The sequence below is a fragment of the Zosterops lateralis genome (assembly GCF_965231275.1).
Source record: "Zosterops lateralis genome assembly, chromosome: 21".
Classification (NCBI taxonomy): domain Eukaryota; kingdom Metazoa; phylum Chordata; class Aves; order Passeriformes; family Zosteropidae; genus Zosterops; species Zosterops lateralis.
The window spans coordinates 9,812,557-9,934,452 of NC_139781.1; the positions used below are offsets into that span (position 1 = coordinate 9,812,557).

Sequence of the window (121,896 nt, forward strand, 5' to 3'; positions counted from 1 at the left end):
AGAAATCATCTGTCAGGGATACAAATTGTCTACGGACTGAAGATTGGAGGTAGCTCAGGTGAAAGGGAGTAAGGTGTTGAAAGGGCTTTTTGGGGGGCCCAGGCACAACCCAGAGACCCCCCAGCTCCCTGCACTGGTGGTGACAGCTCTGCTGCCCTGGGGCACTCCCAGCTCTCTCTCCCAGTTGCCCCAGCCACTGCCCACTCCTGAGCTGACTCTCATCTCAGCAGTGCCCATCTGCCTTGCAGCACAAGTGATGAGACCTGGTGGTTTTTCGAGGTAATAAAGTTGTTTTCTTCCTGTCGCTCACTTAAAATCGCCCAGGGAGCAGGTTTTATATCAGCACATATGCAGGAGACCTTCCAGGTTCTTTGAGAAGAGCAACTCCAAACATATCACAGCTCCCGGCAGTGCAGGGCAGTGCTCCCCTGCTGCACTCCATGTTTTAGCTCTAATTATCTCATCAGCGTTTGCTGCTGCTGGATAAAGACACTCAGAGCACAACCAGCATGTCTGGAAGAGCAGGACTGGTTTGCAGAGCCCCACGTCAGCCACACTCTGCAGCCAGACACACTTGTCCCTTTGCTCAGTGGCACACACTTGTCCCTGGCACTGGCCGTGGTGTGTCACACACAGGACACATCACTTGTCTATGTGGAGATGTGGGTGCAAATCCTTCCCGTGCTGGCTGGGGAATAAGACCCCAGACTGAGCCTCAAAGTGCCCAGTCACACCCAGGGCAGTGACAAGAGGGGGCTGCTCCCCACCTCCCTTCTGGGATGGGATTGGAGATGTACCCCAGGTCCCAAAGAGGGCTTGAGTGGTAGTTCCAGGCTTTCCCTGCAACCTCTCAGGGCTGGAGTGGCTCAGGGGAAGTCTGAGCGGGCTGCAGAGGGATGTCTGAGTGGCCAATCAACAGCATTTTGGCAATGACAAGCCCCCACCCTTCCTTCCCTCTGCGGTGTCCTGAAGCCAGCAGAACATAACTGGGGCAGTGCAGGGATTTCGGGCTGTGAGGAAGAGATCCCAACCTGGTTTGCTGCAGGAGAAACAGGAAGGGGGGGGCACAGCATGTCCCCCAGTCCTCTCTGCCAATCCTTCATGGAGCCCCAAGCCTCCTACAGAGCTGGGAGGAGTTTGGTCAGTCCACAGGCTTCAAGCAGTGATGGACACAGGCACAGCAGTGCTCAACGATGGGACACCAGCATCGTGGTGAACCCCACAGTCCTGAGGCATTGACATCCCTACTTGGTACCCTCTAGAAAACCCAGACAAGGCCCTTGGGGCCACATCTACAGTGGACAAGCCAATCTGGAGTTGTGTTCCACAACAGCCCAAGCTGTGAGCAGCTTCTTCTGGCACCCCAGAGTCTCACTCTGCCATAATGATCCTTCCTGCTGGCACTGCTGAGTCCATTCTGCATGACTGGGAGCGTGCTGCTGCCGTGGGCTGCTTGGCAGGGCTGCCACAAAGACATGAATGCAAATAAACCCACTCAGAGAGAGGAGGGTGAGGAGCAGGAGCTCCAGGGCTGGGATTTTTTTTCCTCCTTATTGTAGTAACATGAATATCTGGTTCCAGCTTGCAGAACCCACTGCTCCAAGCTGCTCCACGTTCTCTCTGGCCTTGTGCAGATGCTGCTAATACAAGTCAGAGGATCTTCCTGGGTGAACACCTATTGGCCACTGTTTGCTGGTGCCTTGTTCCTGTGCTCGTGCAGCCTTTGTCAATGTTGACTCACAGATCGCTGGATGTGAGGTAACACCCCAGGAACCTTCTGCAAATACCAATGAGGCACCACAAGCAAATGGCACAGGAATCACAGATGAGGCTGTTCCTGGGAGATGGAAGGACCAGGCACAGCCTTAGGACTGGGGGCTGGCAGGAGCTGGGGCCCACCACGGGACCCCACCCTGGGCAACTGTACCTGTGCAGTGCTGCAGCCACAGTGACATTGCCATTGTGATATTAACATCCTGATACTGTCCTCCAGCTCTCCCAAAGCTGGAAAGAAATTTGCAAGCAGTATCTGCAGGGATTTACTCTCATGCACAAGTTCCAAGGCTCTTTGCAAAGAGCAGGGGTGACCACCCCTGATGGGGACAGCACGAGTCCCAGTTTGCTAGGGCAGGAGGAGACAGGGCTCACAGCCACAGCAAACAAAGACCTGGCAAGGATGGGGACCTGGGGCACCTGCATACCCCTCCTGAAGCCTGTGTATACAGAGAACCTCCTTCCCACCTTGAGTTAGCCATGCCCAGAACTTGGGGATTCAGAGGGGATATGAGCATCAAGCCACCCTTGCCCAAAGTGGTCTCAGCAGGAACCAGTGCACTGCAGAGTGGGATGTCACATCAATTGATGCTACAAGCCCTGAAGCACAGATAAGTCCCTTTGTGGCCCTCCTTGTCCATCCTCACCAGCTGGTGTGAGGGGGAGCACACAACCCTCACTGACCAAACCTGCAGGACAGTGCTCTGGTCTCCCCCACCAGACCAGGCTGGCCTTGGCAAGATGCTCTCAGAGCCAAGTCAAACTCGGTTTGTGGAATGGTACTGCTGCTCTAGCAGATGTTTAGATACTTCCAGGGCTTGCTGTGGCTTAGAAATGAGTATTTATTATTAATTCTGTTCCTTCTCTGTTGCCAGGGTAAATCGCAGGATAAATCACTGCTACTTGGTGATAAAGGGTCCAGAAGCCAATCTTTAGCTTTGCCTGAGAGTTATGCCCATTTAAAAACAAAGATCCTGACAAAAGAGACAGATTTCCTGGCACGGAGTAACTCTGTTTAATTAGCGAGATGATTCATGTTTTCAATCACAGTTTATAGCAGGCCCTTTACAGTCAACAATAAAGCAGGAGACTGCAGGTCTGCCAGGCCCTCAAAAACAACCCATCTGTGTTCCCTGTGGGGCAGGCACCAGTGCACACAGCTCTGCAGGGATGGGGTCACCGTGCCAAGGGGCCCAGCTGGACCCCAGCACCTGCAGACCCTCACCAGAGCCACCCACTCAGACCCCTGTGGGTCCAAAGAATGGGAAAGACAGACACTCCCTCTCCACCCTCCTTTGCCCCCATGCCTCATTCAGCCCTGGGCTGGTCCTGGAGGGACCTCTGCTCTCCAGGACTTCTGCTCTCCACGTCCTCTGCTCTCCAGGATTTCTCCTCCAGCCTCCCCACAGCCAGCAGCAAGGGGCTCTGCCAGGTGCCACTGCTGTCCCTTGGTGGCTCTTTGGTTTACAGCCATAGGGAGCAGGTGGAGGCTGGCTGCCCCTCTAATGTTTTTCCTAGCAAGATCATAATCAAGGATGTCCTGCAACAGGAGGGCTGGGCAGAATTGTCTGAGCATCCCCCAAGCTGAGCAGATGCTGCTGGAGAAGCTCCACCAAGCTCCCATGGCCATGGGAGTCACTGCAGTGCTTCTGGGGGTCTTGTGGAGGCTGGCCATGAGAGGGCAAATATTCGGCCCTAAATCCACTCTGGAGTGGGGGAAAAGGTTCTTGCAAGGTTGACAAATTTAGGGCTGAGGCAATGTCATGCTGAGCCAGCCCCTGGAAACAGGGACTGTTGTGGAGCAGAGCCTGTCCCTGGGACGTGGTGCTTGGATGTGAGTCCAGCCCTGAGGGACCAGCTGGGACAGAGGCTCAACTCAGGGCTGTTTTCCTCCTGCTCAGCTGGGCTGGAGTGAGAGCCAGCCTGGTGAGGAGGTTAACTGAGGTACCAGTCCTGCCCAGCACCACCAGCCCCACACAGGACCACCAGGCTCTGCCTGGGCCACCAGCCACACTCCCAGCTAGGACTGTCTAGACAGCCCCAGGAGCCAGAGCCTGCCTTGATCTCTGCACCTCCACCAGCACAGCCCAGGCATTAACTCAGAAATGAAGCAGACACGGCCAGGGCTCATAAAATTAATTAGCTCTCACTTTAAATTAAGCATCTCAAATGAGTGTTTCATGGACATTTAATTAAAAGCTTGAAAGTTGCTCTGTAACGAATGGCTGGAGCAGAGCCGCAGGAAGGTGTGGGGGCACAGCGCTGGGAGCTGGTGCCATCTCCTGGCTCTGCTGAGGTGTCCAGCTGGCAGCAGGAGCTGGGATCTCCCTCCTGGCATCACCAACTGCTTCCTCCTGAGCCTGATCCCAGGACTGGACACAGCTGGGACATGCAGCTCTGCAGGAGGGACTCTGGTGTGGCACTCTGACACACAGGGCACTGCTCTGAGGCAGAAGTGATTGGGAGTCTGTCCCCAGGCTTCAGTGTGGCCCCTGACACCCTGCCCAGCACCAGGAGGTGCAGGAGAGCCAAGAGGAGTCCTAGATTGGGAAGGTGTGCCCAGAGCAGGCACCAGCATTACCAGAGGCAAGAGCGACCAGGCTGGCTCTGCTCAGTGTGTGATGTGTCAGGTCCATCATTATCATCTGAGGGCCCCTGAATTCTGCCCTTCTCCCTCACTCCTGGACCCCGAGAGAATTTAGAATGGGTTTATGTGAGCCCACAGGAGCACAGTGCAGAAAAATCACCTTCATTTCCCAATCAGGTGCCCTCCTCCCCAGGTACCCCCCTCCCCAGGAACTCCCCCAAGCACTCAAAGGTGTGCGAAAGATCAGGGTGTCAAGGGATTTCCTTCACTGGGAAATTGCAAGGGCTTGAAACCCAGAAGCTCTGAATATGGGAGTAGAGACCTGGGGACAAGGCCCTTCCTGTGGGTAACAGCAGTGCTGAGTCCAGACACAGCCCTGGGATAGTATCAGTGTTGGTCTGGGAACTCCATCCTCCCCTGGAGACAACCATCTACCCATGAGCCACTCCCATTCCGTGCTGTCCCTGATGCCACAGTCCCAAGCAGCCTGCCAAGGGCAGGACACTGCCAATAGACACAGAGCCCAGCCCAGCTGAGGTTTGTCCTTTATTTGGTGTCAGGTTGGGATCTGACGCCCCTCGTGTTTTAAATTGAGGCCTGGAAAGGTGTCTAGCACAAACCAGGCTGCAGCAGACAAGCAGGGTTGTTTTTACCCTGGGGAGCAAACAGGGAGCAGGCAGGATGTCCATCCAGGGAAAGGGACAGGGCTGTCCTTCCAGGGACCAGGGCAGTCTTTCCCTGCTCACGCTGACCACCACCAGCTCACACATCTCCCAGAGCAGTGCTCAAGGAAAGAAGCTCATTGGGGTAAGGAAGGTGCCCACCTCAGGTGGTGATACCTTGGCCAGGCACCCTTTGCTGCTCAGCACAAGCAGGGAGGGTGTTACACAGCATTCCAAATGGAAAGGGCTGAGCATGAGGTTTAGCACGTGCTGCTGACACCAAAACCACCCCTCCAAGGCCCCCCAGGCCCCCAGCTTCTATTCTAAGGGACTCCCCTCTGTCCCCCGAGGTTTGGCTCCTCAGATGAAACCCTGTACTAGTGATGAGCTGGGGTCTGGGGAGAGAGGCTCCTTTGAAGTCATTCTGGGGAATCCATCAAAGCAAAATGAACCCAAGGCTTTCCTGTGTTACAGAAACTGGATGCTTAAGATCCCACTTTTAACATTTCTCCCAGGAGACCACTGATGCTGAAGCCACGCTGTTTCTTGACATTCTGTTTTTTGAAGAGGAGCTTGAATTGGAACAATAAGGCTTTGACAGGAAAGCATCCTGCCTTGCCTTCTCTCTTTGTGCTGAGACTATTCCTGTCCCCGAGGAGACCCAGCCTGGCTGCTGGGGAGTGAGAAAGGCCACGCTCAGGAGCACAAGTCCAGTAATTTGGGGTGCAGGTGCTTCCCTCTTGGTGCACCCACCCACATCACAGAGGGATCCTGGCAGCTCTTACTCATAAAGGCCACACACATAAGACAGGCCTGAAGGGCATCGTTACGTCCATGTCTCACCATTATGTAATGACTAATTTACCTTAATTACATTAAACTCACAACAAACTTTTACCTCATTCCTAAGGTATTTGCGCTGTTTATTCTTTTGCTCTGCCCCAGCTCTCTGATGAGCAATTCCCAGCTGGTTGGATAGTGACCCATAACAGCATAGCCTGCTGCTACCTGGTTTATTTTGCCGTGGAATTTGTAATCCCCGTGCTGCCAACAATGTGCCAATCCCACCAGTGCCCCAGTTACCTCACCAGCACTTTGGGGGTGTTTGTGGATCCCCACACAGCTGCAGCCAGGTGGGACTCTGCCAGCTCTCCCACCCACCACCTTCCTGCAGCCACTCGTGTACCTGGTTCCCACGCCAGCTGTTAGAGGTGACATCTCCCTGATCCCCTCAGACTCACATTCCATCCGTGACCCCGTTAATTTCTGAGGCTTAGGGACATCACCCGAGAAAGGGAACTACAGCACCTCCCTGAGTCCAAGCAGGACCAGAAATCCAAGTGGGAACAAGAAGCCCTTTGCAAAGGCCCTGTGGCTCACAGAGCTCTTCCCTCACTGGTTTCCTCCCCGTCATCTCCCTGGCACTGGATCCCTAATTTCAAAAGCAAGAGAACAAGTGATCCTGCTGCCAGCAGGACCAGCCGTGCCGTGCTGGCCTGGATCCTTCTCATCCTTGCTGTCCTCAGCTCCACCTGTCCTAAGTGCTTTCCCAGCCCTTCTCAGTTGTGAGAGCACCTCATCACTCCAGAACCATCTCCAGGACACTCCAATGGATGCAAAGAGCCTTCATTATCCCATCCAAAGAGCCCTCTGCAGCTGAGCCATCAGCATCCTTCATTTGCTGGAAGCATTTCCATGTTCCTCTGGGTTCCTGCAGCCAACAGCCTGGGACCTGATTTTCTCTTGCTGAGCCCAGAAGTGCCAGAGAGGTGTGAAACACCTGGATCAGGCTGGGGTGTCGTGCTCACATCTGTGCAAAGGCTCCCCGCTGTGCAAGGGCAGGTCTGTAGAATCAGAACCCCTTTGCTGCAGAATCTGCTTGAAGACTTTAATTCCCCCCGGTGTTTGCACAAGCACCCACCACAGAGATGGCAGCCAGCACGCTTTCATCCACAATAATTAGGATCAAAGCCTCGAGAAGCTTTGTGGGCCAAGTAGCACCAGGACAGTGCTGGCCTAACGGTTGGATTCAGTGACCTCAGATGTTTTAGCCAAAAAAAATTATGATTCCTTTCCTTACACTGTGGTACCTTTTACCCCTGGCCTTTGAGCAGGTGGGTTCTGTTCCACTGCCCCTGGGGAAGTGTCCAGCACTGTGGGGAAGTGTCCAGCCCTGCAGGGAAGTGTCCAGCACTGCAGGGAAGTGTCCAGCACTGCAGGGAAGTGTCCGGCACTGCAGGGAAGTGTCCAGCACTGCAGGGGAAGTGTCCAGCACTGCAGGGGAAGTGTCCGGCACTGCAGGGGAAGTGTCCAGCACTGCAGGGAAGTGTCCAGCACTGCAGGAAGTGTCCAGCACTGCGGGGAAGTGTCCAGCCCTGCTGGGCTGTGCAGCAGGATCTGTCCCACGCCCCTCTGACCTGGCCTCAGGAACACAATCCCTACCCCTTGCCCCTTTCCTCTGCCCCACAGCTCCCTGGCTGTGCCAGTTTATCACTGCCCAAATCATCCTCCACCTTCAGATACCACCAGGCTCCATAAAGGACACCCGGGCACCAGGACACTTGGGTGACCCTGCCAGCCCCCGAAGAGCAGATCCCCCTCTCCAGTCCCCATTTACTCCCCAATTCCCCCTCCCCACGCCCTGAGCCCGGGACCCGCCCCAGCCCCGCTCCTGCCGGTGGCAGCGCCGGGGACTTGCTGCCCTCCAGCGGCTGCTGCTGGGGGATGGAAACTCTGCTCCGGCTGCCCCTGCACCTGCCAACCCTGCTGGCCCCAGCTCACCTCACCGCCTGCAGCTGGGGACAAGGGAGGTGCGGAGGAATGGACAGAACAGGATGTTCTCCCCCAAAGGATCAGGGTGTGGGACAGCGCAGGTGAACCATGTGGATGTTACTGGAGCACAGCTGGATCCACAACAGCTCTGCAGCTGGATACAGGGTTGGGAATCTCCAGAATCTCTCTCTCCAGAAGAGAGCTCAGTGTGTGTGTCATGTTCCACCTCCTGTTACCATCTTCCCATCTTCCCATCTTCCCAGGTGTGCATCATGGTGTCATAGCTGTTATAAATGTGTATTATAAAGTTTTTTGGGCTTTTTTTGTTTTGTTTTGTTTTTTTTTTTTTTTTTTTTTTGCAAGATGTGTGCTATGTGATTAATAATGCTGTGGTAAAGATAGAAGTTTTTTTATTTCTGCTGTTAGTAAAGAAAATGAGGCACAGTGGTAGTAGTTGATATAAGTGTGCTTAAACTGTCTGTTTGGTCAGAATAACACCCAGTGAACATGTAAAGACTCTGCTGCTGATACACCAACTATCAGCATCTGCCATCTAAAGAAAGTCTGGACCAAGGCCCAGCTGGAGGTGATAATGAAGACACAACCACAAAACATGCATGATCTAAAAAGGCGGACCCATGGAGGGGCCATGCAAAACAGTTCCTAGAATATGAAAACTACTTTATGGAAGAATATGAATATGCACAAACTGATGCAATAGAAAGGGTATTTAAAGAATGTCTCTGATACAGCAGGGCGTGGGCTTGGCTGAGTGCCAAGACACCTGGCCAGACATACTTTGCTTTTTTTATCTCCTGTTCCTGCAGTCACTCAGGTGAGTGTTTCAGGCAGGATTTTCTGTGTGGCATCTCCTGGTCCTGCCACAGCTGGGCAGCCCATCACCAGTGTTAATTAAAGGCAGAACTGGAAATTGTAACCATGGCTTTTCTGCTTTGTGATAAAATATAACCTCTCCTGTAAATTAACACTTATAATGTCTCCCATAAATTAACAAGTCTTGGGAAGAAACAATCCCTGAACTGCAGGGGTTTCCAGGGAAATGAATTGCTTTGCAGGGATGATTATTTTTTTAATATCCCAAATTAGGTGTTTTTGAAAGCCCGGCTGCTGTGTCACACCTCCTCCAGCAACAACTTTTGACACTGCAGCTCTTCCACCTTCACAGGAGAGACTGAGGGACTGGGGCACTCATCAGCTCCGGGAGGAGGGGTGGGGTGGATTCTTTTGGGCTAAACCTTGAGCAAACACCAACCCCTGGCTGGTGGCAGCATTCTGGAAGCACAGGGCAGATGGGGGCTGAGAGAGAAGCTCTGAATCTTCCAGGGTGGCCACAGGTGAGGGCTGAATCAACCACTGCCCCTTGAGACGCTGTGCAGGCCTGTGTCTAATTGCACCCATGGACTTTTTCCCCATGGCACAGCAATTCTTCCCCACCAGAGGGAAGTATACGGAAAGGAAAGGAAAGGAAAGGAAAGGAAAGGAAAGGAAAGGAAAGGAAAGGAAAGGAAAGGAAAGGAAAGGAAAGGAAAGGAAAGGAAAGGAAAGGAAAGGAAAGGAAAGGAAAGGAAAGGAAAGGAAAGGAAAGGAAAGGAGAGAATTTAAAAATCTAAAAATGCCCAAATGACTGGTGTGACTCCATCCCTACTGAACCTCTATCCCAAACCTCACCTGCCCTTTGCAGGTGGAGTGCCCCCAGTCTCAGACCGTGGGCAGAGATTGCTCAGCTCCAAACCCAGATCTCTCCCCAGTGAGCTGGAAACCCTTGCATTGGAATAGCCCACTACCCTCTGTCCCAGTAGGAAATGCCCCTTGACAATAGCACTGTGCCCAGGGCCACTCCCAGGGCTGTGTGAGTCCCCTGCTGAAAGAAGAGCAATGCAAGGAGCCCCATGTGCCACAGGTCAGCTTGGCCCAGGCTGTCAGGACATCTTATATGATTTACTGGAGTGTCACACAGAGAGGAAAAAACATCCCAGCCTTGTACTGCATGAGTCACCATCACTGCCTGGGAATAAGGCTCTGCACTGTTTGCCCGTGGTAGGAGCATGGTATCCCTGCAGAATCCTCTCTTCAGGGCTGGGACACAGATGCAAATGCAGCTCTGCATTCCTGGGGAATAGTCCAGGAGGAAACCCCCAATAACAAAGTGGCAATACCTGGAAGCATCCCCAGCCCACTCCTCTGCCAGCTGCAGATCTCTGACTCCACCACACACATGAGGCTCAGGGAGCTGCGCTGGGCCTTGTGGCCTCATGTACAGGGAAAGCTCAGCTCTGGTGCTCGGGGAAGCTGCCCCACACGCCAATCTGCACCACCTCTGGGGTGGCTGTTCTCCCTTAATGGAGATTCCAGGTGACTGAGGGTGTGGGCCCCCAGCCCTCTGCAGGCAGAGCTACTGTCACCAGTCCTGGGGGCTGCCCTGGTCTCCCAGGGGTGCTGCAGAGCTGGGGACAGGGTCAATGTTTGTGGAACACTAGGAGAACTAGGACAGAAGAAAGGCAGACAGCTTCCCATGTCCCCAGCAACACCTCCACGTCCCACCAGAGCATCCTGGCTGCTGCTCAGGTGGGTGGGACGAGCCAGGACCCCTCCTCAGAGCCACACGTGGTCCCCAAGGCTGCCCACCCGTCTGCCCCGTGGCTGGTGGCTTACGTCAGGCAGCAGATGGATGCTGTGCCCGGCAGGCTGGCGTGGGGGCGGCACTGCAAATACCACCGCTGCTGACGGCGCTGGTTATTCTTAGAGCCCGTGGGGGCGCGGGGCGGGGGGCGCCTGGCAGGGGGCCTGGCACTGGCAGCCTCCCCTGGAGCAGATGGCCCCGTGGCAGGAGCCAGCTCTCACCACCGCGCCAACGGGGTGGAACAGGGAAGGCAAGACAAGCAGAGTGCACCCAGAGCCCTGCCCGGCTCTGGCTCGGCTGCAGTGGGGTCTTTGAGGAGGGGAGGTGATGTGGGTACCACCCGAGAACAGGACAGGGTGCATCTTCTCTCCCAGACTCCACAGGTGGGGCCTGCCCAAAGGGAGCACTGGGAGAGGGGCTGGGGGGCCTGGACAGGCACGGGACAGACAGATGGCACATGGCTGGGGACACGGCTGGGGACACGGCTGGGGACACGGCTGGGGACACGGCTGGCAAAGGGCTGGCTGAACCCAACCCCGCACAGCCCCACACATTCCCTCTGTTGTCTCTTGTCCAGGGGGTGGCAGGAGAAGTCAGGGCAGGACTGGAGTACCCCAGAACACCCTGAACTTCATGGAGCCCCTTTGAGTGCAACAGGCTTTGGGGCCACAGCTGTCCCTGCACTCCTGGCCTGCCCCAGAGCCAGCTGAGCCTTTACTCCCTACAGCATCCCACCCAGCTGTGCCTCAGGGCTGCAGTGACATGTCTGGCTGTGCAGCACGCGGGTGTCCCTGAGGGAAGTGGGTGTGCAGAAACCAGCCCTGTCCCAGCCCCGTGAACAGCAGGACCCAGAAAGGCCAGAGCTAAACATAGGAAACCTACTTTCCAGCTGCCGCCGCCAGCTGATCACCTTGAACCAGGAGGTGGCTCCTGGATCTGGGGCTTTAGGGAGCTCACCTTGGCTCGCACACGGGAAGGGGGTAGCCCATGATGGATGCTGGTTACAGATGAGGAGCTGATGGATGGGGAGCAGCCCCAGGCCCTGTGCGGCACCTCTGGGTGCAGCTGGAGGGGCCGTAGACGAGGAGGCACAGCCAAAGGGCACAAGGAACCTGGAGGAATCAGCCACCTGCACCTGGAACCGCCTCCAGCGCCGTCGGGGCCGGGCAGGACACCCCGGGCCGGGGGCAGAGCCAGTGGGGGATCTGGGGCCGGGGGAGCGATGCCAGCCCTGTGTGCTGTGCCGTGCCCTGAGCGCGTCCTGCTCCCCGTGCCCACGCGATGGCAGCAGCCTCCCGCGGGCCCCGGCGCGGCCTGGGGCTGTTCTGGAACCCCAGGGATGGAAGTAAAGAAATCTCAGCGCCCTCCAGTTTCCGCGGGTCCCGGCAATGGTGAGGCCACAGGGACCCCCCTCACCAGCCCCTGCCATAAGGTAGGGTGAGGCTCAGTTTCCTTCCCTCCCCAGTCGCCCACAAGACGGGCTGGGGAAGGAAGGGCTGGGGAAGCACCTCAAAAACAGCCCCCAGGACCCACCAGTGCACGGAAGGAGGGGACGCTCCCGGGGCAGCTTGTGGGGGATCCGTCCTTCAGGTATTCCCCTGTTTTCAGCACCATCCCAGGGCTGGCAGCTCCCCCCGCCCACACTGGGACCCCGGGCTGGGGCACCGCCCCGGGACCCGCATCCTGCCGGTCTCAGCTCCGGTGGGGCTGGAATGGGGAGTCTACCCGGGGTCACCGTGCCCACCCTCCCGGCTGTGGAGGTGTGCTGGGTCTGGGAGCCTCATTTACTATTTACTAATAGGGGGCGGGCCGAGCGGGGCCGGGGCGGGCAGATCGGGGCCGGGGCGGGCTGTTTGGGGCCGGGGCGGGTTGGGGCGGGCAGATCGGGGCCGGGGCGGGTTGGGGCGGGCAGATCGGGCCGGGGCGGGCTGTTTGGGGCCGGGGCGGGCTGTTTGGGGCCGGGGCGGGCGGATCGGGGCCGGGGCGGGCTGATCGGGGCCGGGGCGGGCTGATCGGGGCCGGGGCGGGCAGATCGGGGCCGGGGCGGGCTGATCGGGGCCGGGGCGGGTTGGGGCGGGCAGATCGGGGCCGGGGCGGGCTGTTTGGGGCCGGGGCGGGCTGTTTGGGGCCGGGGCGGGCCGGGGCGGGCAGATCGGGCCGGGGCGGGCTGTTTGGGGCCGGGGCGGGTTGGGGCGGGCAGATCGGGGCCGCGGCGGCGCTCGGCACCGGGCGCGTCCTGCAGCCGCTCGCCCCCCGCGGCCCCGGAGCGGCCCCAGCGGCGCCCCCGGCCCGGCGCGGGGAGCCGCGGGATGTCCTCGTCGCCCGCGGAGGAGTGCCGCTCGCCCGTGGGGCTGGACTGCTGCAGCTGCTGCCTGGACCTGGCCAACCGCAGCGGGCTGGAGGAGGGGGCCGGGGGCGAGAACAACAACCCGGGCAGCCCCACCGTGAGCAGCTTCCGGCAGCTGCGGGAGCAGCTGGTCCGGCAGAACCTCAACACCGACAAGCTGAGCTCCATCATGCGCCAGGACTCGCTGGAGCCCGTGGTGCGGGACCCCTGCTACCTCCTCAACCAGGGCATCTGCAACAGGAACATCGACCAGACGCTGCTCTCCATCCTCCTCCTCTTCCACAGGTGGGTGTCCCCGCGGGGGCAGCGCTCCGGGAGGGGACAGCGGTGACAAGGGGCTGGCGGGGGAGGGGGACTGTGTGACCCCGGGGCTGGGGGAGTCAGCGGCGGGGGGGTCTGGGGGGAGAGGCCGCAGAGTCCAAACCAGCGGTGCCAGCCCAGCCCATCCCTGGGCGCGGGTCCGGGGGTCTGTGCCCGTCCTGTGGTGGCCCCTGTGTGCCGGGCAGGGACAGCAGCCCCAGCCGTGTGTCTTGGCCCCTGTGCTCATCTCTGTCCGCACACGGTACCCGCGGGGCACAGAGTGTCCCCCTACAGACACCGGCCCATCCTCCGCGGGTTCCTTGGAAAGCAGCCGGGCTGCCTCGAAAGCCTCGAAATCCTGAGCGTCACCGAGAGCCCGGGTGGGGAGCCCGGGAGTGCCAGTGCCAGCTCCTGCCCTCTGACAGCTCCTGCCCCTCTGACAGCTCCTGCCCCTCGACAGCTCCTGCCCTCTGACAGCTCCTGCCCCTCTGACAGCTCCTGCCCCTCGACAGCTCCTGCCCTCTGACAGCTCCTGCCCCTCGACAGCTCCTGCCCCTCTGACAGCTCCTGCCCCTCGACAGCTCCTGCCCTCTGACAGCTCCTGCCCCTCTGACAGCTCCCCTGCCCCTCGACAGCTCCCCCGGCCCTCCCTGATGGACACAGGTTTGGCCCCGGGTGGCTCTTCCCGCACCCGGAGCGCGGCTCTGCCCGGCCCGGACTGGGCTCTGGGCTCTCCCTGTGCCCCCCCAGCCCAACATCCATCCATCCATCCCCTGGCGGGCTGAGGGGACAGGTCTGCCCTGCTGCCCCTGGAGCGGTGGGCACAGAGGAGACTGAGCAGCAGCTCCCAGGGGCTGCCAACTCCCCAGCCCTGCGGAGGGGAACCCCGAGGCGAGGAGCGGCCAGAGCTGTCTCAGGTCCTGCACTGGCGCCCTGTGGGGCTGGCTCTGGTGACACAGCCGGTGTCCCCTGTGGGGCTGGCAGGTCTGGGTCTCCTCGGTCCGGGCTGGGCCGGCAGTGCCACCTGAGGCTGCCGGTGTCTCCAGCAGGTGGGACAGACCCGCCCGAGGGGTCTGTGGCCCGTCCATCCATCAGGCACAGATGTCTCCTGGCTGGCACGGCCGGCAGCAGCTCCGGGGGTGGGAAAGGCGCGGGGGGAGCAGCAGAGACCCCTCAGCATCCATCCCCTTCCCAGCCGGCGCGCACACGCTCCCGGGCGCGCTCCCGGGCGGGTGGGCTCACACGTGGCCGCCCCACGCGTGTTCAGCCGCACGCCCGCCCCCTCCTCGCCCGGCAGCGTCTGACGCCGGGAGGCTGCTGCCTTCAGCCGGCCTTGGCAGGGACCAGCTCTTCCTGCACTTACATAACGCCGGGCTGCCGCTCAGGTGGGGAGGGAGGAGCCGGGACACCCGCCAGGGCGCCGGTACCTGCCCCGAACGGGGAGCGGTGGATTTACCCGGTGAGAGGGAACTGGAGCGAGAGGTTCCCGTCCTCCCCGGGAGGCTGCAGCGAGTTGGTGCCCGTGGGTGAAGGGGAGAGTGAGACACTGTCCCCAGGAGGGGCTGGCAGAGCTGGGGGCAGGGCCAAGCACCTGGGCTGCTCGCTGGGGCAGTGACAGCGCCTTGGGGACACTGACATGGGCACAGCAGGCTGTGGGGACACTGACATGGGCACAGCAGGCTGCCCTTGGACTCATCCCTGCTGAGACAGGACCTGGGGTGCTCCTGGTTGATATATTCCCTCTCCTGCCCTCCTCCCGGGGGCTCAGCCAGCTCAGGTATTAGGAGGATTGGGAGAGAATTATATCAGGGACGAGGTGAGATATCTCAGAAAAGGCCCTTTCCCCAGGACATTTGTCCCAGGCGTTTATTCTTCGGGTTTCCAGGGGGGAAAGAGGGCGAGCAAAGGGAGGGGAGACAATTTACAGCCTCCTGGTCAGAGGAGAGACAGCTGGACCACAGCCAGGGGGGTCAAAAAAGGGAGTAAGGGTCACTCTAAGTGGTCAGGGAGTCCAGGGGGTCAGGAGGGAGAAACCATTTCCCCAGAGAATTACAACACCTGGTGAGGCAGGGAGTGAGCAGAGATGCCCAGGGGACAAGGATTTCTCCTGTCAGTGTCTCTCAGCATTCCTTGCTGCCTGCCCTCCCTGCCCTGTTGGGTGAGGTGTCCCAAGAGCCCCGTGTGTTGTGTTTGTGGCAGGCTGTGGTGTGCTGTGGTGGAAATCTGTGTCTCTCTGTCACACCCAGTCCAGGCACCCGGGTCTGGAGGCTGCCTGGGTGCTCCCCTGTCACCCCGAGGTGGCACAGCCTGCGGGCGCACGGCCCCAGGCCCTGCAGTCAGGTGTGCTGTGCCCACACCTGTGTTTGCAGTTGTTTTGCTCCAGCCTGAACTTTCTCCTTCTGGGGAATGAGCCAACACATCCCAAAGGAGATAGCACACGTAGCAGAGGATTGTGGGTGCCGGAGGAACACCCCGATAACATGCCTGATAAGGGCATCCTGCTCTTGTACCGGGGAACCCAAACCATTTGATGGTGCCGTTGTTTTGGCTGATGCTCCCACAGCAACACAGGAGGGGGAAAAGTTGTGTGGATCCTCGTGTGTGGCTGACATCCAGGACAGCACGGGATCCCCAAGATCCTAAACCCAGAGCTGAGTCTGGCTCTGGGGCTGGCTGGAGACAGCTCAGTCAGGGTCAGGTCAGTGCGGGGCTTCTCAGACAGCACACATTTCAACACACATTTCAGCATGTCCAACCCTCCTCTGGATGTCTTTGGCTGGGTGGTCCCTGCCAGGCTCTCCACACCCTTTGCTTACAGCAGGGATGTTGTTAGGGGTGCACAAGGAATGCTCTGGACCAATTGCTTCCAGAACTCATCCTTCTGCAGAAAGCCCTGCTGTTCCAGGAGTGCAGAGGATCCTGTGCAGAAAGGGCTTCTCCCCACCATGTCCTCACACAGGGCATCACAAACTGCTTTCCAGGGAAGTCTCAGCAGTGCCAAGGGACCAAGCTCAGATGGAAGCACCAGGGAGGACAGCTGCCACCACCCGGCTGGGCACACCTTCTCCCTGCGGGTTCAAATGAAATGGGCAAGAAAGGTCTTTGCCATCCCTCTGTGCTGCCAGCATTATCCCAGAGGCAGAAACAGGCCCAACTGAGTGTAGGCCAGGGAGAGCAGGCCCATGCCCATGTGGCACTTTTCCCTGGGCCAGGGAGGGCTGAGTGGAGCCCGGGGTGTGGGAGGAGGTCGGCACTGCAGGGGGAGCAGCACCCCAAGTGTGCACTGACTATCCAAGTGGGACCTGCCTGGCTCTGGCTGGGGAGAGGAGGTACATGCCAGCCTGTTTGCCCACCTCAGCCATGGCAGCACTCCTGCCCAGCCTCTCCTGGCCAGCCCATGCCCATCCTGCTCCAGGCTGTGAGGGGGACCCTCTGCACAGCCAGATCATCTGCAGGCACTGCCAGACCTGCTGCTCCATCCTTTCTTCTGAGCCATGAAAGGAGCTGAGGGCCACTTTCTCCCAGGCCTGGGCAAGCCACAGGAGTCACCAGGAGGCAGGGAAGCTCTGTGTGAGGGGCTGGGGGAAGCATGAATTTGGGCAAAGTAGGGCAGCAGTGCCTTTCTCATTGAAAGGTCAGACCAGCAAGCAAGAGCTGTCTGGGCAGCAGTACCAGGATGGCATTTGTGTCACAGCACCACTTGTTCCTGTCTGTTGGGTGTCACTTTGCAGCAGCAATGCAGGAGAAGAGGCATAAAGGGCATCCTGGGGCAGCAGGGCCAGGGCAAGCATTCCAGCTGGTCGAGTGGGCTGGAGCAACAAGGACACATTGATGGGGAGAGGGGCCATGGGTGAGCATGAGAGAGGTGTGGGTGTGGGACTGAGCTGTCCTACTCTCCTTCTTCTGGCCCTGAGACAGCTCTGCCATGGGGGAGGCCAGGAGACCCCCGTCCCCCCCCCTCCAGAATTATGCACCAGGGGGTTCTTTGCTTTGCTCCCACAAGACAGAGCTGCACATGGCCTGTCCTGTGGCCTGCAGTGTTGATTGCAAGCCCTGCACACCACCAGGGTGCTGGGGAGATTTTGTTTCAGTGGCAGGAGCAGCTTGTGCTGCTGGAGGTGCTCACTTTGGTGTATCCAAATCCTCCTACCCTTGGGAAGATGTCAGGCAGGCAGCTGGCTCAGCCTGCTGGGGTCTCCATCACAGGCATCCCAACACCTTGAGACCCCCACCCCATGACCCAGCAGACCTGGGGCCCATGTCCTGGCAGACCAGGCTCACAAGGGCTCTGCCACAGCACACTGGTTCAGCAGGGCTGGCAGCAGCACGTGCCACACCATGAACCGTGCCTGTCCCTGACTGCTCCTGAAACACCCAGCTCCCTCCAGAAGGATATTCTGAACATTCTCTGAAGCACAGAAGAGCCCTGCTCAGCCCCTTGGGAGGGGAACCATTTGCCCTGACCACAGGGCTATGGCCAAAGGGCTGGCACAGCTAAGCCAGTCTGGTGATGCCAACATCAGGTTCTCAGGAGCCTGTTACCTTGGTTCTCTGGGGATTCTCCAGCACTGCCCATCTCTAGGGCAGTTATTGGCTCTGCACAGGCAGGTGTCCCAGAGTCAGGCAGGGATGACAGCATGGCCCTATGGGGAAAAGGCTGGTCAGATTTTTTTTCAGATTTTTTTTCAGGCTTTGAACTGTAAAGATGTGGAAGAGGTTGGAGCTGAAGGAGTCTGCAGGGGTCTGCCCTGATTCCAGCATCATGCCCCCTTCCTCCAGCATCACGTTATCCCTTCCTGGTGAGACATGGCCTGATCCTGGGTGGTCTCTGCTGGGACCAGACAGCACCTCCTTGGCCACTGCCCAGCACAAAGAGGGTTAAAGCTGACTCTGCACTTTGAGGGAGCACTGTGACTTGCATGGGACCAAAGGGCTTGGAAAGGCTTGGGATAAATGTTGTCAGAGCCTGGAATCTGTGTGTGTGGCCAGGGGACGTGCCGTGCACGGGTCTGTACGCTTCATGTGGAGTGCCAAGGCCAGTGACGCTCCAGACGGATCCTGCCCTTGGGAAGGACTGAGATCCTGTTGGTAGAACAGGACCCATTAGGTTGGAAAAGACTTCTGAGATCATAATTTCCAACTTTAGCCCGGGGGGTATGTCAGGGGAAGAGGGCTGGAAAGGCAAGGGAGTGTCTACAACCCATTCCAACGCTTTGCAAACGCACGCCGAGTTATATTTATCCAGGTGTTGCAAAGGGCTGGCTTTGGGACAGGAGATCATCCTCTGACTGCTGAGTTACATATATATATATATATATATATCTGGGGAGGCTTTTGCTGCAGAACAACTCTGGAGGCAGAGAAGAAACTCTGGGCCCTCCAGACTCCAGGATCAGGGTAGGATCCAATCCTTGCCACCCCCTACCTGCAGTTCCTGGGGATGGCAGCCCTGTCTGGATTGGCAGAAGGTGGCAGATGCCATGGGGCAGGACAAAACATTTCCATGTCCTTAAGTGAGACCATCACAGTGATACGTCAGTGAAAAGGAGCAGGACTGCTGCGGGTGGTTTGGAGGCAGGGGATGGATGGTCTCAGGCTGTCCCCGAGGGTTGGCACAAACAAGGTGAGGGCTGGCTGCTGGGGTCTGGCACACACAGAGAGCCACAGCAGCGCCACAGGTACACATCCTGCCAGCGACTGATTGTCTTTCACGTTGTTATTGTTCTGAAATGTCAGCGACAGCAGGGTTTCAGCGCAGGTCCCTGATTTGAAATGCCCGGGATTCCTTGCAAAGGCCAGGCGGGATATTAATAACGTCTCTGCTGAAGCCGCGCTGCCCTACATGTCCTTGCCTGACTTCTGGCGGGTGCTGGCTCATGCTCCAGCCGAGCACAACTGCTCTGCCCCCAGCCCCTGCCGGGTCAAGCGTGTCCAGGTTTGACACCCCCAACAGGATCCAGCTGTCCCTGGATATTGTGGGGCTGCTGGGGCTCCCCACAAGCATCATGGCCAGGCTCCAGCACCTGTGGAAGGGGCCTTAGTGGTTCCATAAACAGGGCTGGAAGAGAAGATTTGGGTAGCGTGGAGTGCTCTGCGCAGCTCCCGAAGCTCCCCTGCCTCCGTCCTCATTACATAATGAGCTGCCTCCCAATTAGCGAGCGGGCACTCCCGCATGCCGCAGGCCAGCAGCTGCCAGCGCCCAGCAGGGCTCCGGGAGCCCGCTCCTGCCTGAAAGGGGGCCTGGGATTGTTCCTGGAGGATGCCAGAGGCCCTGCTTTGGGGTTCCTCTCTCGGGCTGGGGATCCCTGTAAGGCTGAGTGAGGGGTTGGGGAGGCAGAACCCAGGCTGGCAGCCCCCTGCCCACCTGCTGTGGGGGGCAAGGGTCCCTGTGCTGCAGGGGGTCCCTTCAGTGTTGCAAGCACCCAATGCTCTGTGCCCACTCCCCTGAAACTGAACCAGGAAAGGGCAGCCAGAATCTGGGGGAGATGCAGCTGGGGCTGTCCAGGATAACACAATAAGCAGAGACAGTTGTGGAGTTCAGAGCCACAGCTGGCAGGAGCGCCGGGGCGGGGCTCGGGTAACCAGGAGTGGATAACACCGAGTTCAATGACAGGACTCCAGCCCCGGCCCGTAGGTGTGAAACACTTTGCTCTACAGACAGATTTGTGGATTAAAGCTCTGCCAAGGGTTCAGCCTGCCCTCCTCGCTCAGGCTGGGCATCCCTGGTCCATGGGAGCAGGAGGCAGCATGGTGAGGGTGAGCTGTGCTGCCCCAACAGCCAGGCACGATGCTCAGAGAAAGCTGCAGGGTTTTCACTGGGCTGTGCCATACCTGGCTCCCTCACCTCAGCATTTGGCAGCTGTGGGACCCTTTGTGGGGAGCAGTGGGGTGCAAGAGTGCCCCAGAGCCACCAGGGTGCCTGCACTGGGTTGGTGGCAGCAGCATGGGGCTGGTGTTGACAAACACCATCAAGATGGGATGTTTGGCCCCATGATCCAGGGCTGGTAACAACCCAGTGAGCCTTTTTGTCTCTTCCTCTCCCACACCAACATGCCCGGGGAAGACTCTGGGGGTTTCCAACATGGTGGGAAGGGCTTGGCTGGAACTGGGTCCTCTCTGACCTCCCCTCCTCACACTGTTGCTGGGAGCAACTGCTGCTAGGGGCAGAGGAGGAAGAAGAGGGTCTGGTGACAAAGTTAAATTAAAATTGCAGCTCTCAGCAGGCTGGCTCCAGGGTGTGCACTCGCATGCTAGAAAAAAACAGAACTGGGAGTACAGCCAAGTACCTTTATCAGAGGAAGCAGTGAGCCCCACAGCTGGACACAGGAGCCTACCAGGGCTCCCTCCACAACCTCACACTGCCCACAGCCTGACAGCTTGGAGAGGTCTCCACACCACAATCCCTGCCCATGCCTGCTGCCCAGTGGGTATGTCACCTCTGTCCCCTGCCCTTGGCCACAGAGCTAATTCTGCCTCCACTGGGCATGAAGGGAAGGGGGGCATGTTCCCCATCAGCCTTTCCAAGGGTAGGTTCCCCTCCAGCCTTCCCTCCCTGACACCCTCCCTGGGCTTCCCCAGCACGGCAGGGACCACCACCTCTGTGTGAGGAGCAGCTCAGCCAGGGACTCTCCAGGAGGAGGAAACCAAGATCTGGATGACAGGTGTGCTCTGGCAGTGCCAGGCCCACGGCCCTTGGGACCAGCACAACAGCCCCACACAGTGCCATAGGACAGGCAGTTGCTGTTCAGGATCCTGGGATTGGTATGGCAGATGACTCAGCCACCTGTTTACCCCTGGGCAGCCCCTGGCATTACTTCTCCTTTCCCAGAACCGGGACAGAGCTGCTGGTCAGGACCTGGAGCTCCTCAGCACTGTCCCACAGCCCTCCCTGCCATAGGCTCCCACAGGCCCCAGCCATCACCAGTGTCCCCAGCCACCCTTCCCTCTGTTCCTGCAGGGCACGGCTGGGATGCCCTGGTGCAGGCATTCCCAGTCCCTTGGCTTTACCATCACAGCTGCAGGACTTTGGGCTATGACAGGCAGAGTTTTCTTACCTGTGCTTGCAACCAACAGCTTTTCCTCTCCCACTCTGCTCTGCCCCTTGGAGTGGGAGACCTGGCTCTGCAGAGCAGCCTGGGCAGCCTTGGCTCTGTGCCTTTCCCAGTTTGCTCTCCAGCGTCTCTGAGGCCAGGCTATAAACATTTCCCACGCCTCAGACCCTCTGAAGGGCCTTTCTCCCATTGAGCTGAGTCCTTGGGAGAGAGCAAGCCAGGAAAACTGCCACGGAGCCATGAGCACAGCCTGGAGCAGGGGGAGAGCCAAGTCTGGGGTGCCAGGGCTGCTCCTGAAGCCCCAGCCATTCCTCTGGCTCCATTGGCTGCTACTGGGACAGAAGCATCCCTTGGCATGTGGCATTGCAGTGCCTGGAGCACGTCCAACATGCAGGGCTCAGAACAAAAACACATCTTGTCCCTGGGGCTGTGGGGAAAGGGCATGTCCCATGACCCACAGCCCTGTGCAGGTGTGGGATGCCAGGCAGCAAGAGGTAATCCCCTCGTTCTGCTCCATATCACCCCTTGCTCCAGCCCAGCAGAGCCCTGTGAACTCCAGGACTGCAGAACTCCAGGACTCATTGCTGAGGAGGATGTTGTCACTTAATGACAGTCAGTAGCGGGGCTGGCATTTCTGTGCTGAGGCACAGGCTGTTACAAGGGCTGAGGGGCTGCTGGTAGCTTTGGGGTGTTCTGCCAGGCCCTGCTGGGGTGATATCATCACTGGCTGCAGTCACCACCTCTCCTCACTGCTCGATGACAACCGCGGGTGCTTTTTTTTCCCCAGAGAGCACAATTAGTGTCACAATTACCCTGTATTGCAGCTGCTGTTGCTGTTACCAAAATAACCGCAAGGCACTGGCCAGGCCCAGCCTGATGAACCTCCTGTCATTGCGTGTAAATTCAGGAGATGCCACGCTGCTGCCTCAGGGATGCAGGGCACTGGCCCGTCTTGCCCAGCCTGCTCCAAGTGCCCATCAGTGGTGCCACAGGGTAACTGTGAGTCCATGGCAACCTCTTTAGGAAGAGCAAGGTGGTGTGTTGCCCACCCTGCGCTGCTTGGAGAAGCAGGAGAGGAGGAGGCTGCAAGCAACCTGGCAAGGCCAGGGCTGTGGTGTGCTAGGAAAGCCCCCTCACACCGTTTAGGGTGCAGCTGAAGTCCAATGTAGGACTCTGCTGCTGTGGGGGCACTGGGGCAGCTCAGAGGGGCTCCTGGCACAAAGAATCCAGCAGAGCTGGGAGCTGCTGCTCCCACTGTGGAGGTGCCAGCAGGGCTGCAGGTGACACCCGAGCCCTGGGGGGTGCCCTCCTGCTATGCAGGAGCATGCAGAGCTGCCCTGGCCATGCTGCTGACACAGGTGTGCAGGCAGGGCTGCACATCAGCTGTTGGTCAGGGCAGCACGCACAGGGGCTGCCAGCATCGTTCGTGCATCTGCACACAGAGCAGCAGCATTTGTTTGGCACATGGGGAATCCGTATCACAGGAGGTGAGAAAACAGGCACAGCTGCCAGGGCTGGGGTCCACCCACCCCATCTCCCTGCTGCTGACATCTCTCTGCAGAAGACAGGAGGTGGCACAACCATGGGAGAAAATGCCCTCCCCATCCCTCCTGTGTTCTCCACAGTGAAACCAGCATGCTTCATGAGCTGCAGTGGCAAACTCAGTCAAGGGACCCCTGGTGTGAGTGGTCTGGACTTGTCCCAGCAAGGGGACAAAGCTGTGTCCCAGGGGCTGCCACCAGCCCACCACCACCAGCCACTCTGGGGACACACAGAGGCCCTTTATCTCCCCAGGGAGGGGGGCACCCCCGCAGCTCGGGATGGCACACTGGCCATTGGACTTGAAAGGGCCAATTGAGTGCAGCTGAGGTCATCTCTCAGCGTGTTTACCCTGTGGCTGGAGCCCCTGGGTGCAGCCAACACCCAGGCTGTCTCTGCCAGTGCAAACCGGGGGGACGCAGTCACAGGCAGAGCCGGCATCGCTGCTAGGAGCAGGGTGACATGGCCTTCCAGCCTCTCTACTCCCCGAGCCTCTTCAGAAGGAGGGACTGGTAAGCAGGGCCTGGTGTGGGTGAGGGGGGAGCACAGGGGGCATGGGGGACAGACACCTGCCTGCTCTCTGCAGTGCCAGCGCCCTGCTCAGCCCCTGTGCAGCAGCTTTGCATGGGCTGGAGTAGTGCTGACACAGGGGGATGTGCATAATCCACCCCAGAGATGGGCCCAGATGGGCCCACCAGGGAGAAAATGCTTTCTCACATCCCCACATCAAACCCACATATCCCAAGCCACCTGCGTGCGTCCGGCTGCGTGTCACAGACAGCACAGCATCCTCACCCTGCCCTGGGAGAGTTGTGATTTGTGGAGACTGCCTGGCTAGATCTTGCTCCCAGCAGCAGCTGTGCTGGACTGTGCCTCAGTTTCCCTTTCTGATGGGGAAATTCCACTCTGCTCCCCTCCCCACTCAAGGAAGGGGCATGGCAGCACACCCACAAGTCAGGGTTCCTTGGCCTCTCCCCACAGCCAAATTCCAGGCACGTTCAGTATCCCCTGGATCAGGATGCTGAGTGTCCTTTGCAGCATCCCTGGCGTGCACACGCTCTGCCAGCACTAACTCTTTCTTGGATACTGTGCCATTCAGCATCAGCCTCACCATGCCCTGCAGGGGATGAGCCCCGGGGTCAGGGGCAGCAGGCAACACTGAGCAAAGTTCCCTCAGCTCCAGATCTGGAGGGCAGAGATAAGTGGGCTGGGTGGGCAGAGATAAGTGGGCTGCCAAGGGCAATGTGGGCATCACTGCATGGGCAGCACCACCCCAGCCCCTGGGATGCTTGGGGGCGTTTTAGGGGCCCCACTTCACTCCTCGGAGGAGACTCACTTGCTTTATGTGCAAATCGCTCTGTGGACGCGGGGAGGACCCGTCGTGCCCGCGGGGCTTGCACACGCGTGTGCACACACAGGGATGCGGCTCCTCACCAACACCCCGGCCCCTGCAGTACCGCCCGTGGCCGCGGGGCGGCGCCCCCGCCCGGTGCGGGTTATGCAACATTGGGCGGGGCGCGGTGGGCCCGGGGCGTCCCGTGCTGGGGCTGTTTGGGCTGCCCGGGGTCACCGCCCGGGGTCACCGCCCGCCGCCCCCCGGCTCTTGTTGTCACCTGTGCCCCCGGACTGTTCTGCAGCCCAGGGGCGATGGCGTTTAGTGCTCTGCACCCCAGGTTTGCTCTGCTTCCCTTGGTTGTTCGGCACACAGGGCACGTTCTGCACCCCGAATTTGTTTTCTGCACCACAAGGTCATTGTTCTGCACTCCAGATTTCTCGTTCTGCACCCCGGGTCGGCTCTGCACTCTGGGGCTGTTTCGCTCTGTACCCCGAGTAGGTTTTGTACCTCCACTGTGTTCTGCATCCAGGGGCTGTTTTGCACTCCGGGGGTGTTGTTCTGTCCCCCGGGTTTGTCCTGCACTCCGCAGTTGTTGTTCTGCACCCTCGGGGCGTGTTCTTTACCCCGCGCTGGTTTTGCACCCCGGGTTCGCTCTGCAGGTTTTGGTTTCCCCCGCTGGAGTTGTTTTTTACGCCGAGGTTGTTTCTCCGCTCTCGCTGCTGTTGCCACTCCCGTTTCTGTTTGTTTTGCACCCTCGTTTCTGTTATGCACCCCGGTTTTGTTTTGCAGCCCAGGTTTTCAAACCTGTTGAAAACCAGGTTTCTGTTTTTTTCACTCCCGTTTCTATTTTTCAGCCCGGGTTCTGTTTTGAACGCCCACGGCTCCTCTTCCCCTCCTGCCTCCCCTCCCCAGCCCCGGGCCTGGCTGTGCGGGCCCTGCCGGCTGCACCCCAAACGCAGACCGAGCCCACCCCTTCTCCCACCCCCCGAGCAGGTGTGTGTGCCCCCCGCCCGACCCCCATCCTGGGCGCCCAGGAGAGCAGGACAGGGGTGCTGAGCCCTGTGGACTGTGGCAGGCTGCATTGGGGCTGCCGGGACTCTGCAGCAGTGGAGGGGCGTGGGGGAGGGGGTGCAGACTGGGGGGACACGGCGGTGAAGCGCGGGGCTCCTGCGCCGGGCTGTGCTTTAACGGGAAGGGGTGGGGGGGCTGCAGAGGGGTGCAGTGCGCGGGGGGAGAGGGCGGGGGGCAGCAGCAAGAGGCTGCACCGGCGGGGCAGTACCGGGGGGACAGTGTGCAGTACCGGGGGGGCAATACCGGGGGGGCAGTACCGGCGGGGCAGTACCGGGGGACAGTGTGCCGTACCGGGGGGGCAGCACCGGGGGCACAGTGTGCCACACTGGCGGGCAGCACCGGGGGGGCAGTACCGGCGGGTATCAACAAGAGGCAGTACCGGGGGGGCAGTACCAGCAGGCAGCAGCAAGAGGCAGTACCAGGAGGCAGTACCGGGGGGCAGTACCGGGGGCAGTACCGGCACAGCCCCCGGGCGGCCCCGGCCCCTCTCGCTCCGCCCCGCAGGGCGGGCACCGCCGATAAAAGCGGGGGCGCTGGGGCGGCTCGGGCAGTGCGTTCTGCGCCGTCCGTGCCCGCCCGTGCCCGCCCGCCCGCAGCCATGAGCACCGGCATGTACCAGTCCCCCATGGAGGTGGCTGTCTACCAGCTCCACAACTTCTCCATCTCCTTCTTCTCCTCCCTGCTCGGGGGGGATGTGGTCTCCGTGAAGCTCGACAACAGGTAGGGGCAGCCCCGGTGCGCGCCCCGCCATCCGCCGGAGATTTGGGGGATTTGGGGCATCCCAGTGCCCGGGGGATCCGCCGCAGAGATTTGGGGGATTGGGCATCCCAGTGCCCGGGGGATCCTCTGAGAACCCCATTGATGGAGTGTGGGGGGGCATCGCTGCTCCGGGGGCGAAGGACGCCTGAATTCAGGAATCCCTTGAGGAGGGGGACGCCCCGATGCCCTGCTGGGTGGGGAGGGGGTGTCGCGGTGCACGAAGCCCCGGTGGAAGGGAGATGTTCGGTGCTGACCCGCGGCCTCTCCGCTCTCTTGCAGCGCCTCCGGAGCCAGCGTGGTGGCCATCGACAACAAGATCGAGCAGGCGATGGTGAGCTGCGCCCTCTGCCCCGTGCCTTCCCTCCCCCGTCCCCCCGCGGGTGCTGTGCCCGGGGATGGAGTTCCCACTCCCGGGTGGGGGCTTTGCCCAGGGCGGGGGGTCTCTCTGCCCATGGGGGTCCCCACTCCCCGTCCCTCTGCAAAGGCAGAGCTGCTCTTTGTCTGCGGCCGCCGCGAAGCTCATTGGCTCCGGCTGCTCCGCAGTGCGCAGGGAGCAAGGGGGGACAGGAGGGGGATTTTGGGGTCTGGGGCTGCCCGAACTCCAGCCTCTCCAAATCCTGGGGCAGGAGAGGGGGATGGAGAGCGTTTCTGGGTGCAAAGAGACCAGAGAGATGGCGGCTGAGGGGGCTGTGCTGGATGAGCACCGAGCCCTGGCCAGGATTCCAAGGCTGGGCTGGGGAGGGATAGTCCTTGGGAAAAGCTTCTGCAGCATTTGGCGCTTGCCCCAGCGCTTGGAAACGGGAGGGAGCAGCCCCCAGGGAATTACTCTCCATTGATCGGTCTCTCCCATGGCCTTTTGCAGGATCTTGTGAAAAATCACCTGATGTACGCTGTGCGGGAGGAGGTGGAGGTCCTGAAAGAGCAAATCAAGGAACTGTTGGAGAAAAACTCCCAGCTGGAGCGTGAGAACAGCCTCCTGAAGACCCTGGCCAGCCCTGAGCAGCTGGAGAAGTTCCAGTCCCGGCTCCCAGCAGAGCTGCCGTGCCCTGAGGAGCAGAGCCCCGGGGTGGCTGCCCCGGCCCAGCACTCCGGGGCCTCTGCGGTGTAAGGTGGCTCTGTCCTCGGGGTGGACAGAGCCACAGAACTCTTTCTACTTAATCTCCTGCAAAATCGTTTCCGCCTTCATCTCACACGAAGGGCTGCCAGACCCTGGCACTGAGCCGAGCCCCCGGGGCAGCCCTGGCCAGCCCGCAGAGCCAGCGGCTGTCTCCTTCACGAGGATGCTCTTCTGCAGGGAAGACAGGGGCAGCTGAACCTCCCTCCCCATCCAACCGCCCCCCAGGTGCCAGGAGGAGATCTGGTACCTGTCCTGAGCTCCGTGAGGAGCAGAGCTGGGCAGTCTTTGGCACCGTGATGGGAACCCGCGGTTGGAAGGAGCGCACGCCAAGCCCCAGGCCGTGGTTGTGTTCTGCAGGGGGTGTTTCTTTCTGGCAAAGCCCGACATTGGAGGGAGATGGATGTTTAATGAGCGAAGCTGATATGTCCCACGAGCCACCCAGCCAGGAGCCTGCTGGAATCCGACCCAGACTGAGCAGCACCAGGGGTGGCAGCTGCAGTGCAGACCGTGGCTGAACACACAGCAGTGTGGGGATTACAAGGAAAAAAAAAAGCTTGTTTTGTTAGTTTGGGCATCTTCTGTAGCTGTTCTGTGTATAAACACGTGCACAAAAGGTGCCTCTGAAGATGTGGGGTGCCCACTCTGGGTCAGCAGTGCCCATCTGAACAGCTGGGGCACCTGAAGGCAGCCCTGAAGGTGAGCACCTGTCAGTGGGCAGCCAACTATTGCAAGTGGCACCAAGGAAGGGACAGGTTGACTCCTCTCTGGCATCCCACCTGACAGAACCACGTGGCAGCGCTGGGAGGATCTGGACTGACCACTGGGCAGAACCACAAGCCAGGTTGGGCTCCAACCCGTGGGGTGGAGGAGCCAGCCCATGCTCCTGGGCTCCTCTCTGTCCCTGGCCTGTTCTCTGGGATGTGACGGGACATTGCTTTTGATGTCAAGAGCGGTGACACTGTTGTGTAAATCTAGATAGAAATGGCAATAAACTCTACTTTTTATATATATGCCTGTGCCCTGAGCTGTGTCTGTGGCTGGGAAGAGGGGGGAGAGTGATGGCACTGGGGAAGAGGCTGGGAGTTGCTGGAATGGGACTGGTGAGAGGATACTGGGCTGGTGCTGTTCCCCAGCTGGGAAAACTTGGCAGCTCCCCACCTTTGCAGGGGCTTTAGTTCCTCCTGGATGGTCCTGGCTGAGCCAAGATGGGTTTTTGGAAATATGAGCAGACAGGGCCTTCCCAGGGGCTGGACATGTGGTAGGGAAAAGTGCTGTGAACCTGCAGGTCTCTGTCCCTTTGTCACACCTGTGCAGGGCAGACCTGGGGGCACAAGCAGAAAGGATGCTCCTCTCAGGCTGTGTGGAGCTGTGTGTACCCCCAGCTCTGCTCTTCCTCTGCTGTTTTTGTTCTCACAGCCATCATTGATACTTTTTGGTTGTTTGTTTGGGTTTTTTTAGTTGTTTTGGTTTTTTAGTTGTTTTGGGGGGGGGGGGGGGTTTGTTTTGGCTTTGTTTTGGTGGTTTTGTTGGTTTTTTTTTTTTTTTTTTTTTTGGGTTTTTTTTGGGTTTTTTTTTTTTTTTTTGTTTGTTTTTTTTTTTTTTTTTTTGTTTTTTTTTTTTTCATTTTGGGCTATTTCTAAACATGGTATGAGATTAGGAGGATTGGTCATCTGGACTGAACAGTGCTGGGGGATGCCCCAACCCTCTTCAAGGGCACAACCAGCTTTTGATTCAACCCCATGGGGTATATGAGGGAGGGCAGAAAAACTCCAAACCCTCCATCTCTGGGGCTGCTGATGGCTACTACAGGTTAAACCCCAGAGGTGTTTGTGCAGAGCCCCAGGCTGGCAGGATGTTTGAGGCAAGGTGCAGTATCCTCCCACAGGGTTTTCTGGAAACACAGCTCCTGGGCCATCCAGAGCCATCCTGGGGCCAGGGGAGCAGGCAGGGGGCCATTCCCTGTGCCACAGCAGCACAGCTCCACATGGTTTCATGTCTCTGCTGTGGTGAGGATGGTTCAGCCCCAGCCCTGTGTGAGTCATGGTGGAGCTGGGGGTGGTTGGCACCCTGGAAACGACGGGTAAACAGCAAAAAACACAGGCCAAGGGGCTTGAAATCGTTATTGGATGGCTTTCTCTTCCCTGTTCTCTGTCCCAACGTGGTGACTTTTCCTGTGTGTGTGTAAGCAGTTTCAGGCCCCTCTACCATGTACACGCACATCCCTTGCACACACAGGCACTGCAGCAGCCCGGGGGGGGACACGCAGAGCAGACCTCCAGTTCTGCCAGCCTCTCACAGCTGTCCCAGGAAGGGCTATGCCACAAGGCAGCTGGATCCAGCTGTGCTTGCACTGGCCAGGTCACTGTGGTGGGTGTTGGAAGTGCTGGGAAATGGTCCAGCCATCCTCCTGACCCATTTTGGCCAGAGAAGCTTTGGCCTGCAGCAATGACCTCTGTGCTCCATTTGTTCTAATTGCACCCTTCAATCCAGCTGTGTTCAAGGGGTGCAGTGATGGTGTTGGGAGTCCTGTTTGCCTCTGTCCCCACAGCCTCGGGGTTCTCACAGCACACGGGGACAGGCTGTGACAAAACCACTCATTGCAGCCACCCATTCCAAGCCACTCGCTTCAGAGCTCAGCCTCCCTCCCACGGGTAGGCAGAGCCTTTCCCCTCCCGCGGTGTGGTGTGACAAAGTGCCAGCCAATGGCACCGGGCAGCCCTTGCAGAGCTCCCACCTCCCCACTGCTCCACGGTGCCGCAGGGGTTAAGGCACACCCCAGCATCCTGCACCCCCCGACACCCCCCACCCGGCCTCCCCTGGCCCCCAGTGTCTCCCAGCCCAGCCCTGGATCCACCTTGACTGGCTCAGCTCAGGGACACAGAGATAGACAGAGAAAAGGGCTCGGGGGGTGCATGTTGTTGCAGAGGGTGGGAAGCCCCTGTATGGGATGCTTAGTGCACCAAGTGCAGGTGAGCAGCAGCCTGGGAGGAAGTTTGGAGCAGCACAGGGAGGGCAGCAGGATTTGAGGGTCTGCCCAAGGGTCAGGATATAGGGGAGACATCCCCAGCCCTGCGTGTTCTCACTCCTTCACTGGGTTCTTTAGGGAGATTCCACTCCAGCCAGGCAGAAGTGCATTATGCAACATCCTCCCTGCGCCTCAAACACTGTGTGCCTCCCCGCTCTTCAAACCGAACACCATGTCCCAGCCCAGCCCAGCCCTGAGGGAGCCCTGCAGACAGATGCATGCATGGGATTTTCCACGCAGCCCTTGGTGCCCAGCACCCCCGTGGATCCGTGTCAGCCCACCACAGCTGCCCAGGCCTGGGGACCCTCTCAGAAGGGGAAGCTGTGCTGTGCAGTGGAGGCTCCCACTGGAGAGTGGCACAAGCTCTGTGGTGCCAGCAAGTCACAGCTCAGTGCCACGGGGGTTGGTGCATGGTGAGAGCAAGAACCAGCTGGAGCCTACACAGGGAGCCAGGTCTGGGGCTCTGTGTGCAGCAGCCCCCCAGGACACCTGCACAAGCATTCCATGAGCCCTGGGAGCCCCTCATCTGGGACAGCTGGAGACAGAGAGGTGCAAGCGTGAGGATGCACCTGCAACAAGCCAAGCATGCAGAGCCCATTCCCCAAGAACCCGTGCAGCAGGGTGGGTGGGCTGTGCACAGGGGGTGCACCAGAGCTGAGGGTCCTTATCCAGCCCATCTCCTTCCCCACAGCCCACCCACCCTTCTGCCAAGCCTCAGTTTCCCCTCTGTTCATGTCTCCTGAGTAGGGAATTTTTCCAAGGTTGGCTCAGGCTGAGACCCCAGCATGAGTGCAAGCAGTCCCAGCTGGGTGAGAGGTCTCAGGCCTCCATGGCAGGCCCAGGCCCAGGCAGAGGGAAGGGAGCTGTTCCCAGCACACATGCCATGCCAGGAGCTGCTGGCAGGGCTGCCACCACAGGCACACTACAACCATGCCCTTTGCCACCACCTGTAGAGTAGAGGCAGCACATCCCAAAATTGTACAGGCAGTCCTTGCAGAGCAGCTGTTGTTGTCCTAGTGCCATGCCACTGTTATATAACTGGGGAACCAGCCCAGGCCTGTGCCCTCTGCTTAGGGCTGGGACAGGACCCAGCGGTGCCAAGCCGCCAGCTCCCTCAGGGCTTTTGGCCCCATCACAGGTCCCAGGGCTGTCCCCCCTCGCAGGAACACTGCCAGCCCTGTCCCCCCACAGCCCCAGTGGGATGGGGACCTGCCGGAGCAAGCCCAGCCGGCTGCAGAGGGCAGAGGCTGCCCGTGCCCAGGGCTCCGTGTCGGGGTGGGGGCGTGGGTAGGGCTGTCTGGATGGGTACACGGTGTTCCCTGCTGGTTTGTGTCCCCGGCACCCTGCCCTGACACCCAGCCACAAGCGTTTGTTGGTATCAGGAAGTGAAACAAACAGCAGGCGGTAACCTGGCAGCGAGACCGCAAAGCGCGCCGGGTGCGCTGCGCTCCTGCCGAGACCTCACCAACACCAGCTGCCCCTGGGACAGCACCTCCCCTGCCCTGGGTACTGCTGGGGATGCCTGAAGAGAACAACTGGCTCACCCTCTCAGTCCTCAGGTATCCTTCCTGCACCCTTCTGTGCTGTAGGATGAGTTTTCCCATTGGGAAAAATAAAAATAATGCCGTGGTTTGTGGCCTGTGGGCTGCAGCTGTGTCCCCAGCCTGGTCAAGTCTTGTAGGGGGAAAATCTTGTCAGCAGGGCCTGTTGCAATATGACAAGGGGGACAGAGTTAGATTGGATATAGGAAAGGAGCTTTTTACAGTGAGGATGGTGAGACCCAGGCACAGGTTGCCCAGAGAAGGTTTGGCTGCCCCTTCCCTGGAAGTGTTCAAGGCCAGGTTGGACGGGGCTTGGAGCAACCTGGCCTAGTGGAAGGTGTCCCTACCCAGGGCAGGAGGGTGGAATAGATGACCTTTAGAGGTCTCTTCCAATCCATTCTGGGATTCTATGACACTTTGGTCTGGCTGGGTCCAGCTGTCCCTGTAGATCCCTGCCTGTGGCACAGGAGTGTCATGCCTCTGGGAGCCAGACATGCTGGCTGCCTTCCATCCCCACCCAGCTGGAGAAAAGGTAGCCCAGTTAGGAGCCGTCTGCTCACATTCTGCCATGGGTCAGCACACAGGGAGCCACAGCTTTGTATCGTGGTGAGGTGGCTGTGTGTGTAATCCTCTGGACAGACACTCCCCAGGGCTGGGACCTGCTGTGACAAAAGGACTTCAGTTTCCCAGGTAGAAACAAGGTGAAACAACCCCAAAGAGACAAGCTTAGAGGAGGAGAGGGAAGGGGATGGAGTGGGTAGGATTTTGTTAGGGGAAAGCAGGAGATACTCTCAAAAGACAAAAGTTGCTGAGGCAGGTGGAAAACAGGTGGGTCATGCAGGAGGGTAACAAGAGTACAAAAGACACAAACAACCTGAGATGCCTCCTGCCAGAGCTGGTGCAACAGCTCTTAGGAGGTTAATGGCATTATTAGTGGTGATAAGGAGGCAGCAAAGCAGTAAAATGTTCCCGAGAAAGTGAACTTCCTCATTCCAGCCAAGAAAGGGAGATTGGTTGAGAACAAACAGCACCAGGATAAACAACTCAATTAGAAACAGCAGTTTCTCGAAGCCAGACAAACAGCCCAGACACGGAAGGTTTCATGTGGGAAGAGCCACGCTTGGAGCAAACACTTCCCCCTGGGACTGCCACTTAATGAATGAGCACTTGGAGTTACAGAAGGTGCCAGGGATTAACTGGGATTTAGAGGCCTGGGGGACCTGGCCAATTTGCTTTAATTGATCATTAGAAAAAGCACAATCCCCAGGAAAATCAGTGTGGGAAATCCGGGGCGCCAGGCTCCAGACTTTGCCGGGACTTCCAAGAGGACACAAGTCACGGAGGGGGTGCCTCCGTTAGAAAAGGATTTGCAAATGAGTGGCTTGTCTTGTTCCTGACCTTCTGGGGGCTGCCCATGGCCTCTCTCAGTCCCCCCTGCCTGCCTGGTGCTCTGCCTGCAGAAGCAGCTGCCCACACTGCCTGGCTCCCAGACCAGAGGAACAAGGCTTGACCTGCACCCTGGGCAAGGCTGACACCCCTGTGCAGTTCCTCCACATCCCACTGCCACTCGAGCCCAGGGCTGCCTGCAGGCCATGCTGCAGCAGGGACAGGCAGCTGGTGATCTTGGTGTGGGTGACACTGTGGGCAGCCCCGTGCCAGGTGTGCACCATTTCCAGACACTGACATGGACATTTTCCCCTGAGCTCAGCACTCAGGTCTCCCTGGTATTTGAGGTCTCTCCTGCCAGCCTTCCCAGCCCAGTCAACGATTACCCAGGATGGAGGTTACCCAAGAGCCACCAGGACAGTAACACAGCAGGAATGACATCCCCGAGCAAACACTGGCTGTGCTGGCCAGGGCAGGGTGCCAAGTCCCAACAACTTCTGCACAGCTTTTTGCTGACACAAAAGCCAAGGTGTGTGGGGCCACCCCACTGCCAGCTGGTGGTCTGCTGCAGTGGGACAGACCAGAATCCCAGAAGGCCCCAACCCCCTCTTTTGCCCCTGCAAAATCAAGATCTGATTGCCACTGTGGGTCAGCTGTGATGGCCCCACTGTCCCCTGCTGCCCGACAGGTCACACGGATCGTGGCACAGGAGGTCAGGACCCTGGCAAGAGATGGCTCTGGCTGGTTATGCAGTGGTCGAGCATATTTGTTGTGTCTGAGCCCTCCTCTACCCCGTGCCACCCTTCCTGGGCATGACCCGCTGCAGCTGGTGGCTGTAACCCCAGCAGGGTTAGGGCTTGGCTCTATGGCAGGAGATCTCCTACCTCTGGGATCACAAGCTGGAGTGATTTTTTGGTCTTTGCTTTTTGCTGTGGAGCAGCCCTGGCATTTCAGAGAAGGGGACCTCAGGTGAAGGGCTCACTGCAGCAGGCACCAGGGGTACCCAGGGCTTGGAAGAGATAGCAAGAGGTGGGCTGCAAAAAGCCACCACTCTCCTGGAGGATGGATGGGCTCTGTTTGTACATGCACAGTGCAAAGCAGCACAACACTTCCAGTCTTTCCCCTACACTCCTGAAGAAACTTCCCTCTCAACCTTCCTGAAATCTCCTCTCAGTCAATTCAGTAATTCTTTTGTGCCCACATCAGAAGATACACTGGCAAAGTTAAAGATAGCCCTTGGCCACCTCTGAGCCAAATATAGCTAAACTTCCTGTCCCAAAGGTCCCAGAGGCATGAAATGGGACTCCTGACCTGCTGGGAGCATTTTGGTGCTCTGGAACATGGAACATCAGCGTGGCCCCATTTTTAATGAGCAAACTCTGGTAGAAGCATCATCCCAGCAGAGCTGCTGCTGCTCCTGAACAGCTCCGTGCACTTGGCAGAAGCCCCCGAGGGGAGTTGAGCCAGGGTGATGCAGGCAGGTTTGTCTGTGGGTCTGGAGGCCCTTAGGGTCTCCTCTCCAGCCCCCCACAGCACGGGCTGACCATGAGTGACAAGGGGATGTGGTGGCAGGGGCGTTGCAGCTCGGTTGGTACCTGGGGAGATGGTCCCACGGTGGGAGAGCAGGCAGGGGGGGGGCCACTGCCAGGCACGGAGCTGGTGGCCACAGCCGTGCCAGCAGCCTGTTACTCATTCTCCAGGAGGGAACCTTTGGACTGTGGAAGTTTCAAGGCTCAGGGAAGGCAGGGGCAAAGGCAGAGTCCAGGTTATGTCTGTCTGGCCTCCCTCAGCAAGGTGACTGCTAGGCTGGGAACACCCGTGGGTGAAGGCACTGCAAAGGGCTTGTGCAGGGTGAGTGGGTGTGAGCACAGGGCTTGTCTCTGTCCCAGTAAGGTCCAAGATGCAGTGCTATCCCCTCTTGGTGTGAAGGGGCTCCATCAGCCTGGCGATGCAGAGGAGGAGAGAGCAGGAGAGCTCACCCCGGGTCTCTCCAGGCTGTCTCCATCCCTGCACTGACCCCACAGCAGTGCACCACACCCTGCCCCCAGGAGTGCACTCACACAGCCACGGCAGCACCCCCTGCCCTGTGCTGGCAGCAGGAAGGGACTGTGGGCACTGCAGCTGCCTGTCAGCCCCCACTGCCTCCAGCTGGGACCAGCTTCCTCTCATGGCAGCTCCCAATTAAACCAATTTCTTGGATGACTTCAGCAATGCAGGAGCCGGAGGCTTTGTAGTTGTGCGGCCTCTTGGGCCACCCCCAGGGTCTCCCTGTCCCCCCAGTGCCCTCCCCATCCCCAGGGCAGCACCTGCTTTTTTGGGTAACACGTGGATTAATCTCCTGGGGCAGTGGCTCCACTGGCCCTGCTGCTCTCCATAAGCCTTATTGGGAACATATCCCAGCAGGAGCCAAACGCTGGGGATTGTCCTGGCCTCACCAGGCACAAACAAGGCAGTGCCATGCTGGGATGTGAGCCAGAGGCACCTCTGAAGTGGCTCCTGGCCCAGGCCCCACTGGTGCCACCCTGCTGTGCCCAGAAGCTGTGGCACCAAGCAGAGCAGTACATCAAAGCCCTTCCTGCCCCAGCTGCCCACCACCCTGGCCAGGCACAAAGAAGGAGGACAGGGAAGATGGGCAGGCAGGGCCAGGGCCCCCACGGGGCTGGGGCCAGGGAGTCAGGTGCCTTCCCTCTCTGAGCACCTCCTTCTTCGTGCCAGAGCTCAGTTCCAGCATATAACAGGTATATAACACAGTGGCATGGACCTGTGCTATCTAACAAGGAGGATGCAGAAACTTCTGTTGTGTGACTCCAGAGAGGGAGACAGACCTGCAGGTGTCCTGGGCTGGGTGAAACAGTGCTCAGACAAACACCAGGGTCCCTATCAGTGCCAGTGGTGCAGGGGCACCTCTGGGGGTATGTGAGACATGGGCTTTGGCCACTGCAGCTGTGGCACTGACACATACACACTTGTGCTTTAAGGCACATGCCTGGCTCCATGCTCAGTGGGACCAAAGCCTCATGATACCCCAGGCAACCTTTGGGGTGGCTGAAAGCTCAAGAGGTACAGGTGAGACTGCTGCATGGAGTTTGGAATTTAGGTCCAGTGGCAGACATGGGGTGGAAATCCTTGGTGCTGACAACACCAAGAGCTCTGATTCCTCCACAGACAGGGGCTCAGGAACCAAGAAGAACAGGGCCAGGACCCAGGCAAAGAGCCTGAATGGCAAAGCACTGAGCAGCAACAGGCTCCTTTGTTGGGTAATTACTGTTATTGTTGTTATTATTGCAATTACAACAACAGCAACAGCTACAGCTGGCTGCCATTGCATCATTGCCATTGCAGTGGGAAAGCGACACCCCAGGGCACTAAGAGCCTTAGCCAATGCCCATGCAATCTGTCCCTCTCTGAGGGCATTCACAGCTCCAAAGTTCCCCGCTGATCCCAGGGCTGTGCCTTTTCCCTAGGTCAGTCCCTGCCAGGGAGCAGCTCACTCTGTCCCCAAGGCCTGGCATGTTGTCATTTGGGGTGCAGCCAGAGCGGGTGTCACTGCTCAAAACTCTGCCACTGCCAGGGAGGATGCCCTGCCCGTGGAACAGGCCCACGTGGCTTTCCAGCCATCCTCCCACCCCAGAAAAGGCGACAATTAATGGAGGGATTGTTAGAGAATTAAGGGTTGGAGCAGCAAGCAGGTGTGGGCTGTGGGCTGCAGAGTGCCAGGGATTACCCCGGGACAGCAGTCTGGTGCCACCACTCTGCAGCCAGAGCTGGTGCTGCCGGAGAGCTAAACCCAAAGTGCTGGAGCCCAGCCCAGCTGGCAGTGCCCAGGCTTTGCTCCTCAGGAAGCTGGAGCAGGGATGCTGCCCACCTCTCTCCATGTCACCTGAGATCATTGTCAACCTCCAGGTCCTGGACGGGTTCTGCTGCACAGCTGGACCTCCCAGTGTAGTGAAACAGCCATGCCAAAACTGCTGGGATGGTGGAGCAGTGCCTGGGAGCTAATACTGCACAAAAGCTTACCAGCCATCCTGGATAAAGGGAAACACTCCCCATCTTCCTGTAGCTGCTCACTCTTCTATAATTCCCCACTTATCACCCAGCTCCCACAGACACCCAGCACTGACAACCTGCACCCAGCAGGGGAACCCATCCCTCCTATTTCCCCCCTGCTGCCTGGTTCCTCCAGGATGCTGTGGGGGAGCAGGGCTGCTCCTGTTTCTCGCAGGGCTGAGCACCCTGGGAGCACCCTGCAGCATTTCTTGCAGCTGCAGCTGTGCCTCATCATGTCCAGTGCAGCCATGACAGAGCTCACACCTCTCCCGCCGAATCCACCATATCTCTGCACAGAGTGGAGGAAGGTCCTTCTCAGCCCAGAAGCAAATCGCTGCTCCAAGACAAGCCTGGGTTGCACTAAGGGGTTTATGGCAGCAACAGGTCTGCCTGCAGTCCACGCAGTCTTGCCTGGGAGAAGGAGCACATGTGTGGGGACGTGAGCACACACGGACACCTTGTGCTGTTTTGGGCATCCCAGCAACACCTGAACCACTGAGGCTGTGACCCCTCAGATTTCCTTTATTGGGGAAACAGAGAAGGAACATGTCATTTTAACAGCTCTGACCTGGCTCTGCTCCCCTCTGTCTGCCCCCCACAAAAGCTCTGCTGGCGGGTGACCCACAGGCACCGTGGTAGAGCTGGCTGAGGGCAGGGGCAGGGGTCACTCTGCACACACGCTGGGTGCAATCAGGCAGCCAGAGGCTGCTGCAAATAGCGCTGCTGCAGCACAGGAATGCCACAATACTAATTAATCCAGGCTTGGGGCCAGGATAGCCCTTCTAGGGCTGCAGGATCTCAGGCAAGAAGACAAAATGCCCTTCCAGGACATGGGTGTCTAACCAGGGCCTGGATCCAACCAGCCAGTGTGCCCACCCTGTGCCTCATATCTTGGGGTCACCAACTTCTGCCTAGGGCTGGAAGAACCAGCCCCTGGCCCCTGCCACTACTCTGGGAACATTTCAGCTCAGCCCCCATAGCCAAGAGGGGCCAGCAGGTGGGGGTGGAAAGCTGACAGGGCTTCATGAGAAGAAGAGAGAGCTTGGAGGTCTATTGCCATCTGACCCCCACCCCAGGCACAAGCCAGTCCCCACGGTGTGCTCAGCCCTGTGGCATCCAGGAGCTGGGTGCCGGGAGCCAGGCACAGTGCTCTAACATAAACACATCTGCTCTCTGCCTGCTGCTCCCATCGCAGTGACAAGTGTGCATGAGGCCAAAAATGCCTTTCCCTTCCTCCCTCCACAGGGCAGCAGGACAGATGGAGGTGGAAAGCTCATGGGGAAGGTTGAGGCAAGGAACCAAACCCTGAGGCTGGCCAGGTACCCCTGCTTCCAGCCTATGTGACTGCATCCCAACCCTGGGATGGTCACATCACTGTCAGGTTACGCTGCCAGGGCTCAGCCTTCATCCTCCTCCTCCTCCCATGAGCCTGCAAGTTGCCCTGCTGAGTCTGGCTCTGCTCATCAGCTCTCACACCTTCTGTCACCAGCTGTGAGCAGCACAGAGCACCCTGCTCCAGGGTATTTGCTAAACTGGGTTCACAGCCCTCAAAATCCCCCTCACCTGAATCCCTCTCATCCCATCCAGATGTCTTGGTGAGGGCTCATGTGCAAGTGGGGAACACACATCCCCACATGTACCAACCAAGGCCTGGAAGAAGCTGAAGGGGCTTTCCAGCCAAAACCACCTCCAGGAAGGATCAACACCCAGACACGTCAAATACAAAACATTTTCTTCCTGTTTCAAGCCTAATTTTTGCATCAGGCAGGACTGATTATTTTTTTAATGAACTGTAAATATGGAAAGAGGCACTGTGCTTCTGCAAACTGTTTCCTTTGGGAATCTCCCAATTTTCAGGTCTAACAGATCCCACAGATGATGCTTCATTGGCATGGATGGAGTCTGGTGGGGAGGGCCCCTGGGCTGAAAGCCAAGATGTGCTGTGCCCTGTATTTTTAGAAGCTGGAGACAGCCAGCTGGGTTCCAGTCCAGCCTCACCCTTACCTTGCTCTGACCCCATGAACTCTGGGTCTCCAGGTTGAGGTGCCTTGGGACACAGTGTTTTACTGCTGCTGAATGCAGTCATGCAGAATAGGACTTACACTTTTATTTAAACTGGTTTTTATGTGTTGGCCATGGAGGTAACGTTCCCATGTCTGTTGTATCCTTCCCTGCACAGGGAGCAGATTTGGGAGGTGCCACTGGCACTGCAGGGGCTGGCACACACCCCGTGCCTGGGGCTGTGCGTGGCAGCAGCACTGGCAGGATTGGGCCATCCCTGTTTGTGCCCAGCTGGGGACATCACAGCCATGGGATGGCAGAGATCCTCAAGCCTCTGGCTGTCCCACTGATGACTCTGTCCCAGAAAGGGCTGCTGCACCCCCCCTGCAGGGTCCTGCAGAGCCCCACTGTGCCCAGGGCCTGCACCATTCCTGCAGGGTCCTGCAGAGCCCCACTGTGCCCAGGGCCTGCACCATTCCTGCAGGGTCCTGCAGAACCCCACTGTGCCCAGGGCCTGCACCATTCCTGCAGCCTCTTCTGTGCCTGCCCTGCGGAGCTCTGGCCCACGGAGGAGCTGCTGCTTGGACATGACCATGTTTGGGTGTTTTTGAGCTGGTGGATGACTCACATCTCTGTTCCCGGGACTGGTTTACCGAGATGGGTGGGAGCAGGAGGAACACGAGGCTGGCGGCGTGGCGGCCCTGCACTGCCCAGTGTGTCCCCACGTGCAGCTGCCTCTGCCACCCGCTGCTGTCTCCGTGCCAGGCCTGCTCAGGGGCAGCTTCTGCTTTTGCAGTGGGAGGTTGCTGGTCCCCATCAGGCACGGGGAGTGCTGGGGAGGGATCCTGAAAGGATCAGCCCAGCAGTTTATTTTGTCCTCACTTAATGCTGAAGCCCTGCAGCCCCTCGCCAGTGCCATGGCTGTGCCCCTGCCCCGCTGCAGCTCTCCCAGCTGGTCTCCCATGGCACTGTCCCCTTACAGGCCTGCTTGGCTGAGCCAGGGGTTTCTCTGAACACACCTCACTTCTTGGCCTGCCTGAAACAGCAGCTCAGAAAACACAGTGCAAAAATCTCCAGGGCTGAGCAACAAGCTGCTGCTCTCCAGCCCCTGCACCAGGGCGGTTTTCCTGGGCGACTGGGGGGCCTCCCCAGCATTTCCCCCAGCTCCTCATCATGTTGCACAGCCATGAGCATCTTCCCAGCCCTCCTGGCCACGACAGCTCCGGGGTTCTCCTTTGGCTGCTCCCTCGGACATCCCAAAGCTCCATCCTGCCCTGCCCAGCCTCCCCCATCCCCAATCCAACCGCTGCCCTGGAAACAGGAACCAAAACCTGTCACTGCCGCTTGCCCACGGTGTCTCACAGCCCAAAATAGCTCAAAAAGCCCAAAAATATCGCTGCCCACCCAGCCCAGCGAGTATCCTGACGAAGACGTGGGAGTGTGTGCAGGGCTAGGGGTGAGCAAGCAGGGGACCAGCCCAAAAACGCACATCTCATGGGATCACCATTTCCCCTGGCGCGCAGAAAAACATCTGTTGCTGTGGCAACAGCTCAGCGCTTGCTGCTTCCTCCCACAAAATCGGGTGACACGACGTCATCGGGCGACGATGAGCGTGGCCGGGGCCGTGACTCAGAGCTGGCCACCGGCCCCTCCCTGCTCACCGAGCGTGGGCATCTCTGCCTTTCCCGGAGCATCCAGCAGGCAGCAGAGCCCGGGTGACGGTCAGCACGTTCAGGCCCGGAGAGGGGGTGTCCCCAGCCCTGCAGAGCGGCTCCGGGTTAGCCAATTCCTCCCCACGGTGTGTCCCCACGAGTAACTCAGGCAGAGCCAGCTCTGCACAGGCTCCCTCTGCCTCTTTCCCTTTCCGTCCTGGGCACACCAGGGCATCCAGGACACTGCTGCCCTTAAGCGTCCTATTCACAAGTGAAATGCTTCCCAGTGCCCTCGGGTTAATCCCGATCCACTGCCAAACCATCCAGGTGAGATGCCAAGCTGGAGTCATCCAGGGTTCACCAGCCAGGGGAGGGATCAGCAGAGTGGGTTTGGGGGAAGCCAAGTACAAACAATGCCTCCCGAGGATAAGCCAGTGTTCACAGCATCCCCAGAGAATGTTAATCCCCCTCTGTTAAACACAGGTTTCATAAAGTTCCCTGTTCCCTGTTTCTCTCTCCCCAGCTGTGCTCTGCTGGAGGACCCCCCATCTCCCCTAGCTCCAGGCCAGTCTCCAGGTGCCCCCACACCTCTTTTTCAGAGCTGATTGCACAGGAGCACCCTTGGGAGAGTCCCCCACGGCCAGGCACCCCAGGGTCTCTCTGCTTGTCCCAGCACACAAACCCAGAACCTGCTGAAGGTGTTTTAAAACCGATCTGGTTGTGAACAGGGAAATCCTGGGGGAGGTGAGACCAGAGCTGTGCTGTGATGCTTTTCAGGAGTATTTTTCTTGAGAGGGCAAAGAAAAGGCCCAAACTCACGGCTTCCCTATTGCTGCCCATTGCCACCCACTGAGTGCACCCCAACAGAGGAAAAGCTGCTCCCAGACCCCCTGGCTCCCCCCTGGGCTGCACCATCTCAGCTGGGAGGGCCATGAGTGTCCCAGGGAAGCTTCATTGTGCCCACACTGGGACACAGCAGCATCAGGCTCCCAGAAACCTTTGTCTTGTTCCCCTGAGACACAGAGCACCTTCTCCTTGGTGGTTCTCAAGCAGGGTCTGAACCCCCACCCCATCACTGAGCAGCACAGATACCCTGAGCCTCCTTATCACCAGCCAAGGAGCCAGGAACCAGTTCTAGCTCCCCAGAGTCTCCAGCATGCCTCCTACTCCATCCAGGATCCCCTTGCCTCGTGCTCCATACTGTATGTTTGTATGCTGCTGCCCTGGTTACTGCCACTGAGTCACCACCAAACCTCTCTCATAGGCAGGAAATCCCAGACTCATCTTTTCCATGGGATTCCTACAACTCATTCAACCTTCTGAGGTGGGGAGAGATGCTGACAGAGGTGTTGATGTCACAGGGATGTCCCAGGGACCAGGGCTGGCTATACAAGGAGCTGCCAAGAGCTCATCCAAGCTCTGCAGGAATGTCGGGGTTCCCCGGGGCTGTATGATAGGGGATTCCTTCATCCTTTTGGAGAATGGATTCAGGAGAAATCTCTCCCCAGCAGCTGCTCTTGCAGCTGAGCAGCCACGGTGCCTGAGTGTGGGTTCACTTCCTGACATGTGCTTTGTGGACCCGCCCTCACATGGGTGTTGAGGCTGTTCACACCTCCCCATCATATCCCCAGTTTTGTAATGCTGCAAAATTATCCCCAGCTCCCTTTAGCCCCCCCAGCACTGGTCTGTAAGGAAACAGCATCTGGAAGGGATCAGCAGAGTAACCACAGTGGGGAAAGGGGAGGGCTATAAATAGCTGCAATTTTCCGAATCAAAGCTTTAGGAACAACAACAACAACCAAAGAACACAGGCTGAGGCAATGGCTTTTCTGCCCAGCATGTTTATATATATAGTCTTTTTTTTTATTATTATTCCTAGCTTGTTTTCAATCTTCTCTCACTGCTGGGATGTTCTGAGTCTGTCCTCTTTCCCACTGGGCAGCTTCCCAGAGACATATTTCTTGGAAGGTTGTAACCTCTTTTAGTAGATTTTAAATTACTCTCAGGCAGGAATGTCCCAGGACTGATTTTTACTCATTTAGCGAGACAGGCTTGTCCCTGGTTTGGGGGTGCCACAGGGCTGGCCATGGTGGCCCTGGGGTGTGGCAGGGAGGACACAAAAGTTCCATCCAAGAGGAGGGGTGGTGTTTTCTGGGGGAGCTCATTGGTGATGGGAAAGTCTCAGTGCCTGCAAGGAGAGGCAGGCTGCACACCTGATTTAACCCTCATGGCTAAGAGGTAGCGCTGGTAGAAAACTGAACCTGAGAAACATTGCCAGGGGTCTCCTTTTGGAGCATCCAGATGAATGGATGAGGGTTTCCTTTGGGCCACCCTCAAACAGTGTCCTTTACTCAGGCATGGACACTTCTTGGAATAACCCAAGCACAACCCTAGCTGTGGGTCCCCTAACCCCTGCCCTGTTCTGGGCACAGACACGGCACTTACTGATGTCCCTGTTGGGGTCCATGGAGTGCCATGATCCCACAGACACCACAGCTCTAGTGGTGCATCCTTCCTGGCTGATTTGTGGCCTCAATGGCATCCAGTGTCCAGTGGGACATCTGTTCTGCAGAACAGTGGCCCCCAGCTCCTGGTAGGGCAACTCAGATGTTGCAAGAAAAGGCAACAAGGAGAAATTGCACCTTTTCCCCAGCAAGCTGCTTTCCATCTTGAAATACCCAACCACATCTCAAACTCCTTGAGCTCTGGTGTGTTCCTGCTCCCTCTCCCTGCCCAGGGCTCCTCAGTGACTGTGAACAGCAGCAGCCTGGCCCTGGGAAGTGTGGATGTGCGGCCTCGTGTGCAGACCAAGCCAGTGCTGCTGTGTTTATCCCAGTTTTATTGCCCACTAGGGTTGTTTTGATGGAAGGGCTGTGGTCTGGCAGACTCCGCCCTGGCAGCAGCGCTGTCGTGCAGCCAAGCCGGGATGGCATGACACACACACTTGAGAAATAACCTCATAAATCTGCTTAATTCAGCCGATGAATCATTCCCGCTCCCTGTGGGCTCCCTTCCCACGAGCCAAACCTTACTGCCCCTGCTCTGGGAAACAACACAGGCAAAAAGTATCTGGGCAGTGTCACCTGAGCAACACCAGCAGCACTGCCTGCTCTCTCCCCACAGCCCTTTGCCCTGCCCAGCACACCCGACCTTCCTGCAGAATGCTGGGAGCTGCTTGGCACCTCAGTGCCACATTCCCAGACTGTGCCATTCCACAGCCAGAGCAGCCAGTCAGCTCCAGCTCCCCTGTCCTTGCCTCCCCAGGCCGAGTGGGGAAGAAAACAACAGGCACTGGAAGGAGGCACAACTGAAAAATGCAGGGACAATTTAACAGCCACCCCTTGGGACGTCAGCTTCTGATGGCTTAAACCAGGTGAGAGCAGTCCCAGCTTTCTGGGGACCCACTGGCACCCAAGGCCACAGTGATGGACTCAGTGCATGGCTGACGCCAGCATGAGCAGCTGGGACTCTGGCAGCTGAATGGTCAACAGCAGGGCGGCCACGAGCAGTACCTGCAGACAACAGCTTTGTGTTCCCATCTCCAGGCAGACCACAGCAGGTTGTGCTGGCCCAGCCCACACCGAGCTGCTGAGGGGCTCTGGGCTTCCTTGCCACAGCAAGGGTTGTGCCATTGGCCTGCAGTAACATCAGTGTTACTTCTTCAAATGATGGACACTCTCCAAACTCATCCCACAAGGAGGCAATCAGATGGGCTGTGTGCTAACTTGGGGCAGGGAGAAGATGGGACAGTCTCACATGTTTTCCCTTGTACAGTAGGAATCAGTCCTATCCTACAGCAGGCACAGGATCCTGGGGAACCTGGCAGAACCCTTCGTCAGGACTGGGATTACCATGGGAAGTGGAGGACTGGGTCACACTCCATTATATCCACCCAGATGGGTGAACATGTCCACCTAGTTTTATGTAACAGCTGACATTGGTGTCAGAAGCACAAGGAACAGTGCAGAATGTTCCCATTCAGGCGATGATCCCTGCCCTACCACTGGCAAGGGCTGGTGCTCCCAAAGACTGGTCCATCCATGCAGCAGCACTGCTGCCTGCTCAGATCCATCAGCCCTCAGTGGGTCATCAGCCCTCTCCATCCCCTCTGGGGTGGGTACACAGCCCACGGTCTGCAACCTCTTTTTAGGGGAGAAAGGGAAGAGTAAGGGGTCTGGATGTCTCACACCAGCTGGTGCATTAGCAGGTGCATCTGTGTCCCACAGGGGCAGTGGAGCTGTAGCACCTCCTGTTTCCATCACACTCCCCTTGTGACAGTGTCCTGCCTGGTCTGCCCCACGTAAGACACACATGAAGAACCACAGGGACGTGGACACTCGTCACGTCCCTGAAATAGCAATGACCTACAAACATGGGCTGGGGGTCCACGTCAGGGACTGTGGTGGCAGGAGTCCCAGCATTAGGTGATAATCCCAGTTTTCCTTTTAAAGACAATGACACTGAAACGTGTTTCCTTTGAGTTTCACACGTTCCCAATTATGAAAGAGAAAATCTGGGAACCTTTCTAAATCCGTGCTAATAACATCAACAAAGGAAATGTCGTTAGACAGAACGTGAAAAAAGCCCCAAATCCCATGACACTTTGGGGACTTGACCTCCCAGGATCACACCCCACTTGGCTCCCGTGCCTGTGGCAAGCCCCACCCCTCGTACGTGACCAGCTCCAGCATCCCTCTCAGCCAGTGCCAGTCTGGACAGCATCCCAGTGCTGTGCCCTGGGGACAAGACTTGTGTATAGATGGAGGAAAATCCAGGATGAGCCATCAAGTGCTCTGCTGACACTGCAAGAAGTGGAAGCACTGCACTCTACAGCCAAGTTCAAGGTCAAGGGCTGTAAATTCCTTGTTATTTTTAACTCCAGATAGAAGCTGGCTGACAACAAGAGAATAGCTGCGATTGGGAGAGGGAGGGGAGGTGCGGGGTAGGTGGATGATTTTGCCTGTTGAAATAAGGGTGAAACCTTAAGAAAGAGGCGGGGAGCAGGTGAGAGAAAACAGGTGCTGCAGGTAGCAGGATGCCCCCAGAGAGGGGCCTCAGGATGAGCAGGGTCCCTGTCTGTGCCCCGTCAGTCATGGAGCTGCAGCTGGACACGTTTTGATGGCTGAGGGGACCTGCAAAGAGCTGCTGCAGTACCATGGAATGAGCTGGGCTGAGGCGTGTGCTGGCACACACGTGTGCAGTCCGTGGTTTTCTCTCCCACTAGAAAACAGCAGCATGTGGCTGATATTGGGAAAGAGACCTTTTCTCCTGCTTGGTGCAGTGTCCAAAAGAGGGTTGGCATCCCAGCACCCTCATCCTGCCTTGCCCATCTGACAGTGGGCAGGAGTGTTGTACTTGGGGCAAAGGCTCCACCCCTGGACACAGCAAAGCCACTGTGCCCACAACATTGTGTCCCTTGGCCCAGGTCTTGACATATGGCTCCATGAAATGGACATTTCCAAACCAGCACATTGTGTCCCCTCAGCAATAGAATGAACAGGCTGAGGGGACAACACTGAGACCGTCTGCCTTCAGCTCCCCACATTCCCCATCCCACACAAGGCACCAGTGTGGCTGCCAGGAAAAAGCAGTAATGTTCCCAGGGTGTGAAATGATTAAATGCAGGAGTTTGAGGAGAAAAAAAACAGTCAAGGAATAACAGAAGAGAGAACAGCCTTGCAGTGATCGCTGCGATCTGCACAGAGAGGAGCCATGCACAGAAATGTGCTTGCACAAACACCCACACCCACTCTCACGCTGGCATTCAGAGCCTGTGGGATGGAGCTACGTACACAAGACATGTGTGCACACACGTGCACATGCACACCTCCGCAGGGGTGTGTGATCCCTGGGATCCAGCTACAGGCAGCATGTCTGTGTGGGCCCAGCGTGTCCAGACACAGCTTTGTGCCCACCGCAGTCCCCCTTGGCTCAGCCCCACAGGGCTCTGCCACAGGTGGACAGCATGTACTGGGACCAGTGATGGTGCTCAAGGGAAACCTTCAGATCATTGTCTTTGAGCCCAGCCAAAACAAACTAGGCAATGAAAGGGGATTACCTTGCTCAGAGCCTCTTCTACCAGCAAAAACCTGTGCCTTGGCCTTCGCCCAAGCCTGCTCTCCTGTTGTGCCTCGTGCTCCAGGCCTCCCTTGCCATCATCTCTGACTGCATCTGCTCCAGCTGCCTGGCTTCTCCAAACACCCTGCAGACACACTGGGGACAATCCCAGCCCTGGTTCTGCAGCTCCTGGCTCAGGGCAACTCCTTCCTTGGGAAAACCAAGTCCTGACTTCAAACACACCCAGGGCTGGCACTCTCTGGGCTCCTCAGGGACATCCTGCAGATGGTCTCTGGGCAGCTGAGGTCTGAGACAGCCACTATCACCCATGGCCCCAGCTCCATCTCAGCTCTGGGCTGATGAAGCTTTCCTCAGTTGAGAGACACAGTCCTTCTACCACCACCCCATGCACAGGAAACCCAAGAGCCTGAGGGCTCATACTGCCCTTCCTACCCTGCCACAGGCCTAAGGGGATGCCCAAGCTCCCAGAATATCACCCCTCCCGAGGTCTGCACCCCTGAGCAGCACAGCCATGGTGCTCCAACCCACAGCACTACATGGACACGGGCAATGTCACATGGTGATGTGGGGACACAGGGGACACATAATTTCAGGAATGCAGACAGAGGCTCTACCAGCAGAGGTGACAGCCAGCAAGTGTCTCTCCCTGCCTGGCAGTGCCAGGCTAAACAGCTCTGCCAGGAGGATAGATGAGCGTAAGAAGATACTTCATGGTCTGGTCAAACCCAGTGCAAACAAAGCAGTGTGATCCAAGGAGTGAGGGGCAGACTCTGCATGGGGATAGAGCCACTGTGCTGGCACACAAAGGCCCCTTCACTGCCCTGGAAAGATGAGCAGTGTGTGCAATGGCATTGAATCTGGGACAGGGAAAACTACAGTGTGAGCCCTCCACAGACAGAAAGACCTTTGTGCCTTCCAGGAGCATCCTCAGCTCTGCAGCCCTGCCTGGGGCCCTGCTGCACCAACATGGGTGTTTGCATGTCTTTCGTTCCCTGAGGAAGGACTACAGGTCTCAGGCACCTGGAAGAGCCAAGCCTGGAAGGCACACGATGCTCCAAGGACAATGTGGGGAGGACAAGTTCTGCTGCCAACAGCTGGTGCCTCAGCTCTTGTTTTCAACTTCATGTAAGCAGGAAACTCAAGCCTGCTCCGGGACATGGTGAAACTGGATCCATACGGAAACAATTAGAAAGGGGAGGGATAAGGAAGAAACTTGGCTTTGTTGGCACAACTCTCTGCCCAGGGAAGAAAACAGAGCCCATGAGCCAGCCCAGATGTATTTGTGCTGGGGAAAAACAACCCATGGGTAAAAGGGAGGCATGGAGATGGGCCTCACTTCACACCTCCCTCTGGGACCAGTTCTGGCTGAGAGTGATGGGGCAGGTCCTTGAGGACAGAGAAGCTCTTAAGGAGTAGAATTATAGAATACCTTGAGCTGGAAGGGATCCACAATGATGTTCAAAGTCTAAGTCTCCTAGCAAGGAGGAGGTGGTATCTCACCAGGGAAGCTTTTCTCACTGGGTTGGAGACAGCTCACCTTTAAGCCAAGTCCAGGGCATTCAAATGAGGACTGTGAAATGCCTGATGGGATCCCCTCTGCCAAGACCACCTATGGGTCCCCATCCCCAGTGGCATCCTTCTCACACAGACTGGAGGCCACCTTTGCCCTGGGGACCAATCCTCTCCACAGGGCAGGGAAAGGACAAATGTTTTGCTGACACTCTGGGTTACGAGCCCAGCCTGCACCCCACTGTGCCCTAGCTTCAGCACCCTCCCCAAACCTTACCCTCCAGCCACAGAACCTGCACAGCCCTGGGCCAAACCCCCTTTCTGCTCCCACTGTCCCCAGGGCAGCTAAGAGGAACAACCTGTTCTCAGGGTACCCACGGAATGTAGCTGTACTCTCCAGCTCCCTTGCCACTCTCCCCAGAAGGACAAAAGGGCAGCAGCAGCATCCTTTTTGGGACAGGAGGTCCATGAGACAAACAGAACCACAGCCAGGCACGGGGTGCTGGCCTCAGCTGCAGCTGGTCTGTAGCTGCAAAGATAAATTTGACCATAACAGACCCCCAAACTCAACCAGCCTAGAAGTAAATAAGGTGAGCAACGATAGGATGGATTTGAACGTGTGCAGGGACCCCAGCCAGTCCTATTCAATCCTGGATGCAGATGTATCACTGGCCAGGGAGCTGAGCAGCGCTAAGACCCTGACCAATCAGTTGTCTAAGCCCGGGAATTTAAAACCCCCTGTATAAGGGGGCAGTCATAATAAATCTTTGTTGTTTGTTGCATGTTCTCGGTGAGTCCTGTCGTATGTTTGTCTCCAACCTAAGACCCCTAAGGTAATAGGTCGTGCCTCACCCCAGTGAAACCTGAGAGCCTGATGCAAGCACATGGGGAACTTGCTCTGCTGGCAACTTCCACCGTGTCTTTCATCAGCCAAACAGTCTGTTCCAGGTTTGTGTCTTTCATCAACAAAGTCCTTCAGAGCAGGGATCCTGGGAGGTAAGTATCTGGAATGTGTTAGGAACAGCTAATCCCAGGTTTGTCTTTCCCCGCAGGAGAGGAGGAGCAAGGTAGGTGAGTTGGGGCTGCAGGTGCTGGCTGGTTTCCTGAGCTGCTTAGCAGGAACACGGGCTGCCCTCCCAGCAGCAGTGAAGCCTCTGCACTGAGCAGGAGTTCCTCCTCACCCTGACCCTGCTGCAGACCTTCTGCAGGGACCATGTCTGCCTGCAGCCATTCCTAATCTCCCTCAGCAGTTTCCAGCGTTGCCCTGACCCTTTTCTGCTGCTTCTCCTCTCACCCAGGGTGAACATGCACTGGTGTGCTCAGGGGAACCATCTGCCTGCACCCAGAGATGCAGGGCACTCATGTGGGCATTGCTGCCTTCTGAGGGCATCCTGGAGTGCCTGGGCCCAAATTTCCTAAAGATAAGGTCCAGTAAAACTCTCAGGTGTCCATTGAAACAGTAAGCACCCAGACGTCCTTAACACAATGGAGAGAAGTTACCCTACGACAAAAATCTGGAGGAGCTGTGATGGGCAGCAGTGGAGCTGGGAGCTCTGCACTCCTGCCTCCAGCTATGCCCATTGCAACCAGCAGTTGGGTGCACTGCTCACCAACCCAGATAATTATAGCTCCACTGTTTATATACCCTCATGCCGTGGCCACAGGAAGGAAGGCTGAAGGACACTCTACGTAACCCAGCTCTCCACCCCTTCCCCGTTCCCCCACCCACCTGCACCCTCTCCCCCCCCCCCCCCCCCGTGTGAATTTGGCGTGTGTGACAAGACCAAACAGCCCAGCATTGTTTGCCAGAGCTGGTCACAGCCCACAGCTTCCCCTTTCTGTCACCCATGGAACTCTGCTCTGGGCTCTCCAGGCACTCAGTCCCCCCTCTGCGAAATTTGCAATCTCCTCCTGCATCCCTCAACCTGGCAGCTTCTTGATCCTACAGCTTGACTGAGGGCATGAAGGCCTGTCCCTGTCCCCATGCATGGCTGACCCATGTGGGTCCTGCAGCCTGTGCCCATCTCTGGAGCTGTGGGTGCCCTGGTGGTGTGTCAGTGCTCTCCTCTTACACACAGATCAGCTGTGCCATCTCTGTGTCAATCCCGTCTCCCTGATGCAGCAAACGGCATCTCCACAGCAATCCCATGCTGCAGCACTGAGCAGAGGGCACGGGAGATTCTGAGCTATGGGGTGTCCATCTCTGCAGGGACAAGTGACCACAGTCATCGCTGGAGTGGGATCCCAAGAAGCTGCCCGGTGGCACCATCGGTGGTGGCCCTGGAAGGGGCTGCACAGCTGCAGTGACAAACAGGGGAGTAGAGCCCCTTACCCACCTGTGGAGAAGCAATGACCCAGCAAGGCTGGGCTGCAGGGCCAGGAATGGGATGTGTCCAACACGAACGGGCCAGGCCAGCCAGCTGCAGCTGAGCCAGCACTTTCATGTTTGTTTGGGCTGTTAGAAAGCAGAAGCTGGAAGGGCTGGCGGCTGAACAGTTTGTTCTTTCCGACTTCCACGCGCTGCTGCCTCAAACCTCAGCGCTGTGCAGGGCTTAAACCACAGCCCTGCTGTGCTGCTCACAGCCACCCTGTCCCCTTATCCTCACCCCAGCATGTCCCTAGAGCCCCTCCAGCCCAGGGGCTCTGCCTCTTCACGCTGCCAGAGGAGGAAACAGAGCAGTGGGAATGCTTCTCTGGAGGGGTCTCAGCCCCACAGCCCCAGCCTGGCACAGGGTGAGGGGCTGCTGCCTCCTCCTGGCCCACGGCCCAGGCTCAGGGAGCCCACGGGCAGCACAGCACAGCACCCTGGGTCTGGTCCCACCCTGCTCCCTGCCACGGCTGGGGAAGGAGTGAGGGTCAGGCACCGACCCTGCCTGGCACAGCCCGTATCAGCTTAGCACGTATCCACTGGGAACTGGGACAGGGAACGGGACAGGACAAGGCCACTGCAAGCCTTGTTCCAAGGAGTTTATCATACGACTGTGCCAAAGGGCAGCGATGGCAAGTGGGTTCAGGTTACCTTTGAGCACCTGAGCCTCTCCAGGGACAGGCAGCAGCAGCTCCCCAGGTAAAAGGCACGGCTGGGGCTGCAGCACTGAGGTGTCATCCTCTTGGGGACCAGGATGGTGACAAGGACAGGCCTGTGGACTGCACAGGCAATGGAGGGAATGGGGTGGGACATGTTCCTGACAGGTTTTAGACACGAGGGCAGACTCTGTGACAGGTTTGCCCTCACTTAGGACAGAGTCCTGGGAAATGGTGTACCTGCCACAGCTCCACACCATGCCCAATGGAGAGCAGGCAGGGAGAGAAGCTGCACAACAGCTGCAGGCTCAGGTTCTTTCCTGTAGGCTCAGGGCAGACTTATTTCCAACCTGCCTGACACAAGGGAAGGTTCAAGCTTCAGCTCTGGGGACAAACTGGGGACTCCAGCTCTGCTTTGTATCCCCATAGCAAGCCCTCCTTCCACTCTCACACACTCTGGCCTGGCACAAACCTCCTGATTTCTCTGCTCACTCAAGACTTCCACCCACTCCCCAGGAGCCCCTGGCAGGAGCACAAGAAGAACAGGCCAGATGCATATTGCAGCTGGCAGAATTTAAAGCAATGAGATCAGAATCCTATGAAGCCTAGTCCTTCAGTCACAAGTGTCAAGTTCTTTAGGGGTCTCAAGGCCCCATGCTCCCACCCATAAGACTCCTCCACAGCAGTCAAGATGCTCAGTGCTCTGGGCTTTCCTGGCTGCGGGAGGGTAGAGCCACACAGACTAACAATCCCTGTGGGCTCAGGAGCAGCTCTGCAAAGGCAGGACTTGGCTGGTGTGGACACCACAATAGAGGTACCCCTAAGGGATGTGGCTGCTCTGTGCTGAGGAAGAGCAGAGCCCGCAGTGTTTGTTTTATTTACCACTTTTCAATTGCATTGCCCCACTGGAGGAGCAGAGCCATGGCACAGACTGAGAGATAAGCTATCTCCGCTGCAGCCGGGCTCATGAGAGCCACCTCTGCTACTCCAGGCCTGCAGGTGTGTTTGAGGTCAACCAGAAGAGAGACTCCTGATACGGAGAGCACTTGTCTTGGCAGTTATCTGTGATGGGGAGGGGCCAGCAAAGCTGTTGGCTGTCCTAAGCAAGCTGCTCTTGCCCCAGAGAACTGGCCTTGCATGCCACAGGAGGGACGGGATGTGCTGGGCTTGTGCCGGATCCACTTGACTAGACTCTGTAAATGATTTTTTATATAACTCTGTTTTCTGACAGCTTTCAGCACCTTCCAAGCAAAAGCCACAGGCATCCATAGCCTGCATGCCTGGTTGCTATGAATGGGGTGAAGGGGTTGGTTCCCCCAGTCACTGTGAAAAGCTGCCCATTCCTGCAGCGAAACCTGGTGAGGCAGCAGCCACGCTCTCAGCTCAGACCCAGGAGACCAGCACAGTGAGCAGACTGTTCCCATTGCTGCCACACAAGGAGCCTACCAGCTATCCCAAAGCTGGGACAGACCCAGGAAGGTGACACACACAGCCTGGTTTTCCCTCACTCTAGGGTTGTTTCTCCCAGGCTTCCCCAGCCACATCCCTTCTCCCCACACCAGCTGCTGCTAGAAGCCCAGCAGCTCAAATCTGCACTAAGTGGCACCAGCTACACCCAGTACATGCCCATCCTGCTACCCTGTGCAGGGAAATGACTCCTGGGGCCACAGGTGGTTGTCCACCACAGGCAGTGGTGAAGAGCATCCTGATGCTGTAGGGAGGAGTCCCTGCATCCCCACTGGGAGCTTGGAGGAGCACAGACCTTGGATGTGGCTGAGGAACAAAACACTCAAGTGTTCAGCCCACAGGCAGCAGCACATTGCTCCTGCCTGCAGGAAACCTGGGAAATGTGGCTGCCTAGGCTGGCTCCCTGCAAGCGGATGTTATTTTAACTCCCAGCTCCTCTCTCATTTTTGCCAAGCAATGACTGGTTCTGCTGTTGGCTAAGCAATAGAGAGCCCCCTTTTTTTTTCCTTTTCCACTATTTCTAGGTTATTTTTAGGCTTTTCTCAGTGGGCCTTTGCCGCAGACACTCAAAGGGCTGGAGAAGTTGTCCTGCTTTGTGTGCCCAGAGGAAGGGGAGCAATGTGCAGGGCCAGAGAAGGGTTTCCTGTTCCAGATGGGGAGGCATATGCCTTGGAGCACCTGCTGCCCCGTGCTGCACACAGGAGCAAGCTCCTCTTCTCCCACCCAGCTGTGCTGTGCAAGACTTGGCCTTCCACAAGGCAGCTGTGATGCTCACATCTTCCCAACAGCAGCCTTCACCCCTCCAGAGCCCAACCAAGGCAGCTCCTCCGTGTGGTGCCAGCGGGGAGGTTCCTGTGCTGGTCCAGCTGCAGCCCTGGACAAGGTGAGGTGCAGATGCATAGGGAGGGACTTCTGCAGAAGGGAAGTTGATGGGACAAGACGTGGGCTTAGAGTGACCCCAGAGAGGGTGACACAAAGCTGTAGCAGTGCAGGAACTGCCAGGTGGAGCTGACAGAGCCAAAGTCAGCTGGTGTCACATCCAGGCTTTGGATAGAGACCAGGACCCATGAGGGACACAGTGCCTGCCAGCACTTTGGAGTACCTGTGCCATGGCCAGGATCCCCCTACTGAGAGCACTGATGGGAGTGATGTTGCTCTGTCCCCAAAACAGAGGACATGAGACAGCACATCCCAAACCCCTTGTCATGTTAATCTTCAGGAGAAGGAAGTGTACTTTGGGCAGCAAAGAAAGAAACAGCCTGTGTTTTTACCAGGCAGGGACTTTCCAGTCTAAGACTGGGAACTTCTGCACCCTCTCTGCCCCACCTCCTTGGAAAAGTTATTTTGTCCCTGAGGGCAAAAGTACTCTCCACTTGGGGCAGGAGGTGTCACTTCGTGTAGCCCCACAGCCCTTTTTTCTCCTGGACAACTGCAAAACCCTGAGCCTTGCTGCAGCTCCGAGAAGCTCAGAAAGAGACAGAACCTGCTGGAAGGCAGACGCCCATGTGGGCGCTGGGCCAGCTCGAACCTTCCAGGCTGTTACGCAGCCCCACAGCTGCTTGGCAAGGACATCGCCGACCCTCCCACGTCACAGCCCCGCGCAGCCCGGGCCAGCTGTGTCCAGGCACTGGCCTGGGGTTGCTGTTTTTCTGCTTTATCAGAATCTTGCTGAGCTCGGCGGTGAGTGGGTCATGTTTGTGCAGTGGTTTTGTGCAGGCTGATGGTTATGTAAGTGCTCAGGGTTACTCTGGAGGCTTGGCCGGCTGTGCCTGCCCAGCGCATGTGCGTGTCTGCAGGGCCACACGCCGCACTGGTGATCGGGGACAGCGGCACACACGGCCCCTACTACGCTCCGTGGAGTTTTGTCACTGTCCCAGCTCATTACGAAGGTGCACAGCGTGTGCCTGAGCTGCTGCGAGTCCTAGTGCTATCAGGCCGCGTGCCAGGGGCCGGTGGCCGGGCCACACACTCGGGCAGTGCTGTCAGAATTCTGCAGCAGCCGTGTTTACCCTGCACCGGCTCCTGACGCTGCCAAAACGCCTGCGCCTGCTCCAGTAACCCAGCTCCTGAAGGTCGCTGGCTGGAGGCCGGGCTCGCGTTCCATCTGCCTGCTTTTATTATTGATCGTCCTTATCACCGCTCGAGAGAACAGCATGTCCCAAACACCCAGGGGCTGGACGGGGCTCACTGCTGCTGCTGTTGCCTTTTGCCCAAGCTCTGTCTCTCCCCAGTGGAGAGGTGAAGGCACCAAAAGCTACGCTGCCACTGTCACCTCTGCCCACTTCCACAAGCTGGGGAAAAGGACAGCAGTGGTCCTGTGTCTGCTGCTGTAAGTCCTTCCTCCTCTTGCCACTGTCTCCATCCAAAGCGCAGGTTCCCACACAGCAACACACCCCTGCATGTGCCCATTCCCAGGATGTGCTCCTAGCAGGACCCTCAGCAAAGTGCATCCCATCACTCTGTCACTGTCTTGGTTCCCACAGTGCCTTGGTCCAGCACCCACTGACCTGGAGGCTGCAGGGACATTGGAAGGGACAGGGGACCCTGATCAGTCAGAGCAAGTGGTGCTGCTCCATCACAGCCCAGCTGGGCTGGGACAGCCACCACACACAGCACGGGCAGCAGCCAGGTGTGAAATGGTATGAGCAGCCCTGGGCTGTGAGCATCTCTGCTGCTGCTAGCCCAGGTACCAGGATAAGCAAGGAAGCGTCAGGGTGGCCACAGAGGCATGTCCAGGTGGCAGCAAAAGAGAAGAAAAAAGGAAGGAAGGAAGGAAGGAAGGAAGGAAGGAAGGAAGGAAGGAAGGAAGGAAGGAAGGAAGGAAGGAAGGAAGGAAGGAAGGAAGGAAGGAAGGAAGGAAGGAAGGAAGGAAGGAAGGAAGGAAGGAAGGAAGGAAGGAAGGATCCTCACAGAGCTCTCATTCCCAACACACCATCCTCACACGAGACCTGTGACTGCCCCATTCTCTCCAGGTGTTGGCTGCACACTCTCTTCATACCACAAACCTGCTGGTCTTTGAGGCATTTCCAACTTGCTAGAAGACACACCTGGGCAGAACTTACCAGGCAGCCTGGAGGGCCCTGTCAAGGGTCACCCAGTGCCCTCAGGGCATATGGAAACGGGATCAGAATCACAGGAAGGCAAGTCTTTGGGACAGGGAATGGAGAATGGCTCACCCCAACTTGGCCCATGTTCTTGGAAAGGGGAAGCTAAGGAGAAGTTCATTGCCACGACACAAGAACAGCCCCATGGTGAAGTTAAATGGGAGTGGTAGGGTGTCCTTGGGGATGGTGGGACCCTAACCCAGCCTGTAGGGTGCCACCATGCCCCAGGCAACTCAACCATCCCTTGTTTTGCTGTGTGCCTAAGGACAGCCATTGCATAGGGGGTTTCTTGGGCCTGACAAGCCAGCTGGGACACCAGCAGATAATCTCTGCCTTGCTGGGGACAGTCCCCCAGCAGGGTCAGGCACGCTTGCCACAGAGGAGTGGAAAATTCCTCTTACTGCGCAGGCACTCCCTCCAGCCCAGGCCCATCAGCTGTCATCCTGCAGGACTTGGCATGCCCTGGAGTGTTTATCAACATTATTTCGCAAGAGCCGTGGCACACAGCCTGGCAAGGGCAAGCTGCTTGGGCAACTGGCTCTGCTGAAAGCCCATGGTCTTGGGAAACACTCCAGGGTGGGAGTCTGGTGTGGATTGATGTCATCTAGTGGCCATGAGCACCTTCTCCTTTCTGGTCTCCTGAGTTCAAGGACAGAGCTGTCAGCTTTGGTCTTGGCCTCTCTCAGTCCTGCAGAATCCTTCCCTTGGTATCACCTGGCAGGGTGTAAATGGCCTCAACATGCTGGTTCCCACTCACCCAGGGGATGCTGCTCCATCCTCACAGGGTATATGGCTTGGGGATGGAGGTAACCTGCTCCCTCCAAGGGGTTTGGAGGTATCAGCTGGAGCAACAGAGTAATTGTGGTGACAGCACAAATGTCTGAGGCCTGGCCTCCAGGCACAGATCAGTGGCTGCATGATGCCTCAGAGATGACACAGCTGGGCCAGCCTGTCCCCAGTTAACCCCAGATGTGCACAACTGACACAATCCCCTCAGGCAGGGAAGGAAGCAGGCACATCCTGGATGACACTGGCTGGACAGGCAGGGGACATGGAGTTGCAATCAAGTCCTAGGAGCCAGTCTGAGCCCTGCAGTTGCCCCAGCCAGGGCTGGCTCTGCCCACCCAACTCCACGGTGCTGTACATGGCCATCATCAGCGGGTGCAGCAGCCTGATGTCAAGAAGGCACAGTGTCAGAGTGTTCTGCTCTGCTGGAAGCACTGTGGAGCCCAGGAAATGTCTTAGCTGCTCTTGAAATCTCAAGATGCATCTCAAAGCCCTGCTTAAGTGTGAAATGGGTGGTGGGTTTGTGAGGGAGGTGTCACTCCCACAGAGTAAAGAAGCAAAGTCTGTCCCCACCCAGCCTTTCCAAAGGGACAGCAGTTCTGCTGGCACCAGGGGCTGCCAGGCACAGCATTCCCCAGCAAACAAGGTCCCTCCAATGGAACTGGGGGTGCAGGGGTCGGGGGCAGATGGGCTGTTCCTGGAGCAGGGACCATCCCAGGAAGGCCAGCTGATACCGCACAGACCCTGCCCCAGTTCCAGTGCAGCTGGAACAGCAGCAGCCAACAGGCTTCGTGCAGCCGCCAAGATGTTTGCTGGAGGCACGCATAAACATTTTGTTTAATCAAGGACTCGGAGCGAACACAGTGTACCCTTGGCTCCGTGCAGAGGGAACAGCTGCGGCCCTGCGGGGCAGGGGCAGGGACACCCATCGGTGGTAGCAGAGCGCCCTCCCGTGGCAGTGTCCCCACCCCGGGGTGCTCAGTACCGTTGTTGCGGTGGCAGCAGAAGGAAGCCCCATGAGGCCCGTGTTCCCCGTCCCAGCACCCTGCTCTGAAAGAAAGGAGGCTGCCCCCGGCTGCAGGCAGTTCTGGCTGCTCCCAGGGCAGTGTGTCAGGCAGCTGTGCAGAGCTTGGTTCGGCCCAGTCCCACTGCAGCTGTCCCAGAACTGAGAACCAGGTGGGAGAGCCCTGCCCTGGGCTGCCCTGCCCGTGGGTCTGTGGCTGGTGACCTCATGGCAGTGTTCCATCAAGAGAGCCCCAGACCTTGGTAGTGCCAAGGTGTTCTCACAGGGGCAGGACGGGATCCCCTCTGAACCCTCCTGCCCTTCTGGGAATGAGGTATTGGGGCTGGGGACCTCCTGTGCCCCAGCAGGGACAGTAGATGCCGTGCTCAGCAGGGCAAGGTGAGGTCAGAGCTCTTTCTCTGCAAGCCCCCAGTAAAGCAGCAGAGGCACCCAACATCTTCTGATGGATCCCGGGCCAGCACGCAAGAAGACAGCTGATGGAAACGCAGATCACAGAATCCTTCTATGGTGGATCTGGCTAAGGGCAGGCTTGGAGGAACTGCCATCAAATCCAGGATTTTTTTCTGGGATCAGATAGGAATTAAGCATCTGAGCTGCTGTGTTTAAACTTGAACCTTTAAACATCCCTTCCCACTCCTCCTCCCTGCAGCACTGGGTTGCACAAACCCCCGTTTCTTTGGGAAGCATTATTTAAAGGACAAGATTTAAAGGACTCCTTCCACAAAGAATTGTGCTATCAGGTTATTTTTCTTCTTTTAATTTCCAAAAAAAAGGGGGTGTGGGGGGGGGGGTGGTTTGTGCATTTGGGACTAGATAGAGGAGAGCCTTGGAGAAGACTGTGCAGGCAGCCAGATTGTGGCATTGCCAATCCCCACACGCCTCTTCTTCCCGCCAGCCTTGCACTCGGCTGCCAAGCCTGTTCATGGCTTCCCAGGCAATTAGTGGTTACAACACACATCCGCACAGCTGGCAGAACCATTCCAGCTTTCCATATGTCTTTGATAACCTCTTCTGGTTTTTTAAGCCCTTGGTAGTAATGAAATGACTTGGGATAATGACAGGCATCATAAACTCCCAGAGTGCAAGACCTAGAAACATGTTTTTTCTTCTAAGCAGCTGGTGTCCACTTGTGTCCCTTGGTGGGACAGGTCTGAATGGGTGAGCTTCACTCTGTAGGTTGAGCCCCAATGTTCTTGGCAATCAGACTGGAATTAACTGGTTTCTTAATGTGCATCCAGAGCGGTGTTTGTTTGGTTGGCTGGTTATTGTAACTGAAAAACAGTCCAAATCACTTCAACCTTAGGTTTCCAGACTTTGGTGATTTATTTTTAGAGCACCTTGTATCCCACTTTTTCCATTTTTCATGGAAACAAAACTCCACTGGGCTACCATGAGCTCTGGTAGCCATTCTTTTTGTTCAACTTCCAGGAAGCTCCTCAGCTTGACCTAAAGGAAGAGCAGCCTGAGCTGCTGTCTGGGACAGTGCTGGTGTGGAATGGAAGAGCAGAAACAAGGGGGGCACACAGAGAGCAGCAGCTGATCCAGTGTGAATGTCAAAGTCTCTTCTTGAAATGTTAAAAGATAAATATTAAGGAAGACACTTTCCATGGCAAACAAAATGCTAGAGCTTAGGGAAGGTCTCGGCAGGGCACCAACAGAAGCAGAGACCCAGGACAGAAGTGTTTTGGTTTGTACCCCTTTCTGCCAACATTTGGGCAAGATTTGAAGGGGGGAAACCAGCAAATCCACCAAGAGATTGAGGAAAAGAACTGACAAAAGCACTGCTGAGATTACATTTAGGAGGGTAGTTCAGAAGAGTTTTACTATTTTATCTCTGGAAGACAGAGGACACCTGACTTACTCCTGAGCTCTGAGGGAGCCCTTATTAGCTTCTTCCTCCTCCCCTCTCCCTGCATCAGGCAGGGAGGAAAAAATCTCTTTGGTAAGATTGTGAGAAAGAACTACTATCAAGATGAGTTCAGTGTCAGCTCAGGTTTTAGGGGACAGAGGTCAGCCGACGGCCTTCCAGGGCGTGTGTGCTGCAGACTGTTCCATAAATGCTGACACGTTGACTCTGCAGTCATAAAAGATTTTCACAAGAAATGCATCCCTTTGTAGCCTTGCTTTGCGCTGATAATTCTATATGGAAGGGAAGAGATGCAGTAAGGCCTGCTCACAATGCTGCTTTAATCCTTTCTTTAAAAAAACAAGGTTTTTTTTCCCCCAGCATTACCAATTCTTTAGCCCCGAGGGCTGAGGATTACACACTGCTCATCCTGTTTCCATAAATCAAGCACTTGAACACCTCAGAGCATGTTTTAAAGTAAGTGTGGTTATAGCTGTATATTATAAGGGAAAACAAAATGAGGATCGGTGTTTATAAAGCAAAAGAACATTATAATTTGACGTCAACCTTAAACTGATCGTTCTTAATGTCCCATAGTTTTGTAAAACACCGAATAGAGCGTTCGTGTGCACAGTCTGACCCAGAGGACGGGCTTTTAGCTGGGGACGGGCATCCTCTGCAGGGAAGAGACGCGTCTCCCTCACAGCCCAGCCCGGGACGTTCTCTCGGGAAGCTCAGAGGCCTCGCGGCTGCCGGGCCCGGCCCTCAGGCTGCCCCGCACCTGTCCCGGTGAGGCCGCCGGGGCGGGCGAGATAGATGACAGGCGATGCCATCCTCCGCCCCGCCCGCCCTCCCGGAGGACACCGCCGCGTTGCTGGGGAAGCCCGGGCTACCGCGGCCCCCGGGACGGAGCCCCGGCAAAGCAGGCCGCGGCGAGCCGGTCGCCATGGCAACGCGGGCGGGCGCGTCGCCCTGACGCCACTTCCGCTCCGGGCGGGGCGGGGTGTCGCCGGCAGTGGCCGCCATGCCGCTGTCGCGCGCGGAGCGCTGCCTGGCGCTGCTGCTGCGGCTGCTGTCCCGGGCCTGCCTGGCGCTGCTGGCGCTGCTGCCGCCGCCGCGCCCCGGTCCTGGTCCTGATCCCGGTCCTGGTCTCGGTGCCGGCCCCGCGCGCTCCGTCCCGCGCGCCGTCCCGCCGCCGCGGCGAGATCTGCTGCTGCTGTCGGCCCGGCGCCTCGCCGAGCGGCTCCGAACGCGGCAGGTACCACCCGGTGTGCCCGGGGAGGGGGAACGGGGACAGCGGGTACGACACTCCGCCCGCGGCAGGTACCACCTGTGCCCCGGGGAGGGGGGAGCGGGGACAGCGAGTGTGCCACTGTCTGTGCACGGCAGGTACCACCTGTGCCCCGGGGAGGGGGAGCGGGGGCAGAGGGTCTCAGGCCGCCCGGTGCCCCCCGCGCCTGACGGCGGGTCCCGCTGTGCCCCCGTGCCCAGGTGACGTGCATCGAGGTGGTGGAGACGTACGTGGAGAGGATCAAGGAGGTGAATCCCTTCATCAATGCCGTGGTTAAGGACAGGTGAGCTGGGGGCAGAGGGCACACTTCAGGGAAAAGGGGTTCCCCGCCTGCCTCCCCTCAGGCCCCATGCCAGGCCTGCACTATGCCAGGGGCACGGGGGTCCCGCACCACTCACCGTGCTGAGCCCCCACGGCGGCCTGGCCAGGATGCCACTCCCGGCTTCAGCAAAGACCAGACAGTCTCACTTACCCTCACAAGCTCCTGCCACACTTGGGGTTCACTCACCCTGCGGGGGCCCCACTCCCCTCTGATCCAACGCCAGAGCATTGCCGGGTGCTTTGTTGCAGGTTTGAGGAGGCCCTGCAGGAAGCCCGGCAGGTCGATAAGCTGCTTTCAGAGGGTCCTGGTGATGACTGCCTGGAGGAGAAGTTCCCCTTGTTGGGGGTTCCCATCACCGTTAAGGAGGCCTTTTCTCTCTACGGTGGGTTTGTCTTTGTGACTCTCCAGGTCTTGATGTGCTCTCCACAGTGGTGGGTGGCTGTGGCAGGCTTAGAGGAAAGTAGTCTCCCTTTCCCTAGTCTGCACCAAGCTCTGCCTGGACTTCTGCATTTGTATTCATTTGTAGCACACAAGTTCTGCAGAGCTTGTGGTGCCTCAGAGGAGCAGCCCTCACTGGGAACCGGCTTCCCGCAGCCCCGAGTTGTCTCAGGGCACTGGCCTTGATGCCTCCCTCCTGTTGACCTTGGCCCCACAGGGATGCCCAACACCTCTGGCTTGGTCAACCGCCGCAACGTGATCGCCACCTCCGATGCCACCGTGGTGTCGCGGCTGAAGCAGGCAGGTGCCATCCCCCTGGGTGTCACCAACTGCAGCGAGCTCTGCATGTGGTACGAGTCCAGCAACAGGGTCTACGGACGGACCAACAACCCCTACGACCTGCAGAGGACTGTGGGCGGCAGCTCAGGTGAGCCCTGGCACCTTGGCACAGTCCTGCACGAGTGGCAGGTTAAAATGCAGTCAGGGAAGAGTTGCAAGTTTCTGCACACAGCTATTTATGTGTCCCTGGGCTCTTGCAGAGCTTATGGGCCTCTTTCCTGGGCACTGCTGTAGGATATTGGGAGGTCCAGCTGCTTTGCCTCTTCTGGATGTTTCATCTGTCATTGCTTGTTTGCTCTGTTGTACTGTGTCAGGAAAATCCCTTTGGCCCACACTCCCCTGCTGTTCCCCAGCCATCACTGAAGCCAAGATGCCCCCTACCCCTCTTGCTTTTTAGGCCCCCACTGTCACTGTGAGGTGCTCTTGCTTTGCTGGATGATTTGCACCATAGATCTGTGGAGTTTTGCCATATTTTCTCCTGTGCAGGTGGGGAGGGCAGTGTCCTGGGAGCTGCCTGCTCAGTTGTAGGTGTGGGCTCTGACGTCGGTGGAAGCATCCGGATGCCTGCCTTCTTCAATGGAGTCTTTGGCCATAAACCCACTACAGGTAAGGTGGGTGGTGGGGTCTCCTCCTCTTCCCTGCCAGCAGAAATGCCATGAGGTGGAATAGGGGCTGTGGGATGAACCTGTTCAGGACACCCCTGATCTGGTCACTGCTGGGATTGCTGCAGGTAACTCCTTGCGTGGGACAAGCCTGTTGAGGGAGCACAGCTGTGGTTGGCATTTGGGAAGCTTTTGGTGGCAGAATGCCAGGCATGTGGGAGACAGGTGGGGGTTTACCCAAGTGTTGCATCCGCAACATGAGATGTTTTCACAAGGTTGGGATGGGCTGGAATGTTTCTCTGACTGTCAGGACTGTTAGTGTCCTGACTTGGGTGCTTTTCCTCCCTTCCCCACCCCACGCACCTTGCCATCAGCACTTGTGGGGTGTGCAATCTCCCTGCATCCAAAGCCCCCCAGCAGGGCTGTCCCCATCTGGAGGCAGTGCTCGGGGTGGTATCTGACATCTCTGCTCTCAGGGGTGGTGCCCAACGACGGCCAGTTCCCAAACGCTCACGGGGTGCGGACCAGCTTCCTCTGCACGGGGCCCATGTGTCGCTACGCCGAGGACCTGGAGCCTGTGCTGAGAGTCATGGCCGGTCCTGGGGTCAGCAAGTGAGTTGTTCCCACTGCTCCCAGCTGCCGAGCTGGAGTTGGCAGCTCTCTGGTCCTCACAATGCGTTAGTCCTTTGTACGAGACAGATCTTCACCCCACCCAGTTTGCTCGTTACTGATTTCCTTCCTGTGCTGCTGGCTTCAGCAGGACCTTGGCTGCTGGGACTGCTGTTCCCACCACCTGCATGCTCACAGGAACAGGCAGCCATGGGCAGACTGATAGGGCCCCCTTCAACAGTGAGCTGCCTCCTAGCTCTGTCCCCCACATCCCTCCCAGGGCTGGCCTTGCTCCTGGGTGTTACAGGGCCTTTTTCCTCTTGTTGAATGAGGAACTTTTCATCCCGCAGCGTGGGCAGTTCAGTTCCTTCAGTTCCTGGTCCATGCAACCAAGTGCAGCTGTGTGGTGAGCCAGTGGGGAGCAGAGTGGAGATGGGGCACATGGAGCAGCCCTCCTTTTTGCCACAGCCTGCACACAGTTGCTCTCTCCATTGTCACTTCTCTTTTTCCTTGGCCCTTGTGCAATCACAGCTTTGGCTGCAGCCAGGGTTTGTAATCACAAGGTGCTTCTGCAGAGATAAGAACTTTCCCAACAGTAACTTGCTGGGGCTGAGGGGGCGGGTGAGCAGCTGGATGTGTTGTGGGCAGTAGGTGTCTGTGTGTCTTCAAGTCTCACCTTGCCACGCTGGGAGACAGAGCAGAGTCTGCTGTGGGCACATAAAACAAATGTGTGAGAACCTCTAGTGGCTGCAGAGGAGCTGGGGATGGGTTTGTGACAAAGCACCATTCCTTTCTCAGGCTGAAACTGAATGAGAAAGTGTCACTGGAGAAAATCAAATTCCACTGCATGGATCATGATGGTGGGTCCATTTTTGTATCCCCTGTGGACAAGGAGCTCTTGCAGGCCCAAAGGAAGGTAGGAAGCAGCAGAGGATGGTACTCACTGGGGTGAGCCTGAAGATAAAATCTGGGTAGATCAGTCAAAGGAGCCCTGGGGAGGGAAAAGAACTGCTTTGTGTGTGGCTCCTGCAGGCAGCTCATCTGCATCCTGGCAGGATGAAGAGCTGGGGAGGCAGCCTTGCCTCCCAGTCCTGTGCTTGCAGGGGTTAAAAAGTGGGAAGAACTTTTTCTTCTTCAGGGGTAAAGAGGACACAAGGGGAAGGTCTTGCGAGTAGGTCTCCTTACCCTCTTCTCTGTAGTTTCCATGGGCTGATAGCAGTGCATCACATTTTTGTGGCAATAAACCTGTCCTTGCTCTTCCCTTCAGGTGGTGGAGCACCTTGAAAGTGACCTCGGGGTCCAGGTTCAGCGTGTGGCAATCCACAAGATGAAGTATTCTTTCCAGATCTGGTCAGCCATGATGTCATCCAAGGACAGCGAGGGGCAGGTGTGTCAGAGTGAGTTGGCAAAGGCACAACTTTGGAGGCATCAGCTGCTCGGGGCCAGCTGTGGAGAGGCTTCCCAAACCTACCTGGGGGATTTCCCTGCTCCATTTTCTCCCTCAATCCTCCTTCCATCTCTTCCTAAAGTTGCACAGCCCCTTCTCCCTTGCTGTCCTGTGGGTCAAGGCCATGGCTCTCAGCAGAGGAGCAATGTGGTAATAGGGAGGGGGAGGTTGTTTTGGCACATTGACCTTTTCCACGCAGGTTGGTAAATCAGCCAAGCAGGGGGCATCCTGCCTTGCTCTTTGCCCCATGCTGTGTCTTCTGACTTGTAGGCTGGTATTAACACCCTTTGGGATGCCAGGACAGGCAGGGGGCTAGCAGCTTTCCAGCAGGAGGCCTGCTTGTGTTATTTTTCCCTGGGATTGCAGCCGCTGTGCTATGCTCCGTGCATGCAGGAAAGTATTTTGTAATAAAATAAGCTTCTGAGAGTGTCATAACTTGTGCATTCCTGGGACAGGGGCAGTGATGAAACAGCCCAGCCCCACCACACTAAGGAGAGCTTGTCTGGCTCCTCTGCCTTCTCCACGTCCTATGGTCATATCACAGGAGGAAATGCCTCTGGGACATTATCCCTTGCATCATGTCAGCTGGGTGCTGCTTTGGGGGACTCTCCCTTCTCCTTGCTGTCTCTGGCAGGGAAAGATACTCCTGCTGCTGCCCTGGATCAGTGTCAGAGCTGTGGAGTACTCCTGATGGGCACCTGCTGTGTGAAGGCAGGAACGCCTCACATTGGGATAATGTGACAACCAGAATTTCCAAGCTGTCCCTTGCCAGCTTGTGCCTCGCTGCTGCATGCTGGCTGTGCTGATGGGGGAGTGGGTGTGTTACAGGAGGCACAAAGATTCACGGACCTGCTGGGGGATCACGGGAAGCCAGTCTGGCCACTCTGGGAGCTGATGAAGTGGCTCGTGGGGATGTCTTCTCACACTCTTCCAGCTATCGGTAATGCTGGCAGGGGCCCTGGGAAGTGCAGAGGCAGTGGTGGGGTGGGCAAGTTGTTAAACGCAGATATTACCCTTCCAATGCCCAGTGAAGGAAATCGGGGTTTGCCCTGAGCAGCTTCAGCCTAGTTTTGTGATGACACTCCATGTCTTTGAGTTGTGTGCAAGCTCAAGAGAATGGATCTTTGATAAATGGGAGTGGGCATCTTGGGGGAAGAAGTGAGGAGGATGGAGTTGGGGGCAGGGGTCACTCCTGCTTTGAGCCCTGCCAGAACTGCTAGGGGCTCAGAGGGACAGTCAGGGTCTGCACGGTCTTGTTTCATAGTAGCAGGTACTAGAGAACCCTAATTAGCGCAGTCCTGCTGCTGTCTAATGAGTGCTGGGGTCATTCTGCCAGCTCTGCTCACCCCCACTGGCTGGAAAAGCTGGAAGGAAGGGGCAGGCTGAATGCTTTTCCCTTGCCAGAGCTGGGGGGATGCTGCCCACAAAGCTGTGCTAGGGGCAGTCTGCTGGCTACTGGCAGGAAGGGGTACTTGGGGGGCCACCCCCGGAGCAGGGGATGCTGCGTGTGGCTGGGCAATGTGTTTCTGCCCTGCATAGCTCACAGTCCTCTCACTCACTCTTGTCCCCATTTCTACCGTTTGCTGCAGCCCTGGGACTGACAGAGAAGGTGGTGAACCTTAACCTCAGTGGGAAGGCCAAGCTGGTGAGCATGGGGAAGAGCCTGCAGGAGGAGATGGAGGCACTGCTGGGACAGGACGGGGTGCTCCTCTACCCCTCGCACCCCACCATCGCCCCCAAGCACAACTCCCCCATCTGCATGCCCTTCAATTTTGCCTACACAGGTGAGCAGCCCTGGCATCTGTGGGGTTGTAGGTAGGGCTGCCGAGATGGTCTCCCCGTGACAGCAGTGTGGGCTGGCAGCTGGGCTGTTGTCCCCAGAGTGTTTGCATTGCTGACAGTGGGCTGTGCAGCAGAGAGCTGTCTTGCTGCTCCAGAGAGTGGGGCGAGGATTGTTGTGCTTTATACTGTGTAGCATCTTTTACCTTTTGCTGAAGGTCCCTGTCCACAGCAGGGTGGGTCTGACTTCATGTGATATTGAGGGCCTCCAGGCTCCAGAGGGGTTACAGCTGCTGCTGTAATGGTTTACCAGCAACCTGAGACCCACCACCTCTTGGGGTGCAGCCTGGGGCTCCCTTTGTGGTTCCCATGTGGTCTGAACACCTCAATGCCAGTGTCAGTGCTGTCTGGCTTTGGAGTGATGGAGGGCTGGTGCCTGGGGCAGGAATGTCCCAAATTTGGCATGCCACAGTGTGTGCCATCCCTCATGGGTGCTGTTTACACACATGATGTGGGCACTGGGAGTCTCTGGCCAGTGATGTCACTTGTCACCATGTCTCTGGACTGCTGCATGAAGCACCAGCTCCCAGGACCTTGGTGCTGTGTATGGCAGAGCTGCCTGCCCAGGGTGAGAGAGCCAGGCAGTGATGTATCCCGTCTGAGTCGTTGTTCTCACTCTGATCCATCCAACGTTTTCTCTTGCAGCCATCTTCAATGTCCTGGGCCTGCCAGTGACACAGTGCCCGCTGGGGCTGGGCAGTGAGGGGCTGCCTCTGGGCATCCAGCTGGTGGCAGCTGCCTACAACGACCACCTGACGCTGGCAGTGGCCCGGTACCTGGAGAAAGCCTTTGGAGGATGGGTTTTACCAGGAAAAGTTTAACCTTTGGACACAGGGACAGGCAATGACAAGTGCTGATGCTTCATCCCGTCATGGCACTGCCTGCTCCCTCTGCATTCCCCTGTGCCCTGCTGGGAGCGGCTGGTGGTGCCTCCAGCCCAGGAACAGCTGGGCCATGGCCACTGGAGTCCTCATCCCTGTGGCACCCTCTGTCAGGGAGAGACCTGCCTTTCCCAAGCCCCTCAGGAGCCCAGTGCCACAGTCGGAGGATGTCCTGCCTGTGTCCTGCCTGCAGTGGGTATCCACCCACCTTTTCCAGAGTGTGGAGTTGGCCAGCTCTCTAACCCTTCTGCTTTCAAAACGCTGAGTGAGAGCTGGGCAGAGGATGTGCTTGCAGACTGCTGGGGGCAGCTGCACAGCACCCCTCGGGGCTGCCTGGGCCTATGAGGGTCCTGGAGTGTGCTTGCCAGCCCCCACAGTCCTCCCAAGCTCCTGCAGGCTTCCCCCCACCCTCTGACTGAAAAAGGAGAGGGGTTGAAGGGGCTGGGGGAGCCATAGGCCTGCCTCACTAACAGTGCTTTGTGGGGTGGCTCTGCAGCTGTCAGGTGCAGCTGAGAACATTTCAGCACTGGCTAAAGCATCTCCTGTTTGTCTTCCCCTTCTCTCTGCGGGAATCATCCTGCCTGACTGGTGTCTCCTGCTGCCTGTCCTGCTGAGCTGCCTGGCCTCTGCCCCAGGAGCAGACATGGGCAGCAATGTGAGTGGTTCACCTGAGCAGGCAGCAAGCACAAAGTGTTCTCATTGAGAGAGGTATTAAAGAGTCTGGTCTACTGTGGCTCTGTGTCCTTTTCCTCATGGCTGTCTCCCTCCCGGCTCCTGCCAGGCCCCAGCCCCATCTCTGCCAGGGATGTATCAGCTGCCCAGCCTTGCTCAGCAGTGGAGTGGTGCAGGGACAACAGTGGAGATGGTGGCATTAGCCCCCAGGCTGACATTGGCCACTCCGAGGCTCTTGTTTTGGAATGCCCAGGCTGACAGTGGCTGCTGGGCTCCAGGCAGAGCTGGAGGGTGGTTATGATCCCCACATGCTGCTGTCAGTGGCTCTGTTAGGCTTGCAATGGTTGCACAGTTCTTAGGAATCACAAGTCCAGCTGCGTTTTGTCCCAGTGGACTGCCAGAGGCCTGGAACACTTGAGATGATGCAGAGCCATGTGCAGGTCCCTTGTGGTCTCCAGGGCGAAATGAGGGGCCCCAGTCCTGTGTGCCCAACCTGCTGCACGAGTCTTGGCAAAGATAAAACCTGTTACTAGTCCTGGTCTGTGTCTGCCCTGCCTGTGTCACCCGTGGCCTGAGTCCTGTGCTCCTCTCTGTCCCCACGCCACTGGTGGTCCCTGCAGGGGCAGTGCAGGATGCTGGGGTGGCGTCCTGGGATAGGATGTGCTTCAGCTCTGGTGTGCAGAGGGCACTGCTGAGCGCCCGCCCCCGGCTGGCACGTTGCTAACGAGGAAGCGAGGAAGGAAAAAAAAAACAAACCCTGGCTCAGCAAAGGAGGTGCAAACCACCCAAGGTAAAACGCGTCTCCCAGTGTGATGGCACAGGGAACACGGACTGCCCCCCATCTGGAGGAAGCCTGGCACCTGAGCAGACCGTGGTAACGCTTCCTGTGAACACTCGAGCAAAACGTGAGGTTGCTGAGCTGAGGGTTTGCGTTTAACTGTGGTGGGTGAGGTGGGTTCCTGATAGAGCAGAGGGGCAGAGAGTAAATGCTGGATCAGAGCAGGGGAAATGCTGGTGCTTCAGGGTGGTGTGGTGGGGATGCAAAGGAGAGGATGGGCAGGGCAGAGGGGGTAATCCCACAATCTCAGTTATTGCCACAACACGGGGAGAGTTGCTGAGATTTTTCCTCTGGCCATGGCAGAAGGGGAATAGATGTGCTGGGGTTCAGAGGGGGGCTGGCAGCGACTGGGCTGCAGTCACCCTTGCTGCTTCAGGGCAGCATTGGCCCCCTTGTGCTGCCTTCTGCAGTGGGAGCAGCCCTGTCCCTGCCTCCAGGCAGCCAGTCCTATGGTCTCCCTCTGTTCCCCCGTTCTGTCCCTCCACAAGCCCCCGGATCAATCCTGGAGGCTCTTTCTCCCTCCAGGCAGAAATGCTGCCCCCTTCAATGGGTTCTGTTGCAAAGCCAGGAGGGCTCTTGCTGGTCTCAGGGCAGAGGGAATCCCTAGACCGACTGCCTGTGCTTTGGCTCTGGTGTTTCAGAGGTCTCACCTCAGCCCTCGCCCACAGTTTTGCAGCTGCACGTCCCTGCTTGTTGACTGTTCCTCCTTCTTTCAAGGTCTTAATGTTGCAAGGGACAGAGAAAATATGGGGGAAATGTTTTATACCCACGTGCCAAGGTGGTTGTGCTTGTAACAGTGCAGAGTCAGCATGAAATGGGAAGAGCAAGAAGCAGTGGCAGTGGTGAGCCAGCCCCACGGGTGTCCCGTCTGGTCAGGGGTGCTCCCACCCTCTGCCTCTGGAGATGGCCCTGGCTCCCCACCTTCACCTTCACCTTCACTTCAGGTGTCCCCACAACCAGAAGGTTGGTGTTGGTGGCCTCAAAGCCCTTGCATGTCTGCTCTGGCAGAGGAAGGTTATCTCCATGACCAGTAAGAGCAGGGAAAGATTCCTGGTGGCTGAATGGTGGGGCATGATCAAGGTAAGAAGCCACTGGCCAGGTGTCAGATGCAGGTGCCCAGTGGGACCAGCCTCTGCTGTGATTCAGTCTGAGGTCTCTGCTTACAGCCCAAGAGGGTCCCTCATTGTGCCTCATTTTGCCTATTGGGTGCTGTCCCATACCCTCCCCCTTAGCAGGGGGGCTGTGGGATACCGGGGGGTGTCCTGGCAGTGGTGTCACAGGTTGTGCCAGTGTGAGTCATGCCAGAGCTGGGCTGAGTCACCTCCCCAGTGGTGCAAGCACCAGGTGAGGAGCTTTTTCAGACGCACATCCTGGTGATGAAGGCAGTGTGGCTTCTCACCACGGAGTGCCAGAGGTGGGTGCCACAGAAGGTTGCTGCAGCACCTGCACAGTGCCAGAGCAGTGTGGCAGCTGCCCACCGTCCCTGTGGGTCCACCTACCACCCCAGCCCTGAGGGTGCCTGTCCTGCTGCACCACCAGGTGCAGCAGAAGGTCCCCTGCCCCTTCACAGTGGACACCTCCGTGCCAGGATAGGCATGTGGACTCCATAGGGCAGTGTCACTGGCTGAAGCTTCTGGGAATAATACCCTGTTTTTAATCCCAGGTCCCAGCAGCCTGTCATGTCTGCAGGTAGCAGAGCAGCTCCAGCACACCCATCCCTTTCCACAGCCCTTGGTGGAGCATCATAGCGTGGGGGCAGATGGATGGGCTGTGGTAGGATGAGCCCTGCCCTGCTCCTGCTGCTGTCTCTGGCCAGCTGCTCCCTGCTCCAGGGTAAGCCAGTGCTGAGGCTGTCACCACAGTCGGGGGTGGAGGGGTGGTCTTGGCTTCAGGGCAGGAGGAGGCACAGGGACACCTCTCAGACCTGCTGAAGGTACTGAAGAGGAGGGGCCCAAGTGGTTGTCAGGGTGTGATGAAAAGCAAAAGTCCAGGGCCAGCAGAAGCTGTGTCAGGGTGTTGGCTCTCCTGTTTTGTCAGCTGTGTCTGCCTTGGCAGAAGCGTGGAGAGGGTGTTCTCAGTGTGTGATGGATTAGGGGGATGAAAGTGCTGAGCACCTGCTTTGAAGTCAGTGTTTGCCCATGCCAGGCTGAAGCTGGGGAACCTTTGCACCGGGCCACAAGGGGCCCCTGCAGGATCCTACCCCTCTGCTCCCTCCCCAGGGATGCTACTGAGGCCACGGCATGTGAGGCTGGAGGCGCAGAACTTCCACGTCTGGCTGCACTGGGAGCCAGACCCCAGCTCACCCAGCTATGCCACCTACGAGGTGGAGTGGAGGAACAGGTAGGTGGGAAGGAGAGGGTGAAGGGGTCTGGTCCTCTTTTACCCTGGCAGAGGCTGTTGGGGAGCTCTGGCAGCTAGAGGACCGTTGTCTGGCAGTAAATGCCACAGAGTAACAGAGCAGTGGAATTGTCAGGGATTGGCTTGTCCCACCCCTGCACGTGCAATGTCAGCTCAGGACTGTGTCCTGGTGGGTTTTGAACAACTTCAGGACAAGCTCCCTGGACAGCCTGATCCCTTTCCCAGTCACTCTCCCACTAACAAACTAAGAGGTTGCTTTTGGACTGGGGTTTTGGATTTAGTTTTTTTTTCCATTATGTTAAATGGGATTTTCTATATTTCAACCTGTACCCGCTTTCTCCCTGGGCAGAACCTTGAACTGGACCAAGGCAGGTGCCTGCGGGGGAAACAGCAGAAGCTCCTGGGTGTGTAAGCTGTATTTTGACAGGATTCATGATATCTACTGGGCACGGGTGAGAGTGGTGGCCGGAGCTGAGCAGTCCGAGTGGGCCAGTTCCAGCGAGCTGCAGCTGTACAGAGACAGTAAGGACTGGGGAGCTCCTCCAGCTGGGCTCTTCTAGGGGCCCGTGGGGAGAGGGGTCCTTGGAGAGATCTGATGGGATACAATGGGAAAGGATATTAGGATACTGGAGGGAAAAGAGTAAAGAGCTGTAACCAGAGGAAAGGGATGAGGCAGAGCTGCTAGAGGAGGGCTGGGCAAAGAGCAAAACAGGACAGAGGAGACACAGTGAGGTGAAGGATAAGGAGGCCCCAGGCCATCAAGGCACCATGAGAATTTGGGTCTCTGGGGAATGCAGCAAGATGGGGCAGGAAAGAGGATATGCCTCAGGCTTGGCTTTTGAAAGGCTCACCTTCCTCCCCTGTCGTGGTCTGGGAGTTTTTGACCCAGTGAGATGAAGCTGGTGCAGGCAGGGGCAGACCCTCTGGTCATCCATCCATTCACCCTGACTATTGTGTTTGCCAGGTGTGGGAATGTGCCTCTTCTCAGTCACAGACTGGCTCTTCTGTCCAAAAAACCTGGCAGTATCTGGGAGCTAGAAAATTTTCAGGACCCTCCTCTGACCTCCCTCACAGGGGGTGTTGCAATAAACTGAATGTGTGAGCAGCTAAATGGGTTCCATGTTGGCAGTTTGTGTTCCCTTGCTCATCCCCTCTGCATCCAACTGGCATTAAAGTGGATGTGTTCAGTTAGAAAGGGATTGCTGGCCTTGGCACTGGGTCTCCAGTGGGTCTCAGGGATGAAGGTCTCAGCAGCAGGAGCTGGTGGTGCCACAGGTGTGTCAGTGTGAAGAGGAGGCAGAAGCAATGCTAGCTGTCACGAAGGTGTGGTGGCTGCCATTCCTAGAACTGGTTTCAGAGCACAAAGTGCCATCAGGCAAGACCCAAGGAGCTTCTGTGCTCTGGGAGGGGAATGTCAAACAGAAGAATATAATTTCTAGAGAAACAACCATCTGCCTTTCTTTGAAAGCCTTAATTTTTTTTATTTTTTTTTTTTTCCCTACAGCAATTGTTGGCCCCCCCAAGTTGTCCTGTCTGCTCCAGGATCAAATCCTCAGCATAAACATCATCACACCCCTCACTCCCTACAAGAGAAGAACCGGTTCCTACAAGCCAGTCGACCGTGTGCTGCTGAAGCTGTGGTACTGGCTGCAGCTGTACGAGGGGGACCTGCTCATCCAGCAGGTGTGTGGTGGCTGGGCAGGGCTCAGAGGGGCAGGGCTTGCACAAGCTTTCCTGGTGCAGCAAAGGCACTGTCTCAGGTTGCAGTGGTGGGGAGGTGCCTGGGCTGCAGCCCTGCCCACACCTGGCTCTGCATGCAGGTGTGAGGTGCTCTGCACCCCCAACCTGGGGCTCCCACCTCAGTCAGGCAGGAGACCCCTTCCCTCCCCTGAGTAAGAAAAACTGGACTGGTTTGTTCCGATGAAAGGTGATGCCACAAGAGTTTCAGGAGATGCTCTGGGATCTAAACACCTCCTGGGGCAGAGAACTGAGTGTTGGAGGTGCCCAGGAGGGGGAACCATGGGGCAGGGGGGATGTTGAGGCTGCACAGAGCAGTGAAGCCATGCACAAACCCCTCCTCCAGCTGCTGTGGCCACCTGTCCCATGTGCTTTCAGGTGCCCTGCAAACGGAGCAGTGAGGAAGTGCCCTGCACCTTTGAGCACCTGAAGCCCAGCACACAGTACTGTGTCCGGACGGTGGCTGCAGACATTGCCCGGGAGCGGAGCCGGGAGGTGGAGCAGTGCCTGGTGACGGCAGCAGGCCCTGCAGGTGGGACAGCTCTCACCAGCTCAGCTGGCACAGTTGCATCCTGCTCACAGCACAAACTTGTGTGGAGGCGTGGGTCCCTCACCCCCGGCCACTGTGATCAGGGCTGTGGCCCAGCGCTGCCCAGTGGGGACCTCTCATGGTGATGCTTTCTTGTCACCTGCCTTGGGCTTGCCTCCTGAAACATCCCAGCCCTGACATGCATGACAGAGGGTGGGGCGGGAGGAACGTGCTTGAGTGACCCCTCAGCCTGCTGTGACCTCCTGGCAGGCTCTCCATGGGTTCCTGCTGGGCTGAGTGCCTCCGTCCTGCTGCTGCTACTAAGTGTGGCCGGGCTCTGCTTCATGAAGCTGCATGTCCTTCCCAATCCTCCAGAGACACGCCTCCCAAAAGCACTGGTGAGTGACAATCTTCCTCCACCTCCATCCTGTGTGTAGCCATAGCCAAGCCAGGGTTCCCTGCATCTGCAGAGGCTCAGCGCCTCCTTTCCTCCAGCTCTCACACCACCAAGCCCATTTTGGTACCCAGGTGCCTCCCCTGCTGTCTGAACCACTGTCCCCCAAGAAGAAGCTACTGGTGGAGGGCACCAGCCAGCCATGGGTCACAGCAGAGGACGGGGTCTCAGGCAGTGCAGCCCTTGGTGTTCAGCAGTTTGTCATCCCCAAGCAGGCAGGGCTTTGGCCGGCCGAGGCTGACCATGTCACTGCTTGTGTCCCTGCAGGCTCTCCAGACCAGCGCCCCGAGTGTGGCCATACAAGTGCCTCCCCTCCAGCCTGAGGAGGACCCGCTGGCCCTGCTCCTGCAGACTGTGCCCCCCTCCCACGGGCCATCCACAGCTGGGCAGGCACCAGCCATGGCCCCACAGCTCCTCCAGTGCCTTGCCCAGGATGTGAGTGGCTACTGTGCCAATGGGTTTGGCCCGGACTGCCCTGAGGGAAGGGACCCGTCCTGCACTCACAGGGTGAAGCTGGGGCACGCCTTGGGCTCCCAGGTCCCCTCTCAGCTGGAGAAAGATGGGGAGGCAGGTGATGGGGATGATTTGCCAGAGCATCTGGTGCTGGTGGGACTGACTGGAAACAGCTACACAGGTGACAGGGACAGCCAGATACCTGAGCTATGGCTCCCCCCACACTTCCAGCTTTATTCTAAATGCCAGTGCCCAGTCCTGGCAGCAGGCAGCCGCCTTCCTCTGCCCGTGCCAAGCAGAAGTTGCAGCCAGGAGTACCTGCAGGAGAGTCTCGGCACGGCTGAGCACCAGATCTTGCTCAGCTCGGTAAAGCTCCCGGCCAGCCTGGAGGAGGAGGGAGGGCAGCTCCTCTGTGCACCTCAACCCCTGCTGGGCGGCGGGACTGAGCCAGGGCAAGGTGACAGCACCTTGCAGCGAGGCTGCTCGGAGCAGGCAGAGCCGTGTGTCTCCAGCCCCTGCCAGCTGCCCCCCTCACCCCTGCGGGCAGTTTCCTTCTCCGGGTACGAGCCACGGGCCCCATGTGGCAGTGAGCCGCAGTGATGGGGCACCCCGGCTGCCTCCTGCTCCCAGCACAGCCCCAGGCGGCTCCTGGAGCACCCCAGCCATGATGCTGCCTGTCCCAGCCTGTTGGTTCTGGGCAGGGATGGGACTGGGACAGGCAGGGGCAGATTCCAGGCACAGCTGCCAAGGTTGGGCAGGATCCAGAGCTTTCCTCTGGAGTTTGGTGCTCTTGAGACACAGCATGGACCAAAGCTGAACCCTCTAAACTCTTATTTATCTATCTGTATGTGTGCACGAATGGTACAGTATCTATACTAATGGAGCACTCATATATATTTATAAAGCTCTTTAATGAAAAAAATGTTGGGGTTTTTACATCTGTGGAAATGTTGATTGTATGCTGGAGTTGTTTTTAAATATAATTAATTTATTATAGAAAACTGGCTTCTCTGTTCATTGTTTCTGTGTTATAAACCCAGCACGGCCCTTCCCTGTGCAGCAGTCAGGAAAGGCACTGGGTAAACTTGGGGTCTTCCCAGCAGAAAATTGCACCCACAATCTCTGTCTTGCTCCCCTCTGGGAAAAAACCTGTTTTTAGCACCAACCCCATACCACTCCAGAAGGTCACTGCATGGTCCCAGGCACCTGCAAGGCACCTCTCAGCAGGAGCATCAGTCAGAGCTGCTGTTTGTGCCACAGGCTCTGGGCAGGAGCCACATCCCGGGCAGGAGCTTGTCCAGGCTCAGCAGAGTGTCCATTGTCCTGCTCCAGCCCAGTCCAGGGGCGTTTGCCAGAACATGGGACTGGTGCAATGGGACCAGACTGGCTCCCACAGCTGCTGGGCTTGCACTGGGGCATGACCAACGCTCTGATCACAGCTGGCCAGCTCTCTGCAGGTCAGAGGAGGACCAGCTCTTTCCTCAGACTGTGGCAGGACAAGGGTGCTGGGATCCCCATGGGTGACTCAGGCAGTCACTCACTGGCAGCAGGGGCCTGCCCTGGCCCAGGGGTGGTTGAGCAGCTAGAATGTTCCCACTCACATGAAAGAGTTGTTCATGGGGAATTGAAAAAGACAGAGGGCTTGTGACATTTCGAGATGCCGTTCAGCAGCTGAAGTTTCCGCGTGGATGCGAGAGGGGGTTTCTGCTTTGCCTCAGAGATGTGAGCAGCAGGCAGGTTTCTGAAGAGCCACAGGGAGAAAGTGCAACATTCACTGCAGGGTAAGGTCCCAGCACGTCCCAAAAGAGACCTGTCACCACTATGTGCAGCACGGGGCCTGCGTGGAGTGACTGAATTAGATCCCACTCTGATCTACCTGGCAGGTCGTTATGTGCTGAACATGACTGGACTGTGCTGGAGGATGGACCCGGGTCAGGGGTAAATCCCCAGGCAAGACCTCAGCACCAGGCAGGTCTGCACAGGACACTGCACCAGTCCCTCCATCACCACTGCAGCCTCCACCACACACATACAGCCGGGTCCTCCCTCAGCATTCCGTGCTTCCTCCACAGGGCAGAAAGAGCTGAGCCAGTGATGGGCTTTGGGCACCCAGCCCACCCTGCAGCACCTTCATCCCATGGTCAGATGCCACCTCTGGTGCTGGCCTCGGGCCCATGGCACAACACTGCAGGTGCTGGTGTGGGGGCTGGTGAAAGCTCTGACTCACCACGATCTATCGGCTGTTCCTGCCTTCTCTCTGTGGTGTTTTCCCATTCTGCTGGTGCCAGATCAAAGCAACAAGAGGGATGCTGCTTCAAGCAGCTCTTTATTAGAAACAGTGGGTTTAGGACTGTGCAAGAGGCTATTTCTTATTACTAATTCTCAGAGAGCAGAACTGCCAGCCTATGAAAGTAGTGCACAGTGGAAAATTGCCCTTTGGGAGCTAATGGGACTTTCACAGTCACTGAGTGGGAACCATTATGCCTGACAACCATGAAAGATGTGGTGGCGTTTCCCCCCTGAAATGATGGGGGAAAATCAAGCAGGCTGCCAGTACCCAGGACTATCCCCATTTGCCTTTGAAAACCATGGGAGGCAGAGCTGCAAAGAGCAGGGTCTGCTCTGTCCCTGTGCCCACACTGGTCTGTCTGCTCTCTCTCCTGCCTGTCACTGCAGCTGCCCTGCCACCCCAAATCCTCACAGCCACCTCAAGTGCTGTCCAGCACATCTGTGTATAGGGCAAAGACCTGGGGACCTCACTGAGGCCCTGTCACTCAGCCTCCCAGTGCAAGTTGTCTTTGTTCTGTACTCTGGGTAGGTCCTTGAAGCAGCACAGAGCAGCAGCATCAGACCTGTCGTGCTGGACTCCATCCTCCAGCTCAAAAAGGCTTCGTGGGTTGACAGGTCTGAGCTGCAACATCCAAGCCACGGACTCCTGCTGCACCTCCCTCTCTTTGCTGCTTGGCTTGGCCAGGAAGCCCAGCAGGATGTGGGTGGGGACTGTGAGAGCCCCACAAGCTGGAACCTGAGTGTGGTGTGTTGGAGGATGTGCATGAAGAGGGCTGCAGAGCTGACAGGCTGCAGAGAAGGGAACTTGGTGGCTCAGACCTGTGTGGTTTCTCTCCAGGTAGGAGCTTTCCTGCAATTAAGTGGATCAGGACCCAAGCAGGGCAATTGGGACGTTCATGTCACCCCAGGGGGCTGCCTCTGTACCTGCAGCTTTGGGAAGAGTGTGAACTGCCTCAGTGCTGTTCTCTCAGAAAATCCACCTTTCATGAACCCATCTCATGGACGGTGCTTGGGGACACTGGTGGCCTCCACCACTGTCTGCCTTTTTTCCAGAGAGTGAGGATGGGTATTTCCCTCCCAAAACTCCCCAGACCTCAGCACTTGCTCTGAATTGTGCCACAACGCAGCCACAGTGAACAACAGAGCCTTTGAAAAGCCAGACCTTGTGCTGGTCAGCCAGGAGAAGTGCCAAGTCCTGCCTCCAGGGAGGAACAGCCCCAGGCACCAGGACACGTTGGACTGACTATGAGCCAGTGATCCAGGCCAGCAGATACTGCAGCTACAGCTTCACTTCTGCTAAATCTCAGAGGAGTTTCCACTGCAGGAAAGCCCCCTCCACTCCACAGGACCCTCTCTGCCAGCAGCCTTGGTGCCTGGCTGACAGCACACTGGAAAAGCATAATAAAACATAGTTTATTGCTGATCTTAGTTTACAAAAAACCAACAAACCAAAACCCATTAGTAACAAATCCAGTCCCCAAACCCAGCACTATCTGAGGCAGGCTTGCGAGGACACACTTTTAGTGCAAAGAGGAAAGTGGCAGTGAGGGCTGATGGGGCTCTGCTCACTTCAGTTCCCACAGAACCCACCGTGCCCACTGTACAGTATTGATTTGCCCTGGGGCTGGTTAGGGAGGGCTGGCCGAATTCTCAAGCTCTGGTGGGAGTCCTGGGGGAGCTGGAGGTGTTGGAGGGGCAGCACAGGATGTCACAGCTGTGCAGAGCAGCTCTGATGCCTCGTTTTAGTGCCACAGGACGTGAAGGCATGCTGACCCAAGGGGCACTGCCCACAGATTTCCACAGACACAGCACTCTGCCGAACAGCTGCTGTCTGTTCTCCTGGGCTTTCCAGTGTGGAAACCCAACGTGTGCCCTCCCCTGTGGCTGCTCCCAGCCTCAGGTGCCAGAGGTTGGTGGGAACTAGAGGGGTGTGGACTTAGAGCACAGCTGCACCCTCTGCAAGAGCCCTGCAAGGCACAGAGGCTTCTGAGCTGGGAGGCACTACACAGGACCTTGCAGCCAGCAGCACATGGCCCTGGGCACTGGCAATCATGGGAGGGATGCCCTGATCCTCAGCCCTTCATCCTCAGCCCCTTTGCAGGTCCCCTGATCCTTTGTTTCCTCCCATAGCTGGTCCTGGCACTGTTGCACCAGGCACCACCCCCAGCACCCACCCACCCCCACGTCCTATGGGGAGTCAGACCCGTGTCACAGCCCTCCACACTGAGCACAGTTTTTCACTGCAATGAGCTGCCAGAGCAGAGCCTTTCCATACCTTCAGAGGGAGCTGATGTCTTGGAAGAGAGAGCTGCCCAAATGCCAGCCCCAGGTGCTGAGCAGGTTGGCAACAGATGAATGCAAACAGCTCCAGCCCGGGGAAGCACTGGCATCCCACAACAAGCACAGGATGGCTGGGACCATACAGAGCTGACAGATGGGGATGGGGAGGCTGGGCTGGCCTAGCCATTTGTGGGTCTCATCTCTTCCATGAAAGCACCACTGCAGGAGGCTAGTGCTCAGCTTTTCACATGAAACATAGTCACAGGCTGTAAGAAATGTTTTTGGGGAGTAGGATGCAGCTACATCCAGATGGGAGCAGTATATACACGAGGCCAGTGCTGCTGGTGTGCAGGAGTTTGCAGCCAGCAGCACGGGAGGAGGAGGCAGTGGCAGTGAAGCAAGGTGCTGTTTCTGAAAGGCAGGAGCTAGCGATGCTGTAAACTCTCTCCAGTCTCTCCACCAGCTGGTTTTGGTTGTGTCAGGACTGCAGAGTTGGAGGGCTCAGCCAGGGCAATGCCGCCAGCCCACCCCACCCTAGGGTTAGGTCATCTTCCTGGCAACACTGGCATACGTGTGCTCGATCTCCTCGTCTGCAGGGCAGGTGTGATTGAACTCATCACAGGCATAGGCATTGTTGAGGTAGCGCCAGACGCCCGTCATGTCCTTCGGGATCTCGAAGTCACGGTACTTTTTGGCTGCAATCTAGAGGAGAGTGAAGGAGGAGGAGGCTGAAACTTCCAGGACCTGGGGGAGACTCGCTCTCTGGCTTTGGCAGGGGTACTCCCTGTCCACTCCTCTTGGAGCAGGTGCCCCCCTACCCTGGCCCTGGGAGCTGGTGCCGTTACCTTGATGATATGCAATTTGGGCAGGAGGTTGCAATCAGCCAGAGTCAGATGGTCTCCATCCAGGAATTTCCTCTTGGAGATGGTGATGTCCTCCACACTGTCCTGGTCAATCTCCTCTGGGAGAGGAGTGTTCAGGTAGACATCCAGGCGGTGAAATTCCCGCAACAGGGCCTTCTCAAAATCTGGGAGGGTGGGAAACCAGGAGTAGTGAGTGTGTGCCCTGGGCTCCCAGGCAAGCTTTAGGCTGGGCTGGGCTGGCTAAGCCTCCCACAGGTTTTGCAGAGAGGGAAAAAGCCCTCAGGGCCACACCATTGGGACACAACATTGACCCTGGCCAGTCTCTGTTCCCAGGGGACTACAGCACCCCACGCTCTGCTGTTATCCCCATGGAAGGAGCAGAGAACTGCCTTTATCCTTCCCCTCTGCCCCTCCACTTCCCAAGGAGGTTTTGGAGAGGCAGGCAGAAGGACCCTTAACCCGATGGCAGGATTTGCCAGCAGACAAAAGCATTTCTCCTGCTGCAGTGTTATTGACTAGAGTCCAGCAACCCACAATCCTTACTGATATTTGCTTCTTTGCGCGGGTTCTTGATGTATGCCGAGAATTTGGCAAAGATGTCACTGCCCACATCAAAGGACTCCTTGTACTTTGGGCTCAGGTGTGGATACCTTGAAAAAGACACTTATGTCAGTGCAGGCAGGGATGGAGCAGGGGTGCAGCAGTGTCAGTTCCTGAGCCATAAAGCCCAGGGCTGGTACTGGAGGACGCAGGGGATATTTAGCTGGCTGTGGGAGAATCATGATGATGTGAATTACTGCAGCTACCACCCTGTGAGCTGTGTCTTCTATCCTGGATGTTTGCCAGGAGACAATCTCAGGGCAGATACCCCACAGCTTGGGGACACTGGTGGCAATGTAGCCCCAGAGCAGAGCTCTGCCTGCAGGCAGTTCTGGCCCCGCCCAGAGGATGCACATGGGTACAGAGGGGTCTCAGGGAGCCAGAAGCTCCCATTACATCCTCAGGAACTGTCTTCTGTTTGCTGACTTGTCCCAGGTTGTGCTGCAAGGGCAGACACATTCAAGGAGGCAGGTGACAAATGCATTTGAGCTTCCTCTTCTGCAGCACTGGGGGGGCTGCAGCCACACGGGGCATGGGGGAGGCTGGTTTGGGTGAACTCAGGGAAGACACCCCCCCAGCCTCCCTATGGGCCACCTGCATTGCTGCTGTCAAGCAACAGTATTTGCTTTCACTCAGGTGAGTGTACTGAATACAAACAAACAAAGGGGTCTCACATTCCCCTCTACCTCAACACCAGCTGCCGCAGCCAGTGGCAAACCCACCAGTGCCAGGATCCCTGCAGGGCCCTCCCCATGTTCCACCTCTGCCCCCAGATTGGGGATGCAATGGCTGGTGCATTTCCTCCCATTGTTTTCCATTCCTGTTGTCCCCATGCCCTCCCTGGTGGACTCAGCCCCTCAGCACTGAAGGCCCTGCCCTGCAGAGCAGGCTCAGGGGCTGGGGGTGACATCTGCCTGCCTGGGCTGCCCTGGGGCACCACCTGGCACTCTGCCTCGGTTTCCCAATCTGCCAAGTCCTGGACAACACTGTGACACGCCCCAAAATGGGGAAAGAGCGAGTTTGCCATTACGTGGGTGGACCCAGGGTCTGCTCCAGGAACTCCTCAATCTTGATGAAGTCTGTTTTCAGCTCCTTGTTGAACAGCAAGAAGGGTGGGTTGGTGCCTGGTGCTAAATCTTTCAACTCTTCAGGTTTCCTGGAGCAGAGAAAACAAGCTGGCTCAGAGCCTGTAACACCTCTGCCTCCACAGCCCCCAAGGAAAGTGGCCATGGCAGAGGTGGGGGCGAGGAGGGGGCACAGGACCAGAAACACCCTCAGCTCTGCTGGCTTTGGGAAGCTGACAAGTGCTCCCCAGCCTCTGAATCTGCCCAGTGGTGCCTTCAAGTCACCCTCACATCCAGCAGGACAGGGAGTCCCTGGGCCATGCACTTTGGCAGGCAGCCCAAGTCCGTGCTGGCCCACAGTTGCATCCCAAGTGAGGTGGGCAGTCCGTGGGCAGTGATTGTCCCTGTGCAGGGACACACGGGCTACAGAGCAGGCAGGGGGAAGAAGGGCTGACAGGGGAGCTGAGCAGGCCGTGTCCCACCCCATTGCTGGCCAAGGGCTTCAGTGCCACCTCACCTGGTCATGTCCACTGTGGTGACATTGAACTTGACCCCTTTGAGCCAGAGCACCATGAAGAGCCGCTGGCAGAAGGGGCAGTTTCCAATGTTTTCTCCATCCAGACCAGCCTGCCAGGAAAGCAGAAAAATGAGGATTTAACCTTTCCACAGACAGGATGCCCAGAACTGAAGAGCCACTGGGCATAGCAGGCTGCAGGGAGCCCCTCCCGACTCCAGGGGGGCTCAGCTGCAGGACCCACCCTGAGCCATGGCCCTGAGAGCCACTGGAAAGAACACAAGAGCACACTCAGGATGCCAGGGGTTGGATCCTTCCCAGAAATGTGAGATAAAGCCAGAAGGAAGTGGAGAAGGAGGCAGGGGGAGAAGGTGATTGCTGATGGATGGGGAGGAAGGGAGGGTCCACTTGGCCAGGAGGCCAGGCTGGAGAGGGTGGGAGAAGGGAAATGAGCTCATGTTTGCCAGGAAAAGAGCAGTTTGTTTTCATGCGATGTCCATGTCTGCCTCCGGTCCTGTGTGTGTTTCACAAACTCAGGCACAACGAACCCAGGCACAATGTCCTCAGGCCAAGAACCTCTCAGCAGCCTACCCCAGGCTGGGGACAGAAGGGTTGTGCCAAAGAGAATTTGTGCTGGCATCCCACGCAACGTTGGGAGGAAACAGAGACGACTGTCAGCTGCTAAAGGAACCCCTTTCAGCCCCTCTCCATGAGCACGGCCACAGGCACAGTGAAACACATTTCTTTGCTCTGTAGCAGCTGGAAATCTCCTTTGCAAAAACGACTGAAACACCTTATGAGGAGTTTGGCAAGAGGATATGGCAGGTTCCCCCATTCACAAAAACTGGCTGAGATGCTGCTGTGAGAGGAAAGTTGTGCAGTGGTAAGAGATAAAATGGCTCACAGGAAACTCAGCTTCTCTAAGAGAATTACCAGGTTCCTAAGCTGTACATGGACCGTGGTGCTCTGGCTCATGTGGCCACCCCGCCCTGGCAAGGAGGAGCAGCACAGCTCACACCAGCCCCATCACAGAGGGATGCTGCTCCCATGGAACAGTGTGTGGTGGAACATGAGCCTTAGTGGGACAGCTCTGCACTAAACCTTGATATCTGACAGTGAGCTGAAGTCCTGAGGCTAAAGCAGGAGGGTGATGAAGATTTAAGAGGATCTGGCAGAGTCAAGTAGCATCAAAAACCTCCAGGGTGGGCAGCTGGACATGGCTCCAGAGCTCACAGCTCTTTGGGGACCCGGAGACAGGATGGCTGAGGAGGCAGAGACCTGTGCCTGGTTCTCCTGGGCTGGAGGTAGGTGCTACAAGTCACCACAGATGCCCAAAAACCTTTGGAGTCTGGAGTGCTCAGCTTCTGCAGGAAGATAACACTCACATCAAACTCGCCCTAAGGGGGACTGTAAAAGGATCAAAACAACCCCCAATACTCCTGGGAGTAACCTGGAGCAAGGGGTCTGTTTTTCTGTCATGCCAAGGTATTTTAGTCCTTCCAGAGGAAAGAAAATTACTTTTAACAAGTATTTTTTATGCTCAGCTGTCACGAAACTATGTAATGAAATCTGAGGAAGGAAACGGGAACTGAGAAATGTCGATTCCCTAAGATGTGCCCAACAGTGAAGCTGAATCTACACATAAGACTGGTCACTGTCTATTAATAGCAAATACTCCCAGAGGGGCGACAGCTCAGGAACATCCTGTGTCATTAATAGCAAATAGGGCTTCTTTGGAAAGGGGTGAAATGGGTCTCAGACTTCCTTTGAAGGAGCTGGAGGGGAGAGACAGAGAACAGCTTTGAGGGCTGCCCATGGGCAAGAGTGCAGGGCATCTCTGCTCCCCCTCCCCAGCACCCCTGACAACTGTGACCCCAAACCACGGCCATTCTTTGGAGCATCTCCAAAATCACCAGCTCAGCTCATGCCCAGCATGAGGACCAATGCTTTCCCTGCCAGCTGCACTCTATTCTACTTCCCTGGCCTGGCACAAAGCTGGGAATGAGAGGATTTAATTTGTCCTGCTGTTCCCCCAGGAGCTGCTGTGCTGAGCCATGGCAGCTCTGGTGGAGCCACACTGGGACAGTGGTGAGGGGAGGGTTGTCCTTTGCTCGGGCCGCTCTGGGCAAAGACTCTGATCACCTGCTTTGGGTTTTTCCATGCTTGTCTGGTAGCTCCAGTCCCTGAGATGTTCAGGCTGGTCTTCCTCCTTATCTTTTAAAAATAGAGAGGTGGGGAATTTCGGACTAAAGTGAAAAGAAAATCAGGATGGTCTCTGCAGGGAGAAAGAATCAGGCCCATACCAGGATGCTCAGAGCCAAAACCTTTATCTGGAGGAACTGGAGGGGAGCTCCACCAGTGCCAGGGCACTGCTGGGGGAGCATCAGGCTCTGGAAGGGCCTTGCTGGCAACCACTGGCCGTGGGGGGAGCGTCAGGGAGCCAGGAGCCCTCAGGGGAGTCTTGCAGCCATGCACCCTCCCTCCCCGAGCAGCACGGAGTGGGGGAGTCATTGCTCTTAACTTCCTTCCCCAAAGTGCCTCTGCTGCTCCTCCCGCTGCAGCAGGAACTGGGGTAGGGGCACAGACTGACATTCCTGAATCTTTTGTCCTCAGATGACAGATAAACCCAGCGTGGACTAGCACAGAATCTCTAGGAGGGCTGCAGGCTTTTAGCTCCAACTGCCTGAGGCATCACTAGGCTGCACTGAAACTCTCCTGGCAGTTCCTGTAGTTTCCCCGTGGTGAAACAAATGCAATGGGAGGAGAGAAGAGTTTTGTCTGCTTGGGGCACTGCTAAATATTCGGTCCCCATGGGACCTGCCACAGCTCCTGCAGCCACTCTGAGAGCCGGGAGGCAGCTCAATGCCTGGTGGAGCTGCAGAGCAGAGCCTCCTTCCAGGCAGGGAGAGCCGGCAAGAAGATGCTCTTGCGAGGGATGTGGCAGGGTGAGAAACCGCCAGCCCCTTGGAAAACACCCAGCCCAACCTCAGGGTAAAGCAGGAGTTGCTCTGCACCCTGTCCATCCATCCACAGTAACTCCAGCATTTGACAAAGGGAAAGGCAGGGTGCCACGCTGTACCAGTGGGGGCTGTGGGAGCACCACCTTCCCCCAGGATTTACAGCTGTCACTGGTCACAGAACAGCCGTGTCTGGGGTGTTCCCAGCCCGCAGAGGTGCTGATGGCACAGGAAGGCGCCTGTCAGCAGCTACAGCCACTGTGTCTTTGGTAAAGCTGGGCCCTGAGTGCTGGGAAGGGGAGGCACAGCATCAACTTTTCTGGGGACAGACGAGCCAGAACGGTTTTTTCACACTAAATTACAACAGAGGGGAAGTCCTGACAGTGCTGTTGGTTTTCTGTTTCACTTCCCTCTGAAAATCCCCTACAATGTGCTGCTGCCGTTGCATTCACCTCATGTACTGTTCTCTTTTCTAGCCATCCCAGGGAGACACGTTAAGCAGACAATTCAAGGCTCACATTACTTTTACCAAGAATACACTTGTCTGGATTCTCCTCAGCCAAGCTCAATGTCCAGCAAGAAGTGCTGTGGCTACAATTTTGGCAAGGGGATGAGGGAGATCTCTCCTGGGAAGACTCAGATAATCCTTTCTAGCAAGTAGGTCTAACTACTGCCCAAGAAAGGCACCACTCAGTGCCTGGAACTGCTGTGTGCCTGTGTCAGGGAAACCAGCACCTCTGACCCAGTCATTTTGGGCACTAAACTGCCCCAGGAGGAGAGCAATGACGCCTGTGGACCTGAGTGGCTACAGAGAAACCACCCTTAAAACCTCCATGAGGTGGCACAGAGGTCATTGCCCCCTAGTCATTGTCACCTGACAGCGTGTCCCGGGGCCCCCCTGGTGCTGCTGTGGGCAGATGAAGTTACCAGCCACCAGCTTTAGTTCCTCTCTTTTTGCACCACCCATGGTCACTGCAGACATTTTGAACTAGAGTGTTAAAACATTCCAAGGAAAGGGTCCGGAAAATTGCTTAACAGGGAAAAAAACAGAAACCGTTTCCAGCGAATACCCCTCTGTGATGCCACCCCACCTCGCCCACACGTGGACTCCCACAGCAGCTCCCCAAGCTATCCCTGCTCGTTTCATAACCCTGCTCTCAGAAGAAGCTGAAGTGGCTGCTCCCAGCCCTCCTGCTTGCTGTTCCCAGGCTAGGGCTTATCTGGGCTTGTCTTATCGGTGTTTTGAGAGGCACTCTCAAGAGTGTTCCCACTCCTTCACCATGCTGTGCCACTTCTCCGGGGTGCACAAAACCCACAAGACCAGGGCATCTTTCGGAATGCTGGGTGTGACACCCCACAGTCCCCACACCACTGCGTGGTCCCCCAATTTGGGCAACCACACAGCCAAGCCTTTGTGGCGAGCGACACTGAAACTGGTACCCATCTCCAGCCTCACAGAATATCAAGACACCCATGAAGTTCCACCACTTGGACCCAGCTGGATATTGGTGAGTGAGCCAAAGAGTCACTGCCCCCTGCCCACTCCCCCCATCCCTTCCCCCAAGACCCACCTTCACAAAGAGCTCGATCTCAGGCTCCTTGGTGGTTTGCTGCCGACTGTCCATCCCAGCCGTGGGGGGAGGAACCACTGGCCACACACTCTTGTGGCGAGTCAATCTGTCCCCTGTAGAGCTCTGATGGGGGGAAGGCTTTCAGAGGGCTGCTGGATTGGGCCTCTTGGCTGCTCTTACTCCAAGAGGGCTGGAGCTCACACCTTCCTTCCTTTTGAAGAAGGGAGGAGCAATGGGGTGTGCTCCGGACCCGACAGCGAGGGGAGGAAGCTGCAGGGCCTCTCAGACGTGACTCAGCATGGGTCTATCTGGTCACATTGAGAGTCTATCACACCCACCCAGGCGCTCCGAGCAGTGGGCTGGCATCCCCAGCACCTCTGGTGTCCACAGCACTGCTGCTATCTCTTCCCGGGGAGCAGGGGTTTATAGAGGAAGTGTCCTGCTTGTTGCTCCTCCTGCTGTCCCAGTCTTGGCCCTTTGCCACTCTCCCACCCACATGCTGGTGTCCAGTGCCCCAGGCCTTCTTTATCAATTTGGGGTGAACCTGACTGACCTTTTCCTGCCTCCTGTGGCTGCATTATGACAGGCAGCTGCCCAGAAGGAGGGTACAGCTCCTCTCCCAGCCCACCATCCTCCAGGGATCCCTCCGGGGGCTCATCTGAGCACCCCTCGCTGCAAGGAGCTGGGCTGAGCAGGGCAGTGCTCAGGGAAGCTGAGCAGAGCAGTCTGGGCACATAGCACTGACTTTTTGAAGCAGAGGCACAGCCCTTGGGTGGGAAGGATTGCAAAATCCTAGGCTAAGGCAGGAGATAAAAGATGCTGAAGCACGCCGGGGAGCAGTGGGGAACTCCAGAGTGCCCCTGGCAGCTGCCCAGCTGTATGGCAGGATGGTGGGATGGGATATCTTCAGGGCTGACCTTCAGCAGGGCCCCATTCCTGGAACTGGGCTGTTTCTCAGGAAGGATGAACAGCTTGCTTTCTTCCCCAGGATGGGAGGGAACTGTTTGCTGTCAGATCACCCTGGCTGCAGAGACAGCAGAGATAGTTTCCCAGCAAGAGACCGTTTCCCAGCAGAGACAGTTTCCCAGCACACACAGGCTTAACTCTTAGGCAAGACCTGTCTTGAACCCCCAGACCATTGCACAAAATGGGGATCCCCAATGTTTAACTCAGCTCACCCCCCCAGCTCAGGGAAGCTCCAACTTTCCCCAAATAATCAAACCCTAATCAGACAGTAATCTCCCTCAAGGCAATTAGGATGGGAAATGATTTTGCAGACCTCTGGAGGAGACTCTCCAACAAAGATGTTTCCCCTGGTCCTTCTACACAGCCCAGAGAGGTGCCAACACTAGGGGGTGCAGGGGTGGGGAGGTGGGGGGGGGGGGGGCATTTTTTTTCTGCCCCATCAAAACTTTGGGAGAACTTGGAACCCTACTCGATGGGACTGGACACTCTGAGTCACTCTCATGATCCAGAGGTATGTAATGGCACTGTGAGTGCCTCACAGGGCCACGGCATCACCTCATTACAAGCACAACAGCCACCCACAGCTCCTGCTGTGGAGCCCGGGTGATGTGTGCTAATCCCCGCTGCTGCCACAGCCTCCCCAGCTGCCCCTGCCTGGGCAATGCTGAGCCTCTGGGAGCTGTGATGGCTCCTGGCACTGCCAACTTCTGCTGTCTCTGCTGATCTCAGAGCCAGCAGCTCCAGTCCATGGTATTTCCCTCCAGCTGAAGCAACGGGCAGGGATTTAACTCCTGCAGGTGAGAGGCAGAGTATAACACGATGTCCTCCTCACAAGGTGCCAGAATACCCAGTACCTGGCCCCACAGAGGCTGGCAGCAAATAGGGTCCTTTCCACACTGCTGCATGCAGGAAGGGTGTTTGTCTTTTCTGCAGGAACAGCCGCCCAGGAGGCAGCTCAGGGAGCCTTTCCCTTCCTCCTCACAGAGTGAATGGCCGGACATTTCCCGAGATTGAGATTACAGCACACACGTATCTGGATTTCTGTCCCACCGTGTCTGGGAGAAAGCTGGGGGCACTTTGGAAACCTTTCCAAGCCCTGTTCCTCTTTCCAGGGGGAACAGAGGTAGGAGGGAAGGGGCTGCCAGTTTCTCTGCCAGCAATGGGATGCCAAGGCAGTAAGAGGATGCCCTGGGGGAAGCGTTCCTGTGCTGAGAGTGACCCAGCTGTGCCCAGTAGCCTCTGGCCCTGGGTACCAGGCTAAGAGTGGGTGCACATGCGTCCACCCAGCCCCGGGACTTGGACAAGGCAGAGAAGTGAGCCATTGTCCCTGTGCAGTGTCAGCCCTGCAGGCACCACCCACCGCCCGGGCCCCAGCTGGTACAGGCTGCAGGGTGGACACGGTGCCTGTGCAATGGCCGGGCTGCTCCGGCCAGCAGCAACCGTGGTCCTGCTCTGCTTTGCTGTGTGTCTGGAGGCCAGCCCGGAGCTGTCCGGTGAGTCAGGGGGAAGGCGGGGAGGAGGGAGATGCTGCACTGGTGTGATGGGAGGATGAAGCAACAGCAGGTTGGTGGGGTAGGGATAAGTGAGGTATAAACCATGGCAAGCCAGAGTAAATTCCCCCAAAATGCTGGGATTTCTTTATCCCCACACAGGGCTGTTCTCTAAAAACACGCTGCACACATCCCACAACTCTGGTGTGTGTGAGAGTGGGTCCCCAGATCTGCTGTGCTCTCTTGGGTAGTTTGCAGGCAGAAATGCAAAGAAACAAATATCAAGCCAGTCCCTGAGATGTGCTGAGCATCTCCTCAGCCACGATGCTCATGTCCTCGGTGCTGGGCAGTGTGTAGAGCTGAAGGAGCACCCAGTGCTGCCCTGCCAGCTTTCCCTGCTCTGAGAAAGGGAGGGAAGAGTTGGGTTGAAGCTGTACCTGTACCAGAAAGAGCTGGTGGCTGTGGCCCAGCTAGAGACACTTGTGAGTACAGGCGCTGCAGGGTGCCTTGCCACGAGACAGAGCATGGGCCAGAAGCTCTCCCCAGGGCCATGCTGGTGAGCCTTTTATAGATGTAGACAAGGCAGAAATTTGGGATCCCTTCTGCCCCAGCTCTTTAAGCAGTCAGGACAGTTGCAGGCAGACTGGGCCCCAGGCATTCCCCAGGGATCACCTGGAAACAGCCATGCACACCTTCCATCTGGTCAGCCGAGCCCAAGTGGAGACAGCCTGATGCTGCAGGGTGGGCTGTGGTGAGGAGGATGTGATTTCATCTGGACAGACCTAACGACACAACCACAGCACTGGAGACTGAGTCAGCTGTACTGGCACAAACCACTCACAGAGCCTGCCCACAGCTTCCTTGACATGAATCCACCCAAAAAACCATCTTCACAACTGCTCACTGGCCCAAAAGAGTGTGATGGAGAAACCTCTGCCCTCATGGCAGTCTTTGAGCCTCAGTTTTCAAATACAAACCACTGGTGCCTTCAGCCAGCATGACAGCAGAAAGTGCCTGCCTCAAGGCTCTGTTTGGGGAGACCCATTTCTCCTCCTCCTATTTCTCTCTCCCCTGAGTTCCCTGCCATCCCTAGGATTTGACTGAGCCCTCTGCATCCAAGGCTCCCCAGAAGTGGGGTGTTTAGGCAGCCCTACATCCAGCAGTGTTGGGTATGGGCAGCTGGATTTGGAGTCAGTGCTGAGCAGAGGTCAAGGCCAGGGTGCCTGGTCTGCTGCCAGGTGTGGGGCTGCTGCAGGGGATGCAGAGAAAGGGGAAGAGGGCTGGCAGCCTGGTCAGGGTCCTGTGCCCCTCACAACCCCCAGCATCCAGTGATATGGGACAACCAGAGCAGAGGGACAGGACAGAGTTTGTCCTGCCCCCTCTTCATGAGCACTGCACCCCAAGGGTTTGATCCAGCTCTGTGCCATTCAAAGAGCATCTTTGCATCACACTGAAGTTTTGATCTGGCTAGAACACCTTGTCTACTGCCACCTACCCTCCTGTACCTCTCCCTTCCTCTGTCCTCCAGCATGCAGAGAAGCAATCGAGGGCTTGGTTCTGGGATGCTGTGGCCACCCACTTGCTCATCCCAGTTTGTGAGGGATAATGCCAAGGGAGAGATTAACTGGGCCAGAGGCAACTCCCAGCTGCAGCCACTGACATCCCGGATTGATGCTGACTGCAGATGCCAAAGGATTAGTGGCAGCACTGAAGGTGAAAGGGGCTGATTGTGCTGCTGAGCCTGGCACTAGTTTGCAGAGGTGGGGGGAGCTGGTGCTCCCATCTTCTTATCTTGATTTGAGGAAGTTTGACACAAAGTTTGGCCTCAAAATGATGCTTCCCCTTTGCTTTTGTTTTATTCAAAGATGCAAAGTGCTTCATTCAGGGCCTACAGATCACATTTCATCAGCTTTTCTTGCTTCCTCAGCCTTCTCCAGGTCCCTGCTCAGAGCACCTGGCAGCTTGAAGAGCTGTTACCAAAACAGCTTCCTTGCCCACCCAGTACAGACAATGCCAACTGGAGCCAACACTGCATGTTAAGCAGCCTTGGAAAGGCTGGGCAGGACAGTCCCACTTTGTTGTCCCCTGTAGGGAAAACAATGGGGGCAGTAGTTTGGGACACAAACTAGGCAGGATTGAAAGAAAGAAGCATTCTGTGATGGGAATTCAAGGAGGGAAGGGCCAGTGCCCATTGAAAGGGTTGTGGGCCAGGAATAGTATGCACCAACACACTGGGCTTCTTCAGCAGAGACCCAGCTGGGCTCAAGTGATGACTTTGTGGCTCACACTCATCCATACTGACCCAGCCAGCTGTGGGAGCTTGCAGCAGCCCCTGGACCTTTCTCTCATCCAGCTGAACTTGTGACAGACTTGTGACAGAGTGCATCCTCCTCCCCCCGACTCCAGGGATCATCACTGGGGGAACCTCTCTGGCTCTCTCTTGTTCTCTCCATGGCTCCATAACAAGCCTGATTTTCTCTAAACATTTGCTCCTTATGGGATTTCCCCATCTTCTCTGACCTGCTGTACTGCCTCCAGCTTTCCTTTCCTGCTGCTAACCAGCTCAGCTATTCCATGCTGCTTTCCAGGCTCCTGGCAGCAATGCTGTGTGCAAGGTGTGCTACAAGCCCATCTTCTCTGCTGCTGTCCTGCTCTGATCTTGTTCACCCCATTAGTGCCTCATCTCAAGATATCCTCACTGCCACCAGCACTCAGATGCCCAAGTGCCATCACGGATGTGGCCCTGGTGTCTCCTCTGGACAATGCCACCCCTGCTTTCCCCTTCCAGGGTACCTGCGCAAGGTGCTGAGGAACCACACTGCCCACACCTGTGATGGAGAGCAGCTCCTCATCGTCTGCCCTCACAAAACCACCATCAGCATCCTCGGGGCCTTCTATGGACGTCGAGTGCCCAGCACCCACCTGTGCCCGAGCCCTGACAATGCCTCCCAGGAGAGCACTGAATGCACATCGGCCACTGCCCACCTGGTAAGGAAGGGACCCCAGGGGCCAGACTGCACAGCCCTCTGTCCCCACATCACTGAGCTGCCTGCTCGGGCTGGGGGGCTGCAGGCAATGCAGCCTCCCCATGCCCTCTGAGGAGGTTTCCATCAGCATCAGGAATCACAGGATCAAAGAATCAGAAACACTTGTTGAACTCTGTTAGCCTTGGTGGTGAGACCACTTCTCTGGGGAGCCTGTTCCCAACCACCCCCTGTGAGAGGAACCTTTTTTTAATATCCAGCCTAAACCCGCCCTGACACTATTTCAGCCCATTCCCTTGGGTCCTGTCACTGGTCACCACAGAGGAGAGATCAGTGCTTTCTCCTTCTCTTCTCTTCATGGGGAAGTGCAGACTGAAATGAGGTCCCCTCAGACTCCTCCAGGCTGAACAGACCAAGGGTCATCAGCCAGCCCTCATAAGGCTTCCCCTGAAGGCCCTTCACAGTATTTGTTGCCCTCATTTAGATATTCTCCAATAGTTTAATATCTTTCTTATATTGTAGTGACCAAAACTGCACACAATACTCAAAGTGAGGTTCCCCACGCAGCACAGAGCTGTACAATCCCCCCCCTGGCTGAGCCCGATGTCCCCCAGGACATGGTTGGCCCTCCTGGCTGCCAGGGTACTGCTGATTTAAATTCAGGCTTTTGTTCACCAGAACCCCAAGATCTCTTGCTGTGGCACTGCTTTCCAAGGCTCAGCTCTGTTTGGGCAGCCACTGGGAAATGAGATTGCTTGTGTTTCCTTAGTGAATTTCCTTTCTGGCAGCAGTGAAGATCAAGCGGAGGCTCAGTCCTGAGCTGGGCGGGAGGGACGGGGACAGAGGAGGGGAAAGAGAGATGAGAAGGGGCTCCGTTTTGGGCTCTGGGAACCCCGGGCTGCGTCCCGGGACGGCAGAACGGGAATAATCCGCTCCTGCTGCTGGCAGCCACTGCTGGGGGGCAGAGAGGGGGACAGGCAGTCCAGAGGCACCCAAAGCCGGGCGACAGGAGACTCCTGACAGAGCCGAGGGCTCGGCGCGGCCACTCGGGGGCTGAACGCGGGTGGAGGGGGGAGAGACCGGGGAGAGACCGGGGAGAGACCGGAGAGAGACCGGGGAGAGACCGGAGAGAGACCGCGGGCACGGCGGGGCCCGACCGGCCGTGGGTGAATCTTTGTCCCCACCTTGTGGCCGCGCGGGGACATCGCAGGGACAGCGGGGACCGAGCGCGCCGGGCGGGCGGTGTCAGTGCGCACCTGCAGAGGTGTGGGATGAGGCGTTGGGATGAGGCGTTGGGATGAGGCGTAGGATGTACCGGGATGGCGGCACAGGCAGCAGCAGACCTGCGCTGGCACACGGCTCACTGTGGGTGCAGGGAGGAACTGGGTCAGGAACGGGCACTGGAATTGGGATGTTTGTATCAGGGGTGGGCAGGAGTAGCTGTGGGATATTTCTGTGGGGTGAGAGGCCACTTCCCTGAGCCTGGTGATAGCACTGACGGACAGGAGGTGAGAACAGCCTCGGGACTTCTCACTCAGCTCACGCCTGTTCCACTCTGCTCTCCAGAAGCTGCTGGCTGAGTGCCAGGACCAGCAGTGGTGCCAGTTCTCAGTGCACAGCCAGGTCTTCGGGCCAGACCCGTGCCCTGGGACACACAAGTATCTCATCACTTCCTACAAATGCCGGCCAGGTGAGGTGCAGCACGGTCTGGGTAACACTGCACGGGCTCTCCCTGACCTCAGCTGCTCAGATGGGGCAGGAAGGAGAGCATGGCTGCTCCTGTACCTTGCAGCCCTCTCTCAACCCTCCCCCTGGCCTAAGAGAGGGGCTGCAGGTGATTCAGGATGCATTGGGGCACTCAGCGATGTCACTCCCTAGGGAACCATCGGATCAAGACTGTGTGTGAGAATGACAAGCTCAGGCTGCAGTGTCGACCAAAATCCGTCCTGGCCATTTATTCTGCAACTTATGGACGATTCCTGCAGGGAAAATCAGAATGCGATGCCTTGAACACTGGAGGACCCCATATAGGTATGCCAGAATGGTTTGAGACAGAAATGGGGCAGGAATCGTGCATGGCACAAGTCCATCACTGGGCTGTACCTGTGTCACTTGGCCTCTGCTGGCTGATGCCCAGCAGGGAGGGGCAGGCAGCTCTGCCCACAGGTCCATGCCTCATGTCTCTGCAGAGTGCGTGGCTCCAGATGCTCTGCGCAGGGTCTCCAAGAAGTGCCACCGCAAGGGGAATTGCACTGTGGCTGCTGACAAAGCCACCTTCGGGGACCCGTGCCTCCCCGGAATGAAGAAGCAGTTGCGAGTCTCTTACACCTGTGGTGAGAGCTCCCCACGGAGCCAGGGGCACAGGGGCCACTGATGGAGTGTCTGCTGTGCCCACCCTATGCCAGGCAGGCAGAGGCTTGGGGCTCCCCAGGGAGGCAGGGGCTGCAGTGGAGGAGCAGGGTGGTGATGCTTGGTGTGTGCTCTCCTTGCAGTGCCCAAGCAGCTGCTGGAGGAGGTGGGCCCTGACACCTCAGACCCCTTCCTGCTCTCGGACTACATGCACGGTAATGTGGGGGAAGGTTACAGCACAAGCAGTGTGGCGCCGTGTCCGTGCTGGGGTGAACCAGCCCTTCCATGGTTTGTCTGCATCCCTGGTACCAGTTCCAGACTAGCATCTCTGTCCTGTGGTGGAAGCCATCCCTTGGTCAGTGCCCATTCTGAGGGGATGGAGATGGCATCTGCTGGGAGCAGGGGAGAGGAAGACACACAGGGTCATCCCTGCAGACAGCAGAGCACTTGTGCAGGAAGGATGGAGTGTGGTATGGGGAAGGACAGGCAGGAGCAGGCAGCTGGGACATGGGGCACCAGGAGCACCTTGTGTCTCAGCCTGCACCTCCTTGTCACTGCAGGTGGCTGGTACAAAGGGCCCAGGTTCTCCAGGCTCCAGGAAGACCGCATGATTTTTACTAGCTCTCTGGCAGCTTTTGCCCACCTTTGGGGTATGTGCCCTTCCTGGGTCTCATGCAGCACCTGGGGAAACAGGACAGGCCGGGGGATGGCTGACCTCCTGGATGGCCCCAGCTCAACACAGGGCTCGTCTCAGAGGCAGCCAGACCCCAAACCTCTCCAGCAGGGCCAACAGGTACACGAAGGAGCAGGGCACCAAGCGCCCATGCTGGGTTTGGGATGGACAGGTAGGGTGGGAGCTCAGAGGCTGAACAATCCCCAAAGCCCCACAACATCAAGAGCCACAGTGTGGCTACTGTCCTGCCTGTGGACCTTCCTTTTCCAACAGGCCAGATTACCCTCTGGGTCTTTTCCTTCCTGCACTGTCTGCAGGCACTGATTGAGACCACCTCTCTGCAGGCAAATATTTCCCTTGCCAGAGGAAGTTACTCATTTAATCTCCCAAGGGATTATTTTTTCCCCTGCTCTGCTTACCCTGCATCCCAGTGGAGGTTTTCTTTGGGGAAATGCACATTTCAGGACTAGTGGGTGCTGATGAGACCTCAGGTGACACTTCCATGATCACTGGGGCGGGGTCTGTCCTGCCTCTGCCGCCTGGGTGGTGAGGGAATCCCTGCTCCTCTCCTCTTACTCCCACATGCCTGGCAGAGGGGCTTTGCAGGCACTGATACCCCACAGACTGAAGAGCAGTTTGTACCTGGTGTCTTTCTTTCCTTTTCCCCTCAGGTGTCCCAGAGAAAGTTGCTCTCTACTTTCTTTGTGGAGTCTCAGGAGGCCTCATGCTGCTGCTGTGCATCATCAGCCCCAAAACGACCTTCCTCCAGGAGGTGGGGGAGGCTCTCAAAGACCCAGAGCTGGGGAGCAGCTTGAAGCTGGGCAGGACAAAACTACGGGATGAGCAGGATGAAGATGTCCCTGATGACAGCTCCTCAGACTCCTCCTTCCGCCGCCTCACCAACACCTACCGGGCCACTGACAGCATCTTCAGCCCTGAGCTGACAGCAGCTATGGAGGGAGCAGCGGAGCACCAGGGCCACAGCGGGGAGGAGATCTGGATGCCCAAGGAGTCAAGCCCCTATGCCATACACAAGATCAAATCAGCCACCAAATAAGAACTGGAGGAAAATGGCATGGAGAGCAGAGGGGTGCAGGCGCTGTGGGATCTGACATCAGAGAGACATGAGTTTGGGCTCCTTGGGGTGATTTGGCATCCCAAGCAGCAGCAGGGTCATGGCAGCTCCAGTGTGTCCATCAGCCCACTGCTCCATCAGCATGGAAACCTCTAACCTGGGGGTGACATGCAGTCCTGCAGTGTGATGAGGGGCTATATTAATGGCTCTGTGGGCCACAGGCTCCTTTGCCACAGACACCACTAACCCTAACTTAACCTCCCAATTTTCAGCTTGCATCATCTGGCTCTAGAATTTAACCCTGATCAGCTGTGCCAAGCCCACCCTGAGCCCTTTGAGGCTGTTTGCTGCTATTTCTCCTTGGGTACTGGCTTCCACACCTGGTGCTACAAACACACCCTGCACTCGGGCACTGTGCCAGTGGCAGAGAGGCAGGAATGGCCAGGACACAGGGAGAGGCAGGTGGAGTGGGTGTGAAAGCACAGCAGGCATCCCCAGCACAGCCCCACCACGGTGCAGGCCATGCAGCCCTGCTGTGCCAAGGTAGCTGCTCCCCAGGCTGGGGCCACTGGCAGCTCAGCACAAGACTGGCTCTCACTCCCTGCTCTGTCACCCAGTGTTGCTCTGTGCTTTCCTCTCGACTTTCCCTGGTGGCAGAAGAGCCCCAAGTTTTAACTTGCTGTGGTTTTTTTCCCAGTGAATAAATGCAACAGCTCTTGGGCACAATATCTCTCCCCAGCCTTCGTCATTAGTAATGAAAAGGGGGAAAAGGAAAAAGCAAAGTTCAGCCCTCACTGTGCTGAGAAGTACCTTGCTTCCCACCAGTGCTTCTGGCACTGGGCCATGGGAAGCAACAAGTTGGGCCTGTTTTACCACAGGAAAGCATAAGGGGAAGGGAAAGGGGGAAAAGCAGTCTCCATCTGAGTCCCAGGAAGGCTGCTTCCCTGTCCTTGCTGCTCTTCTTGAGCCTAGGGCTTCCCATCTGGTAAGCAGTCCTGGAGCAAAGGTCCCAGATACCATAGAGGGACTTCTCAGGAGTCCTGCAGTGCCAGGAGGCCAGGCTGGGGCTGGGATCTGCCCCAACTCTAAAAGGCAGTGCAGGCTTTTTTAGTGCTGTGAGAAGAAGCTGGATGGAAGCAGCAACAGAGCTCTCTTCACAAAAGGGACATCCAGGCACAAATGCTCTTGAGCCAGCACACAGCAGAGTCTAGTGGGAGGAGCCAAGGACCTGCGTTGTACCTGATTTGGGGATTTGCTGAGGGAATGTCAGAGCCCAAGGAGAGCTTGCAGAGCTCTCACCTCCAGCTGGCCCCCAGCATCCTTAGATTTGTCAGCAGGACTGAGACCACAGCCTTGCCTCCATGCTCGGACAACTGGCACAGCTACACACCCATGGCTTCACCTTGCACTTCTTGCTCTCTTCATCTTTTCTCCCACACGCCCCATGACCAGAGGCAATTTCAGCTTTGCGTGGTGCAAGTCACACCCCTGCAGCAGGGCTGGGATTCCCAAGAGCCTCACCAGGGGCACCAGCATGGCAGTACTTTGGAGACTGGAAAAGCCAGCTTCCCAGTGCCAAGCCTGGGCAGGAGAGGCAGACATGAACCTGTCCCAAAGCAGTCAGCTCATCCCACAGAGCTGTGGGCAGACTCGGATGGGAGTTTTGGCTGAGGATCTTATCCCACAGGATAACCATGTTTCCACCGGCAGTGGGATGTGTCCTGGCTCTCCCTGGCTAGTATGCACCCAGCTTGTATTTTTGGCTGGGCTGTGCACTTAACATGCATGGGGAAGGGTAGGCACCTGGATCCCACAGGATCCCAAACCAACAGCAGGCATTCCTCAGGGAGCCCCCAGCCAAGGACAGAAGCAGTGACACTGGGTGAGGTGGGGCTGGAGAGGGCAAGTGGCCAAGGAGGGAACAAGGTGAGCTAGAGCTGCATCAGCCCTAATCAGTTTTGGGGACTGAAGGGACCCAAGATCTGTGGGACCCTGGTTTAAACCTTCACTGAACCTGTGAACCGAATTCTGCTCCTGCCTGTCCACAACCCAGGTGTTTCTGCTGGAGATGTGGTAGAGCTGCCCCCATGCAGCCCAAGCCATGTGCCTAATCCTGCCCATGTGGCCCTTGGGCAGCAGGTTCAAATCCCCTCAGATGCTGGCACTGCTGTGTTTGCCTGGCCAGGGGTTCATCAGCTCCACCCACAACAGCAGCACATGGGTGTGTGTGATTATCTGAAAGGATTTCCTTGGGTTAAACCTAGGAATTTGAAAGGTTTTTCTGAGAATCTGGTGGCTAGGGGAAGCTCTCATCTCCTGCAGTGCTGAGCTCTGCTGAGTTTACCTCAGTGAGGGCTTCACTGGTGCCAGAGTTTGGTGCAGTGCTAAAGCCCCCAAGAGCTGCTGAGGGCACAGGACCAGAGTGGCAAAGGACCAGAGCAAAGAACTGCGCTGGAAACTCACAAAGGAGCAGAGTGATACACTGAGCATCAACTACATGAACATGGATCATGTGTCTGACACATGAAAAGTGGGTGGCTTTTCCAAGACTAGTTCATCAAGGAACAAAGCAAGCTGTGGGTGTGAGGAGCCTCATGCATTCCTTTCCTGATACACGGAAATTGACTTCAAGCCAACTAACAGCCTGAGTGAGCCTTCTCCAAGCTCTCCCTGGCTGCATGGCAGGCGTCTCCCCAAGAACTGCAATGCCCTCAAGGCTGGTCCTTGATGCACACAGAGTGCTCTTACCCTCAGCAGATGTTTGATAAGCGGCCGGTATCTCATACAACCCCGCAGTACAATGACTGTGATGTGTGCCTGGGTAACTTTGGCCCTGTCCTGGTGGCTGTGGGTGATGGGTCAGTCCCAGTGAGTCATGTCTGTATGAACACTGCTCCTGTGGTATCCCAGACAGTGAAAGTGGGGTTAGACTAGATATGAGGAAAAGATAATCCCCGTGAGGGTGGGCAGGCCCTGCCACACGGTACCCAGAGTGGCTGTGGCTGCCCCTGGATCCCTGGAATGTCCAAGATCAGGCTGGACGGGGCTTGGACCAACCTGAGCTCCTGGAAGGTGTCCCTGTCCATGGCAGGGGGTGGAACGGGATGAGTTTAAGGTCCCTTTCCCACCCAAACTGTCCTGTGATTCTCCAAGCGATCTGAACCCTCTGTTCCCGACACTGGGTCAAAGAAGGCGCGCGGCCTGCACACCCTGTCCTCCAAACCAGAGTTCCCCAACACGGTGGGAAAGGGTAGTCCTGAGGTGTGGGACCCTCAGCCTCGGCTGCGGGCGGCGGCGGCGGCGGAGGAGGAGGTGGAGGCGGTGGAGGCAGAGGACCCAGCGGCCCGCGGAGGCCGCTCCACCCGCCCCAAGGACGGCGAGGCCGCGGCCCCTCACCGGGCGCGCCGCGGCCCATCCGCGACTGCAGCGCTGCCAGGCCGCAGAACGGATTTAAACGGCGCCCGCTCCCACCAATCACTGCCCGCCCGGCCCGGCTCTCGCCCCGCCCCCGCCGCATGCTCGCCCTTCCATTGGCCGCCGGCGTTGAATTTTAAACCCTGCCGCCCTGCCCCTTAGCAACTGCATCCCTCTGCGCTCGCCGATTGGCCGCCGCTTGGCACCGCCTCGCACTGTGATTGGGCGAGGCTCGGCCAGTGCTGGCCGGCCGCTACCGAACTGCTACTTTCAAAAGCGCCGGGGCCGGAGGTGCGGGCACAGCGGGTCGGGCATGGGTGAGTGCGGGGAGGACACGGCGGGCTGGGGAACCGGGCATGGGTGACCGGGGAGGGGACACCCCGGGCATGCGTGACTGGGAGAGCCCCCCGGGGATGAGTGAATAGGGTCTCCGAGGGCTGCAGGGGAGTGAGCAGCTCTAGGACCCCGAGCTGCGTGGGGATGCTGGAGGATGCAAAGGAGTAAGGGCTTCCAAGATCCCCGTCTCCCCTGGGAGCTCCGGGGAATGCAGGGGAGAGGGGAAGTTTGGGGCTCCCGACTCCCCCGGGGGACACTGACGGTTGTAGGGGTGTGGGGATGTTCAAGATCTCCAGCTGTCCGAGAAAGTGCAAGCCCTTGCATCCTTGTCTGGGATGTGGGAATCTGGGAATTGCCTGTCCCCCCTCTCACCTCGCCCAGCAGAGTGCTTTTGATGGCGGTCTTTGGGGGCCGTGTCCCTTCCTCCCTGGAGCATCCCTAGCCAGATTTGTCCCTTCTCTGGGCTTGCCTTGGGGCACCGCCTGCCTGCCATGCTCAGGGAAGGGGCCAGTCCTGCTGTGCCAACTCCCAGGAGGGACAGACGCCCCCCTGCTCTGCCCCAGGCTGGGAGGGTGGCCCTGGAGGCAGGCCAACAGCAGCCCCATCACATCAGGCTTTGTTGTCTCCAGCTTGTCCACAGAGACCAAGGGAGAGGATGCCACTGCCCCGCAATGCCAAGGTGCTGACCACCAAACAGTCCCGAGCAGGCAAGGTAGGCCCTGCTGCAGAGAATGTCGACCCTGAGAAGGTGAGCACCGGGCCAGGTGAGGGCTGGGGAGAGGGGGGGCTCCTATGAGGCAGCTGACCATCCTCTTCTAACAGCCTCTGCTGCAGGAGGAGAGCTGTCATGCCAAGAGGTCTTCGTCCTCGCCCCAGGGTGGGCCCAAGAAGAGATCAGCATTCGGAGACATCACCAATGTGAGTGCTTCTGTGAGGGTGGGGGCTCTGGTGCCCCCCGTAAGCTCCCCATGGTGGGGGGTCATACCCCATGCCATTAGGAAGAGGAGAGGCCTCCCTGCAGGGCATATCTTGCTTTCCACTCTGCAGCCCCTGTAAACTCCTGTTCTGACCCAAACAGGCTCGCAAGAACCAGGTGGTGGCAGGGAAGAAAGAGGCTGTGAAAGTTGCTCCACCCAAGGCACAGAAGGCACATAATGCTTTGGGAGTGGCCAAGAACAACGAGATCAATCTAAAAAAGTGAGTAGCTGTAAGCAGGGGTTTGCTGCAAATTTGTCCCATGGGGACAAGTAGTGTGGGCTTCCTTTGTGTGATGGAGGCTGAGCCAGATGCAGGAGGGAACTTGTATATCTACTATAAATGGCATCAGGTTGTGGCAGGGGAGGGTTAGGTTGGATATTAGGAAAAAATCCTTCCCCAAAAAGGCTGTCCACCCCTGGCACAGGCTGCCCAGGACAGTTGTAGAGTCACCTTCCATGTTAGAAGTCATGTGGATGTGGCTCTTGGGGACATGGTTTAGTGGTGGGCATGGCAGTGCATGGAGGAAATGTTATCCTCAGTATCTTTAAAGGTCTTTTCCAACCTAAGTGGTTCTAAGAGTCTGTGGGAATATTTTAGGGATGGTTTTGCCCCGTCCTGAAGCAGCAAGAGTCTCTGGAAGGCCCCTTTCAGACAAAACATTTGGTCTTCTCCCAGCAATGATTTATGCTCTTGCCCTTTCCAGGTCAATGAAGAAAACTCCCCCAACAGCTCCTGCAGAGCCCAAAGTGAATCCTGTGCCAGAGAAGCCGGTGTCTGTGCAGGAGCAGAAGCCCCCTGAGGAGAGGGTAGGGACCGTGGGCTGCAGCATTGCCCCAGGCCCATCACAGCAGTGGTCAGTGGCTGCCACTGGTGGTACTGGGGTACCAGGCACTGCTCTGGACCCTGGAGAGACACAGCCAGTGTGATGGAAAGCTGGGGAGGGGGGCAAAGTGCACCACCATCTTCCTTCAAGAATCTTCCCCTGGGAAAGAGTAGGGCAGGGACTGCAGGGTGATGAGGGCAGGTAGGAAAAGGGGGCTGCAGAGGGGCAGCAGCCCCACTCCAATGGGGTGACTGGCACCCACAGGGCCTCCCCCTTATTGCTGCCTCTTCCATGCCAGCAGGTACCAGCAGTGGAGGACATTGACAAGGAGCAGCTGGGTGACCCCTATGCCAATGCAGAGTATGCCAAGGAGATCTTTGATTACATGCGGGAAAGAGAGGTGGGTGATGCCTGTCCAGGGGGTGACAGCCCTGTCCAGGGAAGGAATGACTGCAGGTGGGGCCACTGACTGCCCAGAGGCTCTGACCACCTGGCAGGGGCCTGCACAGGGTGAGAAGGGGCTTGTTTGTGGGTGGGGTTGTCTGCCCTGTCCCTGACAGCTTGTTCTTTGGCAGGAAAAATTCATGCTTCCTGACTACATGGAGAAGCAGACAGACATCAGTGGGGACATGCGTGCTATCCTTGTGGACTGGATGGTGGAGGTCCAGGTGAGAGGGCACAGCTTTTTGCAGAGCTGCCTCCATTCTACCTTTGGCACTTGTGACCTCAGTGTGCTGGCAGTGGCTCCTGCAACCATTCCCAGAGCAGAGCTGATCCTCCCCCTGTGTGGGCTAGGGATGAGCCTACATCCCTCCCTCTGAGCCAAACCCATTGGCACCCCTGGCCTCTGTGAGAACTGTGTGGGGCTGGGCAGGCCTAACTTCTGTCTGACACTCTGTTCTGACTCCTGCTCTCATTTTTGCAGGAGAACTTTGAGCTGAACCATGAGACGCTGTACCTGGCTGTGAAGCTGGTGGACCACTACCTGGTGGAGGTGGTGAGCATGAGAGAGAAGCTGCAGCTCATTGGCTCCACTGCCATCCTCATTGCCTCCAAATTTGAGGTGACTCTTTGTGTGCTCTCCTGGGGTACAGGGGCAGAGGGCTCATGCCTCTATATGGTCCCTGTGGGGTTTTGGAGAAGGTCAGGCCACTGTCCTGAGAGCTACCAGAGTGGCATGTCTGTCATGTGCCTCCTTCCTGTCCCAAGGGCAGTGAACACAGTTATGATGGGCTGAAACCTCTGTTCTGGTGTCACTGGAGAGCCAGCTTCTCTCTGCTCTGCACAGACCATCAGGATACCTTAGTTTACCTAATGCAGGCATGGAGTTCAAGCCAAGGGCTGGAGGAGTACAGACATCACTAAAGTCCCACAGGGTGTTAACAGTCCTTGCTGAGTCCAGCAGCATGTGAACACTTACAGGGCTTGTGGGATGGCTAGGATCCCCTGAGTGAGGCCAGGCTGAGCCCCCATTGGGTTGCTGAGTGGTTGTGCCCCTACAGGAGCGGTGCCCACCCTGTGTGGATGACTTCCTCTATATCTGTGATGATGCCTACAAGCGGGAGGAGCTTATTGCTATGGAGATGAGCATCCTCAGCACCCTCAAGTTCGACATCAACATTCCCATCCCCTACCGCTTCCTGCGGCGCTTTGCCAAGGTGAGTGCACTTGGAGGGTGGGCTGTGTGCCCCCAGGCACCCCTTCTGTTGGCTCCATGGGACAGTGACTCACATCACTGGGGCTTCAGGCTCTCAGTGGGCAGCGAGGAAACTTTGTCCAGGTCCCCTCAAGAGGGTTGAGGGGTGCGAGGATGGGGGTCTATGATAGGCTGGGTGTGTGGAATCCCTGTCCTGTGCCCCAGAGGGAAGGGGAGCAGCATTGCTCAAAAGGCTGAGCCTTTCCCTGCCAACTGGTTGTAGTGTGCCCGTGCCACCATGGAGACCCTGACGTTGGCCCGCTTCCTCTGTGAGATGACCCTGCAGGAGTACGACTATGCCCGTGAGAGCCCCTCGAAGCTGGCTGCCAGCTGCCTGCTGCTGGCACTTACCATGAAGAATCTTGGGGGCTGGGTGAGTACCTGTACCTGCCACTACAGTGGGAGACAATGGACCAGGGAGTGGGGTGATGCATTAGGGCTATGATCAGATTTGGATGTTGGACAGGGGAGATGATGGCTGTCCTGTCATTGAGAGGACACAGTTTAGCCCCATTTTCCCCCTGCAGACCCCTACACTGGAGTACTACAGTGGGTACAGTGCGCAGGACCTGCACCCCCTGGTGAAGAGGCTGAATTTCCTACTCACATACCAGCCCCGCGACAAGCTGAATGCTGTGCGCAGCAAGTACTCACACAGGTGAGAGTCACAGGGCTCTGTCTCAGGCTTGTCCCCCACCAGCATGCACCCTGGAGTTCTGTAAGGATCTGGGAGCACTGGTGGATGGGTGTCAGGGCTGTGGTTGACCTCTAAGCCAACGTGTTCTTTCCAGGGTCTTCTTTGAGGTTGCCAAAGTCACCCCCATGGACATGCTCAAGCTCGAGGAGACACTCACTAGCTGCTAGCCCTACTCTGTGAATAAGCCTGTAAATACTGGGGTACACTCAAGCAGGGTGGTACCATGTACATAAGTAATAGTAATTTTAACTGAGGAAGAGGTGGGGAGGGGGGGGAAAAAAAGTCACGTGTAACTGTTAATAAAACGTGTTTGTCATACATACTGGCACTGGAGACTATGAGCCCCAGCACTGTACTTCCCCTTGTTGTGATGAGACAGAGGGTGACAGCAAGGTGACAGGTGGGGAGCAGAAAGCTCAGGGGTGAAGGCTGGAAAGGTATTCTCAATCCCCTCCTCCCCACCCCTCACCTTCCCCTTAGTAATGACACTATGTGAGCAGCAGCAACGAGTATCTTCTCTCCAAATATTTACACAGCATAAATACCCATGTGGGGAAGGGGAAACTTTGCTTTGGCTCCAGCTTGAGCACACAGACGGTGGCCCCAGTTCCTGTAGTGACCCTGATGGGGCTGAAGTGGTGGTCAGACCACATCTCCTATCAGGTTAGACCTCCACTTCAGTGTCTCCAGCCCCAAAGGCTGGGAGAGAAGCAGAGGCTCCAGGGACACTGGGGACAGACAGTTAAAGCGAGGCAAGCAGGGCGGACTCCATACATATGGGGCAGGGGCAGGGACCAGTTCCCCTTCCCAACCCCTGTTCCCTGGGGGCAGCACCCACCCAGCACTGGGCTGGGCTGCTGCCCTGCTCTCAGCCTAGGGCTGGTTGCTGAGCTCCTTAATGGCTTGAAGGATCCTCTTCATATGGCCCACTTTGGTGATCCCCAGGTCCTGCAGGAAAGAGAAAGAGGAGGTGAAATATTTGCAGGGGGCATCTCTTGGCTCTTGCTAGTGGACAAACCAAAGGGTGGAGGATGAGGCACAGCCCAGCTCTGCATGCTCTCCCTTGCTGGAGCATAGTGCGTGCTTGAAGCCCTCTGTCCCCTTGAAAGCACATCCCCATGCCTGAATGCAGGTGAGGGGAGGGTGCTGTTAATACTGCCTTGGACAGGTGTATGGAGCCCTGCAAAGCTGAAGGACCAAGGCTACCCCTGCTTCCCCACCCCTGTGCACAAGCTGCACAAGCTCAATTCTGCAGACACAGATGTAGGGCCAACTTGCCACCAAGAAGGATAGGGAGAGGAGGGATAGAGGACATCATGCTCCCCAGGGCTGGGGGTCCCTCAGGAGGCACAAGGGGGCTGTACCTTAAGGTCTCTTCTCTCCAGCAGAATCAACTCTGAGCCCTGGATGTCATGCCGGACAAAAATGTCTCTGTATTCCCCTAAACCGAGCGCTTCCAGCCAAGCTGCCACCTCCTCGGAGCCCCACTTGTCTGCTAGGAGGGAGGAAAACCACAGTGGTGGACTGTTGGAGCCTGTGGAGGCAGTGGGATGCACAGGGCAGGCAGCAGTGATGGCAGCCTGTGGTCAGCAGCCAGCATAACTCCTCCCACCCTGGCTCCAGCAGGGCCAGAGGCTACAGCCTGCTCAGGCTGCAGACGTCTCTCCTCTCCTTGGCTTACTTATGGACCACCTGAGCTGTTCCCCCTCAACCAAACTCCCAACTGTGGACAAGGGACTTTCCCAAAGGTTTGAGCTGTCCCAGAGCCCCCTTCTCCCCCTAGCCGAGTAGTTATGGGGTGCTCTGCACGTCTCATATCAGAAAAGGCTGTAAGGGGCTCTTGGTGACAAAGGTAACACACCCAGGCAGCCACACAATGCCCTGTTCCCTCTTCCTGAGGATTCTTCCCCAGCATGCCCAGGACAGGAGATGGAGGGATAGGTCAGCACGTGTCCAGGATGGATTTCACCACCTGTCTCTCTCTGGCACACTGCTCACTTTACCTGGGAGCGTACTGTTTGCCTTCTGCTTCTGCAGCTTGTCCTTTTCCTTCCTGGACTTGGGAATGTTGAGGCGAAGCTTAAAGCTGCCCTTGTTGGCACTGCTGGCACTTTCCTGTGAGAAGCCAGGCTTGGTGGGATGCTACAGCTCCCTGAGGCTGGACAGTGGGCTGTTCCAGACCCCAGTCCCTGTGCACCCACCTCCTCAGCAGGGTGAGCAATAGGGCCTAGCCAGTGGATGTCCAGCAGCCGCTGCAACTCCTGGCCCAGCACACTCAGGGGGCCGTGAAGTGCCTCCTCCTCCTGCGGCGAGTCCAGCTGTGGGGGACAGGGACCATACCCAACCCTGCTGCTACTCCCAGAGGTACCAGCCTTGGAGAGCTTTGGATGCTCTCCAGCCCCTCACTCACCGTCTTCCCTTCCAGGAATGCCCTGGTCTCAGCCCACAGCTCCTTGATGCTCAGCACCACCTCCACAGCCATATTCCTGCTGAGAAACTGGGGGACAGAGGGATAACCCCTTGAGCAACAGGGCCCCATGGGGCCTGGGTAAAGGCTGCCTTACACTCCTTGCTCACCTCTGAGGTGCCGGCAGCTTTGTGGGAGAGGGCTTCACTCAGTGCCAGGGAGCTGGCATTGACTGCATGCGCCAGCTCCTGCTCCACAGCTTTGTGAGCCTTGGCTGCCTCATGGATCCTGTGGGTGACAGGGGCTGGAGCTGCCAGGGCTCCCCTGGGCTGGGCAGGCACATTTGCATAGCCACAGCACAGTTCCCCCTTTCCTGTGCCCCCCATATTCCCCTTCCCGCAGTCTGACCTGGCAATGAGGGTCTCAGCGACCCGTGAGACCTGCTGCAAGAGGCTGTTCTCCTCCTCAGTCAGATACTCCATGGACTGCTGGGAGCTGAGCCGTGGCCGTGTGGCTGCCCGGTAGCTCTCCCCTTTCTGTTTGTCCTCCCAAGACTTGAGGGTGCTTTCAAATGCCTGCAGGGGACAGACATGGCCCCTCTGAGACAGTCATACCTCCCCATGTCCCAGCACAGTCTTGCTGAGCACTCCAATCTCACCCGGTCCCTTGTCAGCATCTGGGCTCTGTTCTTGTGCTGGATTTTGATGATGCCAGGTGGCTGGATCCAGGCCTCTCCATCCACCTGCACAGGGACACCCTCTTCCCCCCGGATGGTGATCTTCACCATGCGGCACTGTGGGGCAGACAGCCCAGGGCTGGCATCAATAGCTACCAAGCTGAGCAGAGCCGCACTGCCTCAGGCTCCACTGCTGCCCCAAAAGCTTTCTGGCACCACTTGGGGTCCTGAAGGGTGCCTTCTTCCCACTACCTGTGCAATGCGATGGTGCTGGAGGTTGATGACCCGTGACACAGCCATCTGGATGCTGCCAAAGACTGCCACCACCTCCAGCTTCTTGTCATCGAAGGATGGAGCCCCGAAGTTCTGTAGAGGACCACTACACATGAGACCTCCAAAATGGGCTCATTCTGGGACCCCCATGTGTCTCCAAGGCAGGGACACCCCAGCATTAGGGTTTCTTAGGACTGGGGCAAGGACATTACGCCACCCAACTCATCTCATGGTACTGGCACTCACATTGTCCTCCTTCGTGCCTCCCCAGAAGTTGATGCCCCCTGCATAGCTGGGTATGTTGAGGACAGCAATGCCCTGCAGGCTGGGCAGCGAGATAGGCACCCCGTCACACTGCAAGAGAGAGCTAAACCTGGGGGGGCTGCTCTAACGCTGCCCCTCCCACCCTGTCCCTGTTCTCCCAGCCCTGTACCTCCAGCTGTACCCGCTGCTCCAGGTTCTTGTAGGTGCGCTGCAGGAGCTCCTTCGTGCCTAGCACCCCATACCACATCATGTTCTTGGTGCGGCTGCTGTGGGGCAAAGTGAAACAGATGAGAGGCTGTGGGCTTCCCATTGCCTGTCACAGGCTCCACACCCTTCCCAGGGCACCATGCTGAACAGTTCTGGACTCTTGGCCCTACCTTAGTTTCCTCAATTCCCACTACCTCCCAGGAAAGCACATTGCACCCAGATATTGACCCTTCCATGCCAGCATGGCAATGTCCCTCTCTCCAGGTGCAGAGCAAGTAAATCCTACCAAGCCCTCATGTCTTCACCCTTTCTGGGGTGTTTTGCAGCCTGCCACCAAGGGGTGCTCATCCCAGTAACAGGTGCAGGTACAAAATCTGCTGCAGGAAGGATCCCCAGCACAGTAGCACCGAGTCACCCCTATGGCTCCCAGCATCTTGAAGGTCCCTCCTGGTGCAGGCACTGAAGAGCCAGGGGTACATGTTTTTCCGTAGGGAAATCTGGGGGTTACAGCCAACCTGCACTTCTTGGGGTGCTCATCACGTTTGTTGTTGAACTCCAGGGAGATCTTTGCATCCAGGCCAATGCCAAAGTAGTTATTCATGACGCATTTCTCCGAGAAGTGGCTGAAAGCAGCAAACAGGGAACAGCAAACAGGTTGAGCAGGAGCTGCACATTGGTGACTCTGGGCTGGCACCAGAGGATGTGGTGTAACACCCACTGGAGCAGCACAGCTGGCACTGTGAAGCCTGACCAAAACTAAGGATGGATGCATTTCCTGCAGTCACCAGGGTGGGACACCCATGGCACAGCCAGGACCTGTCTGCAGGCAGGAGCATTAAACTCCAAGCATCAGCCAGAGATCCCACAGCATGCACAGGCAGGCTCCCCCAGCATGGGCCAGGGAGGGCCTGGTGGTACCAGGGATGCCATACTGCTGCAGCAGCCTCCTCAAAGGGGCAGCATGGTACCAGCTCTGCTCCTGCTCTGTGATGGGCAACAAGAGTGGGCCAGGGTCCCCAGGGCATGCAGAACACCTGACTCACAGAGTGCTGGGGTCTTCAGGGAACTGCAAGCTGCCAAAGCTGTCTGGCCGGTCCAGGATGATGGAGGAAGATGCAGAGGTCACCGTCACCTGCTGGGAGCCTAGCCAGGGTGGACAGGGAGGTAGCTGCCACATGGGTTTTCACCAAGCTCATCCCACAACTCACCCTCATACCCCCACAAAATGCCACGTGCCCTGCTGGCATCTTACTGAGCTTCTCCTCCTCCTTGTTGAGCTCCTCCGAGCTGTCCTTGCTGGGGCCCACACTGCCGTGGTAGGCTTGGGTCTGCTTGTTCTGCTCATCCACAGCTGCATCCAAAGAGGGGCATGACAGGGACTCTGTGCAGCCCTGTGGCCCCTCCTCATGTCAACCCCGTGGGCTTGTGCCGGGGGGGGGCAGGGTGGGGCCACTGCTGCCATCCCAAGGATCTCAGGGGAGAACAAAGGCACGGGTCCAGCACCAACCCACTGTGGCTTTACAGCCCCTGCTAGGTTGCTGCAGCACCAGGGAAGCAGCCAGCTCCCACCACACCCTCACCTTTCTCTGTTTGCTCAATGATTTGCCTCAGGGCTTTCTTCAGGCTGTTTGCCCGCAGCATGAGTTGCTCCTTGGATTTGAAGATGCGAGGCATGGTGCTGGGGTTAAAGCTGCTAGCTTTCTCCTGGTCCTTGACATCAGCATGGGTGGCCTGTGCCATTTCTTCAGGGACCATGATGGCCTGAGCCTCCTCATTCAGCTCCCGCACCAGTGAGTCCAGCTTTTCATTCAGCATGGCGCACTGCAGGGCACCTACCCCACTCAGCACTTGGCACAAGCTGCTGCCCCCACCAGTGCTGGGTGCTTGTCTGGGCACTGTGAGTGCCTGGACACCTCCAAGCACCTGGACTCCCCAAGCATGGACAATACATAGACAACAAGGACATAGGCTCACAGAGCAGTCCCTTCCCTGCTCGGGGGCTGTGCCACCAGCTTGACCCAGCCCTCCAGCTCCCCTGAAACACACCTTCCGTGCCATCAGCTCAGCCTCCTGCTTGTTCTCCGTTGCCCTCTTGTAAGCCCGCCCAACTTCAGTCACAAAGTCATTGACAGTGCCACAGAGGAACCTGCCAAGGGAAGTGGCTGGAGGTCAAGAGGTGCACAGCATGGCCAGTGAGGCACCAATGCCAGGCAGGGGAGTTGCTGAGATAACACCTGCTGTTCCAGAGGGCAGTGCCAGGATTATCTGCCAGGCACCAGCACAGCTGGCAGCTGCTGGTGGCTAGTTGGGACAGCCTGGCCAAGGGGGTGCAGTGGTCCTGGGGACATGCCCCAGCCCAGCAAAGAGGGCTCTGGCACCCCCATCAACAGCCTCCTCCTTACTTTGCAGAGGAGATCACCACTGAGTGCTTGTCTGACTCCAGGATCTTGGCCAGGTGGAAGGCAACAGAGTCGGCATAATGGGAGATCTGGACCTGGGGAGCACAGGTGGAGACAGCTGGAGCCTTCCCACCCTGCCACATGCCCCACCCAGGGATGGAGCTTTACCCAGCCAATCTTGAACTTGGGATGATCAGCCCTTATTCAGCCCACTCCCCACCACTGAGGGCAGCCATGCCCATGCTGCTGGGCAGAGGGGAGGTCAGTCACATCAAGAGAGAAATTGAGGCAAGGGGCTGAAGGGGAGCACACAGAAGAGTCCAAAGCAGCTGGCTGGTGGCAGGCTCTACCTCACCTTCTGCCTGCTCCCAGCTGCACATACCAGGCTGAGACCTGCCAGGGTCATTTCATTGCATGACGCTGACTGCCAGCCCCCTCGTAGACCCAATCCCCAGGGATCCCCAGCATGACCCCTTCCTGTGTCATCCCTCCATGTGTGTCCCTGAACTGGGCTGAACAGGAACCTGCCCTCCAGCCTGTCCTCCCCATCTCGAGCCCTCAAGCGCCAACAGTTCCCACCTGGATGTTGGAGTCCCCATTTTCGTCCTCCTTCAGGGCTGAGGGGGACTGCTTAGGGGCCTCATAGGTCAGCACGCTCCACCTGCCAAGCAGAGACCACGGCTGCTTGCCATCTCCTGGCCCCCTAGCACAGGGACAGGCAAGGAACTTGGACAGGCTGCCCAAGAGATGCCAAGGTAGGGAGGACAGAGAGACATGTATCCTGTGCCCTGCTCACCGGTCCAGCATCTTGGTGGTTGCCCTTTCCAGCTTCTCCAGGATCTGCAGCAGCTGAGTGTCATCATCACACAGGCTGCCCCAGCCCAGGACCCGTGCCAGGTCATTACCAGTCCCCAGTGGCAGGACACCCAGCTGACACTGCAGGAGAGAGATAAGAGTGGGGGGGCTCAGAGCAGCCCCCAAGGACACCTGTGACACCCCCAACCCTACTGTGCCCACCACTTGGCAGCACCTGGGGCACACAGAGTGTGCTAGCATTGGGGATGGTGCCAGCCTGCACTAACAATGCCAGGCACTCCCACTCACCTGCTTGTGGAGGCCAAGGGCATCAATCTCAGAGAGCACCCAACCCACGCTGCCATCCCCACCACACACCAGGATTCTGAAGGTGGAGAACTTCTGGAAGAGGCGCAGCCTGGGTCGGGGGCAAGGAGACAGGGACTGAGTGCTGTGCCAGGTGTCCACTGGGATCCCACCAAGGCAATTCCAGGGTGCTCAGGCTGGTGCTTACCCCAAGTGTGGCCCCCCGTTCATGAGGTCAAAGACTTGGGCTGGGTTGAGGAACTGCTTGAACTTGCGCAGAAACTTGACACCCTGGTTGTCCCCACTCTTGGAGTTGACAAAGGCCAGGAGAGGGCTGGAGCAGGTCGAGGGGCAGGTGGCTTTCCAGAAACCTGCAGTAAGCCCAAACACATGAGTCCTGGCTCTCACTCCCCACACACACTTCAGGAGAGCAGTGTGAATTCTCCATCTGTGCCCAGCCCAACCTGTGGGGTGCTGAGGCAGGAGGGGCAGTGATGAGGATGTCCAGGGGATGGTGAGGGGCAGAGGAAAGAGGAAGAACTGTGCTTTTAAATAAATGAGATTGGGAAAGAAATGTGCCCAAGGCAGAGCAGGAATGACAGCTGGCCCAGAGCCTGCACCTGCCTCAGGCACATCTTGGCCATCCCAGCCTCCTGGCAGGCTCCTTCCCTTGGCAGACCCAGCAATGCTGCAGCATCAGCCGTCACTGCCACTGGCACCAGCCCCGCAGCCATTACCCTCAGAGTCCCGTGGGCTGCAACCAGGAGCCCCTGCACCCCCACCACAGCAAGAGCATGGGGGCAATTTCCCCACAGCCCACCCCCTCCTTGCCTGGCCACTACTCTGTCTCTACTCCCAGCCTAGGCAAGCAGAGCAGAGCAGTAACACAAAGCACTGGGAGCTGCTGAGTTGTGGATTGCAGCGTGGGCTGCAGCGGAAAAGCTTGCTGCCAGCAATACCCATATGCTACATCAGGACAGCATGGCAGGACAAGGGGAGATGGAAGCCTTGCTAAGCTGTTCCCAGTCAGGTGGGCAACAGTCACAGCCACAGATGGCTGTGCTGCTGGAGAGGGACAGGGCAGAGATGCTTCCAGGGATCAGCCACCAGCAGCCGAGGCTCTGGAGCTGAGGAGCAGCCGCGTGATGGTTACCCTGACAGCATCCCGATGAGTAACAAGGCAAATGAGCCACTGCCTCAGCTGAGTGGTGAAAAGCATTAAAGAATGAAGAAAGAAATATCCGGAGCAGAAGAACAGATTTTGCTCAGCAGAGGCCAGCTGGGCCCCTCAGGAGAAGGAGATAGCTGGAGGGGTCCACTCATGCCCCACATGGCTTCTCCCTGCAGTGTTCCGTGCCAGGGCAAAGCTGTGCTGTGCACTACCAAAAAACCAGCTGAGCTTCAGACACTGAGAAATAACCCAAGCAAGCGCTTTATCGTGACTTGAGAGATGCTGAACCATTGAGGTGCAACAGAGGACAGCCCACCTCAGGGGTGTAGAGCTGGCACCACTGATCCCAGCACAGAGGGACCATGTCCTCAGCCACTGCAAGAGGTGGCATGGCAAGAGCAGCTAAAGCCATATGCAGACAAGATGTGTCACCCCAAAGCCCATAGAATACCACTAAGCTCTGAAGCAGAGTGCAAGGCAACAAGTAGCCTTCAACCCACGGAGGGGCATTGCCTGCTGAAGGTGGTGTTCCTGCTGCCCCACAAAACAGGCACAGCCCCACAAGTCAAATCCCCCAGAGGACCTCAAAGCCCTATTCCAAACAGCTTGTCACCCCCGCCAGACCAGCCCTGTGCCCTTCACCACTCACCATCAGAATCGATGCTGTTCAAGGCAGTTGGTGGGATGATGGACACTTTGTACTGGCCCAGGGGACACCTCTTGCCAAGGAGCTCCTTGCAGGCACTGTGAACCTGGGAACACAGGAACACCTGTATAAGCAAAGCTGGGGGACGCAGCACCAAAGTCCCCAGCATCAGCTTTCCCAGAGATGCACACAAGAGGGGCAATGCTGTCTGTGCTGGGAGAGGGGTGGGAAGAGGGATGGGTACATCCTTACAATGGCCTTGCACCAGAGGCACCGCCAGTCCTGCAGCCTCCGGACACTGCCACAGGTCCGGTCGCAGACAGCGCAGCGTGCGCTGACGGGCAGGTTCCCCTCCAGCCACTGATGGGGCATGGCCACCTGCAGAGAAGGGCAGCCAGCAATGGCATTCTGCACGCTTGAGGGAAAGGTCATAGACCACCTCTTTCCCCAAGCACCATGGAGGTGGTGCCATGCAGCAGGGGAAAGCAGGTCTGGGACCCCTCCCATGTCTTCTCATCCCTGTCTGTCTGGCCCCTTGAAGCCATCAGCATGTGAGGCAGGGCAGACATGTCCCCAGAAAATCTGTGGAGGTGGCCCCACCTGGACAGCAAAAAGGGATCCTGATACAGGGTGCCAGAGGAGGTGTCCCCAAGCCATGCCCCTGCAGAGCCAAGCCCAGAGGCCACACAGTGCAGGGGACAGCTACAGTTTCTTCCTGCTTCCTGATTTGGGCACAGCAACACCAGTTCTGCTGGAGGATCTGTCATGTCAGGATGCCTGACAGGGAGTCCCCTGCTTACCCCATCCTCATCCTCGATGATTTCAATGCCGATGGAGGCCAGAGTTGTCCACTTGCAGTTGTTTGTGGCTCTGACAGCACAGCGCTTGTGTGCCTTGAACTTGCAGACTGCAAGCAGCGAGGAACAGGGAAGGTCCCCACAGTATTCCCATCCCTGGTCCCAAACCCCTCTGCATCTGTGCAGTGGGCAGCACCCTGCACCACTCCTGCTCTGGCCCAGCCTTGAAAGGCTGCCCTGCCCACCTCCCAGCAGGACCCAGCACTGACCTTCACAGGAGAGGCCATGGGAGGTGACCCCTGGAAGAGCTTCGCGGCACACGTTGCAGAAGGTGGGGCGGGCGTGGGAGCAGGCGTACCAGTTGTGCATCCCCGAGAAGTGCTCCATGTTAAACTGTGTGGCCTGGAGGCACAGCCCTGCCCCATCAGTGCCTGGGACCCTCAGCCAGCACTCCCTCCCTCCTGGCCCCCCCCATGTCCTCCCAGCCCAACTCCTCTGTTCCTTGTGGGGCTGTGCCAAGGACAGCAGCTCTTGTCAAAGGCACAGGAAGGCAAACAGACTCTACATGGAAATACGGATCCACACAGCACCCTGCCCACATCACCTCATGGATCTCCCATTTCTGGACAGACTTCAGGGCAGTGATCCAGTCCTCCATCTCCTTCCGGTTCTCCGCACATAAGATGAGCTTCCGGAATGGTGTGATCACCTGCAATAGCCACCATCCCCATGTTCTCTTGCAAGGCCACTGCCAGGCCAGCCAGAACCCAGCACAGACCCCAGCAACCTCTGGCACACCAGTGCCCCCTGCAGCAGCAGGAGGCCATGCTATGGAGTGCCCATGGGGATATGAAGGAGGTCTATAGTGCCTCCTCACATGGTGCCAAGGTCTCCACAGGGTGCAGTTGGTAGCCCCACAACCTCCCTCACCGTGAAACTGTTGTTGATGTTCTTGGTGCTGGTCTCAGCCACGCTGGCATCAGATAGGTCCACCTCATCAAAGATCAGGGACTGCGAGAGAGGAACCAGAGTCCCAGTCCACCAGGCAGGGATCTCTGTCCCCTCTGGGCTGGCAGGCTCAGGTCCCCCCTAACTGAGCATGCTTACAGTGTCCCCCCAGCCTACCTTGGCATCCTTAGCATAATAGAGTGTCCTGCCTCGCAGCTTGAAGTATCGTCTCTTCCACCTCTGGAAGGAGCTCGTCTGCTTCAGCAACAGCCCCTCCTTTACGCTCTTCTGCAGAGACCACAGTGTCCTGAGCTCCCATAGCCCCCCATTTTCCCAAAGCCACCATTTTCCCCTGTGACACCAGTCCCTGTGTCCTCAGGAGCACAGACTGAACATTCTGGGGCTGAACATTCATGTAGCAGGGTAAATTATGTTCCCTGCCCACCATCGCCTGGGCACTCCCTGTGATCTGGTAGGATGCTGCTGGGCATGACAGGGCTGGAAGATGCAGGCATCCAGCAGTGCAGAGCCTCTACTGTTGATGTTTCCACTCCATCCCCAGGGCAGTGCCTGCAGATCCTCACCCTGCTGCAGCTCTCTAGAAGCCAAGGGCAGAACTAGAGCCAGGAGAGCTTCCTTTAAGAGAACACCAGTGCCCCAGAGATACCAGGACTGCATCTTGGAAGTGGCATTACCTGGACACTGAGGCCCCAGCCAGTTTGGAGGGCAGACAGCTGGGGTGCAGCCAGCTCTGCCTTGCCCTCACAGCCCTTGGAGGGGACAGCCTGGGGCTGAGGGTAGCCCACAGCAGGCAGAGCATCCCCTGCAGCACAGTGCATCACTGCAACCTGGCTGCCCGCCCTTTGCCCTCCCCAAAACACAGCACCTGCCAATATTTACCCTTCTTGCAGTGATGTTTACAAGACTCAATTAATTAGTGTTTGCAACATGGCTATGAGCCTGAGCGGGGCGGCAGAGATGCTCTGGCACTGTCTCATCTTTGATTGTATCTTCTTTAAACACCACCGGCAGCTCCGTTCAGCTGCTTCTCTGCAATTAGCTGCCACAGTAGTTGTAGCCAATCCAGGCACATGATTACAAGCCACATTTAATGGCAAATTAGCACTGGGCATAAGGGCACAGCGAGGGAACCACGGCCCTGGGGCTCTGCACTCCTGTGCCAACACATGTGCTGCAAGAGGTGGCACCCAGACATCCACCAGCCTGCAAACACACCAGCCCCAGGTCCCAGCCTTAATCTACTGCCCCATGGGTCTGAACCAGATGGTCAAAGCACCAGGAATAGAAGGAGTCTTCAAAGTCACAAACAAGATAAAACCCTGCCTGGAGTACTCCCTGAGCCTCAACTCCCCATTTGCCTAACCAAATTGTGCAGCCAGGTCTGACTACAGCTAGGGCAGGAGGGTTTTCCTGCTGGGGTCAGTTTGGACAGCGAAGGAGTGCCTGGAGAAGAGCCAGGAAGGTTGTTACTCAGGAATGCCGTCACATATGGCTGGTGAGCACTGTCTGCCCACACAGCTGGCCACCCTGCACCACTCCTTTCAGGAGTCCCTGTGACCACACGATGCCTCACCCAGTAGGAGGAGAAGGGAAAGAGGATAACCTGACAACACACCAACCTGCATTGCACCAGCATCATTCCAGGCAGCCACCCTCCTGCTCCAAGTGCAGCAGCCCACTGGGCACAAGCCGGGGTCCAGTTGCATCAGAGGTCATCCCCCAGCTGAGCCAGCAGGCATCAGGACAGCAGAGGAAAGCTGGCAGACCTCAAACAGCCCAGCTGCAGGGCTTCCACCAGCTGCTAGGCACCCCATGGGCTAGAGTCAGTTGGAAACCTTATCAGGCTTTGTGACACAGCAGAGCTCTTCCGGCACTGGGCGGTCAGGGGGGCTCAGTGCCTGACGGGTGCCATGGCCCCACAGGCTCAGCTGCTGCCAGAGGATGGAGCTTTCTGCCATTGCAGGACCAACCACAATATGCCTTCCCCATGCTGGGTGGATGCTTAAAAGGAGATTCCAGCACCAGATTCCTGACAAGCCATCACATTGTTCCCACAAGGGAAGGGGGACAGAAAATTAACAGGAGAGGAATGAGGAATGGAGCCCTCAGAAGAAAGACAACCCCCATAAAGCACATCATCCAGCAGCTGCTTCTTAAAAATGAGGTTATGCTTCCCTATCTACAGCCACATTGTGCCCCAAGCATCCTGCTGGCAGGCATCCCACATCAGCCCGACCTGTGTTAGCTCCCCCCTGCTCCTTATGCCTCAATGCAAGTGGGCACAGCCCTCCCACTCTACCCAGCAGGGGTGGGCAAGAGCTGATGGGCAAGAGCAACATTCACATAATGGAAAAAGTGAGTGGGAGAGGGCAGAGTGCTTGAGAAACCTCACAAACATCCAGCTAGTGACGGTGGGGCTCCCTTAACACCCCAGGCACCAGCTTGGCGAGCCCTGATTAATGAGAGCAAGCCCAGCCCCCCTGGTCTCAGACAGTGTTTTCTTGTGTTGAGGTGAAATTTCCTATTTTTTCATCTCTATCCATTGGCAGACACAACTGAGAAGAGCCCGGTTCCCTCTTTGCTGCACCTTCCCTTTCAAAAACTGGGGACCCCTTGGTTACAGTCTCTCCTCCAGGCTGAACAGTCCCAGCTTTTCCAGGCTCTCTCTGTATAAGAGATGCTCTAGTGTCCCACCAATGTCAAGTCTGGAGGATGCACTGCCCAGGAGCCACAGTCCACCCTCCTGCTGCAGAAGAAAGCATCAAGCCTGGCCTTCATCTTTCCAGGCGCCCTGCCTGGCTGGGGCCAGGTCTGGAAAGCTCTACCTTGCTTTCTTAATCTTTTGGCCAGGATTTAGCAGTCAGTGGGCAGCCTGACCCACAACCTGGCTCTAGAGCACTGCCTCACCAGGCTCCCTACAGCTGCCCAACACCCCAGAATGCACAGGTATAGCTTGGCTCATTCCTGGGGCAGCCTGAGCCTGTGGGATACTCAATGCCTGCAGCAAGGACAAGAAGCCCTCATTCCCCACAGTACCAATAACCCCACTGACCTCCCTGAGCCCCATGGGAGGATTCTGGTGGGTCGCTCATCCCCACCACACAGCTGTGATCAGGAATTTGGGAACACAATCCCCATTTCCAAACAGCAGACAAGCTATGTGGCCCTTGCCCACGATGACCATGCACATTGTGTCCACGCCATGGGCAACCCTGGATCCCTGGCATGCACCCCACTGTGCCCCCCTTGATGGCTCCACCTCCCAGCTCTGGTGCAACCACCGAAGGACCTGTCGCTCGCTGAACCAAACAGCACTGCTGGATCACCCTCTGCCTCCAGTCAGCTGCTGGGAGAGCCAGTGCTGAGGCAGTGCCAGGAAACAAACACCCCAGCCACCTGAGCAGGATGTGACCCACCACCCCCAGCAACTCAAATGTGTTGGTGCACCCCAGAACAAACACCCCCTTCTTCCCTTTGCTTTCTCTCCATGCCCAGCCCTAAGGGGACCAGTGCTGGGAAGCAGCATCACACCCCCCTCCCACTCTGGCCTTGCACACCTAAAAGCTGTTACAGGCAACTGACAGCCCCCAGCTGCATTGGGGCGGGGGGCGTGGACGACGTCAGCAAGACCCCATCCATCCTGGAGCCTTTCAGTCCACGGGGACACCTGCATCTGGCAGCTGTTTTTGTCACTGAGCACAATGAGCCTGCCGCCTCCACGCCAGTGCTGGCAAAGAGCACCCCACAGGGTGTCTGCAGTTCCAGCCTGGAGGTGTAGAGTGGGGGAATGTGACTGATGTTGAGGAAGGGATGTGGGGCACTCAGAGTGCAGAAGCACTGGGACTGGGGAGCAGAAATCAGAAGGATTCAGCAAACCTGAAATGATCCTCACCCACTCCTGTCCCAGGGGCTGGACAACAGCCTCGAGTGGGAGAAGCTGCCTGCTTCCATCACCAGAGACCAAGGTCTCCCCAGTCAGTGTGAATGGGCAGTGGAGTGGGTGTCCTGACCCTTCCCAGCCCCTCAGCATGGCAGGCTCCAGCATCCCACCCACCACATATGACCCAAAATAGGACAGTGTGCCCTGACTCCCCCACCAGCCTGTTGTCTCAGGAGCTGCCACCCTGGCACTGAATTCTCCCTTATTGTGTTCTTTAGGTACCTGCCCCTGGGCCACAGGCAATGATTCCCTACCCAGCCCCACCTGGGTGACAAGGATGTCAAGACAGGGGTGTCACTCAGGAAGGTGCCCACCATGGCACACACTCTGTGGCTGTGGCTGGAGTGACAGGCAGCACATGGGCCATGTCAGGGCTGTGAGCCTGACCTGGGTGGCAGCAGCAACCTCATTCAAAAATCTTCATCTCCGTAGGGAAGGAAGGAGTTTATCCAACCAGAAGCCAGGCTGGCAAGTGTTGTCCTGCCCATCTGGGGCAGGGCAAAGGCATCCTCAGGAAAAACACTGAACCCCAACACTGGAAACACAGAAGTGGTGGGAGAGGCATACACAGCTCACTCTCAGGCCCCTCCAGCTCCAGCCCTGCCAGCTCTCACACTCTCCTCCAGCTCCATGGGCTGTTAACCCAGACATGCCATTTCCACCTGCCCATCCATCACACCACCTGCCTCCCCTGGCACACTGCACAGCATCATCTCCTGCATGGCTAATTGCTGATGCCAGGCAGGATGTGGGCAGCAGCCCCAGCAGGCAGGGAGACAGCCTTTCCCCACGTGCAGCCTGTCAGCAGCGAGGCCAGAACCCGCTGCTGGTATGAGGGGCTTTGGTGATTGGGGTGAGGCTCAGAGCATGCTCATGCTCCTGTGCTGCTGCTGTAGGACATGGGCGTAGCCCAGCCATCTGCCCCTTCCCCTCAGACTTCCTGGCATTGATGGGTCCCTGTGATGTCCCTGTACCCCACAGCATGGCAAGTGCTGCATGGCAAACTTCAGTGGCTACTGCTGTCCTTCTGGAAGGCTGCTGAGGGCTCACACACAGAACTAAGCATCCCACAACCCTCCCCACTGGCCTGGATTCCCACCATGCCTCACCCCCAACACCCTGCACACAGCATAGTCCTCCACACCCATCCGACAGCCAACTTGGAAAGGGCAGATGTCGTGCCAGCCTCCTTCAAAGAAGGGGAAATTGAGGCATGTTCTTTGAGCAGCCACAGAGACTCAGTAAGAGCCCCCTCAATGCCCTATGCCCCAGAAATCTCTTCTGCCAAGTGGGAAAACCCCACTGTGCTAGGCTGGGAGCATGCAATTTCCATACCTCTGGGCAGGCATCCTCTGCCCCACCTCATGCCAGTTCACCAGCCTTGGCACAACAGCCAAGTAGGGCCAGCAGGAGGGAAGCCTGCCTCAGCCCCAAGCATCCCCACAGCTACCACCAGACTGCCTCATTCCCCTTCCTTCATGACCTCAGCACCCAACACCAGAGTCTGGTGATACCCCCCTGCTCCACAACTGCATTCCTATGCTGTGTTTTCAGAGCTCTCCCCTCTCCCTGGAGCAGCACAGCCACCCAATCCCCACTGAGGGGTGGCTGGCACCAGAACTGGGCTGCAGGGGAATTTCTAGCAGCTGCCATGTGCCGCCCAGCGCTGCAGGCACTGCCTTGACTCACTCTACCACCTCCTTCCCACAGCTGAAAGGTGGATGTAAAGGGACCACTCGCCCAGCATGTCATCCAGAGCATCCTCCCAGCACTGTGTCTGCATCCTCCTTCCCCAAAATGTCCCCCCCATTTGGCCCAGGTTATTTCTCCCTGTGCTGCATTTCGCTGTCCCGACCTGGGACATCTCTGACCATGCACTCCTGTTTGGCTAAAGGTACCACACCCCATATTTTGTAGGTACTATCAAAATAGCTTTTTCTGAGCAAACTGATACACACACACACCAGCTGCTCCCATGCCAGTGGCTGGGAAGTATGAGTGTCACGTCTGACCTCAAAGGTGTTCCTATCTGTCCAGCAAACCACTCCTGGGGACTGGATCTGTGGGAATGGGGCCCAGAAGGGGAGCTGGCACAGCCAAATTAATCTGGGGCACTAGAAAATATGCAGGTTCCATTTTGCCACCCAACAAGCCCTGCACATGCAGTGCCTGCAGCAGGGTGTGGGATCCCAGGAGCCTTCAGAACTATCATGACCCCAAATCTCAGCCCCAGAGCATCCATGGGACAGAGCCTCCCAAAAAGAGTCCTCTTCTTCAAGGGACAGGTAAGATGTTTCTATGTGCCCTCCCATAGGGCACAAGGGCCAGAACCCTCCCAGGTCTGGCTGGGTCAAGTCTGCCAGCAGCAAGAGCCTGGCACTGATTTATACCCTTGAGAAGGTAAACTCCCCTGCCCCGTTATCAGCAGTGACCCCACACCCAGCCAGCCCCTCACCCACAGCATCCCCCAACCCTGACCTTGCTTCTCATCTGCCCTGAGGTGGAAACCTTCCGGATGAGCTTGTGAGAACTGTCCTCCTGCTCGCCCTCGCTGTCGGACGACTCCTCACCACCCACCTCGGCTGAGATGGGTGCCAGCTTGTCCGAGTCCAGGGACAGCACTGATTCCCGGGTCTTCCTCGAGAACAGGTCCCCAGGCACCAGCTTCTCAGCCATCTTCCAACCTGGCTTGGCTCAGAGCTCTGCAGTGTCCCTGGGAAGACAAGGACACATAGGAATGGAGGAAGAGCCCTGAAGAGGCATACATGGCCCCTCATCCTGTAGGGCTCCACCACTTGGGAGGTGCAATCCTAGAAATCAAGAGAGATGGCGCTTCCTCGCCAGGAACGACACTCAGGGTGGCACCCTTGCAGGTAAAGTTTTCCTTCCGTGCCTTTTTTCAGTGCCCCAACTATTCCTCAGCCCACCTGGCATCCCAACGCTGTCCCTGGCTTGGGCGCAGGAGGCTGTGGCTGCCCCAGGCTCGGGCATTGGCACACTGGTGCACAGAGGGGTGGAATCCCTTCCCGCAGCCTGTGCTATTTGCCCTTGTTGCCCACCCCCGAGATGCTGGGCTGTCCTGCGTGGCCGGGGACAGGGCAGGGATCCCCTGGAGCCTGCCATCCGTCTGGCTCCGGCAGCTGGGAAGGGATGGGCAAATCTCCCTTGGCCAT

At 57.4% G+C, this 121,896-nt stretch overlaps 6 protein-coding genes and 1 long non-coding RNA gene across 14 annotated transcripts; 5 read left to right on the forward strand and 2 right to left on the reverse strand.

Moving 5' to 3' along the window:
* The first annotated feature begins 12,697 nt into the window (after positions 1 to 12,697).
* On the forward strand, positions 12,698 to 27,965 carry TSC22D3 (TSC22 domain family member 3). Of its 2 annotated transcripts, none has more exons than XM_083876371.1 (3): positions 12,698 to 13,067; positions 26,118 to 26,169; positions 26,701 to 27,965. In XM_083876371.1, the coding sequence occupies exons 1-3, from the start codon at positions 12,745 to 12,747 to the stop codon at positions 26,944 to 26,946; spliced, it is 621 nt and encodes a 206-aa protein (XP_083732497.1). In that variant the 5' UTR covers positions 12,698 to 12,744; the 3' UTR covers positions 26,947 to 27,965. The 2 variants fall into 2 exon arrangements, with proteins under 2 accessions (XP_083732497.1, XP_083732498.1); XM_083876372.1 differs by lacking the exon at positions 12,698 to 13,067 and adding an exon at positions 25,617 to 25,799.
* A 32,504-nt stretch (positions 27,966 to 60,469) lies between these two features.
* FAAH2 (fatty acid amide hydrolase 2) lies at positions 60,470 to 67,940 on the forward strand (the record flags this gene model as incomplete). Its single annotated transcript, XM_083876510.1, has 11 exons — positions 60,470 to 60,703; positions 60,937 to 61,019; positions 61,307 to 61,440; positions 61,714 to 61,923; positions 62,322 to 62,441; positions 62,914 to 63,049; positions 63,845 to 63,962; positions 64,314 to 64,433; positions 65,322 to 65,433; positions 66,083 to 66,277; positions 66,978 to 67,940. The coding sequence occupies 11 exons, from the start codon at positions 60,470 to 60,472 to the stop codon at positions 67,151 to 67,153; spliced, it is 1,638 nt and encodes a 545-aa protein (XP_083732636.1). The 3' UTR covers positions 67,154 to 67,940.
* Positions 67,941 to 68,634: 694 nt separating this feature from the next.
* Positions 68,635 to 71,009, forward strand: LOC310917844. The gene is made up of 3 exons (XR_014591500.1): positions 68,635 to 68,759; positions 70,387 to 70,556; positions 70,943 to 71,009. It is a non-coding gene; the product is annotated as an uncharacterized lncRNA (long non-coding RNA).
* Positions 71,010 to 77,940: 6,931 nt separating this feature from the next.
* On the reverse strand, positions 77,941 to 86,802 carry LOC310917832 (chloride intracellular channel protein 2-like). Its single transcript, XM_083876416.1, has 6 exons — positions 86,393 to 86,802; positions 81,868 to 81,977; positions 81,317 to 81,442; positions 80,230 to 80,336; positions 79,669 to 79,850; positions 77,941 to 79,525 (listed from the first exon to the last, which is right to left on the reverse strand). The coding sequence occupies exons 1-6, from the start codon at positions 86,444 to 86,446 to the stop codon at positions 79,364 to 79,366; spliced, it is 741 nt and encodes a 246-aa protein (XP_083732542.1). The 5' UTR covers positions 86,447 to 86,802; the 3' UTR covers positions 77,941 to 79,363.
* Positions 85,650 to 96,632, forward strand: LOC310917830 (protein eva-1 homolog C-like). 6 transcript variants are annotated; one of them, XM_083876411.1, is made up of 8 exons: positions 88,366 to 88,851; positions 91,637 to 91,836; positions 93,399 to 93,522; positions 93,711 to 93,863; positions 94,022 to 94,165; positions 94,325 to 94,396; positions 94,742 to 94,831; positions 95,526 to 96,632. In XM_083876411.1, exons 1-8 carry the CDS (start codon positions 88,632 to 88,634, stop codon positions 95,909 to 95,911), a joined length of 1,389 nt encoding a protein of 462 aa, XP_083732537.1. In that variant the 5' UTR covers positions 88,366 to 88,631; the 3' UTR covers positions 95,912 to 96,632. The 6 variants fall into 6 exon arrangements, with proteins under 6 accessions (XP_083732539.1, XP_083732537.1, XP_083732534.1 ...); XM_083876408.1 differs by having other exon boundaries at positions 94,325 to 94,831; XM_083876412.1 differs by lacking the exon at positions 94,742 to 94,831.
* Positions 96,633 to 99,629: 2,997 nt separating this feature from the next.
* On the forward strand, positions 99,630 to 104,101 carry CCNB3 (cyclin B3). Of its 2 annotated transcripts, none has more exons than XM_083876517.1 (12): positions 99,630 to 99,660; positions 100,309 to 100,427; positions 100,502 to 100,597; positions 100,758 to 100,876; positions 101,361 to 101,463; positions 101,779 to 101,880; positions 102,056 to 102,148; positions 102,406 to 102,543; positions 102,983 to 103,138; positions 103,400 to 103,549; positions 103,704 to 103,834; positions 103,968 to 104,101. In XM_083876517.1, exons 1-12 carry the CDS (start codon positions 99,657 to 99,659, stop codon positions 104,038 to 104,040), a joined length of 1,284 nt encoding a protein of 427 aa, XP_083732643.1. In that variant the 5' UTR covers positions 99,630 to 99,656; the 3' UTR covers positions 104,041 to 104,101. The 2 variants fall into 2 exon arrangements, with proteins under 2 accessions (XP_083732643.1, XP_083732644.1); XM_083876518.1 differs by having other exon boundaries at positions 101,782 to 101,880.
* Positions 104,102 to 104,409: 308 nt separating this feature from the next.
* LOC310917902 (diacylglycerol kinase delta-like) lies at positions 104,410 to 121,399 on the reverse strand (the record flags this gene model as incomplete). Its single annotated transcript, XM_083876519.1, has 29 exons — positions 104,410 to 104,821; positions 105,238 to 105,368; positions 105,877 to 105,988; positions 106,075 to 106,191; positions 106,284 to 106,370; positions 106,451 to 106,568; positions 106,689 to 106,855; positions 106,939 to 107,073; positions 107,209 to 107,322; positions 107,476 to 107,583; positions 107,663 to 107,759; positions 108,216 to 108,323; positions 108,744 to 108,843; positions 108,953 to 109,051; positions 109,281 to 109,521; positions 109,747 to 109,846; positions 110,103 to 110,194; positions 110,679 to 110,760; positions 110,896 to 111,035; positions 111,204 to 111,312; positions 111,409 to 111,571; positions 113,021 to 113,123; positions 113,270 to 113,395; positions 113,818 to 113,924; positions 114,084 to 114,216; positions 114,419 to 114,523; positions 114,745 to 114,825; positions 114,940 to 115,050; positions 121,202 to 121,399. 29 exons carry the CDS (start codon positions 121,397 to 121,399, stop codon positions 104,747 to 104,749), a joined length of 3,459 nt encoding a protein of 1,152 aa, XP_083732645.1. The 3' UTR covers positions 104,410 to 104,746.
* Positions 121,400 to 121,896: the final 497 nt, after the last annotated feature.

Bases quoted from the DNA above. Each gene is read 5' to 3' on its own strand.
- TSC22D3 (XM_083876371.1), top strand. From the start codon at position 12,745: ATGTCCTCGTCGCCCGCGGAGGAGTGCCGCTCGCCCGTGGGGCTGGAC. The intron at 13,068-26,117 runs GTGGGTGTCCCC...GCTCTCTTGCAG, and splicing joins ATCCTCCTCCTCTTCCACAG to CGCCTCCGGAGCCAGCGTGG. The intron at 26,170-26,700 runs GTGAGCTGCGCC...GGCCTTTTGCAG, and splicing joins ACAAGATCGAGCAGGCGATG to GATCTTGTGAAAAATCACCT.
- LOC310917832 (XM_083876416.1), bottom strand. From the start codon at position 86,446: ATGGACAGTCGGCAGCAAACCACCAAGGAGCCTGAGATCGAGCTCTTT. The intron at 79,851-80,229 runs GTAAGGATTGTG...CCACCCTCCCAG, and splicing joins GCGCAAAGAAGCAAATATCA to ATTTTGAGAAGGCCCTGTTG. The intron at 79,526-79,668 runs GTAACGGCACCA...ACTCTCCTCTAG, and splicing joins CCAAATTGCATATCATCAAG to ATTGCAGCCAAAAAGTACCG.
- LOC310917830 (XM_083876408.1), top strand. From the start codon at position 88,632: ATGCGTCCACCCAGCCCCGGGACTTGGACAAGGCAGAGAAGTGAGCCA. The intron at 91,837-93,398 runs GTAAGGAAGGGA...TCTGCTCTCCAG, and splicing joins CATCGGCCACTGCCCACCTG to AAGCTGCTGGCTGAGTGCCA. The intron at 94,832-95,525 runs GTATGTGCCCTT...TTTTCCCCTCAG, and splicing joins AGCTTTTGCCCACCTTTGGG to GTGTCCCAGAGAAAGTTGCT.
- CCNB3 (XM_083876517.1), top strand. The intron at 100,428-100,501 runs GTGAGCACCGGG...CTCTTCTAACAG, and splicing joins AGAATGTCGACCCTGAGAAG to CCTCTGCTGCAGGAGGAGAG. The intron at 103,835-103,967 runs GTGAGAGTCACA...TGTTCTTTCCAG, and splicing joins CGCAGCAAGTACTCACACAG to GGTCTTCTTTGAGGTTGCCA.